This window comes from Salvia splendens, chromosome 7, assembly GCF_004379255.2.
Source record: "Salvia splendens isolate huo1 chromosome 7, SspV2, whole genome shotgun sequence".
Lineage (NCBI taxonomy): Eukaryota > Viridiplantae > Streptophyta > Magnoliopsida > Lamiales > Lamiaceae > Salvia > Salvia splendens.
Window position 1 is genome coordinate 4,920,250 of NC_056038.1, and position 104,912 is coordinate 5,025,161.

The 104,912-nt window shown below is 36.3% G+C and overlaps 10 protein-coding genes, 1 long non-coding RNA gene and 1 other non-coding gene across 15 annotated transcripts; 6 read left to right on the forward strand and 6 right to left on the reverse strand.

The window, feature by feature from the left end:
* The first annotated feature begins 6,979 nt into the window (after window positions 1–6,979).
* On the forward strand, window positions 6,980–7,081 carry LOC121742784. Its single transcript, XR_006038122.1, has one exon. It is a non-coding gene; the product is annotated as a U6 spliceosomal RNA (small nuclear RNA).
* An 872-nt stretch (window positions 7,082–7,953) lies between these two features.
* On the reverse strand, window positions 7,954–11,372 carry LOC121742591 (MLO-like protein 3). 2 transcript variants are annotated; one of them, XM_042135782.1, is made up of 15 exons: window positions 11,200–11,372; window positions 11,043–11,100; window positions 10,739–10,977; window positions 10,546–10,662; window positions 10,400–10,460; window positions 10,225–10,313; window positions 10,057–10,131; window positions 9,696–9,784; window positions 9,466–9,515; window positions 9,277–9,317; window positions 9,003–9,176; window positions 8,857–8,892; window positions 8,703–8,770; window positions 8,493–8,553; window positions 7,954–8,388 (listed from the first exon to the last, which is right to left on the reverse strand). In XM_042135782.1, exons 1-15 carry the CDS (start codon window positions 11,332–11,334, stop codon window positions 8,104–8,106), a joined length of 1,578 nt encoding a protein of 525 aa, XP_041991716.1. In that variant the 5' UTR covers window positions 11,335–11,372; the 3' UTR covers window positions 7,954–8,103. The 2 variants fall into 2 exon arrangements, with proteins under 2 accessions (XP_041991716.1, XP_041991715.1); XM_042135781.1 differs by having other exon boundaries at window positions 8,703–8,788.
* An 18,264-nt stretch (window positions 11,373–29,636) lies between these two features.
* LOC121742418 (zinc finger protein BALDIBIS-like) lies at window positions 29,637–31,627 on the forward strand. Its single transcript, XM_042135553.1, has 3 exons — window positions 29,637–30,106; window positions 30,174–30,573; window positions 30,653–31,627. Exons 1-3 carry the CDS (start codon window positions 29,959–29,961, stop codon window positions 31,326–31,328), a joined length of 1,224 nt encoding a protein of 407 aa, XP_041991487.1. The 5' UTR covers window positions 29,637–29,958; the 3' UTR covers window positions 31,329–31,627.
* Window positions 31,628–32,298: 671 nt separating this feature from the next.
* On the reverse strand, window positions 32,299–32,875 carry LOC121741271. The gene is made up of 2 exons (XR_006037819.1): window positions 32,655–32,875; window positions 32,299–32,569 (listed from the first exon to the last, which is right to left on the reverse strand). It is a non-coding gene; the product is annotated as an uncharacterized LOC121741271 (long non-coding RNA).
* Window positions 32,876–34,986: 2,111 nt separating this feature from the next.
* Window positions 34,987–38,233, reverse strand: LOC121811028 (neurofilament medium polypeptide-like). The gene is made up of 4 exons (XM_042211781.1): window positions 37,599–38,233; window positions 36,022–36,106; window positions 35,386–35,427; window positions 34,987–35,288 (listed from the first exon to the last, which is right to left on the reverse strand). Exons 1-4 carry the CDS (start codon window positions 38,223–38,225, stop codon window positions 35,200–35,202), a joined length of 843 nt encoding a protein of 280 aa, XP_042067715.1. The 5' UTR covers window positions 38,226–38,233; the 3' UTR covers window positions 34,987–35,199.
* A 232-nt stretch (window positions 38,234–38,465) lies between these two features.
* Window positions 38,466–44,192, forward strand: LOC121741966 (serine/threonine-protein kinase GRIK2-like). 2 transcript variants are annotated; one of them, XM_042134958.1, is made up of 13 exons: window positions 38,466–38,771; window positions 38,932–39,126; window positions 39,305–39,707; window positions 40,288–40,362; window positions 40,431–40,475; window positions 40,637–40,711; window positions 41,303–41,390; window positions 41,472–41,596; window positions 42,246–42,341; window positions 43,028–43,094; window positions 43,178–43,293; window positions 43,392–43,470; window positions 43,558–44,192. In XM_042134958.1, the coding sequence occupies exons 3-13, from the start codon at window positions 39,375–39,377 to the stop codon at window positions 43,707–43,709; spliced, it is 1,251 nt and encodes a 416-aa protein (XP_041990892.1). In that variant the 5' UTR covers window positions 38,466–38,771; window positions 38,932–39,126; window positions 39,305–39,374; the 3' UTR covers window positions 43,710–44,192. The 2 variants fall into 2 exon arrangements, with proteins under 2 accessions (XP_041990892.1, XP_041990891.1); XM_042134957.1 differs by having other exon boundaries at window positions 39,313–39,707.
* Window positions 44,193–44,842: 650 nt separating this feature from the next.
* LOC121741733 lies at window positions 44,843–46,837 on the reverse strand. Its single transcript, XM_042134617.1, has 2 exons — window positions 46,533–46,837; window positions 44,843–46,464 (listed from the first exon to the last, which is right to left on the reverse strand). The coding sequence occupies exons 1-2, from the start codon at window positions 46,651–46,653 to the stop codon at window positions 45,035–45,037; spliced, it is 1,551 nt and encodes a 516-aa protein (XP_041990551.1). The 5' UTR covers window positions 46,654–46,837; the 3' UTR covers window positions 44,843–45,034.
* Window positions 46,838–60,238: 13,401 nt separating this feature from the next.
* LOC121741734 lies at window positions 60,239–60,643 on the forward strand. The gene has a single exon (XM_042134618.1). It carries the CDS (start codon window positions 60,239–60,241, stop codon window positions 60,641–60,643), a length of 405 nt encoding a protein of 134 aa, XP_041990552.1.
* A 5,150-nt stretch (window positions 60,644–65,793) lies between these two features.
* On the reverse strand, window positions 65,794–67,729 carry LOC121740951 (B3 domain-containing protein REM20-like). Its single transcript, XM_042133615.1, has 5 exons — window positions 67,524–67,729; window positions 67,355–67,436; window positions 66,508–66,967; window positions 66,311–66,435; window positions 65,794–66,227 (listed from the first exon to the last, which is right to left on the reverse strand). Exons 2-5 carry the CDS (start codon window positions 67,427–67,429, stop codon window positions 65,973–65,975), a joined length of 915 nt encoding a protein of 304 aa, XP_041989549.1. The 5' UTR covers window positions 67,430–67,436; window positions 67,524–67,729; the 3' UTR covers window positions 65,794–65,972.
* A 6,298-nt stretch (window positions 67,730–74,027) lies between these two features.
* LOC121741735 lies at window positions 74,028–74,516 on the forward strand. The gene has a single exon (XM_042134619.1). It carries the CDS (start codon window positions 74,028–74,030, stop codon window positions 74,514–74,516), a length of 489 nt encoding a protein of 162 aa, XP_041990553.1.
* Window positions 74,517–75,695: 1,179 nt separating this feature from the next.
* LOC121811437 (yrdC domain-containing protein, mitochondrial-like) lies at window positions 75,696–77,648 on the reverse strand. 2 transcript variants are annotated; one of them, XM_042212292.1, is made up of 5 exons: window positions 77,346–77,648; window positions 77,021–77,203; window positions 76,483–76,658; window positions 76,028–76,319; window positions 75,696–75,907 (listed from the first exon to the last, which is right to left on the reverse strand). In XM_042212292.1, the coding sequence occupies exons 1-5, from the start codon at window positions 77,480–77,482 to the stop codon at window positions 75,841–75,843; spliced, it is 855 nt and encodes a 284-aa protein (XP_042068226.1). In that variant the 5' UTR covers window positions 77,483–77,648; the 3' UTR covers window positions 75,696–75,840. The 2 variants fall into 2 exon arrangements, with proteins under 2 accessions (XP_042068226.1, XP_042068227.1); XM_042212293.1 differs by having other exon boundaries at window positions 77,021–77,225; window positions 77,346–77,637.
* Window positions 77,649–88,597: 10,949 nt separating this feature from the next.
* Window positions 88,598–89,402, forward strand: LOC121811149. Its single transcript, XM_042211950.1, has one exon. The coding sequence runs from the start codon at window positions 88,706–88,708 to the stop codon at window positions 89,183–89,185; it is 480 nt and encodes a 159-aa protein (XP_042067884.1). The 5' UTR covers window positions 88,598–88,705; the 3' UTR covers window positions 89,186–89,402.
* Window positions 89,403–104,912: the final 15,510 nt, after the last annotated feature.

Here is a 104,912-nt window from a genome sequence, read left to right on the forward strand (position 1 = left end):
AATTTTTAAAAAAACAGCAATTATGGAAGACTCAAATAGTGATCAAATTGTTTGCAATTCTCTAAACACTCTAAACAGAATACGTGAGTCTTATTTATTAAAAACAGGGAAAAAAAAGCGAAGAACAAACGCAGCTTTGTTATTTCATCTTTATTTTGTAGATAGACGCACGTACGTTTAAAGAATTAAAGTAGATTGTGAGTTCGAACTTCGGGGTTCATTGATACTCACCCCGTTCGCAAATAAGAGTCTCATTTCTTTTTGGCATGAGTTTTAAGAAATGTATTAAGAAAAGAGGTGGAAAAAAATTAATGGTATATGAGTCTCATTTGTATATATTAGTTTTAAATGAAATACGAGTTAAATGTGAGACCCTAATAGGCTAATACTCCATTTATAATGAACGGAGACTCCTATTTGTAAACGAATCAAATTGAAAAAATGGGACTCCTATTCGTGGACGGAGGGATAGAGTATCAACCAAACTACCCCAAGGCCCCAACCCCAGCTCAAAAAGGATAAAAATGTTTAAAAATTTTACTATATGAAAAATACAGCATGTGATTAGTTATTGAACAATTAGTGGGTATAGATGTATAGTATGAAGTGTATTTTCTAGTTACAACCGAACTTGATCAACCAATTGTGCCCAGTGATCTCAGACTAAAATATTGTATCTATATACATTTTTTTGAACTAGTATCTATAAACATCAAATTACAGAAAGATCCACGCGGAAGCACAATGACAAATCATAGAGTATTTTATTTTAGTTTTTGTTTAGTCGTTTTAATTTGTTGTGCTGTGTCATCTAATTATTCATTGTTGTTTCTTGTCTATGTTTTGTCTTAGAATGCATGTGAGTTTGTTTGAGACGCAATGTAATCGTGTACATCCTATCATGTATTTGAGATATAGGAGAAAATTCAAGAGGTATAAATTGTGGAATTGTCAATTTTTTGTCCCATGTAACTTTAAAATTAAGTTGAAAAAATATGAATTTGGAATTTTTTTTTCTCAATTACTGTGCCTCACAATGATAAAATTTGGTTGCCTAATTATAATATATTTTTCAATTAAACGTAGTTGTATTTTTACAAATAGACGATATCGTTTAACTCATCGATGATGACGTACATGCACGATTTCTCGGCTTCCATACTATAGTAATATGCAATAATATGATCATAGTAGGCACCTTTGACACAATATTCCCATTAAATGAGAGAAGACTTGGAAGATGGTTGTAGTAGTAGTAGTATATAAGTACGTATGAGATGTCACACCCATTATTTTGTCTATCTCCATAATTACACAGCTGCACTTGCATTCACTTTATAAAAGTCGAGCGCAACGCAATTCAATCCCCACCCCCTTCTATACTTGTAATTGTAGAGGCAGTGGTTTTGAAAGGGAGAGATGAGAAAGAGAAAGAGAAAGAGAAAGAGAAAGAGAGAAGAGGAGAGTCATAGTATTACTCATACATCACTATTGTGTGAATGTGTGTGTGCAGTGAGTGGGTGAGTATGTGTTTTATCTGCTTTAATCGAACCATGTTTGTCAGGTGGGCCCCTACCCCCCGAGGCCGCCCGCGTTCATCGTACCCTATCTCTACGTGCATCACCTGTCCTTTTCTGTCTCCTCTTCTTTCACTATTACCGTGGTTACTTAGGCCATCCACAACGCTGTCTCTATACCGTCTCTTAAACCGTCTCTTAACTACTATTTGAGCACTATTTGAGGGCCCCACTGTCCTTTTTTCCTCCATCTCTTAACTAAGAGACGGAGGCTGCAACGCTCCGTCTCTTAACCGTCTCTATACCGTCTCTTAATTACTATTCATTCAATTTAATTTATAATTTTTTTTAAAACCCAATTCAATTTAAACAAACACACTTTATTAAAATTAAAACAAAATTAAAAAACACACAAAATAAAAAAACACACAAAATAAAAAAAACACACAAAATAAAAAAACACACAAAATAAAAAAACACACAAAATAAAAAAAAATTAATCGGAAGGGCTAATCATCCTCCGGAGGCGGTCGAGGTTGAGGGGGAGTCGGAAGGCCAAGTTGTGCTGCCATATGCACAATTCCGTTCCACCAGGCCGCGTATTGGGAGTGCGAGAAGCGGGAAGTGTCCGCCATTGTGGCGGTCATGTACGCCACCATAAGTGTGTCCGAGCCTCCTCGCGAGCCCGATCCTGAGGCCGGCTGGCTTGATTCGCCTCGGCCCTTCCTTGCTCTAGCCGCTTTCGCCGCCTTCGTCCCTTGCGGCCGACGGCGCGTACTCGCGGATCCTCCTGCATCGCCGACCGTACCCGCAAACTCCTGGGATTCAGCATCATGTTGGCTGATGCCTTCAGCAGTGTCACCACCAGACGCACCAGCACTAGACGAGTATTGGCCACTCGCCGTATGCTTCGTGCGCTTCGAGTTTGAGCCCGAGCTGGAGCGGAAACCGCCGGCCCATCGTTCCTCGTCCTTGACGGCGCGCCAAACATCAACAAATCTGAATTGATGTCCCTCGTCCTGGTAGTAGGCGCGCAAAGCGGACGTCAAAATGTCGGTGGCCGTGGCGCCGCTTTGGTAGCGCGCCTCTTCCGCCGAGTAGATGCCGCAGAATTTTTTGACCTGTCGGTCGACTCGGTCAAAGTGACAGCGGATCATTTTAACTGTGCGCTTGCGGGAGCGGTTCGGCTTTATTTGGTGGTAGACCTCGACAACCTTTTCCCAGAAACACTTCCGGGTTTGTTGATTCCCGACGATGGGATCGTACGAGACCGTGATCCAGGCGTTGTACACCGCCATCGTTTCGAGGTTGTTGTACGGATGTCGGCCAAGATCCTCTTCCTCTTCTTCCTCCTCGTCCTCGCCCGTCTGGGGTTGTACACTGCCTCGGCCACCTCCACCGCCTCGGCCTACTCCCGGCGTGGGATCAACTGGAAAATCCTCCCGGATCTGGGATAATCCCTGCGAAAACCGCGGGACGTTGGGACGAACATATGCATCAAGGTCAAAATTGGGTGGTTGGTACCCCCCCGGCGTCGCCGAACCCTGGGTCCCCGGCGTTGACGAACCTCCACCGCCCAATGTGTTGATCATGTTCTCCCAATCGCCGAATGAGTTGAGATCCCACCCGCCGGAGCCGGAGCCGCCATAGTTGCCCTCGCCGTCGCCGGACATCTTGAGTTGGGTTATGAAAATTTCAGCGAAAATTTGAGAGAAAATTTAGATGATATGAAGAATAGATGTGTAGTTGTGTGTAAATGAGGATGGGTTTAGGAGTATTTATAGAGTAAAAAATTTAATAAAAAACAAAAAAAATATAAAAAAAAAAACAAAAAAACGGTAATAATACCGTTACAAAAATTTTTTTTTTATTTAAATTCGATTTTTTTTTAAAAAAAAATATTTATTGCGTCAGCACGTGACGACGCCCACTCGCGGGCCGGCGAGTGGGCGTCACGCACGACGCCGGGCTGCGCCACGTCGCCGAGGCGCGTGGCGAGCCAGCTCGTCTCCTGGCTCGGCGAGACGAGTCGCGCGACGAGACGCGCGACGAGACGGGACGAGATGGAGGCTGCAACGCGTCTCGCCGGGGTCTCGTCTCGCTGAGACGAGACGCGAGACGCCGGCGAGTCCCGTTGTGGATGGTCTTAGTCTTACCATATGTAATAATGGATTCTAATTACTCCTACTACTATATTTGGAATTTCAAAAATTACCTTCTTTATATAGTACTAGTACGTAGTATTAATTTATCTGTAATGTCAACCACTTTTCATATTTGTTTGATTGGATTTTGAGTTTTTTGCTTTTATGCCAAGTATATAGTAGTCGCTGGTTAAAAAAAACTAAGCTAAAAATTTAAAACGTTAATTTGTGTTTTTAAATATTTACTTATACTTCAAAAAATAGTGTCACAACTAATACTCCCTCCGACTATCAATAGATGTCTCATTTTTAACTGGTTCGGATTTTAAGAAATTATTTAACTTGTAAAATAAAGTGGTAGAAAAAAATAGTGAAAAATAGATCCTACTTTTTTATACTATTAATTTTATAATAAAATATGAGTTAGTGAAATGTGAAAATCACTTGCCAAAAATGATAAAAATGAAATGAAACACTTGCTAAAGAACAAACAAAAAAGGAAAAAATAATAAGACATTTAATGTCTAGGGAGTACTATAAAAGGCTGCAAATGGAAACATGTTTGAAAAACAAAAGATTAAAAGTACTAGTTGATAAATATGTCCTCAGTTGAAGGAGGCTTTTCTCTTAAATTTTAGTCATTTTTAAAAAATTTCCAATGAAATTGCATCTCGTCTAGGGAGTACTATAAAAGGCTGCAAATGGAAACATGTTTGAAAAACAAAAGATTAAAAGTACTACTTGATAAATATGTCCTCAGTTGAAGGAGGCTTTTCTCTTAAATTTTAGTCATTTTTAAAAAATTTCCAATGAAATTGCATCTCCAATTCTATTTTTTATAAGATGAATTTATTAAGGAGTTAACTCAACTAACAAGAAAATGAACTAAGAAACACAGTTATTGAAGTATCTCAATTTCGAATGGTTTGGTAAGTTGGAAGTAGTAGCTTCATTTGTCCTGTAATTATTGGCTTACACGAATTGAGGGTATAAAAAATGATTTGTATAATATGTAGGATTTACACTAAAGTTAACAAACTTTTTGTACATGAATCTATTTCATTTTTAATTAGAGACATCATAAAAAGATATAACACCACTTGTAGCGGTAGTAGATTATATCTTTATTAATTAGAGATCAATTTTTTAAAAAAATCATTTGAACGTGGGGGACAAATATAATGGGAAAATATAAATGTACTATATTGTGATGGTGTACCAATATCTTGAACCATCTAATCAAGTCAAAAGTGGTCTTACAACATCTATTTATTGGCTGTAATCTAAGCACAACAAATATTATTTATTCTCTTTTGAACAACTGTTTTACCCAAAAGAGAACATTTTGATACTTATATATATATGCCCAAAAGAGAACATTTTGATACTTATATATATATGCATATTGTTTGGGGTCAGAGCTTTAGTAGTTGTGTAACTCAATCAATAAAGCAGAAGTTATCATGTGTATTTAATTTGTTGAAATCCATGTAAAAACAAGATTAACTTTTTGCTAAATTTCTTAATTTTGTTTCCCACTTATTGGTTCCTCTCTTCAGACAAATTGATACCCAAATTATTACGTTACCAGCAAGTTGGTAAGTTTAGCTCTTCAATTTGAAATTCTCTATTTAAAACACAGTTTTGTTATAATTTTTTACACATTAGATCCATCTCTAACATAAGTCCTCAAAGAAATAAAAAAATAGAAGAATCATTTAAACTTTAAAATGTATTTTATCATGAGCTAGCATCGTGCTCAAAGTGATTTTAAGACACGAAAATATAAGTAGGACCCTTTATTACATTATTATTGCGACATTTATTATTACAGTTGATTATATTATGTTGTTTAATTATTTAACTAGTAGTACTTCATTTCTGGTCAATGTACACTTCAAAATACACAAAATCATTCAGAAAAGACATTCTGCAAATCTATATAATCCAAGACATGGTGGTTATAATTTCTTTCACATGAAATGCATATTATATATTCATATATTCTCTTCAGCATTTTATCATTTCCCAACATACCACAGGCATCGCAATATGGTAATGTCTATATCATTCAACTCTCAACTTTATTCTATTTGCAAGTAATTTATAATCAATTACTCTCTCCGTCCCCCATTAATGGTGAACGAACAAAAATAGCAAAAATGGACGATTAATAGGGGATGGAGGGAGTATTTCATAACAATATTTTATTATGAACACAATAATTTGTTTTAAGTTTAAGTTAAAGTAACACAATTTATATTCGGATTTACTAACAATTATAATAAAATACGAAAAATATTTGGAAACTAACAAAAATATCATGAATTATTGATAAGTACATCTTAAAACATGCAAAGAATTTTTGGTAGTTTTCATATGACGATGAGTCGCTGAGTCGTGTCATGTCATACCGAAATCGATTAATAAAATATTTTTTGGTAGTTTTCATATAACGATGCATCCTATTGTAAATATCAATACACTACAAAAAAAACTTATATTTTAAAGACACAAAAATTGAGACGCAATTAATAACGTCGATTTTTTTTTAAAAATAACTATAATTTAGGATGTGAACGAAAGCATCCCTGAGTTGGGGACAGATTATCTCAATCTATTACTTTTAGGACGCTTCTATTTGTGTTCTCTAATTTTAGTTGGGACACAACAATAAGGACACTATATGAAACATTGGTGATTTAGTTTGACACACAAATTAACGTCTTTAATAGCATAAAAAATGTGTCCTTAGCCTTTTTGTAGTGATAGTTTAAAGTGTTTTTGTTAAATAACGAATAGTTTGGGAATTTTCATTGTACTTTAATATTATGTCAACGTCTTAATAAATTATATATATAGACATTATAATAAAAAGAAGAAAAATATAATTTTGCATAGACATCGGGAGTTTGTGTTGTTTCAATCAAATAACAATCCAAAAAAATGAAAAGAAAAAAAAGACAGCGATGGTTGAAGAATTACTTTCAATTGGTCCATCTTATTTCCAACAATTTGTACGAATTGACAAAACTTCAAGCAATCTCGCTATCTGTCTTTGTTTTTTAAAATTAATTATTTCCATTTCTTTTTTAGATTTCCCTTCTACTAAAATTACCAAAAAAGACATCATATAAGAATAATAGACTAATTTACACAATATATGCATTTTTGCAGTATATAGAATCATACTATGCATAATAAATGAGTATATGAATTGAGGGTAGGACATAGTGAAAATAGAATAATAGTACACACATAAAATACACAGCATAACATTTCTTGATCTTATATAGTACTATATGAACGATAATAAGTGTCCCTTCGGGGACATCCGATAAAATTGGAACGATACAGAGAAGATTAGTATGACCCCTGCGCAAGGATGACACGCATATGAACGATAATAAGTGTAGTAAAAGATGACTAAAGTCCAAATGTTGAAAGGTGTATTAATAAGGATGACAGTGATATGTGGTTATGTACTAATGATAAAATAATGAAATACTATGTAAAATGGTAGTTGGCGTGGAGCTATTAATGGGCCGACAAGTGGTGTACAATGGCAATAAATTGGTGGGCCTTCCACTTGGAAATGTCTTGTTGTCAGCCTCTCATTTCATAATAGTTTCATTGGGCCTAACCTTTTGATTGTTTGTGGGCCTTATATTTTTAATGACAAATAGCTTACACCTCTCCTCTCATTGTCCCCATCTGTAGTCTTGGTCTCACCAATTCATGTTTCTTTGTCTCTATCAATCTCCTTCGCAATCCTACCGCATGCGATGTGTGTGTGTGTGTGAGAGAGAGAGAGATCAGTCTTTTCTCTTGATTTTGGTTGAATGGAGGCTTTTCCTCATATTTAGTGTTTAGATTTTAACAATAAAAATATAATTATAAATAAAATATAGTAATAAAATTGTTTGACTCCTCAACCTCATCGGAATTATGTTTTCTATTTCAATATCGTAATAGAAAAAGGGCCAAAAATTGCATTTCACCCAACTGAATTATACTATTGGGCCATAGATTGGACCTTAATTTTGGGCCTAGAATAACTACTTGTTATTAAACACTGCGATAGCTATAGATTGGGCCTCAATAGACACAAGGAAGACAATTATTATTATTATTATTATTATTATTATTATTATTATTATAAAAGTATTTAATTGGATTAACAAACAATTTTGAAAGCAAAATCAACAACTAGAAACAAAATTATTCCGTAAAACAAACAAAATTGTCCAGTTGATGGAAAAACAATCTAAAATTTTGATATGTACATACTGTGAAGAAATGGATTTATAAGCATTTCTATTATTGATCAACCATTACTCCTGATCATATGTATATATATGTAACTATTTATGATAAGTTAAAATTGAATCCATCATCCATGTATTGTTATCCTATTAACTACCAAAACTAAAAGTTTAATGTCAACCATTACTAGTGTTAGTTTTCTGCGTTTGGATTTCAACGATCTCATCATCTTCACCACTTGAAACAAACTCCGTAAAAGTAGGCGATGGTCGATGGGACGTCGAGGCATCCGTTGTTCCGCTATTGCTCCCATTTATCACCGTCGTGGATGCCGAGTCGTCAGGTGATGAGTGGTGTAGATGATCATTAATCTTTCTCTTGTGCTTCACATTTGCATGCCATTGTTTTAGTGCATAAATTGTATGCTCTTCAAGTATTGCACTCTTATATTTTGAACCCATCTGCAGATTAAAAACTTAATTAGATAAAAATTTGTACTATTAATTAAATACTTTTGTAGTAGTAGTAGTACAAGTTAAAAAAAAGAGGTGTTTGCAAACTTAACCTGAGTAACAAGGGCATAGAGAGGAAGAGTGATGTAGCTACAAAGAACTTGTACGGTCACCCTGCATTAAATCAATTTCAATGTCAACTTGAGTTATAAAATATTAACTCAAAAAAATGTTGAATCAACTAAAGCAAATTCATGTGTTAAAAAAGTTTTTGCAAATGTAGAAATTCTAATAAATATATAAAAAAATCCTTATATACTTACGCTAGTACAATTCTGATAACAAAGATCGCGACATGTTCGTGGTAGCAGGACTTGATCCCAAATTGCCACTGCAGAAATATGAAATACTATTATTTCATTTAAATAATTTCTCATGAGAAAAGACAAAAATAGTGAATTAGGATAAGAAACGTACTGTGACCCATATGAAAAAGGATAACTCAAATGCGTTCTGTAGTAAAACAAGAATCAAAGTTAATTATAGATTAGTAAATTTAATTTATAGTGATAATCAACCATAATTATCATTAATCACAAAACTTCAAAGCAAGTTTTCATTACCATAAAGAGGATGAAATGAAGAAGAGTCAAGACGAGTTGGGGGCGTTTGAACCAGAAGAGATTGCTGTCTGGTTGCACCAATGGAGTTCCCTTAATCACTGTGTTATTATTTGCTAATTGCATTGCCATTTTTGCCACTACTATTTCCAATTTTGTTCCCACAAACAGAACTATCTGCATTATTATACACATAATAGTAGTATGAGTATTTGTCATCATTTCTATTTCAAAAATAGAAATATGCTTTTTAGAAAATAAATAGTAGTATACTCACTAGTAGAGGTAGAAATGAGACCCACAAGTAGACGTTCCATCCTATAACAATTAATTGATTAATTAGTATATAGAACTATAGAAGTGATCAAGAGAAATAGATAAAATTAAATGGTATGATTACCATTTAAATCACTAAATTTAATCAAATTCAGGTCAGTCATATGGAATGTAATATTAATGCACTTACCATGTACATCAACCAACAAGAATATAACCACCACCATCCACATGATTGGGCTGTTCACAAATAAAAAAAATATATTTAGTGAAAAACTGGAAATCATGTCCATATTTTTCAGTAGTGATTAATTATGTTTTACTCGTTAGTTTACAAAACTGGTACAATATTATTTAATATTATGTTACAAGTCAAATCCAACATAAACTGGTAGATATGATCAAGGTATGAGTAGTTACTTTATGCCGACAACAGCTTTGAAATCATCTTCCAATGATCGTTGAATATACTTTCGAAAATTGAAAGAGTTATTTGTTGATAAATGAGCCTGCATTACCACAGTCAAATGTGTGTAAACCATATGCATTTATCACACAATCACGAAAAGAAACTCATATCTTTGGCATAATTAAAGTAAAGCATTTTCGGTAAATTTTGCATTTTTTTTTAAACAGACAGGATCTTAAGTAGTTAGAATGTATCACTCTAACCTATGTTCACACTAATTTTGTAGTCCACGCCCGTGTCTAATTGAACATCTTGGTATACAATTTCATTAGATACGAGTAAACAATAAAATAAAATAAAATAAAAACTAACCGAAATAAATCCATGGCGTAGAGTGAAGTAGTCGACTTTTGCCACAGACTTGAAGAATTGTCGGAAAAAACATTTCTGCCACAAACCAAAACTAAAATGTGATATTGAACATAGAAAATAGAATTAAATTTTAAAACTTAAAATGAAAAAAATATTGAACATACTTACAATCCAGAGGTGAGCAGAATTTGTAGCAAAACTAGTCATATGTCGACGCCCGAACGTCGTCTGCCTTGTATATCGAAATCTCTCTGGATCTATTTCGATACATAATACTATATAATTACTTAATTTACGCCCAAATTAAAATGACACAGAGTAATGTATATGAAATGAAGCCCACCGTTTGCTGTTATGTAGTCTATAGTTTGAGTCTCCTTTTCCCAACTTTTCCACCTCTTCATCTGTACATATTAGGCCAAAAATAAACAAATAAAAGTAATCACATTTATCAATGATTTAGTTGTGTTTAAGTAAGAAATTAATTACCTTAGCCCTTCCTAAGCCCATGGTAGCCAAACTATACACAATGTGCATAGCTGCTAGCACAAATATGAAGATATTGAGCTGATTCATACCCTCTACCGACATCAATGAAGTCTTCCCCTATTGTTCCAAACAAAATAAATTTTAGAAAAAATGAAAATTTAAAGATAACAATAATTTAAAGAGTTAATTAAACCTTAGATCCGCAATAATCAGATGAATTTGAAGGTGAATCTGCTAGCAATAATCTGTGGTGATGAGGTTGGAATTGTGGTTTATTTAAATTTGTGAATAATAGATGTTGTGTTGGGTTGGTCTGTGATTGGCTGCGGCATGGGAGCATATAATCTGCAGCTGAGTTTGGTATGCATATTTTGGAAATAGATCCTTTTGTCACTGTCAATATCAGTGACATGAACCCCAATTGCATCAACACTGCACCAAATTGCAACATTAGAGATAGAGAGAGAGAGAGGGAATTGAATTAGGACATTAATTACCTGACTTAAGCTTCTCTATAGCTTCATAAAGAGCAGCCTTCTTATGCTTCTTGAGCCACTAGAATTACAAAAGCAGAGTTTATGTATGTTAAAATTAAATCATCATAACTTTGATCAACAAATTATAAATTAGTACTATGAAATAGTAATTACTAACATGGCCGGCAAGATGTATAAGATGTTCGACAAATATGCCAAGGAAGATGAAGATGAAACAAACTGTTGCAAGAGCCCATATGGGGGTTTCTTGCAGAGATCGGTTCGCGCCACCTTCGCCTCCTCCTCCGGCCATTATTTGTGAGAAAACAGAGTGTGATGCTTCAAATGTTGAGAAAGACACAAGCACATATATTTCCACTAGCCGATCCCCGGCGCTAGCCGGTCCGCTCGCCGAACCATTGTAACCGGCTAGCCGAATTTCGGCGAAAAAATCGGCGAACGCACGCCGATTTCCGAGCACTAGCCGCCATTGCAGGCTCCGGATCAGCGAGCGATTTTTTTTATTTAATTTTTGAAACACTAACCCCTTCCGCATGCAGAGCAGTGGCCAAATCAGAGATGGGGTCTCCCAATTTTCGGGCTTGTACGCCAACGCCCTCCGCATGCAGAGCAGTGGCCAAACTAACGAGGACTGCAGGAGGATAGCGGAGAAAGCCTTCCCCGTGCCCGGGCTCTATAAGGAGTTCACCTACTGGAACTGCTATGAGGTGCTGACAGACTCCGAGAAGTTCCGGGCAGGTGTCGACGCTGGCTGGCTGAAGAAGCAGCGACTGAACTATACCGGTGATTACAGCGGCAGCAGCGGCGGTTCCCATGACCTCCCCGAGGGTGCTCAGGAGCTCCCGTCCCCTCCATCGTTCGCTCGCCGAACTTGCCCGGCTGGTCAAAGGCGGGCGAAACGGGAATCGAGGGGGGTCGCCGGGGGGTCCCAGGAGGTCCAGTCGGCATCCCCCTGTTGGCCAGTCTACAACCGATCTCGCCTTCTTCGCGCGTTAACAAACGCAGGCTCAGATGGCCAAGACCTTAGCCGATTGGAAGACGGCAACTGACCCCGAGGAGAAGAGTTTTCTTCACGCAATGCTCGTGAGCATGCAAGCCGATTTGAATGCCGCCGGGCCACGGTTGGGGGGCGACGGCGACGGAAGCGACGAGGAGTGAGACAGAGGCGGTTTTTTTAATTAATGTAATTTTTTAAAAATTAATGTACTTTTTTTTAATTAATGTACTTTTTTAATTTTAATAATATAATTGAATTTTCCCGTATCTGTGTCGTAAATTTAATTCCGTATTTTGCAGTGATTGTTAATTATTTGTTTTATATAATTTTGAGTGATGTGGCTGGCTATTGCTAGGCTATTGCTGAGCTACTTGTTTGTTTTGATGATGTGACATGAGAATTTTTAGTGCTGATGATGTGATAGGAAGAGTTTGTGGTTATAGCATGGCTGAACTATGACTGAGCTATTCTAACCGTGGATGCTCTTATAGTTTATGAGAAAAGAAGGTATAGTCAGACTACAAAGTCTCTAAAGTGGGCAAGTCTAGTCAAGGTCACACCTACATGTTACTTTTGACTTGGTAATAATTAATGTATCTTTTTCTTTTCACACAAATTTATTCAATTCTTTGATTGACGCTTAATTTACTTTTTAGTTAATGAAGGGCAAATTTAGGCCATAATTTTTATGCCACACCCACACTTCATTTAAAAAAAATGAATTAGATTGGGTTTGTTTATGTAGAAAAAATAGGCTAAAAACAAGGTAACAATCATATAAACGAGGTTAGAAGCTTTAAGTAAGGGTAAACTTTTGTTAGGTAAGTAGCCACTTCTTCTTAACAAAAATAGTAATGGTAAATCAAATTATCCGTAATCATGAATGATTGATGACCATATAATGTTTAATAATGGTTACCCGTTATTGAATGGATCATATACAATACATGGTCAATTTGCATTTAATGACATGTGACAGCTATTGATCAAGCTTGCAACTTATTTGAAATTTGGCCAAGAAAATGGTCGAATTTAATTACGTAAGAATGAAACATCCACGACTTTTGGAAAGAGTCATAAAAATGAAACTTTGCCCATGAATTTGTCTAGAACAATTGACTTCATAGTGGTCGGTTCGTCGTAAAATCTCTTTTCAATTTTAGTAATTAGTTACGTAGTAAACATAAAATATGATACTCCATCCGTCCCGGACTACTTGCACTTATTTCCTTTCTGGGCGTCCCAAGTTATTTGCACTCTTTCCATTTTTAGTAAAAATTATCACCTACAGCCGCAATTGTTGACTTTGCTATACACTCATTCCTTAATCTCTGTGCCGAAAAGGAAATGTGCTAATAGTCCGGGACGGAGGGAGTAGTAATTAGTGTTCACATTGTTAAAATACGAGAAAACATGTGGGCCCCATGACACATGGCCTTTTTTTAATTGTGTAAAGTACTTTTGTACTGGGTTGCTTTTTTGAATTGAGAGACTCATAATCATGTGAAAAAGTCATGCTATCTGCAAATAAAAAAGTCATGAGAAAGGGAAGAAAACAAACGACAAATATGCATCAAACAAAAGATGGACAATCAGTGTAGAGTTTCGGGGATGATCTAGTTGGAAAACAAAAAGGCATATTTAAACTAAAAAAAAAAAGATTTACAAATAATATTCCATGACAATAATTACAAAAAACTTAAGTACTATCTTTTTAAGGACATAAAAATTAAGACACTATTACTAGCGTTTGAATTTTTTTAAAAATAACCATAATTTAGGACGGAAAAGAAAACGTCCCTAAATTGACGTTGTTCATATAATTAGAGACACAAATTATCGTCCTTAATAGTTTCAAAAAACGTCCTTAGCCATTTTTTTATTGTAGTGAATTATCTTATCATAAACAAAAGATCTAATGTGGTATTGTTAAGAGATGATTTCTTTTAACAAGTTTCCGGCGTCGCAGAGGCGATCGGCGGAGGGATAAATGGTAGTCGCGGGAGCTTTGTCCGTCGATCAAACCAAGAACAATACAGAATTGATATAAAGCGTAAAAATAAAATAAGATAATTATATTTCTTCAATGATTCCTTCAAAAGATAGCAAAGACTCCTATTTATAATACTAATTCCCTAATACCCTAATTTAGTAATCAAGAAAATAATCATAATCATATATGGAAAGATATGGAAAATAATTGATAGATAAATTAATAGAGATATAGGCCATGTTTGGTTGCCAGGATTCTGTCTGAGAAAGTAATCCGATTTCTTAAATTATAAATTCTTGTGTTTGTTTCCGTTTTTAATCAAACTGGGAAAGTAATCAAAATCCTGACACAAGGAAAGTTAATACAACTTTCCAGGATTCTGAATCCTAACTTTTCTTAGGTATTCTTTTTCCCAGTTTTAGGATTCTTACTTATTTAATGCAATACAGTACAGTTTATTATTATTATTATTATTATTATTATTATTATTATTATTATTATTATTATTATTATTATTATTATTATTATTATTATTATTATTATTATTATTATTATTATTATTATTATTATTATTATTATTATTATTATTATTATTATTATTATTATTATTATTATCATCATCATCATCATCATCATCATCATCAGCAGCAGCAGCATTATCATTATTATTGTTATTATTTATTACAATGTTTTAAAAATAATTTAAAAGTATAAACCATACTTAATTTCAGGATAATAAATAACTATAATTCAAATTATCATAATTATAACTATATTATTAATATTTATTTTTATTTTTATTATCATAATAATAATAATTTATTAAATAATTAAATATAATTATAATTATATAATAATATAATAATTATTAATTTATAAATTAGTAATTAACAATAAAATTGTAGTGAAATTTTAAATTATAAAATTTATTCAATTAAAAATTAAGTAAATATAATGATAATAATAATAATAATAATCTTATTTATTATTATATTATTATATATTATGATGTATAATCCATATTTAAACTATCCATCGTAATAATAAATAAAATAATATAATTATTATCATTTGTAATTAATAATTTATTAAATAATATGTATTATTATTTTTTATAAATAAAAAATGATAAGTATATTTTTAGTTTAGTGTTTAAATCAAATATATACTTTCAAATCTTGATATTTTTCAAACACGGGAAAGTAAAGTTATTAGAAATCATATTCCCGGGATTCATTTTCCCAGGATTAATTTTCCTTGCCAACTTTACTTTCCCGCCAACCAAACATGGCCATAGAGATATCTTGTACCAAGTATTGTGAGGATTGATAAAGCTAAAATTGCCAAATGAGCTCTACGTTGATAAGAAGTATCTTATGTACATATTCCATGACCATGACAATTAACTTAGTATTGTTAATCTTGGATCGAATGATATGCAAATTAAACACTAATTAATAAATTAAACACTCTATAGGCTACATTTGAAGTTTATAAAAAAAAAGTGAGAAAGTTTTTGACTTTTTCGGCTATTGTCCCTTTTATAATTCGCTAACTTGGAAATGCTAGGGCCTAGGGAGTAGGGACCATGAGTCGTACAAATTGGTGAACATTTCAGCACAAAATTGAAGAAATGGATGTTTAATTTGTTAAGTAGATAGATAAAAGGCAAAAGAGAGAAAAAAATAGAGATAATAAAGTAAAAAGTGAATAAAGTTTGAGAAAATAAAGTACGAGAGAGTAAAGTAATAGTTAGAAAATGTGTTAATTATTACTACTATCTATATATAGAAAGAAATGACTCAACTATGAGAGATCGGATGAGTAATAATTAATTATGCATGTATTAATTAGTTGAGTTTAGAAAGAAAAGGTAAAAGAAAAAAAAATGAAAGTAGTAGTATGATTTTTCATTCATTGATAACGAAAAAATAATCAAAAAGTAAACTAAAAAGAGTAGAAAAAAGGAGAGGAAAATACAAAATGGGAGCAAATTTCATAAGAAAATAGTCCAAATTTCCACCTCATATTTTGTTTAGAGAATCAAAAAATTAAATGTCACACAATGCTGACTTATTTGACACTATTTGCCTATAATTTACTATTCTGGACTCTAGAGTTCTAATTTCCAAAAGTTATAATAAATCAAGGGTAGAAAAATTCCAAAATCAAGCGTTATACCAAGAAGTTAGGGCCCAGTTCTTGTTAACTTTAATTTTTTGGATAACGACTTTGAAAGGGTCCATTTCTTAACAGGAAATATTGAAAATTTTATTTGGACGAACTTACGTATATATTTAAGGCAAATATTGAACTTTTTTGTATAAAGTTTAATCAAATTCATATTCATGTACTATAATTTAAAATAACTGAAAAATTATGAAATATAGATTTCTTGGTAATATATTGACATACTTGGATTTTACATGATTTTAGAGGGTGGTTTTGTATGAATGTGATCATATTTCGTCTATTATTAGGCGTGTTTATATCTACTTCTCTATTATGTTGGTATGTTGACCTTTTTGTTAAGAATGTGTAGAAAAAGGTGTAAAATAGGTGAATATGCAGCAGCCTTGGTTTGAGACAATTCTTCTAGAGATTTTGAAGTCCAATCAACACCCACTGCATATCATTCTCTTCGTCTTCGAAAGAGCTTCGCGTGGGTATCTCAAACGCCCTAATCGGAGTTCGGATGAGAGAGATATGGCCGATCTACGAAAGCCGCGCACAGGTAACCCGGCCGGGTTAATTTACAGTGCAAAAATACAACCCGGCCGGGTTGAGCCAGAATCCAGCAACTGTCCTAAAATGGTGACCCGGCCGGGTTGAATTTCCAGTTCAAAAATACAACCCGGCCAGGTCGGATTGTCTGACGCGTCTGAAAGCTGAAAACGCGATTTTTGAAGGGAAATAAGAGGAGAAGAAGCCTAGGGTTCATTCTACATTCTACCTACCGCCTACCACACGCACTCACACCCTCAAGAACACCTTTGAGAGAAAGATTGGAAGATTGGAGACTCTATATCGGAAGATTGAAGCTTCATTCCATAGATTGATCTCACAGGAGTACTTAGTATCTATATTTCATGTATTTGTTGAATTTCTTTGTGTTGAATATGATTTTCTTCATAAACATGAGTAGCTAAACATCTCTTGTAGAATTCTTGGTGATGATGCACTAATTTCATAGTTTTTATCCGATTGATTTTGTTCTTACCTTGCTCTTGTAGTTATTTGATTATTCTTGGGTTTATTCCTTTCAATTGCTTGATCACCACTTGATTGTGTAAGATTAATTAGATTAATCGGGAGATGAAATAGTTAATCCGGAAAGAAGAATAATTCACACCTTAATACAATAGAACTCGGGAGAGTTGAGGTTTTGAGTGAGGTCATTAACCTAATCAAACTTTTGGGAGTTAGAGGTTTTAGGATTAGAAGGGGACTTCAATTCTAGCATCTAATCTACAGGTTTCTCACCTCGGGAGGGGGTTTAATCTATAATCGTGGTTGACTTAGTAACTCTAGAGACACCAAAAGGTAGGGCGAGTCAATTGGATAAGAGCTTGGAATTGTGCATCGGATCCTTGAGTTCTGCAATTTTCTCCATATTATCTTTTCTCACCGTGTCTCCGTGTTCTTAGTTATTATTTGCTTATTATATGCTTTTATTAGTTGTTAGAACAAACCAAACGCTTCTTGATTGTCTAGATAGTAGTTAATCTTTGTTCGTGGTAGTTAAGTTGATACGAAATTGTCTCTGTGGGATACGATACTCTTGCTTACTAATTGCTACACTAGCCCCGTACACTTGCGGGTATCACTTGTGTAAAAAATAAGTTGAACCATATATCATAATTCATAACAAGACAATAAGATCGTTTATTGATGTTTTTCAATCAAACGACGTCGCTTTCTTCATAAATAGATAACTTCGTTTAACTTATCGCCAATGTTGTTCACATTCATATCAGTACAATTTTATGAAACAGTTTTGACGTGGTAATTACAAACAAATCCAAATTAACATCATGATTATTTTCAACTTATATTTTAAAATTATGGGATAAACAAAAATTTGATAAAAAAATCATAATTTTTCTAGCGAATTGCGTATAATTTTATTATTTTGCTATGAACTTATGATTTTTTTTATAAAAAAAATCAATTCATCATTCATCGTTGTTTTTATTTAGATTTGGATACCTTATGGAGTAATTAAGCGACAACTCGTACAATATTACCAACTTATATAGCTTGATGGTAAGGTCATACAGGGTGTTTAATGTCTCTATCAAAAAATGAAAATAATACTACTACTTAGTATTCTTAGACTATCTCCCACCATTTACAATTTATATTAAACTTAAACTCATTTTTAAGTATGTGCCACCTTAAAAAGTAGTTTTACTCCAATCACTTACACCAAATTTAAAATTTACCTCATTTTTGAGTTTTTGTCTCACAAAATTTTTGAAGTAACACCATATAATTCGGTAATTCCTTAGACTATTAGCGGAGGTCAAGGAAATAAGACAAAAGAGAGAAATCTTAAAAATAAATGGAAATTTATTTTCCTAATATGACCCTCACTTGAGCTTAGTCGGTATAGAAAGATTTATTTTCTACTTTTCCTTTTCAATATTCATTTCGTTTGTTTTTTCTTTAGTTTTCTATCCTTTTTAAAAATCTTCTTTCTTTATTGATTTTCATTGTTCTTTTTTATTAATTTATGTATATATTTTATTTTCAATATTTTTGTTATTGTACTCTATTATTTTGTATACTTTTTATGATGTACTTCAATTATATGTAAACAGTAATGTCTACTAATTTTTAATTAATGTCTAATATAAAATAACTTACATAAAATATATACCCCTATAAATGTACTATATTTTTTAAGAATAGTACTTATAAAATAGTAATATATTGAATTAGAGTGTGTTGGAATTATTGATGAAAATAAAATTAAAGTGAGGATTATGTAATGTGAACAAGAGAGAAATATTAATAAGTTGATTAATGTTTAATTACCATTCACCCCTGTAGCCTAAATTTCTAATTGAGAGTAAGAAAAATCTCGCACAGTCGCCGCCGTCCAGCCGCGGCCGCCCGCCCGCCCGCCGCTACAAGAAGACAAGGTACCTGTGTTGTATTGGTTCTCTACCCAATTTAGTTTCGACAAATTGAACTAGTTAGAACTTCTTCATACGTGGTAGAAGACTCGGATTTCTTCTTTTTTGATGTTCTACTCAGGGACGAAGCCACATTGGGGCCTGGGAGGCCACTCAGCTTCTGTACCTATTACTAGGGGTGGGTCGGTATGGTATACCGTACCGACCGTGCCATACCGCATACCGTATCGGAAAGTACGGTATGACAAAATTCAATACCGATACCGTACCGAATTTTCGGTATACCGGAAATTCGGTATGATATTTTTTGATACCGTTACCATACCGTTATTACGGTATACCGAAACACGGTACGATACACCGTAATAACGGTATGGTAACGGTAACGGTATACCGAAAAAAAAACCTATTGTGTACAAAATATTTAAAATAACAATTCAAGTGTTCAACTATTTAAAAAAGCCCAAAATAATAAAACTTCATCACAATCAAATCTTGTTCATAGCATTCAAATTAATAAAACTTCAACATTCAAATCTAAAACAATTTATGAAGTCATGATCAACAACATTATCTTCATTTCTTGCAACCACGTTGTCTTCATTTCTCAAAATTCCACAAAAAATCGTTGAAGATGACCCTGCATTTGATAACCTTTATTAATAGTCGAGCATAATCACAATACACAAACAACCAAACCAAAAGAAATGTATGGAGTGTAACATCCATATATCAAAACATCTAATTATTGCAACGTAAACTTGCTCCTGCAGTTATAACTCAACGGTTAATTCATATTTTCACAGATTTAAAATGCTTTTTTATTTTAAGTCTGATATTTAAATGTCAAGACAATTTATTAAAATGTCAACACAAATATGTGTTGAAATTTTAATGTGATCGTATTGACATTTTTAAGAAAAGGTGGCATTTAAACGCACTCTTGTGGCTATGTGGGGTTAATGTGATTGAAAAAGTATAATCCAAAATAAGAGGATGTCGAATATTCTTTTGTTTATCATTTCACAACTTTTATTTCGCATAATGAAATAAATATGAAGAAATTAAAATGACTCGTGCATCACACGGGAGTGACACTAGTTAGTAATTTAAATTGGACATTTATTTCTCTTTAAGAATTAAGAATGACTGATCAGTATCCTATTTATTCATCCTTCAATTTAAGTAGTATATAAAATAAGATAGCATACAATGAATTAAACACTAATTAAACGATTTGATTCATTTTCAGCTGCACATATTTTTAATTGACATTTTATGAAGTGGGACGAAGAATAAAACAAAAATTTTAATTACTTTGTATATTTGGAATATGACATTACACAAAGAATCATATACTAAATGGTGTGAGTTAATACAAATCCTTTCAAATGTGCTCTGTTGAAACATATTCCCGATATCGTATTTCCAATTTTCTTTCGGTGTTATGTGCTATTGTGTTTATTATATTTAATAGGATGAGTTGATAAAAAAATAATTCAGGTTAATTTTGAATTTGTTTGAATAAATTATCATTTGAATGTTTAATTTTATTGTATTAATTGATGTATTAATTTTTTTAATATAATATATATAAATGTAATATATATATTACAACACATTTAATATTAATATATATATAATAATCTATCGGTATACCGGTATACCACGGTATACCGATATACCACGGTATACCAAATCTTCGGTATACCGCGGTATAGAAAAATTGATACCGTTACCGTACCGAAACACTGCGGTACGGTATCATACCGTACCGGAAACTGCGGTATACCGAAAAATCGGTATTTTGGTATTTTTTCGGTACGGTAAGTCCGGTATTACGGTATTTCGGTATAATTTCCCACCCCTACCTATTACTATATATATATATGCTGCATTTATTCTGTCAGTTGTGTCGCTTAGATGGTTGGAGCAGTTGTCTTCAATATAATAGACCCCAGGATTGATATCTGGCTCTCTCCATTTCATTTTGAAATGCAGTTCTTATTTAGTTGATTATCTTAGTCCAAAAACACATGCAATTTTTCACCATTTCATTTGTTTAGTGTAGTTCTTAATAATTATTTCAAAATTATTTCCTTAATAAAAAATGCTCTTACTTTAAAAATATGCCCTTGTTCTTTATCTGTTTTAATTGCTAATTGATTTCCTTCATTTCAATTTAATTTATGTAGTTAAGTTTAGTAGTACTTTTTAGTTATTTCATAAATGTTTCCTATTACAAATGATCTCACTCCAAAAAGTATGCGTTTAATCTTTTTATTAATTTTCTATGTCACTTTAATTTAGTTTTTTCACACGCTCACAAAAATCTATTCTATTATTATACAACATTACTAAATACTCCCTCCATCCCATACAAAATATCACCCTTCTTTTTTTACACTCGTTTTGAAAAATATATATAAATAGTTAACGTAAAGAGAGGGTAAAGTAAGAGAATAATGTAGAGAAACCTTTGTTACGTTATTCTCTTTCCATTTCCACTTTAACTATTTATTAAGTATCATTTTTTTTCAAAACGAGTGCATAAAAAAGTGTGACATCTTTTATGGGACAGATAGAGTATCTTATTGTGCAAGTTCATTTTACATTGATTCAATTTTTTGTCATATATGATCTATCAACGTCGACGTCTCTTTTAACGATAATCATTATGCACTGACAAGAAAATATCTCATATCTGTTAACGATGAATACCCTACAATTGTTAACGGTGATTTGGGCCCCCCACCATCGAAATCCTGGCTTCGTCACTGGTTCTACTACCATTATTACTTGTTTGAGAAAAGTTCACAGTAGTCAATTTGAAAAAAAAAAAAAACTAATTTTGGATAACTTTACCCTAATTTTTTAGAAAATTTCAAAAAGATTCCATCTTTGAAGATACACACACCTATACATACCATAGAATACTTTTGCAAGATTCGGTGATTCAATTTGTCGCACCCCAACCGTTCTGACATAACTACTTATAATAAATAAATTCAAAACAAATAAAGGACCTCACACATCAAGTAAATGAAACACACCTATTATATAAGTTCAAGAACCAACATTTATCAGGTACATATTTCAAAACATTCGGAATAGTAGTGGGATCCTCTCACCACTCTATATACTATACATTTATCTACATGCAAAATTGATGCGGATGAGAAGGTTGCCAAAACGCGTCAGTCGCAGAACCTGATAACACGTAGAGTTCCTATGACCCACGCTAACCAAAACGTTACTGATATCTTACTCCTGAAAATATTAGTGGTTTAAATGAGCTAGAACTCAGTCTATATAAACCATGCTTTTAATTTCACATCGCATATTCTTTAATCAATACATATCCCCAGAAACAATAAATATTATAAATAATTTCTTATTCATATGCATATGCCTCTCTGTTCCATTTATTATTCTGTGACAAATTAAGCCTGATATCTGTGATTCCTTTATGGCCCGAAGGTCCCTCTGTTTTGACCCGTATGTCCCTCTATGACCCGAAGGTCCCTCTGTAATTTGACCCGTAGGCCTCTCTGTAATTTCAGATCCAGGACAAGACCGTCATAGATTCTCTTTAATCATATGATCACGTGCTTTCAATATTCTAAGGAAAATAAATCTATTATACCAATCACATATTCATATATCTCATTCCACTATATAATTCCAATACAATATATAAATATATAACTTATATCAATCATAAATTTATATCATGTTCTACCATATAATCCAAATATTCACTCTAATTTACCTATAGCAATCAACCATATAGCACATGTAAAATTAAAATTATAATTATAATTTATCTACACTTAGTTATAGAAATATTCTAATCGAGCTTTCATTTCACCTCACACTATACGATCTTTTCTTTGCCAAACCAAATCGGACAATAGTTCCTTTCTCTTTTCTTCCTCTTCTGTTTTTTTCTCCTCCTCCAGTTTTAAAATACAAAAGCTATATAAACGATTTAGTGCCGATTATGCCACCGATTTCCTAATTTTCACATTATTTAATAACCTATATTGCTTTACGTGTCCAAATTGTAATAACACAAATTTCATATTATTACACGTAGCAAAACTATAAGCCACTACATCCTTAAAAGGATTTACAAAGAAAAGTGACGCTGAAACGTACAGGAATGACTGAATTGGTAATAAAGAACTCAACTAATTGAGAACTTAAGAGCTCAATGTAAAAATAATATTCAAAGTTATAATGCATAAATATATGAGAATGACTGAACTGGTAATAAAGAACTCAACTAATTGAGAAATTAAGAGTATAAAAACTCAATGTAAAAATAATATTCAAAGTCTCCTATAACTGCATCATACTCCTCTTCTTGAAAAAGACTCGTCCCCGAGTCCGTCCGTAAGTCTGTGTTATTGAAATAGCATTTTAACCCATTCAAAATCTCTCCAATAACATTTTTCAGCATTTCATAATTGTAAAACTTGATAGCACTCTCTGGTCCAACCTGTATGACATTCAGCCCATGACCTTGAAAAAAAAATCTAAAAGACCAATTGGAACATGTTTAGTCTGAACTTGAAAGATAACCTTTAGTAGATCAAAAAGTGCAGTGGCAGTTCTAGCAACTCCTCCCGCGATTAGAAATTTGGTTGCATTAGCATGTGTACTTATACCTTCAAGAATCATAGCATGTTCACCAATATCTGCAAGATACACTCTTTCCCAGTAGTGATGGATGTTCTCAATTGTGGCCTCATGTGGGCAAAGCAACAGAAAATCCGTCCACTCTTTAAAAGTAATAACTCCATTGTTGTCTTCATCTACATGCTCCACAAAACTTGCAAGCTCTTTTGCATCAAGTTCTCCCAACTTTAACAAGCGCGTCCCACAATTCCTCCGTCACAATGCAGCCGTTGTGCTCGACGTCGATGGCCTGAAAAATGGCATAGAGCTCAAGCTCCTTATCATCTGAAGGGATAGCAGCAAAAAGCAGAAATACATCTACATATAATAACTACAAGTGGAAAAACTGCCTCATAAACATGGGAGAGTGCAGCATTGCATCAAGAACATGGGAGAGTGCTCTTATCCGATTGCTCTCTTCCTTTCAACAAAATATCTTTCCAACTTGGTCTGCTAACGTGGCAAGGATCCTCTTGAGCTGATGTAAAGGTCTTATCCAAAATACTCTCAACATGAACATTACCATTCTCTGTATTGTCAATGATTCGACATAGGTTAACACCCCCCTCAATTCGAGGGAGGCAAGCGAACAAACACCAAGTTTATTCCGCAGCCTCGAGAAGAATTGATTGCTTAGTGGCTTAGTAAGAATATCCGCAACCTGATCCAAGGTGGGTACATGCTGTAGATCAATGAGGTTGGAAGCGACCTTGTCATGAACAAAGTGAAGATCCAATTCAATGTGCTTAGTCCGTGAGTGAAGAACAGGATTGGAAGCTAAAGCGATCGTACTGAGATTGTTCACCCAAATAACAGGAGGAACTGTTGAAGCCCCGCCAAGTTCAGCAAGGAGAGATTGGAGCCAAGTGACTTCAGAAACCAAAAGAGCTAGACTACAATAATCATCTTCTTTGCTAGACCGCGAAACAACCTTTTGCTTCTTGGCACACCAAGAAATAAGATTATCTCCAAAATAGACGCAATAACCAGAGGTAGATCGTCGATCATCAATGTCGGAAGCCCAGTCTGAGTATGAGAAACCTTGAGAGCAAATTGGTTGTGAAGACCTTGACTGGTCTTGGTAACTTCAATGCCAAGAAATTGTGTAACATCACCAAGATCCTTGAGAGCAAATTGGTTGTGAAGCTGATCAATAACTCGACGAATACCAGAAGAAGAATTTCCAGTTATGAGCATGTCGTCGACATATAACAAGAGATAGATTGTTTCAGTCTTTGAGTTCAGATAGAAAAGAGAGGTATCAGCTTTCGATTGAGTGAAACCAAGCTTTAAAAGAGCAGCTTGAATGGTGATGAACCAGGCCCTTGATGCTTGTTTAAGGCCGTAAAGCGCCTTATTCAGCTTGCATACCATGCCCGGGGCACCTTGCTCAAAACCGGGAGGTTGGCGCATGTAAATCTCCTCTTCGAGATCACCATTAAGGAATGCATTATTGACATCCAAATGCTTGATCGACCAGTTAGATGACACTGCAATACTAAACAGAAAATGTCAACACAGTGTCAACGGTTGATGCTGTGTTGATATTGTGTTGACATTTTCTATTGCTACTATTTTGTCATCTGTTGAAATTTTTTTATGCTCCATATCATAGTTTTGAATTTGTAAAATATATGAGTTTGCATTTTATCACTATCACTACCCTATGTTTACTAGTATCTTAATAAATGTGACACTAACCTTTTTAATACAATTATATAAATGTCATTTTAAAATAATATTTGTTTTTTTTCTCTTTTCTCATTATAATATTTGTCATTCAAATTTTTTTTATCTTCAATAAGAAGAGACCAGTACTCAAATTTCTCCTCATACTCCATAAAAATTTTTATAATTAGTAAACGCATCTACAAACTCCATTCATTCTAGGCTCTTTTTCTTGGGCCTAGCCCAATCTGAACATCTCTACTTTAGTTGTTAAACTTCAGCATCAAAACCTTGAAGCCCATTACTGAATTTCTCCATAAAAGTTTGAAATTTTTATTTGAATACGTAGTATTTTTCAAGCCAGACTTCGGCCCGCTATAGCGTAATATAGGCTGGAAATGTTAAGCCCAATTATGTCACATATAAATTGTGTTTAAAAAATCAATCCTAATTATAGTGGGATATGAATCATACGATGACATATATGACTGCACTTCTCTGAATGAATCATAAGGACAAAGAAAGTAAACAAATAGCGTGGATTGGGTAGAATGGTTAATGTCCGAGGCCAAATATCTCGTGTTTGGTTTATTTATGCATAACAAAGAGAAAGTACACAAATGGATTTAAAAGAAATAAGATTATAACATTTTCAATGCAAAATAGAGATAGAAAAAGAAAGCATTTATTCTTATAGTTTTGAACTGAATAGTACCGTAATTGGAAGTGTTAACAACACCATTGACACCAAAATATACCAACCATGCATATATAGACAAACATGCATTCCGAATTTAATCACTACTATAAGACAAGAAAAAGGGAAAAAACTCTCTCACACACACCCACACGAAAAATGGTCCTCAAAAGTAAAAACAATCATGGCGTAATCATTTTCACTTTCCCCCCGTAACTTTTCATAACATTTTTGTTGAATCCCCCAAATTCCCAAATCTCTCAAATAATATATAAGTCTCCATTCTCTCAAATCAAATTATCACTACTCGTTTTCAAATTTCAAGCAATAATATTCAACTATTAGCTCAGACTATAGAAATTGTTGCAGCAGTTTCAATTTTTTTAACTCACACTTTTCTAGAGAACTAGTATTAACACCCGCGTATAACACGGGACATAAAAGTTTCAAATTATAAATATAAAATAAATGAATATATAAAACCATAAACCATGTATGACTATATCTTTCACCCAACTATTACATTAGTACGCAAAAAAATATGGTCATTTTCATTTATGGAAAGTTATCCCAATTTATTACCCATTTACACCAAGTTATTTATAACTTATACCACCATTAAAACATTACTTCAACTACTCTTCCCCCCTCTCATACTTTACAAATTTTATCTTAATTTCCATAGCATATTATATGCCTATATTTTTATTGAACGAAGAGAGTAATGTACACAAATATAATATTTTAAGAAGCATAAAAGAGAAATAGGAATCAAAGTTATAAAGAACAAAATCTTATCTCATAAAAGAAATCAAAATCAAATAAATTGTACCTTTTCATACTACCTTTAGTGTCCACAATCTTATCTCATGACGCAAATTATTTTGTCACAATCTCATCCGATGAATATCATCACCCAAACACTATCATGTTACTTAATTAATATTTTAACATTTCTTGAATATATGTACTATGCAAGTTTAGAGAATTTGTTTTTCTTTCATCCAAAATAAAATTATAATAAAATTTTATATAGTTATACTATCTTAATAATAACTTATAAAAAAACTAAATGTCTCAATAAAAAATACTTAAATCGCAACAAATATTATAATAGTAAGTACCAAATGGATCTTTAACACTATAGGTTTTAATGACTTAGCATAACTTATGATGTATGGCCAAATACTAAATACATAGTAATTATTTATAATAGATAAAATAAAATCAACTCAATTAGAATTATGTATACTAAATTTAACTGTAGAATTAACTGTAGAATTATGTATACTAAATTTTGTATTATCCGATAATCAGATTTTAGTTGACTATTTATTTCTTCCGTTTAATTTCAGACTGTAGCATAACTTGATATATATGGCCAAAGACTAAATGAGTTGTTAATATTGGAAAGAATAAATTTCTTACTTCCCACCACATACACGTATAAAAAGTAAATTGCCGCTTAAAATAACGATAATATTTTATGCATCTTATTTGTTTTGAATAATATGAAATTTACACTACTCTTATATTTAGAAGTTATACAAACTTTATAAGTTAGATTTAATTTTACATATATGAGTTGCCTTAATTTTACACTACTCTTAATACTACTCTTTATTAGTAGTATTATTTAATTAATTAGAGACTAATTAAAATATATGAACTGAAAAATTTAATTGAGTAATTATAGGATGAAAATTGTAAACATTACATATTTGTGTTGTCGTTTATCTTGTGAATTAATTCAGAAAAAATTACAATAAAGGATTAAATTTCAATTTTAACCTAAATACATGGAAGGCAAACTAAACTCTATAGCACAATTCCAATTTTAATCCAAATATAAGGCTAATTAACATATACTACTACTTTTATAACTAAATTGTAAAAAAAAATGAAAAATATATATGAAGTATATACTAAATCCAATAAATTAATAGTCCAAATTAAATCTATTTTTTAAGACACAATAATACCTAATTTAGGACTATATTCAATTAAAAAGAAAATCAATCAATGGAGTATAAAATTTTCCAAAAATCCAACTCAATAAAAACCTAAATAAACCCTACCAACCCTACGATAAAGGTTGTGCCTCCCTATTCTCCATCTCTCTCCCAATTACGCCTCTCTCTTCCTCCCCTACGCCTCTACACTCTCTCTCAATCGGCCTCGCCACCTCCCTCTCGTTGCCTTGCCTCGCCACCTCCCTCTCTCTGCCAATCGACGCCGCCACGCCCACCGTCGTGCTCGCCGGGTTTCCTTTCATCCTGCTTAACTGTCTGTTTGGTCGGCCATGGTGTCGCCGGATGGCTCTTGCAGAGTTGCAATGCCTGCACCGCCGCCGCTGCCTCCGTCTCTTCCGCCGGATGGTTCTCTTCCAGCCGCCGCTGCTACCTACATCCCTTCCGCCGTCGCCGCTGCCTCCGTCCCTTCTGCCACCGCTGCCTTTACTTTCCGGCCATGCATCTCCGGCGCTGGCCTCATCCCCGATGAAGTATCTTTTTCATGTTTCAGAATATAGAATTTAAAACCAATATTAAGTTATTCAAAGTTTCAGAAATGTATAAATTGAAAGATTCTACATAGATTTTTGCCAATTTGATATGTTTGTTCCTTTGCCAAAGCCATTGCCGGAGTTCTCCGGAGCCATCACCGGATTCCAAGCAGAACCACCTCTATTTTGCAATCAGAAAATTAGAAAATTAGTCCATGATACATCAATGTAGATTCAAATAATGGCAGACTCTATTTAAAAGTGTTTCAAAACTTTCTCAAGAAGCTAGAATTTTATTAAACAATACTCAAAATAAAATAAAGAAATAAAAGCCACTGCATCTCTCCATTTTCCCTCCAAAAAGGGTATTATTGTCTTTTCACCAAATTGACACTTTAGATTATGATAGATTTCCCACTTTATTGGGGTTCAACTCTGAGATTGGTTAAGTTACCTTCACCTAATCCTCTACCTTATAGTAATGCTATATTTAATTTCACACATACATATATTATCATCAGTATAAATTATAGTATTTACAAAAAATCAAATATACTAGCTATACTTGAAAAAGTTTCAAATACACACATATAAGAAAAAATAAACTAACTAATTGGTGTAATTATCTGAGCAAATTTGACCCGATTTTGACCACCGTCTGCTATTCATAGTACCATTTGATTTAACACGAATTTTAAAAAATATTTGACTTTCTAAAAAAATTGTAAATGGAACTTTAAATTTAAATTGAGGAGACCACAAAATAAAATGTGAGTAAAATTACACGAATAGATGCATACAATAAATACTAATCATTGTTAGTAAAATTCAATTTTCCTGGTAATCAGTGCCCCTTCAAATATATACATACATAGATAGAGATATATACATAAAGAGAGAGGGGGGTGGGGTGGGGTGGGGTGGGTGTGGTCCAAGGAGAGTCCATCCTGACCGACTATTAGCAGCAGAAGCAGCCATATACGATAAGGAGAGAGAAACATACACCAAAAATATTCTTTCCTCGATCTCCTCAGCTCAGCTAGGTTTTCATGGCAAATTGCTTTCCTTCGTCTTATTTTGAGCAAAATATGCAAGAATAAGTAAAAACGTTTGCCTCCACTTTGCCCTGAGCCAAAAAACTACACTCAAATAGTAGTGTTTTTATCCATTTCCACCCAAATTCTTGCTTCCTCACACACACACGCACATAACAAAACTAGAAATTTGAAAGAGAATGATGTCAATTAACGACGAACTATCTTCGGTGAATCTCCCTCCCCTGAGAGGGCTCATTCAAGAGCAATTCACCATCAACCCTACCAATCCAAACCCTAGCAATATCAATCCGTCGAAACGGAAGCGAAACCTCCCCGGAACACCAGGCAAGAGCAAACACATCTATTTATATTTATGTTTATTGATGACTTTGATGATGATGGTGATATGCAGATCCGGATGCGGAAGTGATAGCCATGTCGCCCAAGTCTCTGATGGCAACGAACAGATTCGTGTGTGAGATCTGCAACAAGGGTTTCCAGAGGGACCAGAACCTGCAGCTGCACCGGCGAGGGCACAACCTGCCGTGGAAGCTGAAGCAGCGGAACAAGGAGGAGGTGGTGAGGAAGAAGGTGTATATCTGTCCCGAGAAGACATGCGCGCACCACCACCCGTCCAGGGCTCTCGGAGATCTCACCGGGATCAAGAAGCACTACAGCAGGAAGCACGGCGAGAAGAAGTGGAAGTGCGACAAATGCTCCAAGAAATACGCAGTCATGTCTGATTGGAAAGCTCACAACAAGATTTGTGGCACCAGAGAATACAAGTGTGATTGCGGAACCCTCTTTTCTAGGTCTACTATTAACACTTCCTCTTCTTCTTCATCATCATCATCTTCGTTTTCTGAGACTAACGCTAACCAAAAAACGCAGAAAAGATAGCTTCATCACGCACAGAGCCTTCTGCGACGCGCTGGTGGAAGAGAGCGCGAGGTTCAGCAACAGGAACGGGCTAGTGATGGATGCTTTCCAGAACAATAGTAACAATAATGTGGATTTTTCTGGGGTTTTCGAATCGGGGAGCCAGATTAACCGGTTCCCCTTGTGGCTGGAGTCTGCAAATTATCCGAATTCGTCTAACGAAAACACTTTCTTGAATACTAATGCGAGCAGATTGCAAGAGGAAATCATCCACCAACAGCTGGATTCGCAGAGCCAGTGGCTGAGCCGGGGGCAGGAGGAGGAATCTTTCCTCGGAGGAGTGCTCAAAGAGGAAGACAACAAATCAAGTTTGTCCCAAACTCCCTCATCACTTTATTACACTCACCAAACAGCAGCAGCTCCCATGTCCGCAACTGCATTGCTGCACAAGGCGGCTCAGATGGGCTCCACTAGGAGCGTGGCAGGGTTCGGTCTCATGAGCCCTTCCTCCTTCTCGAGCTCGGCCCGTGGGAAAGATGATCAGGGAAGCAAGAATCAGAGGGTGATTGAAGGGGAGAGCAGCCTCACTCGGGATTTTCTCGGGGTCGGAGGGAAGGAGTTGAAGTCCAATTTCTTTGCCTCCATGAGTTCTACGATGGAGATGGGAAATTATAACAGAAATCACTGAGGTGAAAAAAGAATGGTGGATTCGATTTTGAGGTGAAAAGTGAGTAGACAAAAAGCTTCCAAACAAGACATGCAAAACAGAATAGATCGATCTTGTGAACTGTCAGAAGAGAGGAGGGTCCTCTTCTTATTTCAAATTTGTGTTGCATTTGTAGAAAGGTTATTTGCTTCATTTTTTTTGTTTTGTTTTTATTTCTGTTTTTATATTTTAGTGGAATTTTAGGGTTTCATTTCTTGGACCACGGATGTTTGTAACGTTCTGTTAAAGGGATTATTCCATGTGCCTTCAAATTTAACAAATTTTCTGTCGTTGGTAATTTTAATTGACTGTATGTGATTGCTGGCGTGACATCTTATCAGTGTGTGTGTGTGTGTGTTTTCTTTGTGAAGTAATAGTGAAATTATGCGACTTGTGCTTTATTTGAATAGTGATGTAATTGGAAGCGTCATGTGCATTGTTTTTTTTTTATTGTGTACTAGTAGTTATATTTTTTGAATAGTGATGATATTATTATGGCTTGATTTTCCTATGTGCTTTTATTGTATTGTCTTTGTCCTTTTCCTTGTGGATTGTTAGAATGGTGTTGCATCTTATGCTTTATCTTGTGGACTATGTGCAACAATAAAATAAAGTTGGAATAAACTAAGAAAACGTAACCACCCTTCTGAAAATTTGATACTATATGTCAATCTTCCTTAGTTTTTGTTTATATGGGGAATTTATAGTCTTTAAATATCAAGATGAAGTTTGGTTGGCAAAACGTTTCTCTTCATCCATTAGTATAGGGGTTATATGGAAATCTATTAATGATCACATTTTAAGGAAGAAGGAAAAAAACTTTGGACCGAGTGGTGGGTGATAGTTTTCCATTTCATAATTATGAGTATTGAGATCAGATTCGTCAAGATTCACTTCAAATGAGACATCTTTGATCAATCTCACGATCAACAGGTCAGTTACACCTTACAAAAACACAAACTAATATCAAATATTCCGAAAGAAAAATATTAAAACCTCAGATCTATACAAGATAAGACTAGATCTAAATTATTACAAAACCAAAAATGTAAAGAAGTACTACTACCTAAAAGTGTACAGATTTCATAACGAAGGCTTAGACACAACACAACCACAGATCTACAAAAGACTGTTATCCTTTACCGAGCAATTGCAAGTGAGAAAGAAGAAGACACAAACCATCTTCACAAACCACCACAAACCCTAACCTAGCCATCGAACACCTACACACATATACATATCTCAACATTTAGTTATTCGAATCCTCAATAACATATATAACCATAGTTCAAGTCTAGGTTTACATACGATTTCAATAACCAGAAGGTCATCACCGTAAGAACTTAGCATGCCACACACATGATTGAAGTGATGAAGGAGGAGAAGAAAGACAAAGAACTATCACAGAGAGAGTGAAGACAGAGGAGAGAAGATTCTAGTGAGAAATGATAATAATGAATAACTCGAATGAGTTCTCACCCGAATAAGGTCGGGATACAAGCTCCTCGATTACCATGTGATAGAAACGAAGCAGCGTGGGTCAAGTCAGGGTGGGTTTCCGGCACCCGATTGAACATCAAGAGTTTGGGTTTGGGTCATGGGCTTATCAAGGACTTGGGCCACCGTAGTATTGGACCAACAATGATCACATTCCCTATCTTGTACCAAGTAAAAAAAGTGTAGAGTGAATATACAACAAAATCATTTTGAAAACTAAATTTTTAGATTCTTTGACAACTTTAATAATCATAGTAGACAGAATGCTTAAGATACTTAAGTAGCCACCGGGGTGTATGATGAAGAAAAAACACGAGGGTACTGGCACTGATCTGAGGGGAATCGGGCGATGAACAAGTTCGGTAGAACTAAGGTTCTTACGAGATCAAAGAGAGAATGAGATATTAGGTGTGGATAATCAACGTGTAGGGAAAGGAATTTAGTTTGATTTTCTTCTTAGTTTAATGTTAAATGAGTCATTACTAATTCTTAACTATATATAAAATCTCTTACTTTTTATTTTAAAAACTGTTTAATTTTAAATGGGATGTCCCAAAAAGAAAATCATAGATCAAGGCATCAAGCTGATCGGAACCTAACTAATATCGTAGGCATTTTTACATTTCAAATTAGAAAAAGAGTAAAGGCCAAAATTGGTCCTAAAACATATAGTCATTTTATGTTTTTGGTCATAAACATTATCTTTTGGATTTTTTGGTCCTGCACATATGGAAATTTGATCATTTTGGTCATCCGTCAACATTTCCGTTAAAAACTAACGGTCAACGGCCGATTTTGACCAAATTAAACTTTTAATTCTGATTTTTACTCCCTAATTATTTTTACACTTCAATTTCATCTTCTTCCTTCCTCTCATCTTTCATCTTCTTCCTTCCTCTTCCCCTCAAACCCTAGTTATATGAATTCCGTCAATTTCGTGAACCGCCATTCTAGATCCGACGAAGAGATCGGGGTGGACGACCCGGACACCGTCGACGAAGAGATCGGGATCGAGGTTTGTGGTTGTTGGAAGGTTGAAGAACTGCCAAATTCCTCATTTAATTCCAGTCCAAACGTGATAATCCTTTCATCAATTCATATCTCAATTTCATACTACTTGTCGAAATCAAACAACAACAATTTCTTTTGACAGAAATCACCATAGCTGTTCCCCCAAATTCTAGTACCATCAGTTCAATTCACGGAGGTATAATGCCTTCCAATTTCGAACTTTACACACAGCAATGCACGCATACATTTTAGCATCCAACTCATGCTTTCAAACTGCCATCTTGGACTCCCACATGGAGCGAGCTGATTGAGACAACAGGGGAGGGCGACTTCGATTTCGTCGGCGAGACGGCGGCGATGCTGGTCTGAAACCGGGACGGCGCTTGAGGAAGCGCGGTGGTCGCAGAAATCACAGTGGTGGCGGCGGCTGTCAACGGCGACGACGACGAACTCCTAAGGGCTAGAGTAGTGTTGAAATCGAGAGAGAGGAGAGGCGGCGGCCGGTGTGCCTGTGAGTAGGGAGTGTAGTCGGCGATGGAGAGTAACCGACGATGGAGTGTAGTAGGGAGTGTAGTCGGCGATGATGATAAGTGGAAGGAAAGAAGGTGAAATTGAAATGTAAAAATAATTAGGGAATTAATTAGGGAGTAAAAAATCTGAATTAAAAGTTTAATTTGGTCAAAATCGTGATTAACTCCGTTGACCGTTAGTTTTTAACGGAAATATTGACAGAGGACCAAAATGATCAAATTTCCATATGTGCAGGACCAAAAAATCCAAAAGATAATATTTAGGACCAAAAACGTAAAATGACTATATGTTCAAGACCAATTTTGGCCTTTACTCTTAGAAAAACTACTCCCTCCCCCACAAATTTTAATTTTATCACTCTTTGACCAAGTACTAATTTTATGAAATGTAATGGAAAGTGAGTTAAAAAAATTAATTAGATGCAGATCTTACTTTTATATATTAGTTTTATAATAAAATGTGAGTGAGAATGAATTAGTGGAATATAAGGTCCACAATAAAAAATGGTAAAAAGTGAAATGTGACAAATTTTATGGGACGAACGGAAATGAAAAAATGTGGCAAACTTTCGGAGGGAGTAGAATGGAAAACACTACCCAGATTTATGATTTCTACCTGGAGGAAGCTTGCATTTTTTCAATAAAGTTAACAATAATATAGCCGTAAGCTCATATAGGTTAGAAAAAGAAAAAATGAATTTCTCAAAACAAAAAAAAATAGAAGCTTATCTTCTACAAATTCTTCAATAGAATTTGCCACTTAGAAAATGTAGGCAAGGAAGAGACTGGTGAAAGATTTGTACACTCAATCCAGATTATTTCTCCTTAGCCTTAGCCTTCGCCATCTCAGCCTCTTCCCCTAGTGCTAAAGCATCCTTCGCCTTCGTCTTCTCAGGAACAAAATCTAAGAGCACAAACAATGGCAATGCGAGTGAACTCTTAAGAAAGAATTAGACAAACACCAAAACACGAGATCAGTGTACTGAAAGGAAGAAAAGTACCGGAGATAAACTGAAATCGCTTCCGTTTGGAAACTACTGAAGCTGTACACAGGATTAAAAGCAAGTCAGGTATATATTTAGTTAAATACAAATATATATCCATTGTAATGCACTATTTCATCTCAAACAAATACTATTAACTTCAATAATATTTGTACCAAACTATGTACAACGAACTCATCTTCAGTTAACACTAACAAATTACTTATTCCTTTGCACTGGTTCATCCGCTGTCATCCTGTGAAGATCTCTTCTCAGTCACCGTACCAATAATAGCCTCACACAATTTGCTAGTGAAATAGCAAAATGAATGAAGAGTTCCAATGGTGGATTATAATTTATGTGAGATGCCATTTTACAATCATTTAAATTACAATCTTGAGGTGGTAGAGCAACCTAAAGATTGTGATATAAATAATTTTAAAACGGTAGCAACCTCAGTTGTTACAACTATAAATGGATTTTCAAAGTGATGTGTTGTGCACTTTGAACCCAAAAAAAGGAATAACAGACAGCAACTCCATGTTTATTCTTAGCATTTCAAATGCATATGAAGGCATAGTAACATGTATCATGGATGAATGATGCTTCACTTAAGAATTAAAGGAGCAAAGTAATAGAGAGAGGAAGCATTACACAAATGATTGTAAGCAATCTGTTTTTTCTTTTCAAGAAATGCGCAAGCATATGCCTCCTTGCAGAAAACTTGAAGAAACTTCTCCTGCAACCACAAGGCCAGTAACACATGAAAAATTAAGCCCAGGCAGCTCAGTTTCAATACCTTAGTAAATTTCAGATATTTAAAGGTCAGTGACACTTTATCCAATAATTGAACAGTTCCTCAATTAATACGAAACTCTTGTCATATTAGAGAAATTTAAATTCCTTCTCAAAACACCATTCATGTATGATGAGACCTGATGTTATATACAATGAAATATTTCTATCCTTTTGCCCATATTGGGATTTGGGAAGGGGATATTCAGTAATGTTGATCTTATATTTCTATCGATTCCATCAAACTGGACTACTGGAGCTGTTGGATCATAGTATATAACTCATCCATACAAACTCGATGCAAAAATAACTTCAGTGAGAAGACAAATCAGGTATAAATTTAGTTAAATACATTGTGGCAGAAGCACAATAATTGTTCAGAGAAAAACAAAACAATTCCTTATGTCTCATATTAATTGGTGTGTAGTATAGGCTTTTTACCTAAACGTGAAACTGATCGGAAGGGAGCAGAAGTACACATATGCTCACATAAACAGATTACAGAGGTCAAATGGCTTCACTCTTTTGTCTTTCTATTTTCCCCGGATATAGAGTTAGAGATTTGGGCATTAGTTATACAACGCACAACTTAATTTACATAATTTTTGTAATATCGAATAAAAATGACCTCAAAACCAAATAAATGCAGAAAAAAAAAATCAAATAATGCATTCAAGTTAGCATGTATAAAAGCTTCATCTCTACTAAAACTTAATTGTCTAGGTTCTCCACGTGCATCATGAATGTGTCGTCTTGATTAAATGTATTCACTAACGGTTAAGAGTCTATGCCGAATTAGACAACACGTGTCAAGAACTCAGATGACCTGTAGCAAATTTAACTTAATCTTTCTCAAAATGAGATCTGTAGCAATTAATGACAATAAAACAACACTAGAAACAGCAATAACACGAGCATTTTGTTCCTTCACTAAAGTTCTAACTATAATGCTCATATACACTGCCCCAATCACAAAAAGACAAACCACATCAAAGACATAACGGAGCAATATCTGCATCTTTATCCACATTTCATATTCGGGGATGCCAACCTCATGGTATTCATTCATCGTCTTTCACGATAAGCAGCATTCATGTATTTTCCCCCTCGTATCCCCAGACTATAGATTGGTTTAAAATAACACATACTCTCACCTTGCCATACCTCACTAGAGACTATCAAATTCAGCAAAGAGAGATACATAGATCTTCGGCTCATGGAACAAAATTCTACCCTAATTTAATCTAATACTCCATATACAATCTAAATTCATGAGTTATGATAAGCAGTTCGAATTGCTCAGCCTCAAATCTTCTAAAAATGTCAATTAAGTAGCACAACACGTATTTGAATCAAAGCTACATTTTTTGCAAGCAAACCCTAACTCCTCGAAATCAGAATTCAATCAAAAAATAGAATTCAATAAAAATCCATACCGAAGCTTTATTGATGACGAATACCGCCTCCTGGAAAAACTTACGATCAGGATTCTCGACCTTAGCAATCCGATTGATCCGCTTCATCGGAAACACATACTGCGCGTTCTCGCCCTTCTCCTCCGCCTCCGATTCGTCTTCCTCCTTTCTACTTCTCTTTTTCCCCTTACTCTTCGCATTGTCCCTTTTGCCTTTCCTATTAACGCTATTTGGCTTCTTTTCTTCATCTTCATCCTCCTCTTCCTCTCCCTCTTCCTCTTCCACTTCTTCTACCTCTACCTCTTCCCCTTCCCCTTCCCCTTCCCCTTCTTCTTCTTCCTCTTCTACCTCCTCTTCCTCTTCTTCGTTGCTCGAGCTCCTCTGTTCTACTCCGTCGTCCTCCGCCTCACTGGAATCCGTGGCGTCATCGTTTTCCGATTCCACACTCGAGGACGGAACAACGGATACTTCCGTATCTTCGCTGGAAGCATCGCCATTGGCGGCCTCCGTGATTCTGTTTCGGCTTCCGTTGCTGCTCTTCGCGATGGTTTTAGGAGAATTATTTGTTTTGGCTTTGGTTGTGGCGGGGCTGGTGGAATTGTTGTTGGGGTTTCTGTTCCTCCCCGAAGGCAATTGCTTTCTCGCCATTGTTGAAGATTGTGTTTGGATTTGGAGTCGGAAATATATTAATGTTCGGAATTAAAGAATTACGTTCACTGACGCATGCCTGCGGCCCCACTAAATATGGGCCGGATTTGACTAATTTGGGCTTAATTTGAATGACCTTTGGGCTTTATTTGAATAACCGTAATTAACAAGTTTCTAATTGTGAAGACATGTAATAATTGAATATTGTTGGATCATAGTGATGATAATATTATCTTGGAAATTTGGCAAGTTATATTTCCGGTTTTGCCCCGACGATCTCTCCACTACAAATTCCCGCCGTCGCTTCCGGCCTTCACCCCAAATCCTCCCATCTTTCCGTTAATTCGGACAAAACCAAAACGCACCCATCTCAATCATCGGATCCCGCCGTCAAATTTCCACAAAGTTGCAGAGAAACTCTAATAATTCGAAATTATAAATATGCCCCCTCTGAGTGTTGAATTGAGTCAATGAGAATCAGCTCGCTGTTCGCTCTGTTAGCTAGGGCTAATAGCAGCCGTTGTTGACACTATCTCCACTACGCCGGTAAGAGACGCTACTTTTTTTTTTCTTTTGACCTTTTAAGTCTATTGATTTCACTGTCAACTGTTGAATTTGAGTTTTGGTTGATGTCGAATTACCAATATTCTGGGTGCAAAGCCTTTTGTTTTCTCCCTTTTATTCTGAAATTAACTTCATTTTTAAGGGATCGGCGTCCATTGCGTTTTGTCTCTTTTGTAAATTGGAGCACTAATTGAAGTGAAGTTTAAGCGATGTCGGCCTTGAATCGTATATGGATCAATTTTTTCAATTCCTTATTTCATTTTGCTGAATGGTATCCTTTGGAATAACATTGCTGACTGGGCGACTGAAGCCCACTTGGCCAATTTCTCTAGACAAGGTGAGAACTTTATTTGCTATATTTGAATTTACTTCAATTAGAACAACAAATTGGAGTCCTTGAATATGAAAAAGTTATAGTATTTCCTATTCCATGGTCATCATTATTCAAAGATTTTTCCACGTGCCTTTTAGCTGCTTGCTAGGAGAGCATATTGTCTTAACGTTTTGATGTCTAGTTTTTCAGGTTTTGCAGTTGAGTATTATCTTAGAGTGTGTAAATTCCTGGGCCAGAGTTTTGGTACTGGGATGTTCACTAAGAGGAATTCGATTGAGAAAGTGACAGAAATGGGCTGCTGTGGGTGTTTTGGTTTCTCATTTCTGAAAAGTCCCAAGAAGGTGACAAAACCCACTAAGGCAACTAGCAAGAATATAAGTGAGGAGTTATTGTTGCATGATGATCCCAAAGATGAGCAGGGTAGTAGTTTCCAGGATGATACGGATGGGTCTGGGAATGCAGATGACCTTGACTTTCAAAGCCCAGCAAAACGATCACTCGAGATTCTCACGAACTTGATTCAACACGAGTTGATATGTAGGGAGTTCCCTGTTAAGGAAACCCACAGTGTCGTTCGTTCGGAGGTAAGTTGCAGAGCAAGTATTGATTTGTGCCTTTTTCTCAAGCATATATGGATCTTGTGTTGCTATAACATCTCTGGATGTGAGGATTTGAACTGAATCATCAACATGATACAATTTTAACTAGCTAGACTGTTCCAATACTTTGAAGCTTTTATATGAAGTATGGGGAAAATATGCAGGGTTTTTTGGCCTTTAAACCCAAATTAAGTTACTTAGAATAAGTAGAAGAAGAAAAAGACGAAAGTGTGAAGCTTTCCCATTGAGTGTAAGTAAGCAATCACTGGAATGTTTGGTTATCGACTTAACATGATGGCCTTATGCTTCGTGCTGAGAGAATTTTACCCGATATTGCAAAGATTACTAAAGTAAATCAGAGAAGCCTAAATGTAAGCAAATTTTCTGCGGAAACATTCCCAACATGCGGGGCAGTAAAACTTCTGGCATATATTTATTTTGGTAGAGTGGTTGGCCATGTGATTTTGTTCTGATGTCATTCAAGGAGATCTCCTTTATTAATGCAGTGTTTTAGCCTGCATTATCATCATTGATGCAAAGCTCATATTAACTGGTTTGCGTCCAGGATGAAAATGGAAACAAGACCATTAATGAATATGTCCGAGTGCGGAAGATTGGCGCTGGTAGCTATGGGAAAGTGGTGAGCATATAGTTAGGAGATTATAGGTTCTAGATATGAAGTTCTGAATTAAACATGTTATTGTGCAGGTTCTCTACCAAAGCCGTTTACATGGAACATATTACGCAATAAAGGTGGTGTCTTCTCTCATGTTTGCTCAAGTATTTTGCACTATTTTTTCTGCAATTAAATGTGTTGTTTTATGAATGCATTTTCCTTGTTTTCTAGGTGTTTATGAATGATAATAAAAACCTCTAATACAAATAACCATCTATTCTCTATTTTTGGGTACCAGATCTTTCACAAGTCTCATTTATCAAAGCTGAGAGTTTCACCCTCAGAAACTGCATTGAGTGATGTTCGTCGTGAGGTATTGATGATTTATTACTATGCGTTCTGAAATAGTAATTTCAGGGTCAAAAGCAGGTTGAGTGTACACTTCTTAAGCTATGTGTCGGTGAAATGGAAATCTAATCTAGAAACTTTAGCTAATAGAGATCAGTATCAATTGAATATTAGTTTGGTCCGCGTTGAAGCAACTCAATTTCCATTGAAGCTATCATGAATGTGTTTTTAGTAGAACTCTGCAATGTGAATATAATAAATAACATTTCGTTTGCCCCTACTCTTGTACCGAATTAATTGACCACATCATCTTAAAGCTTAAGTAGTATAGTGTGTGGGCCCGGCTCAGTTTCTTAGTTATCAATCTTGATAATGATTCACTAGCTATTACTATTGTTAAAAACAAGGTAATACTTATTTTCACGTTCTTCATTATTGTTAATTTGTCCTTTAGCAGGTAGATTGCTGACCCTCTTAAATATTTGTTCTTGATGATTAGCTCTCAGTTTGCAGAAACTACTCCGGTCTTACTTTTGTAACCTTCTTTTGGTAATTCTGTTTATAATATTATCTAATTCTCTCTGTTCTACATGATAACGAGTTTTTATGTTATTAGGTTTTAATCATGAAAGTGCTGAGTCATCCCAATATAGTCAATCTTGTTGAGGTTATCGATGACCCAACGGACGATAACTTGTATATGGGTATCATATGCTTTTCCTAGTTATGCCCTCTCCCTAAGTCAAAATTTGTTGTTGTTCAACCATTTTCCTACTTTTGTGCAGTTCTTGAATATGTGGAGGGCAAGTGGGTCTTTGATGGCACTGGTCCACCTAGTTGTCTTGGAGAAGAAACTGCACTGAAATACATACGTGATATAGTTTCTGGTTTGATTTACCTCCATGCTCATGTACGAACCTACCTTCCCTATTAAGTATAATTCTTGAAATCGTATATCAGTGAAAATCTCAGTCAATTGTGCTTGGTGTATAGTATGCATGCCATTTATCTTCCACTTCACTATATGCTAATATGCAACCATGAAATAAAGTTCCTAGGTTATTGTATAAATTACAGACCGATGTTAACTTGTGTGAGGAATTAGCAAAATCTCGCTTATAATAGATTTTCTCGTTTATAATTTACAGACCTCTCCAAGGTCTTCTAATCAGTTTAGCTAATTCTTAATTTCTTCAATTAGGATACTTCACTACAATATGCTTTAGTTGTTATCACAGTTTCTTAAAAAATTGATATTTTTCTGTTGATGATTCGATGTATAGTTCTTTTGCTTGGTAAGATGATTATGTTGTTTGTACTTGCTGCTTACAACTTTTTTCGTTTCAGTGTTTTAGTTAAGAATCTTAAGATGGACTGGATATTATATAAGCTGATGCTCTGTTATTGCCAGAGTTGTGCTAATTTATGTTTGATAAGTTTAACCTAGTGTACAATGGTTACTTTTTTGCAATTATAGTTTTCTGTTTAGCTTTTTGCTGCTCACCTCAAATTCTCAAGCGCTTTCACATTGTGTATGATTTATTTCCTGCAATCAACAGAATATAGTGCATGGAGATATCAAACCTGATAACTTACTAGTCACAAGTTCTGGCACAGTCAAGATAGGTGATTTTGGCGTCAGCCAGGTTTTTGAGGTAAATGATTTTTCCTTGTATATATTTCTTTGTTTTCAGCATTGTGTTCATATGTTTGCTGGGGAACCTGGAGAGCCTCGGTAGAGATTTTGTTTCTCCTGAACCTCTGTCCCCCCTGGACAACTAATGGGGGGCACAACATGATAGTTTATGTCTTGAGCTGTTATTCGGCCATCTATGGATTTTTTCAGTGAAAATTTTGAAGTTGTGAGGCTTAAATTAATGTTAATACTTCTATAGAAGTCTAGCACCTTGGGCAAAAATTTAGAGCTTTTGATTTCTCCTGCTCAAGGACATGGACCTTGTCCCCTTCCTATTTGATTACTTAATAATGCTATGCTCGAAATATTAGTAGATCTCTTATGAAGAATCTCTGTCAAACAAAACCGTGCTCAGGTGTAGTAGTAATGGTGCTTTGTCATCTATCTGGAATTGAATTTCAACCTCATGAAAAGGTTAAACATCGCATATAACTGAAGCAAGCGAACTGTGGGGCTTCAGTCTGAACTATGCCCATCCTGTGGCTGCATGCTTGATTAATAGGCAAATCATTTACCATCATGCTGCGAGTGTTCTTGTTGCTTTTTAAACTTTCTGTGACTGCTATTATTACTCTCTTTGCTAAAAGCATTGCCCTGTTGGCATCAGCTACTGTTCTTCTATCACATGCTCCCTTTTATATATAGGAAGATAATGACGATCTTCGACGCTCTCCAGGAACTCCTGTGTTCACTGCCCCTGAGTGCTGTTTAGGTTTGTGCTCTCTCTGTCAGTGATGGGTCTAGTATGAACTACGTATTCTAATTGTCTTATCATCCAACCCATGCCATATGTAGGCCTAACCTATCATGGAAAAGCTGCTGACACCTGGGCGGTTGGCATTACTTTGTACTGTATGGTTCTGGGGAAATATCCATTTCTAGGGGAGACGCTTCAGGACACTTATGATAAGGTATGGTTTGTGATGCACATATCTTTTGAATGCCATTTATGTTGGCATGCCTTTTTTTATGTTGGCATGTTATGTGATTACAAATTATGCACCCTCAGATTGTAAATAGCCCGCTGTTGCTCCCTGACGAGATGAATCCTCTCTTAAAGAACCTAATTGAGGGCCTTCTCTGCAAAGGTCTGTCTCTGATTGTAACCATGTTACTGTTTTCGAGGACAGTTCAACCTTGTTATTCCCTGGTTCACCTATGATCTTATTATGCAGATCCAGAAAAAAGAATGACGCTAGAGAATGTCTCACAGCATGCTTGGGTCATGGGAGAATACGGACCCATCCCTCAGTTCTTGTGCTGGTGCAAGCGCAAGAGACTGCAGAGAAACACATCTGATGGAAATGGAACAGAAACTCTCAGTTAACGACACTAACGTTAACTGAGAGTATCGTGATGCTGCCATTTTTCTTGTGGCTTTTCTGCTCATAACAGTTACTCAGTTGGGTAATGATCTCCAGTTACGTATGTGGTTTACAAAACACGAAGATATAAGTAATGGGCCTGTTAAGAGACTTGGTGTGTAGGTTGCCTTGCCAAGAACTAAGTCCTACATCTGAGGCTTCTTTGTTAACACTTTTCTGATTTCTCGCTGCACGGGGAATTTTCCCTATAATGTTAAGAGGGTATTTATCTTCTCCGTTTAGCTGGTTTTCCTGATCTATATAGACATGTACATATATTTCGGAAAAATACTAGACTGCACTACTGAATTTTACCTTTGTATTTAAGTAGTTTTTGTGCATTCTATACTTCATAGTATTTCTGAACATTCGTTTTGGTTGATTATGCCCTATTTTTTAAGGGAACTTTGTTATGTATTTGATTTTGAGGTTTCTTGTTGCTAGCACACGACTTTCACTTAATTTATATTCTCTTTGTCCCAAGAAAGTTGAGTTATATTTCCATTTGCGTTGACCCAAGATAGTCATTTCTTTTTTTAACAAAACTTTTACTTTCTATTTACGTTGACTCAAGATAGTAATTTCTTTTTTTAGCAAAACTTTTATGAAAAGTTGACTCAAGATAGTAATTTCTTTTTTTAGCAAAACTTTTACCCTCTTTTCATATCTTGCTTACTTTTACTTTATTCTTTTTGCACTTTTAACTTTATCACATCCATTTTTAATTAATGTATCCAAAAGATATGCCGCATGAGAAGGGGAAGAGTATGATTGTTTAGTACCCCACTTTTGAATCACGTGAAATTCAAGACTGACTAAGATGGTACTACTGGTATTAATAAATTTAATGAAATATCTTATAGATATTGTATTAATATTTGAGAACCAATCAAACTGTGCCACTTAGCACTAGGTCTAGGCAATATGTTTGTGCTTCTTTGCTGTGGTTTCCGAATCTTTAGTTTCATCATAACCACCAAAAATCATAACATAAAGTTTGTATATAATGTTTACTACTTATTTGTATCGGATAAAACTATGATAAAATGGTTGATCATAAGAAAATCATTAACTTTAAACTAGGGAGAGGCATAAATCACAAAGCAAACAAAGCAACACATAACATATATTTTTCCTCCAGCAACGGCAACGACAATGACAAGAGGGAACTACACATTCAACACATTACATCATCTGTGAGGAAATAGATAGGTGGATTTCTACTCAATCCGCCATCTCTCCACACTTTATTCAACAAGAACACAAACACGACACAAACACGAACCAGTCACTCTCCGAACCACTGATGGGCATAGACACCGCTCTTCCTCAGACTTGCAAAAAGGGTGGTGCAGTTTCCCATCATCATCGTCTTAGACTCTGCACTGTCTTCGCAGCGCAGGAAGACTTCATCAACGCGGCATATTGCTCCACTCTTAAACATGTCGGCGAGGATGTTGAGCTCCACATACTTGGCATTCATCATGAGGACTACAAAGTCTCCAGCGCCTACTGTTCCATTGAACCAGCTAATGAAGTCGAAGGCTTCATCGTGCAAGGGTGCAACCAGATGCTCGTCCGAGCTCAACTCTGTGACAGTAGCAGCAGCATCTCCACCAAGAGCAGGATAGTACACGAAGTTGGTACCCGGGTCCGTTACGTAAGATGATAGGACCGAGGTTTTATGATCGACAACGAACTTCTGCAGAGGTGCGAGGTGGTTGGAGTTCGACTTGTAGTTTTTAGATATTTTTGCAATGCTCTTCTTCGCAAACTCCCCCGCCCCAATGTTGATGAAGACCAATTTGCTCCTCGAGGAAATGTTCATCAAGTCTGGTAGGTACGAAAGCTCTGGTTTGACTAGCCCGGATCTAAGGGGCTCGATGTACTTCATGAAGGGCTTGTTCGTTGCAACCGACGGACAATCAGCAGGGAGACGAAACTCCTCAAAAGAAGCAGAATTTCCAAGCCTCTTCTTGAACACCACCAGAGAGAAAGAACCAAAACCACATAACTTGACCACATCGGAGCTCTTCAAGAACGATGCAACAGTAGCAGCAGACCTAACCAGGCCGCCTGAGTAAATCCTCCGGCCTCCCACGAGCATAGCACCGGTCCCACCCGGACGCAGCACACGCTCGATCTCCAGCACTAGGAGAGCCGGGACCGAGACCCTATCAAGATCTCTCGAGAATGCAAAGTCGAAACTGCCATCCTCAAAGCCGAGCTCATACACGAATCTCCTCTTGAAAAGGGAGAAAAAGGGGTGCTTGTCAACACCGAAGGCGCCGGTCAATCCCAGACCACGCAACGCCAAGACAGCCGAGGAAGATCCCTCCCCCACACACAATGCTCTTGCACTCGACTGCAAGAGCTTCTTCCCCATCAACTCCTCAAACACAGCTCTAACCATATTCTCACTTTCTACGCAAGCTGCTGCGGCAGGAGCCACGAACACAGGTAATGCGAAACCCGACGACATATTAGTTCGATTGAGATTGGGGTTCGGGCCCACATTCAAAGGGCATTCGTCTATGTTCGACAAATTCGGCTCGATTAATCGAACCTCACGGGCCATTTGCATCATAGAGATAACAATCAGTGCTAAAACAAGCATAAAGGCCCTCAACAACACACGCCTCACAATCGGGCCACGGAGCAGTTGCCATTTCAAGAGATTCAGGTCCATTTCCTCAGATTCAGATTCAATTTCCCAAATATTTCAAAGATGCAGATCAATTACGGTAAATTTGAAGAAAATGGGCAGGAAAAACACGAACTTTAGCGAGTGCAAAACCTGGAGGAGGTGTGATTTCCACCCACCAGTAATACGATTGACATTTGGAACCCTAACCAGACCCTTCTCGGAACCCTTTTCGCCGCGGGGAGAAACCGATTCGGACCCATGGTGGAGTAAATTTGCGGCTCAATTCATGGTTGAGGTGGAATTTACATAGTTAGAGATGGTGGGAGTAAAATTCCTGTAGATTTGGATCTGGAAAAGGGGAGAGAAATGGAGTGGAGAAGAGAATAGGAGAGGTGGAGCCGCCGATTGCTGCCAATAAATGTGATAATGTGAGTGTGTTGGGTTTTGGACCTTATTGTTATTCATATGATTACAATTGATGAGTATCAAAGCAGTGTTTGATTAGGCCACCCACAACCCCTCACGACGGGACGAGACGGCGGCGAGACGCGTTGTAGCGTCCCGTCTCGTCCCCAGCCCGCCGAGCGTCCCGTCCTACCGAGACAGATGGCGAGCCGTTTCGACAAGCGCTAACGCGACGTGGCGCGCTCCGGCGCCATGGGTGATGCTCACTCGTCGGCCCGCAAGTGGGCATCGTCACACTGATGCAATAAATCATTTTTTTAATTCGAATTGATAAAAAAAAATAAAAAATAAAAAAACGGTAATATTACAGTTTTTTCGACCGCTTCTTTCTTTTTATTTTTATTTTTTTACTCTATAAATACTCCTAATTCATCCTCATTTCACACACAAATACACATCTATTCTTCCCAAATCATCTTCATTTCCTCTCCAATTTTCATCTAACCTCTCATCACAAAATGGCCGGCGACGGAAACTCTGGTGGTGCCGGCTCCGGCGGGTTTGACATCAACGCGTTCGGCGACTAAGGGGCATGTACAATGTCCTGGGTGGTGGTTCCGGTTCGTCGACGCCGGGGGTACCAACCACCCCATTTTGATGTGGATGCATACGCCCGTCCCTCAGCCCCGAGGTATTCGCAGGGATTATCCCAGATTCTGGAGGATTATTCGGTTGAACCCACTCCGGAATGAGGCCGAGGCGGTGGAGGAGGCCGAAGCGGTGGAAGCTCCAGGGCGGAGGCGGACGAGGAGGAGGAGGATGATCTAGTTCGGCATCCGTACAGCCCCAAGGAAACGCTGGTTGTGTATAACGCCTGGATCAGCGTCTCGTACGATCCCATCGTCGGGAATCAACAATCCCGAAAGTGCTTCTGGGAAAAGGTCACCGAGACTGTAACACCCCGAAAAAAAAGATAAGTGAGAGAAAAAAAAAATTAATTAATCTAATTAAATATTTTCCTAGTTGACTTGGTCACCAAGATCTGCCTTAATCCAAATTTTAAATAAAGATACTGTAGAGATTTTCCTCCTCCGTGATCTAGAAAATAATTAAATTAATGAATATCACGTAAAAAAAAGGGAAAATAAATATTTCCACTCCTTCCTCACGTTAGAAACCGCCCCCACTCCATGAATCTCTCCCAAATCTAAAGTACCCATCAGCCACCTCCTCTCTATAATATTCCTTTCACAAATCAGTTTTCTCGTATTACGTTGCTCCGCAACAAGAACTCAAGACTTATTCTTCTCAACTTCTACTCAAGAAACCGAGAACCAAACTCGAAAGAGGGAGCTATCGGTTGTCCTCTCAAAATCTGTTTAAGGTATACTTCTTCCCAATTCCAATTCCTATTGTGTACTTCATATTGGAGCATACCATACATTTAGAACTCAAATATCTGCTAGAACACATCAATTAGGAATCGAAACAAATTGAAAGGAACCAACACTGAAATCCACATCAATCGAGCACCACAATTGAACCTCCCGCTGTGACTAATCGGAAAAAAAAAATACGAAAGAAACGAAGGAGGGAGAGAGATAGAGAGTGAATGGGTTTTAAACATGCTTCTGGAATAGGAGTACTCAATTCCCTTTATTAAACTGAGTTTGTTTTTTTAGTGGAATGGCTGTGTACGTGTAGGAAGGGTATGGAATGGGGGTAAGAGTTTATTTTGTTTATTTCTTAAATTTTTTAATGTTTGACTAAAAGTAGAAGGGGTGTACATGTTTTAAAATAGGAGTATACGTACATGTTTTAAAATAGGAGTATACGTACCTGTTTTTTTTTTGTTTTCAGTTGGGCCAACTCTTTAATTGTTGTGGGTCTTTAGTTAAGTGAATGTGCGTTGGGTGTAGATGTTGGGCTGACCAATTGTTTTGGGTTACAGTAAATAATTTTCGGACTGAACAGTTTAAGGATTTATGTTTTCTCTACGAAGAAACGAATGATAATTTGAGCACACACGTAGGATGCATGCATCATTTTTTTTAAATTAAATTACTTCGCAAAGTCTAATTTTTGCATATTATCATATTTCGAAAATGGTGAACTTGTGCACGTTATTGCGGTTAGAACAAAAAAAGTGTTTGAGGAGTTAAGCGTTTGAGGTGGGCTTTCTTTTTAAATAAGGGCAAAGCCCTAAGTATATTTTTATGTGAAAATGATATGAATATTTGTCATGCCGTGTTTTGTTTTATTCTATGGAACCTATCTGATGTGGCTTTTGCCATCAATGGATAATCGAATTCGGGTCTGTCTAGGGAGTGAGTCCCTATTCAGGCTAGTGTACACCTATGGAGATCGTGAGCCGTCTTTTGGGTCGGCCGGTCTAGTGACTTGGAATGTGGCCACATTCCATGTCATCAATGGATCAGATATGGTAGACATCTATGGGAAAATGGTTGATCAACCGAATTTTACAATGGAAATGATTTTAGTGTCTTGGGCGATTTCTTAAGTTAAAACCCCAAGGTCACTCAATGGTGGCATGATAAATACTTTTTATAAAATATTTTCGGCATGAGTCCACTGAGTGCATCAAGTACTCAGCCCTGCATTTCTTTTTAAAAAAATGTGCAGGTTGAGCAGTGACGAGCGCGGTGGGTGTTGAGCATAAAAGTGAAGAATGTCTATCAAATGTCTAGAATATGTTGTGTCTTCATACATAGCATTATTCTACTCTCGAAATGCTTCCGCTAAATATTGTTTCTTTTGAGTTGTTGATTGTTGAGATACTATGATTTTATTCGAGCTATTCCCATTTGTTTCGAGCTTTGGTCGAGTTGTGTTGTTTCCCCCTTTCTTCCCCGCTTCTTTAACCCTCCCCTAGTCGCGATCAACCGTGTTTTCTATCCTTAGAAAATGCGGGCGTGACAGAGGCCTACCACGAGATTAAGCCGAAGGGGTCCCGCCGCCGCACATTTAAGATGCTCTGCGCTCACTTTGACCGAGTCGACAGAGATGTCAAAAATTTTTGCGCCATCTACAAGAGTGAAGCGACTCATTACCAAAGCGGAGCCACGGGAGCCGACATTCTGAGGTCAGCTTTGCGAGTCTACTTCGACGACACCGCCAAACAATTCAAACATGTCGATGTTTGGGAGGTCGTCAAAGACGAGGAAAGGTGGGCCGGCGGTGTCCGGTCCAGCTCTACCTCGAAACGCACGAAGCACACGGCGGGTGGCCAATACACGTCTAGTGAGGGCGGTTCGGGCAGCGCCGCACAAGAGTTTACCTCGCAGGAAGTTGAGGGCACGACAGACGATGCCGGGGGGTCCTCCCGTGGGCGCCGTCGGCCGCAAGGGAGAAATGCGGCGAAAGCGGCTAGAGGGAGGAGGGGCCGAGCCGAAGCAAGCCAGACGGGCTCGGGCTCGGGGGCACCCTCGAACTCCCTAATGTCCATGTACATGACCGCCACAAAGACGGATACTTCCCGCATGACGCCTCCCCAATACCAAGCCTATCTTGCCGGAATTGAGTTTATGGCAAGACAACTTGGTATTCCGCCTCCATGTGGCTTCAGTGCACCTCCACCGCCTTCGGGGGGATGATTCGCCGACATAGTAGTTTTTTTTATTTTCTATAAAATTGTATTTTAAATTATGTAATTTTTATTTTTTAGGATTTTAATAATGTGTTTTTTTATTTTTTGAATTTTAAGTTGTATTTTTATTTTATGTTGTAATTTTATTTTATTTAATGAAGTGTGTTTTTTATTAATTGAATTTGTTGGAAATAAAAATAAAAAATGAAAATGAATGAATAGTAAGAGATGGTTAAGAGACGGATAAGAGATGGATGGTTGCAGGTTATGTCCCTTAATTAAGATATTGAGTAAAAAGTACAGTGGGGCCCAAGAATAATAATTTAAAAGACGGTTAAGGGACGGATAAGAGCTAGTGTTGCAGATGGCCTTAGGAACCTTCTTTGATCTTCGATGGTTGTCGGTGTGATCTTACTAATTTAATCGAGTTTAAGGCCATCCAAAACGCTGTCGCTAAATCGTCCCTTAACCGTCCCTTAAATTACTATTCGCGGGACTGTACTTTTTACTTCATCCCTTAACTAAGGGACTAAACCTGCAACCATCCGTCTCATAACTGTCCCTTAAATTACTATTCATTTAATTTCATTTTTTATTTTTATTTCCAACCAAATTCAATTAAAAAAACACATTTCATTAAAAATAAAATAAAATTATAACATAAAATAAAAATACAACTTAAAATTCAAAAAAATAAAAAAGGCATAATTAAAATCCTAAAAAAATGACATAATTTAAAATACAGTTTTATAGAAAATAAAAAAACTACTCCGCTGGCGAATCATCCCCCGAAGGCGGTGGAGGTGTACTGAAGCCGTGAGGAGGCGGAATGCCAAGTTGTGCTGCCATAAATGTAATTCCGTTAAGCGAGGCTTGGTATTGAGCGGGCGTCATGCGGGAAGTGTCTGCCATTGTGGCGGTCATGTACATGGCCATAAGGGAGTTGGGGGGGTCCCCCCGAGCCCGAGCTCTCAACCTCCTGCGAGGCAAACTCTTGTGGCCCGCTGCCCGAACCGCCCTCACCAGACGAGTATTGGCCACTCGTGTTGTGCTTCGTGCGCTTCGAGGTCGAGCCCGTGCTGGACCGCACACTGCCGACCCACCTTTCCTCGTCCTTGACGACCTCCCAAACATCGACATATTTGAATTGTTTGCCGGTGTCGTCGAAGTAGACCCGCAAAGCCGATCTCTGAATGTCGGCTCCCGTGGCTCCTCTTTGGTAATGAGCCGCTTCATTCTTGTGGATGGCGCAGAATCGTTTGACCTCTCTGTCGACTCGGTCAAAGTGAGCGCGGAGCATCTTATATGTGCCGCGGCGGGACCCCTTCGGCTTAATCTGGTGGTATGCCTCGGTGACCTTTTCTCAGAAGCACTTCCGGGGTTGTTGATTCCCATCGATGGGATCGTACGAGACATTGATCCAGGTGTTGTACACCGCCAGTGTTTCTTTGGGGTCGTACGGATGCCGACCTAGATCCTCCTCCGCCTCCTCCCTGGAGCTTCCACCGCCTCGGCCTCCTCCCCCGCCTCGGCCATCTTCCGGAGTGGGTTCAACGGAATAATCCTCTCGAATCTGGGATAATCCCTGCGAATACCGCGGGGCGGAGGGACGGGCGTATGCATCCACGTCAAAATTGGGTGGTTGGTACCCCACGGCGTCGACGAACCCTGGGTGCCAGGCATCGACGAACCGGAACCACCCATTGTGGTGTACATGCTCCCCCAGTCGCCGAACGCGTTGAGATCCCACCCATCGGAGCCGCCACCGCCGGAGTTTTCGTCGCCGGACATTTTGTGATGAGATGTTAGATGAAAATTGGAGAGGAAATGGAGATGATTTGGGAAGAATAGATGTGTAGTTGTGTGTGAAATGATGATGAATTATGAGTATTTATAGAGTAAAAAAAATGGAAAAGGCTATAAACGGTAATATTACCATTTTTAATTTTTTTTATTATTATTTATTTAATTCGAATTTTTTTAAAAAAATGAATTATTGCGTCAGCGTGACGATGCCCACTCGTGGGCCGGGGAGTGGGCTTCAGGCATGGCGCTGGGGCGCGCCACGTCGCCTCGGCGCGTGGCGAGACGTCTCACCATTCGTCACTCCGCGACGGAACACGGAACGGGCTGAGGACGGGCTGGGGACGAGACAGGGCGTCGCAACGCGTCACGCCGCCGTCTCGTTCCTTCGTGACGGAATACGGGCCACCCGCGTGACGCGTTGCGGGTGGCCTAAGGCTGAGTTGATCATAATTAATTACTAGTATAATAATGTATGCCATGCCTTGATATCTTTGTCACTCCTTTTTTTAGAGAAGTCATAGCTGATAAAGTGATGATAATGATATGCTATTTATTGCAAGTAAAATTATAAATGTGGAGTTAGTGAATTTGAAAGAATTTGCATATTTGTGACTTATTGAGCTAGCATGTGTGTTTTTAAGATGGAAAAATATATTACTAGCATATAAAAAATTGACTTAAATATTGGTAACAAATACTATTCGATACCGATCAGAAATTTACGTACCTACCCGCCACCTAACTAGTTAATTAATAATTAATTAATTATAGTGTAATGTAAAAAACTTTATAATTTTGATTTATAGTAGTAGTATTATTCACATTATGAATTTAAAATGCATTTTACGATAGTGTCGAATGCGATTGACAATCCTGTTTAAAAAAAAAGCAAAAGTGAAAATCATGTGACTCCATTGGGCTGATTTGCGAGTTTTTTATTTGGGCCTTTTAAGTGGTCCAAAAATGATTATGTGACTTTTAGCATAATTAATTCCAGTCAATTGGTGGACTATTTATTGCATTCACACCAATGACTATAAAATAGAGAACAAGAAATGCTGAGATTGGGATTTGGGAGCAATCAACATAATCAGATCTCAAATTAATTCAAGTCAGGATTTCTTAATTTTAATCGTGAAAAATTACTGTACAGGGAATTATTGCGGGAGTCAATTTTGTTTCGAGCACTTGTATGATTATCGACGAAACTTATACTTCATTCCTGCTTTATTAAATATCTTATTTTAATTAAATACAAATTTTAAAATTTTTAAAAAGATAAGTGAAATAGAAAAATTAGCAGTAACATATGAACTGAGATACTACGTTGGTTTCACGAAATAATGAACAAATTTACTAGTACTTTATTTTTTTAATGACCACAATTTAAAATTCCATCTACTCTTTTTTTTATTAGTGAACCTCACATCCCGTTTAAATCATTATACTCACCTTCCATTATAAAACTAATACAACAGTATATAAAATTGAGAACTACCATGCTAATTTTTCAACCATTTTCCTTAGTAAAATATTTTGTATGATTTATGTTAAGTTAAAACATTTTGTACTAAATTGAAATATTGGTGAAACATTTTGGATGTGTTGTGTAATTTCCCCACTAAGCTACCCAACCTGTTTATTAATATAAACAGATGACGAACGCAAAGATTTTACTAACACATTTTGTTCAGTCTACTGCCAACCAAATAGGAAATGCTATAATTCAGGTACCATCAAGTATGAGGTAAATATATCATACATACAAAATGTTTTATCAATATTTTAAATTAGTACAAAAAAGTTTTAAGTTTATATATATCATACAAAACATTTCATAAGTGTTTCAAATAAGTACATTCCATCTAATTAACTTTAACAAGTTAGTTTTAAACTATTCCATCATCCAATATATTAGTAGAGTACCAAAAGAAATAGAGTTTCACTCTTAGAAGTGAACTGACGGGCTGCCCAGCAATTGATCATTCCAAAAGGTAAACTTACTTTGATTCTTGTCTAAGTGGGCTTTGAAATATTACTATTACGTATCATAACAAAATTTAAGAGGAATTTCAATTCGTAGTTTTGATTTGAGAGTATTTCAAATCAAATTTTGGATTTATTGTTTTGATTTGAGAGTGTATTCCAACTCAAAATTTTGATTCGTAGTTTTGGTAAACTTTTTTAAATGTATTCCAACACAATATGTACCATGGGGAGAATAGAGAGTAGAAGTCGACGGAACATCTTCAACCGTTGCTTAAAATTGAAACAAATGATTTGTTTTTTACACAGTTTACCTTCTTCCTCTTCACAGTGATAAATTGCAGTAGAACCCAATTTTTTTTCTTTATCTACATAAGAATAAGATGAAACATATTTTAAAAACTAACGGTGTTAAAGTTATCTAGAGAGAATGTATTAATTTGAAACACTAATGAAACTTTTTGTACGATATTAGTGAATATAAAATTTTTTGTACTTATTTGAAACCCAATTAAACATTTTGCAAGTAGGTGGATTAATAAATGGAATTTTGTTAATTTATTTCTCTTACCTCATTTTACATGTGCAAAGACAGCACAGAACTATATTGATGTGAGTAAGATTTATTTTGACAATTCAAAATCAGAGATAGCCTAGCTACTAGCTAGGGAGAAGTTATGAAGTTAGGAATTTTGGACGAGAATTAATAAAACGTTAGATGATAAAAAATTACTAGTTTATAATATTAGATCTTAAGCACATTCAAACACTCATATCATTTAATCAAACACTAAGAGTATCCACAATGAGGCGCCATATACCCGCCCTATAGGGTGCCCTATCCTCCGCCACATCAGCATTTTATCCTCCTACCCTTCTCCCTGTAGTGGGATGCCCTATAGCATTTTATTTATTTGAATAAATAAACACTACAAAATTTGAACAAAAAACTTCATTTCATTGAAAGTTCAAAGAGTACAGTACGAAATAAAAAAACTACAAATTCAACGGCGCCATGGCGGTTCCAAATTTCTTCAACCATGTCGGACATAAGCCGAGCATGGTCTTGTTGGTTGCGCATTGAGGCCTGTCTAGCTAGAACCTCATTGTAGCCCACCGGTAATCCTCGAACGTGGGGCAGGGTTGCCCTGCTGGAGCTAGATCCAGCTTCATCATCGCCCCAATCGGTGACTCTTCCACCCTCGTATTCGACTATCATGTTATGCAAGATGATGCACGCATACATGACATCGGCGATGACGTCCTTGTACCAGAACCGCACCGGACCCTTCACTATAGCCCACTGCGCTTGGAGCACACCAAATACCCACTCCACATCCTTCCGCGCAACCTCCTGCTTTTGCGCGAATAAAACTCTCATCCCACCAATTAGGCATGTGATCGTCTTCAAAAAACAGGCCACCTCGGGTATATGCCATCGGCTAAGTAGTACCTCATATGATGTTGTCGTCCGTTTGCAGTGAACTCGATGGTCGGGCCGTTGCCATTGCATTGCTCGGTGAAGAGATATGAGGAGTTCAGGACGTTGATGTCGTTGTTCGACCCCGCCACATCGAAGTAAGCATGCCAGATCCAGAGTCGATGGTCAGCGATGACTTCGAGGATCATCGTCGGGTGGTTGCCCTTGTATTCACTAGTAAATTGGTCTCTCCATTAAAATAGTTTATGATATTATATCTTAAGCATATTAAAAAATTTCTTTGACCTATAACTAATTATGTATATTTAAAATTACTTTTTCAAATAAAATTGTTGGATAAAGATAATTCACTAATTGATCTATATATTTTTATGATATTAGACTTAAGATAATAAAAATTTATTTAAACAAACACTAATGTCGTTAAGATTTTTTATTAGGAACAAACCCCTCTTTACTTGCCACTAATAGTTTAAGACATTGTTTAATCAATTATCTCTAATTATAGTTTTAACTTTGATTCAGATAAATTGATAGTATAAAATAAAATTAGTAGTAACATTTTATTTCATGGTTTGAGGGGACTAGAAATAATTATGGGTTATTGGCTTATTGTCATCCCTGGTTTGGGGGAGAAGGTACTAAGAAAGAGGGAAAAACTGAAAATCAAAAAAATGGGAGAGAGAGAATACATATGGGTAATTGTAGACGTCACCACGGTTCGGGAACCGGCGGTTCACGGTTCAAGATTTTCTTGAACCTGAACCGGCCCGTCCTAGCTTGGAAGGTTCAGGTTCCTGAACCGTGAACCGGTGGTTCACGTCAAGGTCCGGAATCGCCGGTTCTGGGCCGGTTCGGTGGTTCTTGTTTATTTATTTATTTTTGTTAAAATTGTAATTCAAGTAAAAAATGTAAATATACTTGCATAAATAAAATTAGAATAATGCGATGTACAAATGCAATTTTATTGATACAAATTTCAACTATATTACAAATTACAACTTTAAAATTACAAATTACAACTTAAAATTTACAAATTACGACTTAAAAATTATAAATTACAAAAGACTTAAAGTCTTGATTACAATTTACAAATAAAGGGAAAGGACTTGAGCTCAACTTAAATTTAAAATTTAAATAGAGATGTCTACGTATCCTCAATGCTCAATTGCATTTTGGAATCAAAGTTCACGTAGTTCTCTTACCTTGCTTACCTATTTGGCTTGATCGGAGGAATTGACCTACTCTTCGTCGGGGAAGTAGTCTTGGTCGGGTTGTACTACTTGATTATCTCAATCCGGTTCTTGGTCTCTAATTTCGGTGGAGCACCAATCATCAAGTAACATGGTGGCTTTCATGTTTTTCTCGGTGAGTCTACTTCTTCTGTCGTCCAAGACGTTGCCTCCAACACTAAAGGCGGACTCGACGGCGACAGTGGAAGCCGGAACCAAAAATATCTCCTTGGCCATTGATGCAAGGATGGCAAAATCTTTCTCGTGTGATCCCCACCAATATAGGACGTCGATTTGTTGGGGAACGAGACCTCCTTCTTCATCATTGAAAGAAAAGTGTGAGTCAAAATATAAATCTAACTCACTTGCCGAATTTACCGTCCTTCATCCGTTGTTGTAGCCGTATAGGCCCGCCAATTGGGATTGGGCGTCGGGGTCATCAACTTGGAAGAAGCCAAAGTTATGTGTTTGACGGGGGGGGGGGGCTAGGTCTCACTTGGTGGGTACTGTTGTACTTGGCTTCGTAATCGTGAAAGAGAGGCCGCAAGTCAAACTCAAAACTTCTTTGCAGGGTTGAGAGGTGAGGGAGGTTTATTTGGAATGTTTGGGCTAGGTTTATGTTGTTGTCGTCGTCCTCGTCATTCGATTGCAAAGCTCGGAGTGGTTCAAGATCAATAGAAGCCAAATTGTTGTAATAAAATTCTAAAATTTTTAAAGTACCAACTAGTCTCCATTTTGGATCCAAAACTTTTGCAAGCAAAAAAACCGTTGAGATCTCATTGAAATACTTAAGTCATTTTTCAATCATATAATATAAAACACACATTAATTCAGGATTATTTATGGAATTTTTCATTGCAGTTTTAAAACCAAGTGATATATATGTGCAATGTTCTAAAACACGAACGGATGTGCAATAATACACACCCGATGTGATTAAATTAAATAAAAAAATTCAAAAATTCAAATTTTCAAAAAACCGGCGGAACGGTGGTTTTTTGGACGGAACCGCCGGTTTCGTCAACGGTTTCTGACGAAAACCGGCGGTTCCGCTGTCGGTTTCTGAAAAGCCTAGTGTGTAGGTCGGAAATAGGTCTGAAAAGCTGCCGGAACAGCCGAACCGCTGTTCGGAACCGGCAGTTCCGACGAAACCGCCGGTTACGGTTTGCGCACAATTGGAACCTGAACCGGCCCGGGGGAACCGGCAGTTCCGGGCACGGTTCCGGTTCCGGTGACGGTTCCGGGCCGGTTCGGACGGTTCGGTTCGATTTGGGGACGTCTAGGTAATTGTATTGACATTACTTAATGATACCGGTAGTCAAAAGAGGATGGGGGAGAGTGGAAAAATCAGGTGCCACTTTTTGGAGAGGAGAGAAGAGGAGATAAAGGATAGAAAAGTAAATTTAATTGCTATTGAACCATAAATAATAAATGAATTGGTTTTTTTCTTTTATTAAACCAGTTTATGGTTGTCCATAATGTGGTCACATAACATTTCCTTTTTTATATAGCAACAATTGATCGGTATTTTCTTGAATAATATTATATAATGTTAATCACATTTAACTCGATGCGGATTTTAAGAAATGTAAAAAAAGTGAATAGAAAAAGTTAGTGGAACGTGAGTCTTATATTAATATATTAATTTTATAATAGAATGTGAGTAGAATGTGTTAGTGGAAAGTAAAGTACATTTACCAAAAAAGAAAAAAAAAAGAAAAAAAAGAGCAAACTGAACGACATTTCGCAGATGGACCGAAATGACAAAAGTGGACAATATTTCATGGACGGAAGGAGTATAATATTTGAGCAAACCCAACCTATTTTATAATTGAATTAATACATGCTCAAGAATCTTGTGACCATTGCCTATAACTTGTGAAACTTACCTACCAATTACCTTCGCTATCCGAGATTAATTTTTAGGTGACTCTCTCTCTCTCACACACACAAACACAAAACAGACATATGTTGGCTTGGGCGTGGAAGAGGAGGCATTGATTTGTGGCATAGCATGCGTTAGCAACTTTTGCATAAATAAAATGTAGTACTAATAATTGTGAGAATACACTTTGCTTTGAAAATGGTGCAGCAGTCACCTCTTATAATTGCACTCAATACTACATCCATTCTGCAAACCTTTGCTCATCCTTTAAGCTACGATAACAACTAAGTTATTGTAATGTTTATATTTTTATTTTATTTTAAAAAATTAAGAATCTTAATGACACTCAACATTAACAAATTGCTTTCCTAGCAAGTTATTGATCGAGGCCAACATCATCAATTAATCGAATATCATTATGGAGACGAGAAAAATAAGAATTACTATTGCATCCCTGAATTATCTTAGTACAATTATATTGTGTGTAAGTAGTAAGTACTACTCCCTCCGTTCCACAGTAATAGTAGCATTTTATTTTGCGCACTCATTTTGAAAAAATAATTAGAAATAGTTAAAGTGGAGAAAAAGTAAAGTAAGAGAGAGAATATTATAGATAAGATTCTTCTCTACATTATTCTCTATTACTTTACTCTCCCCACTTTAACTAGTATTTAATATTATTTTTTCAAAATGAGTGTAGAAAATGAAATGCCTTTATTACTGTAGAACGGAGGGAGTACTAAACATTTTCACGAGTGGGTTAGAGAAAAATCATTTGTTTCATCTCTTATTTTACTTTTATAAGTAAATGTATTGTATATGTGATGCATTCGTGTAAAGAAGAAACAGAATATAAAATGTCATTCTATGATTGATAATCCCTTTTCTTGACTATTAGTAAACAGATTACAAATTTGGGGACAATGATTTTCAAGACTCTTCAGGCGGAAGATAGATTAATGATAAATAATGATATGGGTTTTCAACTTTACATCTACTATTTATTCATATGGAAACAATAGGCTCTGATTAACCTACTTAAGTAGCATTTTAATTGGCATTGTGAGTTGTTGAACCAAATATAATGTCAATGATTTACCTACTTGAGTAGCACATTTATACTAATACCTTAAAAATAATCGTGAGTTGCTGCACCAAATATAAATCCCCCCTCTACATTCTTTAAGGATTTTTTTATTTTCAAAAATACCTAAGACCAGTCCATAAATTTGTATGCATAAAATATTCTATAAGGTCAAAACAACATGTACATGGTATCTTCTCTTTCAAGATAAGATTAAGTAGAAGCACACTAAAAAAGTGGACCATGTCACAAGAAGTGTGACAACATATTTACTTCAATTCCCAATTTTCAAATAAAGCCAACTCCTCCCTCAAATTCATTTACAACCTATATATAACACCACAACTCCACATCAACAAACACCTTAGTCATAACCAAAACTAGCCTTAAAAACACCCAATGGCTCCATTGTTGGCATTAGCGCTCATTTTATTCCTATCTCTTTCCACAAACGCCGAAGATCGGGCTCACGGCCTAAGTAGTGAGCCCCCGGTTGCAATCTCTCCTGAGGCATTCGCATTTTTCCACCCGGATGCTAAGCAGCATCCGAGTGGAACTAACACGTGTGACTCGTCACACTGTACCAAACTACCTCTAGCAGCCACCGTGAAGTCGGCCCCAGCCCACGAGAGCCAGAGCCAGAGCCCGACCAGCGGGGAGCACGGGCTGGGAGCTGGTGGCATTGCCGGAATTTCCCTAAGTTTCCTGTTTGTGGCCCTAGTCGGAATGGGAGTTTACCACGTGATGAACAAGCGGAAAGCTAACATTGACAGAGCCAAACCAGAGCAACTAGGAGAAGTTTGACACAATATGCCTTGGGATTCTATCATAATCATAATCATATATATGTAGTTTGTGTATTTGATCTCTTTATAATTTAGTTTGTCAGTGTTGACTGGTGGATTTCTAAGTAACATGCTCTTCTAATATTTTCTCACATATATATATATATATATGTGGAATGTTTGAAAACCACCACATTCTACTTCTTTCCACGTACATTAGTTAGGAATTGCATCTGATTAAAACTTGTAAATTATTTTATAACAATCAGTTAATTTATCAATTATTTCATAATCACGATAAAGCATTCACGAGTAAGATGGGCATAACTAGAAAATTAAGTCGAGAAAATAAAGCATTGCATGTTGAAGTTGTAGATAGGAAAACACAAAATAGAGAGCAGTAATGATTTAGTGACTAAAAAGGGAACTAACTGACATTACATAGAACCCAGGCCAACTCAATAACTTACGACCACATCATATCATAGGGCCAAATGGGCAATAAAAAAGGAACAAACAAAATGAATTTTATACCTTTAGTCTCACTAGCATGTGAGACGATGGAGGTTGAAATGTCTGACAATGAGTACCGACAAATTCAACTAAATTCGAGCTATTGTACATCCCTCGACGAGTAATGCGACAAACCCAAATGCAACTCAATTCGAGCTCCTTCATTTTTTGTGTTGCATGTTAATAGTGATGGCCATACAGATTTCTTGCCTACATTGTTCCTCACTACTCTTTCAATAGTTTGTTTTGAAATGTAAATTTTAAAACCTCCAACCTTCAGTTTGAAAACTAAATTATACAACCAGAAAATATTGACAAAAATAAACTGTCAAATAGTTTGTTTATCGTTATGCAGGCTGCAAAAAATTAAGAACATGGACTGGGGAAAGACAATGGGGCCAATGACACTCGAACATTATAACAAACATGTACTCCTGTCTTTGGAAAAAATGTAGATATGTTAGACGATACATCCATACTCCTCATCCATGCAGTAAAGAAATTTCCAGGAAGATTCAGAAAGGAGAAACTCTAGCTATGGAAGTTTCTATCTTAAATAACCATCGAAGAAAGTTGCCTAGCAATAGCATGGGAGAATTCCTACCATCCACGTGAGCTTAGATACTCAATCATCGGTCCAAATGTGTTATCCACAGATTTATTCCACATGTGTGCAAACTCTTGCCGAGACTTCTGCCCAAAAATAGGCTCTGTTGGCTGAAATTCAGATGAAACACAAGTTAAAGTAACAAAGCGATAAAACCATTCTAACAACCACTGGATATCGAATAGCTATGTCTATGATTCCCAACTAGCACTTACCCGAGCCCATCGGAATCTTTACATATCTATGCACACATGCGCATAGAAAATTGCAATTCAGACAAGTCCAAAATCAAACAGCTTGGTGTACATAAACAAAAGGGTAACATGTCCAAAATCATAAAAGAAAATTACTAAAAAGAAAATAGGCAAATGTCAACATGTGTAAAATATCTACTTAACATTTCTGTTCACACTTTAGAAAGTTTATTAGAAAGTTTAACAAATTTAACTTCTAAATCACATAGTTAACTGATAGTTTAATAAATGTGTTATCAACCAATTGGGAACTTGTGCCCAAATTCTGTAATTAAAGATGAATTTTGCAGATATGAAAATGATTACCAACAATTTTGTGACAGTTCACACTAACCAAATAAAGTGGGAGGCAGAGATCGTGCCTTGCAAATATGATCAGTCATAGATTGCATCTTAAATGTCGAATCATTATATATGGAAAGAATCCGCAGCCAACAACCAACAAAAAGGTTCCTTAAGCCATTTCATATTTTAAAGTGACAAGTTAGAGATGAAGCCAAGGTTCAGAAGTAAAGTCATAAATTTAAGTGATTCTCCCAACTACAAACGAAAATTCAAGATCTACAGTTATCGCCAAGATAATCAAGGAAGTCAATTTTCAATCTGATATTAAAGTGCAAAGCCCCACAATCATTATTACAGAAGCCATGTGTGCAAGATAGATAACTGTCAGATCCATCTTAGAAGTTAGAAGCCAAAGTCATGCTCGGAAAATATTTAAATATCAAAGTAACAATTTCAGGAACATTCTCCACCAAAATCATCAAAAATATCATATAATGGAACAAGGGCTTTACGTCCACGGATGAAAGCCATCAAATTCAAGAATCAAGTTCACAAAAATGATCAGAATATCAATTCACCACTCAAATTCAAATAACATAAGAAAATTTTCTTGGAGAGAAGAGCAGGAGAAAAATAGAAGTGAAACCAATAAATATCTTGGCAAGAAGAACAAGAGAAAAATAGAAGTGAAACCAATAAATTGCAATGGTACTTGCATTTTAACAAGAAGTTTTGTGCACATGTTGTACTGTCAACTTATTATAGTTCCTTTTCCTGCACTCTTAAAGGGTAGTTTCAGTAGCAAATACTCACCTTCAGGAGCAACCATTGGTTTCCCTCAAAAAGAATGGAATAACCATCAGTTTGTTTTTCAAAGATGTTCCACTAGAATGCCATATTTCCTAATCATAACTAAAGTCTCGCTGATTGAGAACTTAGGGACCTAGTTTTACATGCAACAAACCTGTTAATGAATAAAATAAATATTGCATAGGATACATCAACAACTTATCTAGTATGGAACCTCTCTTTCTAAATCCATCTATATTCCTTTCTCCAAAATTGGTAAGCCTGTGTGAAATTTCTTTTGTGTAATACTCTCCCCTTCTCTTCCCCTTTCTTATTTGAAGTGATGCAAGAGGATGTCACATGCAGTCAGCCTTGTCTATATAAACCTATGGACCTCCTTTTAACATCATATCAACTTTAACCACCCACACAATATGCATATAAATGCCATAAAACAGTTAAAACCCCTGCACTGATCTAAGTCATACATAATCTTCAGTCAGATGGCCACTTGTATTGAGTATGATTTACTTGATACTTTATAACAAATCAAAATCTTGAATGCTGAATGTTACCAATCAAAGGCAAGCATATATGTTTGTAGAAAAGATTGATAGCAGTAGAAAAATGTAAAATTGATATCTTAAAAGAATATCTAAATTAAAAGGCTGTCTCCCGTGTGGATAACTATAGACCGTTATGCGTAATTTGTGTAGACTATTAACAAAATTCAATGCAGCATTGTGGAACTCATACAATTGTAAAACATTGGTAGTTCCAACCTCTTCATGGACCACTGGGCACTCAGGCAGTATTATAGGTTGATCACGTTAGAACTACTTCTTTCACGTAGCTGGAAGCAGACTTTGTTAGTCTTATTTTCTAGATGATGGAGTTTCTCACAACCTTGATATTCCATCTTTATTTTTTGAAGAAAAGATGTAGCCTGCTTTACAAGGACTGTGTGCATAATTACTGGAAGAACAATTTCTAGTACTAACAACACTACCACAAAACTCAGGTTTTCCTCCAATAGGTATGAACTACCTCTGATCTTGCTCTTGCTCTTGCTCTCCCCAGTACCCACTTCCTACATATGAGTGCGGGTACAACTTATAAGGCTAGGATTAGCGGAATTATGGTTGCATCTCCCATTTATAATTTTTTTAAAGAAGAGCTTGAAGAAAATTCAACAGTCATATGTAAGTTTGTAGCTTCAATTTAAGAAAGAAAGACAATTAGGGCACCGATCAAGCAATCAATGAATAAAGATACATTCCACTACCGAAATAATCTTACGCTCAATCGAAATTGGCACAATTTAACCAAATGTATAATTCCAGCAACTCATGGTTGAAACAAAACAAAGAAATGGAAATTCATTGCAGAAATCAAATTTACCTGAGGTTCATATTGATTAATGGATTTATAGATGCTTCTACGCTGCTGAAAAACCACGCTCCCGGTTAAGAGGCTCCCTAGCGCCGCGCCCAATAGACGCTCCTGCGCATATATACAAACACGAACAATCAAAATGCAGCAACGATACACAAAAATTGGCAATAGTGATGGGATAATTTTGATGAATATAAAAATAAAAGAAAAACCTGAGCTAGAACGCTGATCATCGTTCCTACAAATTGAGATGAAGAGAAAACTTGTTTTGGATTTTGATTAAGGAGAGGATGTTGACCTTATAATAGGCTTTGGGTCTAAACTGAATTGGCCCAACCTATTTTTTTGTTTTTTTTTTGCATCTCACCTTCTTTATCACTTATTATCAAGTTTGTTGTCAAGTTTAGTTTGGGATGGTTGTCTAATTAATTATGAAGAAAATGTAGTATAAATGTATAATGATTAAATTCGAGATAAAAAATTTTAGTTTTTGTTCTAGTGTAATAGAGTTGAAAAATGGAACAACTCAGAATCTTACTACACTAATTCCTCGCTTTTACTGAAAGAGAAAGATTGGCATGGTAGTAGCAAATCATTAGTATTAAGTTGGAGGCTTTTTTATTCTTGATTGCTAATTTAATAGTACTACAATTCTTATTAAGCGGTTCAAATTTCGAATTCATTGCTCCCTCCGTCTCAGAAAGATTGTCCTAGTTTATTTTTTTACTCATTTTGCCTCCTGCCTCTCCCTCCCCCGCGCCATCGCCCGCTCACTCCCTCTCCTCACCTCCCGTGCCGCCTCCGTCAGATCTCGACTCACCATCGCCTTCTCCCGCACCGATTGCAGACGACAGCTCTCCCGCGGCGGAAGCGGACGCCGGAGACATCAAGCGCGAGAGCACGCCCTATGCGGCTGATTTGGACAGCAAGGAAGACTCAACGGGCGGAATGAGCGGAGGACAGAAAGCCGGCGTGGCAGTCGGAGTGATCACCGGAGCTTTCGTAGTCGGCGCCGGAGTGGTGGTGTATAAGAAGAGGCAGCATAATAGCCAGCGGTCGCAGTTAATTCATTACTGCTTATTTACAAGGATTTATTTGTTGCTAAGTTTTTGTAGTAATGTGTTAATCTCATTAGTACAATTCTTGCAATTTGTTTCATTTATAGCCTTTGTTACCGTTTTTTGTTTACTTATTATAGCCAGGGGTAAAATTATCAAACAACGGTTTAAATTTATCCAAAAAATGATTGATAGTAATAATACATTCTTCCGTCTCCTACAATTAATTTCACTTATTTTCAAAATATAATTTTTACTACTAGTGACCTCTATTTAACTATATTTAGATCACAAAAGGTTGAAATTTGAAAATCATACTACAAGTAAATCATAATTCAAAGAAGTGGTCTCAACGTGGGGATTATAACATTTGATCAGGTTTACACGTCTGAGACAATAAATAACGAGTCCTAAAATTAGAGATAAGTAAGATGCGATGCGATGCGTCTACTTAGGAGCACCAACAGCATGGACGAGCATATACATGTCGTCGCTGCCTCGTTGCACGAACTCACAGATGCAGGTGTCGTGGGTGCTTATGTTGTTAGCTGCGCACATCCTTTTCCATCCACCGGTGCACCAGAGGCGCCCGTCGTTCCACTTCTTGATCTTGCTACCCCATTTCCTCCCACTCGCATCAACCACCAACATTTTCGACTCGAACTTAAGCTTCCACCTCTCTCTCACCTCGTTCGGGATGTGCTACAATACAACATCACCACTTAACAATCATATATCATAGTACCACATAGAGTTATGAAGATGGGGAAATAGTGTATATTTACCAGCACATTCCTACGCAGTTTCCTTGATGTCGACACAAAATAAGGATTTTGGGGTTGGACGGCCAGGCCTGATCTGAAGATGTAGCGCCCGTAGTAATCTTCTTTATCGTGTTTCTTCTGTCTCACTGCATAAACACACACTAAATAATGATCTATACACATAGAAATGTAGGAAATTTCGGAAAGAAAAGGCTCACAAGAAGATGAAGATGGTGACGATCTTGACTTTGATCCCTTCACCAGCACCTCAATTTCATCATCCTCGTCGCTCTCATCATCAATCTCTACTTCCTTCAACTTCTTCCACTGCTCTACCGCATAATCTTCATCATCATCATCATCATCATCAGTGAGCTCATACACCTCCTCTACCTCCACTTTCACACTACTTCTTGGACAGCCGACACCTTTCTTTACACATCCATCGCCTCCAAGCAATATGAAGTCGACCAAACCGTCGTGCTTGTAGTCAAATGACACATAATCCCCAGGCTCCAAATGATTTTCTTGATGAAATTGAGGCCACCCCTTGTCAAAATAGAAGTCATCCCCATCTCTTGCCACCTCTACTGTCCACAAATTTCTGTCGACGTCTCTGAGGGTAACTTTGCGACCTACAAGTCCTTGCACCCGTGGAGTATTCCCACGGGGAAATCTCTGCATCGAAACAAGGATCTTTGAACAAAACAGATACCAAATTATTTAACCAACTGTTTTGTCCATTCATAATAAGAGGGATCTTGTTGATTCAGGAAAAAATTCATATACTTTTTCCACTTAATTTTAGCACAAGAAATAAGCTCAATTAAGCAAGCAATTATACAAATTTTGGTGCAAATGCTAATTGATTAGGTATCAAAGACCAATACAAACAAGCCCATAGATAATCTAACATTTTTTAGTTGCAAAATTAAACATCGATCTAATACTAAAGAAAGTGAATTATATACATCAAACAAGAAGACAGTAATAATACTCAAGATAAGAAATAAAAAACCAAAAGGAAAGAAGAGAAGCATGTTGAGAAAAGAAGTGGACTTATACCATTCTCTTATCATCAGAAATGACCTTGAAGAAGCTCAATTCCTGTTTTCTTGCTACAGATTTGGCCCTCTTCATTTGAAAACTAGAAAAAAAAAACTAGATTTCAATAAATTGAATCCACAAGCAAAAAGAAAAGAGAAGAGAGCAAAGAAGGAAAAAGAACAAGTACCGCGGCTGGTAGGTGAGGAAAAGAAGAATCCCAGCTCAATTTGATCTGAAAATGCTCCGTGAACAAGAAAAATAAATAGGTAAAAGTAAAGTTTGATATTCATGAAGAATTAATAGAGTGAATACTTGTGTATGAAAATGGAAGGCAAGTGAGCAAAGCATAGAGAGAGAAATGCATGCAGAAAAAGGAAATATGAAAAATTAATTGAGTGAGTTGTGTATGAAAATGGAAGGCAAGTGAGTGAGAGAAATGCATGCAGAAAAAGGCAATATGAATTTATCTTTCTTTTCAATATTTGCAGACGCTAATTTTTTTACTCATTTTATTCTGTGTAAAATTAGTTAATACAGCCCTATACTGTTTCATTGTTTCACTTAGGGGTGTCGAAACAAGCATCCACCCCCGATTTCACGGGTACCAAAACCCGAAAAATGACAATTTATACTATCCGACACCCGACCCGCAATGCCTTGCAGGTATCCCGATACCCGCATCGGGTAACCCGCAGCCGCAATCACGGGTATCCGTACCCGCCGGCAAGCGAGAATGATACAGTGAATGCAAATTTGCCAATATTTATACCTTGATTAAGGACTCTTTTATCATGTATTCGGCGATGTGGGATGGTTTTTGTGATTAAGCATATGGCTAATTACTAATATTTTTAAACTTGTGAATAAGCTTATTACCTAATATTTTTACACTGCTTATGTATTTATTTATATATTTCTGAGATTGGTAGCATACACTCCTCATAAATTAAAGAATATTCAGTGTTGTCAAATATAATACTAATGATTAATATCTTAAACAAAGAAAAATAGAATTAAACACTAAATAAGACGGCAAACCTTCAAAGTTCAAACTATACCATTACATGTAGAATATTAATCATGTAAATTCTCAAAATTTACAATATTTAATAGTAAATTTTTTTGGAAATGTACTATCTTTGATTTTATTTACAATTCTAATGTAGAATTTATTTTACAGTTCTTTGGTGCCCCGAATCATTGGAGGGGATGCGCGCCGTCGGTTGATTTCATGTCTTTCTCCCCCAGACAGCGTGTTCTGCGGTCGGTCATGGTACTATGGCATCCCCTTATGCACCTTGGGTGAAGCTGAACACAGACGGTGCCTTCTCTACATCGACACTGGAGGCGGGTGTCACGCCCGCATTTTCTAAGGATAGAAAACACGGTTGATCGTGACTAGGGGAGGATTAAAGAAGCGGGGAAGAAAGGGGAAAACGACACAACTTGACCATAGCCTGAATACAAATGGGAATAGCTCGAATAAAATCAGAGTATCTCAACAATCAACAACTCAAAAGAAACAATATTTAGCGGAAGCATTTCGAGAGTAGAATAATGCTATGTATGAAGACACAACATATTCTTGACATTTGGTAGACATTCCTCACTTTTATGCTCAACAGCCACCGCGCTCGTCACCGCTCAATCTGCACATTAAGAAAAACAATATGCAGGGCTGAGTACTTATTGCACTCAGTGGACACACGCCAAAAACATAGTTTGTCATGCCATAACAGTGTAACATTGGGGTTTTGAGTGTAATGAAAATAGCCCAAGTACACAAAAATATATTTTATAAATTCGACTGCGCAGTCATTTTCAGATATTGCCACCCTTATCCCCACCATCATACACTATCTGATCCAACGGTGACAAGGGGCGTGGCCACACCCCAGGTCAACTAGACCGGCCAACTTGCTCTCAGATGGCTCCCGATCTCGTGTACACTAGCCTGAGGGTTCGCAGCCCAACAGACCCGAATTCGATTAAACATATGTGGTAAACCACTTCAGATAGGTTTCAAAACAAAACAGTTGGCAAGACAAACAGTTCATCTCCATAAACATTTCCGGAACAGCGTCCGTATTAAAGATAACCCACAAAATAGTAGGGTAGAAAAGCCCACAAAATACTTAGTTAGAAAGCCCACCTCGTTCGTTTAAAGCTTTAACTTGTGTTCCACTCCGTTCTCGGAAAGCGTGCGAAAGAATCTCTCCTTCAATCTTACTTGGAAAATTCTGAAATTCGCGTACTGTAACTCCTCTAAGCAGCCATTTCTTTCGTAACAAATTAATTCCTGAACCCAATCCTTGAAGCTCTTAAACGCTGGCCCAAGTTTACCACACTCACCTCCTTTTTTCCTTGGCCCAACTTTTTCCTCCAATTTTATTTAGAGCCCAAAACTAATTATAACACCCACCTTATATCTGCAAAACAAATGAAGGAGGCCCACTTTAAAACAAAACCCAATTACTCCCTTCCATCATCGGTCAAACTTCTTCTCCCTCATTTCATCTCCTTCACCAAATTCTCAAATTGAGAACAACCCCAACTTCTCGCCTCCTCCTCCCTCACGCCGGCGATCGCTACTCCCGTCACCTCGGCGATTCGACATCGGAGGGTACCGGATAGTTCTTCTCCCCCCTATTCGTGAAGAACCCAAATTTCTCCGTCGCTGCCTGTTCCACCCAGGACGCCACTGCAGCGAGCCGTTGGCTCCCCCGCCGCAATCAACACCTTCCCCCTCCGTTTAAAACTCTGAACATCGCCACCCGTCTTCTCCTTCTCGACGATTTGCTCCGCCTCCGTTCAGTCTGGTCTCTCCATCGCCGCTTCTCCAGCCGCGATAATCACCATGGTCCAGCGACGATGCCGTCGTGGCCAAGCTCCATCGCGCCTCTACCTGCTCGCGAAACTCCGCCAGCACCGCCGTTCTCCTTCTCTCCCGCACTACCGACGCGAGCTGTTGTCCGCCGCTGCACGGTGCTGTTCGCACCCAACGCCAGCACCGTTGCTGCTTTCCTCCCGCCGTGGCTGTGCGCGATCCAGCCCAGAGCCGAGGTCGCGTCGCCGCTGCTGCTCGGTCGTGATGCGAGACTCAAACCGCCGCTGTCGTCGCGGTCAGCGCTAGTTCCGATTCCCGAACATGCCGGGTTTGAAATTGAGATGGAACAGAGAATCCTACTTGCTGATTTTTTTACTCCAGCACTCTCTGCTTTCACTTGGGTGTTTTCTCTCAATTTATGAACTATGGAGAAGATTAAGGAGTATAGAATGGGATGTAAATCGGCAGTTTGCAATATGGTGTAATTTGGAATTTTGATCGTGCAGGAGATGGAGAGTAATGCTTGTAACCGCAGATCATGGGAGGAAGCAAGGGTAATTTTTTTCTCTGAAATTGAATGAATGTGGAAGGAATTGTGGGATTGAGGGAGAGTTACATGTATAGAAATCGTTAATCTCCAATTGGGCTTCAAAGTGTTGTTTCAAATAAAATAAACTGGGCTTGGAAAATTAAATAAATTGGGGTAGAAAAAGAATAACTGTTATAGGCCCAAAATGTTATATCCTTCGATCGAATCAAATGCAAAAAAATTTCGGGTGCGCAAACGATGCCAAAAAGAGAACAAATAAAAAAAAAAGATAGAAAAAGTCGGGGTGTTACAATCTACCCACCTTAACAAAAATTTCGTCCTGAAATTTGCTTACGTCCTTCGAATGGTTCGCACCTAGCTTGCTCCAAAGTTTCACGCAATTCCAAGAAAAAGTTTCATGGTCCACCGGCCTCCATTCGCACTCTCGATCTCCTTGTCTCGTCGTGCCTTGACAAATTAGGGGTTCACCCCAACTTTCAGATTCTCATTCGTATTCGTCACTCGGGAAAGTGATAGATTATCTCAACTTAAAACTAATGTTCGCGCGTATTCAATCTAGCCTACAACATAGGCACTCTATATTCGCAACATACTTCATCATCATTCATACTTAAAGATAACCAAGTATAACACACAACATTTAACATCCCAAAGTAAAACACTTTCATACTTTAAAACTCCATAATTCCTCTTCAAAACTTGCTCTTTTCTTAAACATCAGAAAATACTATTCTCAATTTGAAACCAATCCCTCACGGAAAGATTTCACTTCCTCGTTCTTATAAAAATTTTCTCCTCTTTCTTTCTCAAAAATTTTTTCGTCTTCCTTTCTCCAAAACTTTCTCATAAAAACTTTCACATAAAAAGATATTACCTCATTCTTGGTTGAGCGTGGCGAAGCGGGATGTTGAGCCTTCCAAATTTAACCTTCTTTAAGTCTAGCGAAACAAGTCTAGACTAAGACTGAAAAGACTCTCGGGTCCAGAGCGGAAAGAAAAATTGCTCTGATACCACTCTGTCACGCCCGCATTTTCTAAGGATAGAAAACACGGTTGATCGTGACTAGGGGAGGATTAAAGAAGCGGGGAAGAAAGGGGAAAACGACACAACTTGACCATAGCCTGAATACAAATGGGAATAGCTCGAATAAAATCAGAGTATCTCAACAATCAACAACTCAAAAGAAACAATATTTAGCGGAAGCATTTCGAGAGTAGAATAATGCTATGTATGAAGACACAACATATTCTTGACATTTGGTAGACATTCCTCACTTTTATGCTCAACAGCCACCGCGCTCGTCACCGCTCAATCTGCACATTAAGAAAAACAATATGCAGGGCTGAGTACTTATTGCACTCAGTGGACACACGCCAAAAACATAGTTTGTCATGCCATAACAGTGTAACATTGGGGTTTTGAGTGTAATGAAAATAACCCAAGTACACAAAAATATATTTTATAAATTCGACTGCGCAGTCATTTTCAGATATTGCCACCCTTATCCCCACCATCATACACTATCTGATCCAACGGTGACAAGGGGCGTGGCCACACCCCAGGTCAACTAGACCGGCCAACTTGCTCTCAGATGGCTCCCGATCTCGTGTAAACTAGCCTGAGGGTTCGCAGCCCAACAGACCCGAATTCGATTAAACATATGTGGTAAACCACTTCAGATAGGTTTCAAAACAAAACAGTTGGCAAGACAAACAGTTCATCTCCATAAACATTTCCGGAACAACGTCCGTATTAAAGATAACCCACAAAATAGTAGGGTAGAAAAGCCCACAAAATACTTAGTTAGAAAGCCCACCTCATTCGTTTAAAGCCTAACTTGTGTTCCACTCCGTTCTCGAAAAGCGTGCGAAAGAATCTCTCCTTCAATCTTACTTGGAAAATTCTGAAATTCACGTACTGTAACTCCTCTAAGCAGCCATTTCTTTCGTAACAAATTAATTCCTGAACCCAATCCTTCAAGCTCTTAAACGCTGGCCCAAGTTTAACACACTCATCTCCTTTATTTCCTTGGCCCAACTTTTCCCTTCAATTTTATTTAGGGCCCAAAACTAATTACAACACCCACCTTATATCTCCAAAACAAAAGAAGGAGGCCCACTTTAAAAACAAAACCCAATTACTCCCTTCCATCATCCGTCAAACTTCTTCTCCCTCAATTCATCTGCTTCACCAAATCCTCAAATTGAGAATAGCCCCAACTTCTCGCCTCCTCCTCCCTCACGCCGGCGATCGCTACTCTCGTCACCTCGGCGATTCGACATCGGAGGGTACCGGATAGTTCTTCTCCCCCAATTCGTGAAGAACCCAAATTTCTCCGTCGCTGCCTGTTCCACCCAGGACGCCACTGCAGCGAGCCATCGGCTCCTCCGCCGCAATCAACACCTTCCCCCTCCGTTTAAAACTCTGAACATCACCACCCGTCTTCTCCCTCTCGACGATTTGCTCCCCCTCCGTTCAGCCTGGTCTCTTCATCGCCGCTTCTCCAGCCGCGGTAATCGCCATGGTCCAGCGACGATGCCGTCGTGGCCAAGCACCATCGCGCCTCTACCTGCTCGTGAAACTCCGCCAGCACCGCCGTTCTCCTTCTCCTCCGCACTGCAGCGCCGCCACTGTTCTTCGCTGATTTGCCGACGCGAGCTGTTGTCCGCCGCTGCACGTTGTTGTTCGCACCCCACGCCAGCACCGTTGCTGCTTTCCTTCCATCGTGGCTGTGCGCGATCCAGCCCAGAGCCGAGGTCGTGTCGCCGCTGCTGCTCGGTCGTGATGCAAGACTCAAACCGCCGCTGTCGTCGCGGTCAGCGCCAGTTCCGATTCCCGAACATGCCGGGTTTGAAAATGAGGTGGAACTGAGAATCCTACTTGCTTCTTTTTTTTTTTTTTACTCCAGCACTCTCTGCTTTCACTTGGGTGTTTTCTCTCAATTTATGAACTATGGAGAAGATTAAGGAGTATAGAATGGGATGTAAATCGGCAGTTTGCAACGTGGTGTAATTTGGAATTTTGATCGTGCAGGAGATGGAGAGTAATGCTTGTAACCGCAGATCATGGGAGGAAGCAAGGGTAATTTTTTTCTCTGAAATTGAATGAATGTGGAAGGAATTGTGGGATTGAGGGAGAGTTACATGTATAGAAATCGTTAATCTCCAATTGGGCTTCAAAGTGTTGTTTCAAATAAAATAAACTGGGCTTGGAAAATTAAATAAATTGGGGTAGAAAAAGAATAACTGTTATAGGCCCAAAATGTTATATCCTTCGATCGAATCAAATGCAAAAAAATTTCGGGTGCGCAAACGATGCCAAAAAGAGAACAAATAAAAAAAAAAGATAGAAAAAGTCGGGGTGTTACAGCGGGGGAGGGAGGATTGGTTCGTGGCTCTGATGGAGGCCTTTTGCGGGCCTTCTGTGCTCCGGTTGCTGCATCATCGAGCTTTGAGGCGGAGCTTTTGGCTCTGATTCAGGGTTTGGCGATGACTATGGAGCTTTCTACTCACATTTGGATAGAGCTAAACTCAGCGGCTCTGGTTAGCTTGTTGTCATCTGGACATCTTGGCGCCGCAGATTTTAGACATCATATGGCTTTGATCCGGAGCATGACATCTCAGCGGCACGTTCGCTTCTCACACATCTACAGAGAAAGGAACCGGGCTGGCAGGTATGGGGTCCAGACCCCTGCCTTTACATACTTTGATCCAATCTCTGCGCCTCAGTATCTGAAGGTGCTCGTTAGGATGGACCAGTTGGGATATCCTAACTTCCGCTACCGACATAGAGATGTGGATTGAGCGTGAGCTCATGACGGTTTTATTTAGCATTTCTTGTCGTCTTGATAGCATGGAGGATCCCGGCTTGTGGGACCTCTGGTTTACATTTTCATATTCTCAATTTCGATCTTAGTCACTTTTGGGCTAAGATCATGTTGTTGGAACATTATATTTTGATCTTATTTACGGGTTGGGGGTCTGCCTTACCCCCGCCCACAAAGGGCGATTTTTGATTAAAAAAAAAAGTCCAACTATTTTTGTAAACTCTTTTGTTGATAGTTGTTTGATTTCAATCAATATTCAAAATTAACAATAAAAGTTTTACGTTCGATAGAACAAGTTGTCCCAAATTATTTCATTTCATCTTGATTCATATTGATATGTTATTTGAATAAAATCTGAAATAATAGTGGTGGTGGCTGACTAAGTTGTCCCACATTAAAAATGAGGTAAATGATAGTAGATGATATGTGTTGTATAAATATGGGAATAATCATTCTCTCCATAAATTTGAGTCGGGTATTGGGTATTGGGTATCCCGGTTTATCTACTAGCGAAACTAGGGGTGTCGAAAGTTGTCCCACATTAAAAATGAGGTAAATGATAGTAGATGATATGTGTTGTATAAATATGGGAATAATCATTCTCTCCCTAAATTTGAGTCGGGTATTTATTCGGGCATTCGGGTATACCCAATTGGGTATTGGGTATCACGATACCTGACATTTTAAAAATTTTGCTAACAGATCCCGTATTTTGCGGGTAACGGGTATCCGATACCAGGCGGATATCAGGTCGGGTAGGGAAATACCCGATACCTGCTACCCTTTTCGACACCCCTAGTTTCGCTAGTAGATAAATTTCCATAATTCGTATTCCATGTGTCTAAGATGGGTGGACTAGTGAATATGTGTACAAAATCCATAAGTTTAATTTTATTTTCAAGTAAAAGATGAATTTTTGTTCTTTTCAATTAAAAAATTTATCAAATTTGCGAAATAATTAAGTAGTCAATTACAGTGTCATTTCTTTACTTATTTGCTTAAAATTCTTTATGCCCCTAAAAGAAAAAGAAAAAGAAAAATAAAAATAAATCAACTCTCCATACGTTCAGGTTCAGCGTTCACTGCCGTGTTTCAAATTTCGCTATTAATTATTTTGAACTTTCTTTTACTTTTGAAGATATTTAACATAGGCAGCTAAATGTAAGATAATATCAGATTGAAATTCAACAACAATCCGAATTGCAATCGAATTGATTCCGTATAAAATTTTACATGAAGAGAAGAGTAATACAAGTATAATCAAAGCGAGAAACATTCAAATGTGGAAATTGTGAATGCGGTCATGAGACACTATTTTCTTCTACTAGAGCATATCTCTCTAGGATTGCACTTGTCTCCTCCTTCGCACTGCCAACATTAAATTTTTTTGTCGATCATTAAAAATGTTTACCTATCAAATGTTAGGATCCAAACCAATATCCAATTTGTAATCCAAAAAGATGCATACTATAATATTAGGATGCTTACCTTCCCGGTCTCAGAATCTTGAATTCCCCTGGCCTAGTAAGATCGACCACTGTTGATCCTGCACGTCCCGAAGGAAGCAGCCCGCCGTTGTAAATGCATGCACAATGCCGCCAAAGGTTCTCAAAATCTTTCACATCTACGCTACTAGGCTGCCCACTAAGGTTAGCACTAGTGAGGGCCAGGGCGCTCTGTGAACCACGAGCAATGAGCCGAATGAAATCACAGTCGGGCACTCTCACACCTATGCTGTCCAGCCCAGGGTTTAAAGACTTTTCAAGGATGCTTGAATCCCCTAACACATATATATTAGCAAAGAAACAGAAATGAATTAACTGCAAGTAATAAGGTGGAAAAGTAGCACGAAATTCAAAAGTTGAGATGAGAATTCAAACATTAAGAAGAACCAAGACTGTTCAACAAACTAATAATTAACGGAAACTTTTTCTCTCAACTACCTCGTCTTAATACCAGTGTTACAGGTCCAGGAAGCAGTGAATCAAGCAACCCGAGAGGCAAATGGTGAGTAGTGGCGTAACGTTGTATATCTTGAACATCCCCAACACAGATAGCTAGGGGACTAGTATGCTTTCGGCCTTTGATCTCATATGTCCGGTGCACAGCTTCCATTGAGCTGCAGCATCCAGAAATCAAAGATAAACATCAAGCCACCAATCTAAGATAAAACTTATGCAAACAGTCACAAAGTACAAACACATCAATCTCCTAACCCTTTTTTTATCACATTTCAGACCAGAAATTCTCATCATTCTTAAGCCTAAAATTACATAAACAAATAAATCAAGTATACTTTTACACAAAAACAACAATAACTGAATAAAGATTAAAACTTGAAAACAACCTGAAAGCTTAGAAATTCAAGAAGCAGTGTTAACACCACAAAGACATCAAAGAGAGCACAATAGAGAAATTAATGGCTGAAAAGGAATTTAAAGGTGGGGATAAATGAAAAGAATATGATAATAGGGATAATACCAAGCATCACAAGCAAAGCCATAGAGGGTGTCAGTTGGCACAGCGATTACTTTTCCGGCTTTGACCGCTTGAATCGCCTCTCCTGCATAATCTGCAGTTGCCGGCCGCACTAATCCCGTTGTCGAATGCTCCACAGTCTTCTCCGAACCCCAAGCCATCCTAATCGCAGTCACGATAGGCCTCCTACTTAGCCAATTAGGCACCCCTTTTACCAAAACAAATTAATACTAGGCATTTAATCAAACATGTGCAAGGCAAATTTAAACATAACTGAGGTTTGGTAGATATAGTCGTTTAAAATGAAGTGGAGAGAGAGAGAGATTACGTGTGGAGCGTTGAAAGAGAGAGGCGAAGAGAAGGGGCGGAGATTGAGGCTGAGCAAATTTGGTCGGAACAGTTAATCTCATCAGATTGCCGGCTTGTGGCTGCTTGACTGAGTCGCAGAACCCCAAATTCGAACATAGATGAGATGGATAACTAACAACAAATCGAAAATTAGGTCATTGAATTTTGCATTTTGGTCCTTTAAAATTTAAAAACATTGATCGAATGGTTCGTAAGATTTATAAATTTGTGAAAACCGTCCTCTTTTATGATCTGATCATTCTCTCTGTCCATGAACAGAAATGGCTTTGCCGTAATAGGTAATGAAATTATGAGATAATATCATTTTACAGTTTTCCTTACTAAGTTTTCTTATTCAACCATTATCATCCGTTCCGTTCCATGTTAACTGAGTCATTTTTTTTTTTTACAAAAGGTAATACTACTCTTTTACTTTATTCACTGTCCACTTAACACACTGTCTTTGCCACAAGTGACACTCGCATATAAAGTGACATATTGATGAAATGAAACATATGATTTAGCACAAAAATCCAATGAATAAGGTACTATTCCGACAAATAATCAAACCCATCAATTGTGCAAAACACCTATCTGTAGAAAATAATTAAGACTGTTGCAACAGCAAGAAACAGCCATGATCAAACTCTCTATCTACACTACTCATACAAAAGTCTTCATTTCCACATGCTTCAAACACATACTAATATATAAAAAATCCTCTCTAACTTGAACCAAAACCTCATATCCTACTAAATGTTTCTGGATTCTCGGCCTCGCCTCCATGCTGGCGAGGGCGCTGACTTGGATGCATCATCGTCTCATCACCTACATTACTCGGATGTCTAGCAACGTCTCGTCTCCTTTTCCATCTCATCACCTCAACGATGATCGAACTGCCACTCATCGCCACACCAAATCCAGCAAACGTGGACAGTAGAATTGCCATAACTGCTTGCACATGAACCTGCAAACCATTGGACTAATCAAACTTGTATTCTTCAACTAAAATTTGTGTTTATGAAGGTTAAAAAACAAAGTTTCTTAATACAAACAAATATTTTTATCAAGTTGTAGAAAACATGAGCGAAGAGAACCACAAGGGAGAACTGCATCGATGCATATACCCAAACGAATCTCCTCTTCACTGGAAGAAGCATATCGCGTTAGCCTTCTTTGAAGTGGAAGTTCTATAAAATGTTGCAGCCTAGTATTTCTAAGATCAATACAATAAGTTTGATGCATAAGGCATTAGGCCAGCATATATATGTAATATGGTTTGTTCACGAACCCATAGTTGAAGACGTCATGGATGCAAGGAGGCCGCGCGAGTACACACGAGATTCACAGGAGTATTTGCTTCTTCTCTCTTCCTATATAGATGTCACTTCTTCTTGTATGAGAGACGCCCTCTGCAACCAATTTTAGTTTCATTCTTCTCTTGCAATCTCTGTAGAAATGGTAGATTCTATATAGCCACACCAATTTCTACATTACTTTTACGCATTATTTCATCTCTAGCAATTTTAAAATTTGGAGATTCACGAGCGCATTGATCCTACTTTGGTGGTTTTCGATGGTGACCACGACTACTCAAGTCCCCAACGACTACTACACTCGGCTTGAGTCCGCCGTTGCAGGTTAAATTTTATTTTATTTTATTTTATCGTAGTCGCAGAAATACTAGTGTATAAACTTACTTAGCTCATTACTATTTGTGTATTGTAGTTTGCTTGGAGAAGCCCACCAGCATATGCTTAAGTTGAGGGCTACGGCACTGGATCTTCAAGCTGGTCTGGATGGTCTACATGGAGGTAGGTACGTAGTATTTAAATCATTAATTAATTAGTTTTAAATATATTTATATTTATATCTAGTTTACTCATGTTACCTCCATCAGCCTTGCCCCCTTCGTCACCCATCGTCATAGCTGTCGCCGGATTCCAAGATTCCTGCTATGCTGCAATCAAAAATAAAATTATCAGTAAATCAATCAATAAAAATGCAGATTCAATTCAATGTGTGTGTATGTATAGGTGTTTTATCTTGTTTGAGAAGCCAACCAATTTTTTGTCCAATAATATCTGCATCTTTTCTGTTCAATGGTTGCCATCTCTCAAAATGACCAAAAGGGTAAACAAAATAGTTTCACAGCTTCCCTCCAAAAAGGGCATTAAGGTCTTTTCAACCAACTGTCACTTTTAAGTAGTATAGATTACTACTATAACTGAAATTAATAAATTTAACTATAAAATGACTTTTTGAATTTAACAAATATTTTGTAAAATTACATTATAACTAGAATGATAACATCCAATTGCAATCGATAAGATATAACAATAATGTTAAATAATAATTCATTAATCATTAATTTATCATAATATTATAGGTAAATACGTATATTTTGATTTCATAAACGGTGATTTAGACGGTAGAGCGGTATATTATATACTTAAATCATTGATCAAATAAATTATAGATATTGGATACTACCACCGCTCTACCAATCTATCATTGCAAATTTAAGCTTAATCGATAAAACAAAAAGTAAGTGAATCATCCATAGCAGGGGATTCACTCCCTTTGCAAATCACACGCTTTAATAATACTATTAAAATAAAGTATTTATAACTTATCTTTCATATAGTTAAAACTCAAATCATAAATACAGATTAATCAAAGTAATTCCGGGAAGATGTTTCATTGTGTCAGCCAACATGTTACAATTCAGGGGGTTTATAAGGGTATCCACTATGGGGAGCCCACGGCTATAGCCGCAGGTTGGGGCGGAGGGCGGGCTGGCTATAGTGGAGAAGTTGTCCGCCAGCGGGGCGGACACCGAAATGGGGGCGGTAGGGGGTGGACGGGCTTCAGCCGACTCCGGGGCGAGGACGCGGCGAAATGGGGGCGGCGGCTAGGTGCGGCGCCTATAACGGCGGCACCGACCGCCGCGGCTATAGCCGATTTTAAATTTTTTTTTTTTTTACATTTCAATTCACCTATAAATACACCCCACTCCATTCATTATTTTCACACCATTCCAACTCTACATCTATAAAAATTTCTCTCACTACAATTTGGGGTCGGAATGAACAATTTGTGGAGCGACAGCTGGAATGCTCTGATTCAACAGGTGCAACACCAGGCCGCCCAGGAGGAAGCGGCCCGTTTGGCGGAGGAGGCGGAGAATGCGGAGGATGCGATCCCTCGTGCCATTACTCATCGGCGGACAATCCCACGAGACCACGTCGGTGCGCACCAGCGTCGTGTTCTTCTAATTACGTATAGCCCGATAAATTTGTTTATAATTACTTGAAACATTATAAAATGAAAGTTGATTATAAAATTTGGGGGTTATTGGAGGTGTCCGCCTTATAGTGGCGGACATAAAATTTTGGGGCTATGGACAATAAAACTGGGGCTATGGACAAAAACTGGGGTGGGGCTATTGGACGTGTCCGCCTTATAGTGGATACTCTAAGTGGTCTTAATTCTTTTCATCTATATACACTGAGTCAGCTTGATTTTTAGTTTCAAGATAAGAAAAGAAATGTCAATTCATATTTCATACACATCATATCATATCCAAAAAAAGTGGTGAACGTGATGAAGGAGAATGCTGAATGTGACATTTTATGGTCCCTAAATTCTAATTTTATTGCCCAATTTTATTTTGTTAAAACGAGGCCTATAGTACCCCACCCAATAAAGAAAAGCAAAATAAAATTAAAGTTAAAGAATAAAAATCTATAAGTCTTAATAGACAACATATGCTTTAGCATATTCCTAGTTTATGCAATACTATGATGGCATCTTTAGTTGAACAAGAAAGTAAAGAAAAATATGCAAAATATTACAGAAAAATAAGTTTTTACTCAAAGTTCAAAGAAATAATATCATCATGTAATAAAAAAAAAACTTGAATATTAACTGTGCATTATTACAATTGCCCAAAATGTAGGGGAATTTTGTAGAATTTTATTCAAATTTTATGATATTACTATTCATAAGCGTAACTCTAGCATGGTTCATGTTAATATTTATATTTTATTTAATTTAATATTAAAAAAATTACATTGATGTTATTAATGCTACAAATTGTATAAAACTCAACTTGATTTGTTTATTTTAGTTCTCTATAACTTCGAATTAATTAATTAACTAATTTGGTTTTGTTTTTTTAATAATTTTATAAATTAATAATATCAATAACAATATTTTAAATATTAGAATCAAAATAGTATATAAAAATATCGTTAAATATGGACAAAACGAGAATGTTGCTCACTATTATTGCTCATAATGTTAACTGGACAGCTCATCAGGTTCTGACTTAACTCTACACGGATTGCGGGTTGTGTTGACATTTTTTAAGATTAATAATTTACAAAACCAACTCTGAAAGTTCAAATTTCGGGCTAATTCCTCAGACTAAAAACTGTACTTATGAAAATTAGCCTTAAATATTACGCTATACAATCCAATGCCTAAAACAATCCAAAATAAATCCAATTATAGGAGATCGCCTATAATATTACACAATTTAAACATACAATAATTCGACTAATCTCATCATGAACGTCCAATTATTGTTTTTCCTTTAAAGTAACCGATCGTCATTGTAACGGGAAAATCGAATGCATCCAAAAACATCATACGTATTAAATAAATTTGACTTAGAAAAAACTATGAAAAATCGAATTCCAGACCACAACTTCTCAATCAGCATTAATTAACCATCAACCACTTAAATATTTTGTGACTTATGTGAATGAAGGACTATATACTTATTAGTGATTATACCTTGTTTTCACTCCGGCAAAAATCCTTGTTATACCAATATTATTTTCCTTTGTTGCCTGTACATACGTGTAACATTTATGATTAGAGGTGGGTCGGTACGATATATCGTACCAAGAACGTCATAACGCACATTGTACTGAAAATTGCGATATGTCAAAATAATATACCACCAAAAATTCGATATGGTTAACTTTTGATACTGTTATCCTACCATTATTGCGGTATACCGAAATATGATATGGTATACCATAATATCGTTAATACCAAAAAAACATATTTTATACCAAAAATATTTAAAAGTAGGGTTCTAGAGGATTTTTTCTTTTTAATTCTATTTTGTACTATATAAATATATTGTATAATATAAAATATACTAGTAGTATAATATTTCAATATATACTAGTTTCATTATATATCAAGGATTTGGTAAACCAGGATATACCGAATATACGGTATATACCTAAAATTCGGTTTGTCACGGTATATCTCGGTATAGGAAAATTGATAATGTTACCGTACCGAAAATTGCGGTACACCAAAAAACCGGTATTTTTAGTATTTTTTCGATAGTTTAAGTGTGTTATTTTGGTATTTCAGTATTTATTCCCACAGCTATTTATGCTTTGCAGAAAATGTTAAAACAATAATTTTGTATCTAACGCTGGTTACCACTAGATAGAAAAGATAATTTGAAGGTGGTCCAACTGAAAACAAAAGCAACTTCTTGTTAAAAATGTGTCCGAAACTAAGGAAAATGGTGGGCAAAAGACATGATATTCTAGAAAGGAATTTTGATAAATCATTTTGGTATCTTTCTGAAATATTTAAACAATGCGGTTATGTGTAACGCCCGCACAAGAAAAAAATTAAACTTACCAAGAAATTAATTTTTAATTAGATATTGTGTGTCAATTTCTAATTAAAAGTAAATACATTTTTGAATAAACGCTCTAAATGATGGTACAATATCAATTATTTACCCAAATTAAAGTGAAAAAACTTAAAGATGCGCATTACTACTTTTGTTAACCTGTCACGTTTCCATAGAAATCACAATATTTTTGGATCAAAACCTAAACTAACAAATAAACTAGTAAATATTTAGTGCGTCAAAATTAGTGCGCGTATAAAGTTGCTTTTTCGGTGCATTAACTTTAATCAATTGCAAAAACTTTGATTAACTAATTTAAATTCCATTCCCTACCTATCCAAAAAGGTACTACTACTATACCAACTAAATAATTAAGGCTGGGATTCAAGTGGTGGGCCCAAATAAATTTTAGCCAAGCTTTCAATTGTTTTCATTCAAAAGGGAAAGATTTTGAACATTATTTGGCTATGTACCTCTTGAAGCATTTGTAAGCGCCTAGAAATAATGTTAATCTCAAAGGGATCAAAATATAGTGGAATGGGTTAAATTTCAAGCAAGGGAGTGGATTCATTTTTTTTACTCTATGTCATGCATGTTTAATTTTGTACTCCATTGTCTTCACCCAATAGATAGTGATTTGTTTTCATCACGTGTTCAACTTTTGATCTCTCAGCTTATAATGAATCAAAATATAACACTCGAAATCGATCAGCTAGGCATAATTTTGAAATGAGACATGCTCTAGTATATTTAGATATACATATATTTATTATAATTAAAATTTAATCGTGATTATTGAGGATTCATTAAATTTTACTAGCAATTAATAAACTCTAATTCATTTAAAGCAATCCTTCCGTCTCAACTAAATTTAGTCATATTTCTTTATAGAATATTCCAATTAAATTAGGTCATTTATATTTTTGACAAAAAGCAAAGCATCAAATATTCTTACTTTATTTCATCATTTACTTTACTCTTTCTATATTTTTCTTATTTTATTTCCCTTTCTTATTTTTCAGCATAATTTTTTAATCTTCATACTTAAAAGTTTTAACTCAACTTAATAGCACCCGCAACGCTGTGCCGTTGCGGTGCCTATGCCGTTCCGGAGGAATGGTTCCGCGGCGGCACGCGTTGCAGCCGCCGTTTCGTCGCCATTCCGTGCCGATGCCGTTCTGGGTGTCGTTGCCGAGGCGACGTGGCAAGCTCTCATTCGACGCGTGACGCCCACTCGCTGCCCTGCGAGTGGGTTTCGCCACGGTGACGCAATAATTCATTTTTTAAAAAAAATCGAATTTAATAATAATAAAAATTTTGCAACGGTATTGTTACCGTTTTTTTGTATCCGTTTATTATTTATTTATTTTTAATTTATTTACTCTATAAATAATCCTATTTCATACTCATTTTACTCACAAACACACATCTATTCCTCTCAAATCCTCTCTATTTCCACCCCAATTTTCATCTCAAATCAACTCTGTTTTTCTTCTCTCAAATTTAATCAAACTAATGGATCCTTTTGAACAAATGCGTCAAATATTGTAACAATCACTTGAAGAAGATCAACGACGGGAGGCGGAAGAAGCCGCGCCGTCCCAACGACGCTCTCGTACGTAATCTTGCACAACATGATTGTCCAAGGCGAAGGACCCGAGGCGGGAAATTGGTTCGACCCTGAATCCCCAGGAAGCTCAACCGCAAGTAGTCCGCCTCGAAGTGGAGCGCATCCGTCTATACAAGAACGGTTATCTATTCGTGCAAGGACACGCGACTCTAGCGCCCACACCCAACTCCAACAGGATCTAATTGAGCACATTTGGGCAAACTTTGGCGGATGAAATTATTAAAATTGTGTACTTTTATTTTTTAGGAAATTATTAAATTATGTTTTTTTTTACGAATGTAAGTTTATTTTATTTAATAAAGTGTGTTTGTTTTAATTGAATTGAGTTGGAAATAAAAATAAGAAATGAAATTGAATGAATAATAATTTAAGGAACGGTTAAAGAACGGATAAGAAACGGAGGATTGCAGGTTCCGTTCCTTAGTTAAGGAATGAAGTAAAAAGTACATTGGGGCCCGCAAATAGTAGTTTAAGGAACGATTTAGGAACAGTATAGGAACAGCGTTGTGGATAGCCTAACTGGAACGGGGTAGGAGTACTACGTCGTCGTGCATGTTGCTTTTGCATAATATTTGGATTTTAATTCTCTATATTTATTTTTATAAACCGATAAGTGAGGGTATATATGCAAACCTGTGTTTTTGTCGTTTAACGAGAAGCTTCCACTATTTTCGCGAGTGTGCACCTGGTCCAGCTCCACATAAATATGCGACACGTGTGCAATCGTGGTAGTTGCCACGGCCCACGACTAATCAGCACCGTTGAAATAGCGCGTGATCGCACGTGTGTCAGTGCGTGGGCTATTATTCTATATGTAGCCAGCCAACCTCAATGGCGACAAACGGTGAGTACTCGCCGCATTCTATCATTACTCAATGAGATTATTTTTTTGGTTCGATAAAGAAGGAATTATATGTCGACATAATGTCGATCAAAAAGGCACGGTACTCATTCAACTCCATTTACTCTACATTCTAAAATTGCATCACATTACCTCTTTTACCATCAAAACATATTTATTTTTTTATTTAGAAAATGGATATAAATTTATTGTTTTTTATATAGCAATAGTACTTTTTTACATTTATGCAAAAAATTGATGAAAACTTGAGTCTAGAATTTGTACGGGAAAGTTAGAGTTTCTTCCAAGTGTCCATCTATGGAATTGACAACATCAAAAATACTTGCATTTGACAATATCATTAGTTATTTTCGGTACTTCATGCTCAGTATGAATTACTCTATTTGTCCCAAAAAAGTTGAGCCACTTCATTTTTTGCACTAATTTTAAAAAAATCGTAATAAATAGTTAGAATGGATAAATAGTAAAATAAAATTGAAAATTCCGAGATACTCTTATCTACGTTATTCTCGATTTTACTTTACTATTTATCCACTCTAATCATTATTACGATTTTTTCAAAACAAGTGAAAAAAATGAAATGACTCAACTTTCTTGGGATATAGGGAGTATGCAAAAACGACTATCATCACAAAAATATTTAAACTCGAAAACATATAATCATACTGAATTGCAAGTTTTAAAATTCATATAATGGTCCCTTTATCCCTCTTAAAAAGCTAATGGACTAATGGTCCTTTTATTTATGAACTGATAAATGACTTAAATGGGGGCTTTGATTGAACACCTACTTTATTAAGTTATTATTTACCTAAAAGGTATTATGCCCGCTAGGTGATAATTAGATTCAAGTTTTAGGCTATTTACATACCGAACTAAGTTGTTATTTGTGGGAAAATTTGTCATTAATTGTACGCATAACCTCTTGACTAAAAGAAAATGTTTTATTTGCTGAACGAGATATGAATAAGGATACGAATTGTTTTTATTTTATTTTATTTTTTATATTGAGTTGGAGAATGAAAGAGGATTGATATTTAATCTATGATCTCTTACTCTGACAGGGAAGAAAAAACTATGCTACAAAACTTTATTCGAATTGTCACATTTGAACGCCAAATATCGAGAATTCTTTGTTTTTGTTTGTCCTCGTAATTACAGATTTAATAATTATTTTGTTACACGTAGAGAATAGAAGATACTTGGTTCGAAGTACTAAGTTTTTACAAAGATCTCAATATTAGTTTGAAATGTGCCTAATAGTAGTTGATATGACGATCTATCAATATTAGTTTTATAGGTATCAAATACACTAATTAAATGGATAAAATTTGTACCCGATTTCACTAACCAGGTACACCTAATTTATCTAAATTGGTTCTATTTGTAATGTGCCACAAACCATCTAATAAAATCGGTGGGAAGGTGCAAAATTCTACTACCATTTGCCATGAGGGATACCTCTTAATTCAACTTTATATACTCATTTATAAAGAAGTCATAATCATCAATTTATTAATGTTTAAAAAGGTCTTATTTATCGAAGAGTTAAGATCACCAATTTGTCGATGTGTGACAAGAAGGGGTTTTCATACACTCCCGCAATGTGTGAGCCGAAGAAAAGATAATCGGATTTTACACATTCAACAAAAAAACATATTACCGACTTAGGTCCGCTCTGATTCTATATTAGAAACAGGCCACTCATCCCTTTAAAAGACCTTACAACTGGAAAAAGTTATCTACTCATTTGTAGAGGAGTTAAAATTATCAATTCGTCAACGTGAAAAAAGAAAGAAATTTAATACTATAAACTTCGTGATTATTTCAAAATCTAATTAATAATTTAGCTATATAAGTTATTGATTTTGTCAACGAACAAGTAATCCGCAATAATGTTTTTTTTATAGCAATTTTCATACTTTATTTCTTTGATTATGATTGGGATAATGATTGATGGATGAATGGGCCATTTTTTGAAGAATAAAGAGAGCCGTGAAGATGAAACCATTGATTTCATCCTTCATAGATAGAAGTCTTGTTCGGATGATACAGAATACAAAGAAATCATGTATACTATATTTTTTTTTCGAGAAATCATGTTAATTTTAAATAAGATTATAACCTCAAAAAATGTCAATGATAATTGCTAGATTAAATCAACGTAATTATTAGCACCATCTACACTTATTATGAGATAAATTAAACCAATCCCAATAGCTTTTAATTTTTTTTTCTTTGGACTAGAACTGTAGAAGCATCCAAACTAGGGCTGGCAAATCGTGCGAATTGGATCGTTATCAGGTCAACCTGATAATGACCCAACCCAATAAGGCCTAACCTGAACTCGACCTGTTAAGGAAACTGTAAATCCGAACACGGCCCGCACCCGACACGAACCCGTTATCGACACGATATAATATGGGTTGACACGACACGATAAAAACCCGAACCTGATATTACACGATTAAAACCTAATATTACACGATTAAACCTTAATTTTAACCTAATTTACACAATTAAAATTCGTTTTATACTCTTTAAACTTAATTTATAAGAAATTAAAAAAATTAAAGTAATATATATTTTTTTAAATAATAATAAAATTAATAATATTATCTCTTAATGGGTTACCCGCACCCGACCCGAACCGACCCGAAATTATCGGGTTCTTAATGGGTCAACCCGATAAGGACACGAATCCAATAAGACTTGACCCCAACCCAATAATTTCGTGCGGATTCGTGTCAGATTATCGTGTCGTGTCGAAAATTACTAGCCCTAATCCAAACTAAAATTTAATCACTAATGTAAGATTGAATACAATAAGTAAAATTAATTAATTGTATATTCTTGCCCTGATCTTAATTTAAGTGTAATTTCCGAGAATTTACAGTGGCAAACAGCAGCGTCAACAGAAGTGGATAAAAGTAAAAAATAACGTGGCATCATTTAGGAATTTTCAAAATATACTCGTTGCAAAAATACCAGCAAAGGGCAGTTTGAGGAGAGAGAAAGAGAGATCATTTTAAACCTTATCCATTTCGCCCTTTATAAAAGCATATCAAAACTTCAGTTTTCGTATCAAATTAACCTAACAAAATCCCCATTTTTCTCCACAAGGGAAGAGAGCGGAGGCAAAATTGCTCCAACTAAAAATCTCTGATCGATTCAATGGCTGCGCCGAAAAGCTACTTCCCCAGAGCAAACTACAGATTTCTCCCGACTGATCGGGAAACCACTAACAACTCGATGATCTTCGAGCTCGACGAATCGGAGGTCTGGAACTCCGACGGCCGCTCTCTGTCGCCGGATTGCCGCAAGCAGAGTTCCAGAATTTCCAGGAAGCCTACGACGGCGGCCGCGAGGGGATCGGCGACCGGACCTGCTTCCCTGCCGGTCAACATTCCTGACTGGTCGAAGATCCTGAAGGACGAGTACAGAGACAATCGCCGGAGAGACAGAGACGACGACGACTTCGACTTCGAAGAGGACGAGGCGGCGGAGAACGGCGGCCGTGTTCCGCCGCATGAGTTTCTGGCGAGGACTAGGATCGCCTCCTCGGTGCAGGAAGGGATCGGGAGGACGCTCAAGGGCAGGGATCTGAACAGGGTTAGAAACGCGATTTGGCTGAAAGTCGGGTTTCAGGATTGATCGATTCTACCTCAATTCTATTTTTGATTAATTAATAACTGCAATTTTTGGTTTCGGTTTTTGTTTTTTTTCCTTTTAAATTGAGGGAATACTTTTCTTATTATATGAAAAGCCCTATTTAACCATGAGCGATTGGTAATCAAAACTGTGTTTGATTTCCACTTTTCTGAGAGTATATGTATACATATCGGGTTTATCAAATTTTATTGTTACTTAATTTCTCTTTGCCATTATCATTCTTCATAGTCATACACTCTGTGTTCCACTGCAACTCTGCAACTGATTAATTTTAAAATGGAATTTTCATTTACGCCTGCATAAACAATATTGTTACGTCGAATAAAAATAAAGAATGTGTGATTTTATATTATAGTAAGACATTTGAAATTTGAAATCTTTGAAATTTGAAATCTTTGAAATTAATTGAAGAAGTGGAGAATTGGTATTGGTGATGGTGGTATTGATTGAATGAAGGCGAATAATAATGGAAATAGGTGAATGAATTAGGTGGCACGAAAAGAGAATAAGGCAATGTTTGGTTGATAATTGGTGGTGTTGGAGTTTCGGGTGGTGGGGTAGGTGAGAAAAGGCATCCCCCTATAAAATCTGCTATAGCCTTTGTCTTTATAATTTCTTGAAACTGATTTTGAATACAATTTGGCTAATAAAATTATTCTTAAATATGTGATTAATTAACATTAAGTTAATATAATCCAAAGAAAGGATTCTATCACATTATGATTCGATATGTGGATTTTTCCTTCTATATTTAACGAGAGATAAATGTAGAAAGAGAAAATAGTTGGAATGAAGTGCAGAATTCTTGAATTAGGAGGCATGGTGTTGAATGTGGCCTTAGTTACGGGTCAGGTTCATCCGACGCCGTTAAAACACGCATACGTGTAATACTATCGCGTATAATGATTCAATTTATGGTTTGAAAATAGGATTGGCATCGATTTGGAATAAAGCTATATTTGAGGGATAATTAATCCCAATGATAAAGTATTGAAAAAGTGGCCATTAAATATAGATAGGCAAGTTGTGTGTGTTTAGAGACGTTGCATTAAAATGAAAGCAATTTGTAACAAATAGGCAACGTCGTTTTGAATGAATTGCCTGTCGTTTTTGCTAAGTACGCTATTATCTTTCCCGGAATTGCACACTTTATGTATTTATACTTACTTGTCAATTTATTTCGTCTTCATATATAAATTCATGTTTTATCAAGCATTTAGAAAAATCTTTCTTAATAGTTTATGTTCTAGAAAAAAAGAAAAATGTATGTCGATTAGGATTTAGGAGTAATTTTTGAATGGGAAACATTTCTTTTCGTACTTATATTATTAATCCTTGTATTTTTAGTAAATTAACTGCTATTCAACATAATTGACGTGTATTTTGTGGTTGAAAATCATGTTTAAGTATTTGTCATGTACACCTAATTATAAGCTAAATAACCATTCTCGATACCAAAGTGAAAAATAATTTATATAATATTTTAAATTACTTAATTTTGTGGAATCTAAGTTCATAATGTTAGTGTTGTTGATGAAGATAGAGCAATGTGTATTTATTGGCGTGACAAATGCGTAGTTGTGTATGGGGCTACATACATTGTCGCAATGCACCCACTTTAGCTGGAATTGAAAAGATTGGTCATGATATTTATTATTGTTTGGGATAAAATTGGGACTTTGATATTGAAATTGCATAGATTGTATGTATATGCACACACGACTACACATTTGTGATCCATAATTATTTGATAGTCATACTCGAAAAAGGAAAATGATGTAAACCTGTGTCTGTGTGTGTATATTCAACTGGTGATCAGTTGAGTTTATATATGAAAATATCATAATATGCTTATATTTAAAGAATAACTTTGGGACGTAACCTATTTTTTTGATAATTAATCAAGATAATCCCACTTATAGATGCCGACTGATGTAGTGGAGTAGTTTTTATTTATTTGTTTGTTTATTTTAACTATTAAGGTTTTTATTTTGATTTCTTTTAATAGTATAATTTACGAGTTTGGTCTCCCTAGTAAATTTAAGATGAGTGATGGTGTCTTCTCTCAATTGAGAGGCTCCATGATAGTGAATAGGCTCACCCATTATGAAATGATATTACAAAGGGTCATTAAACATCGATGATGCATTTTTTTTTCTTAAATAGCTTGTGATTTGGTCTCCATGTTTTCTTAAGATCGATGAGTGATTTCTTGTGAGTTGTTTGTGGGGATGTGGTTTGCTATTTCGTCCTATAATACTACTTCACTGAGGTTATGTGAACGAAAAATTAAAATGATAAATGATGAGAAAATAAAATACAAGAAATTAAAATAGTTATTTTCTATTAAAAGAGAGTATTAGTCATTTAGTTTGAGACGTTTTGAAAAAGAATATGAATCGATCAACTTGGGACATATGGTGTGTAAAGGAACAATATGTTTAATTAATTAACTGATAATACCTTATGAGTCTCGACTCTCGATTGTATTCTACATGAATCCTAAAAAATATAAAAATATAGGAGTATGTCTTAATTCATTTATTTTAGATAGATCCAAAAAAATAGGGAAATCATTAAATTATTCAAATCCCGAGCAAAAAGAAGGAATTGAGCAATGTCATTTTTTATCCATGGCGACATCTTTCTTTGATTTTGGTCTATCCATTTTGAATAATTTGTAGCTTGCGTGCATATGTATTTAATATATTGGACGAAATGGAGTGTAGTTATTGGGCATTAAAGAGTTACGTGTTGTTCACATATAATTAATGGAGTATTAGGTTTAAAATAAAGCCTCGTATTTATTTTTATTGTAAAACGGTGAATCTACCATAAAAATAATATTTCCTCTGTTCCACAAGAATATATACTTTTAATTGGACACAAATTTTAATGCATAATTAGTAAAGTAAGAGAAAATTAAAAAGAAAAAATAATTAAAATATTATTAGTGGAGAATGAGTTTAACTTCGTTAGAGAAAAAATAAGTTTGCAACATTAGAAAGTACATACTTTTGTGGAACAAACAAAAAAGAATAGAGTACATATTTTAATGGGAATGAGGGAGTAATGAATTTGATTATCTATAACTAATCGCTATTGATAATATTATTTATAAATGAAACTCATTATCTATTCATACTAATCCAATATTGTTTTATGAAAACACACGTTACATCATTTCAGTCTTTTTTCTATTGATGATTGGTGTATTATAATTCTTATAAATTTTGATATATTTAAAATTACATACTTGACAATTTTAATTTAGTTGTGATAGTTTTGTGATTTAAAGACAAAATTGTACAACTGATGTTGAAAGCTTGAAACCGATCAACCCAAACCAGAGTAGAACTTTGACAATTTTGGAATAATAGTATTCATTAAATTACATTTTCCATGTATGGGATAGTGATCAAATTTAGCCCAATATCATGCAATTTATAAAAAAAAATTATCAATATTGTTACTGAATTGTGTCATAATTGAGTTTATACTAGTACAAATTTATTGGACGATAAATTGATACAAATCACGAAGTTGAGATAAAATTAACAGATTAAAAAAATCTGAATACAATAAAATTGCTAATAAGTGTAAACTCGATATACTATTTTTTTGGAGGGGATTGAAACCCCGCGTATACTTTAAATGCTTATAAATTATAATGTCAAAATAAAACCGAAACATTTTAGTTATATATATCAATTTGTCCAATATCTTAATCAAAACAAGTTCCAAAGATGGTTTGGTCCATTCTTAGATACATTATTGGTTACTTAAATAATCAAATTTTTGGACAAGGTATATCCATTTTTACATAAAAGTTGGGAATTATCCAACTCTTGACCACTACCAAGGGTCATCTCACATAATTCCCTTGATTTATGTTATTTTTTAAAATATTTTACAAACAAATGAAAATACTATAATCTATTAGCGATATGTAACTAATACTGCTAATTTATATTTCTGACGTTAGGCTGGCGATCCAATCTTAGAAAGGATCAACACTAAATTAAGATCAAAGAAAGATGACGACAATTTTTTTTCATATTTGAGAATGATATGCTATGGTGACTGATGTCCTAATTTTGTGTCTTATCAAAGTCTGATTATGTGTTGTGAAAAAAATCTATGTGCATTATTATGGCTGAACTCTGAAGACAGTAATCTCAAATACATAGATAATAAAGATATTATTTGATGCCAATGATTTGCCTAACTAATCTTTACCTTGTCTTAATTCTTATATTGAAAATCAACAATTCAGATATAATTCTTTACCTTATCTTAATTCATATATTGAAAATCAACAATTATTTGATATGCGATAGCCTCAATTGTGAAGTTGAAGCACTTGTCACATTTTATATTTATCAATCTTCATTGGAATTTTTTAATTGGATTAATTTCCAAATATTTACCCGCCAAAGAATTTTGAAGCACACTAAAATCCAACTTTCTATGATCTCACTGGAGCTTGATTTCGGCTCAGGCCCATTAAATCAAACATAATGTGATTTTCCTTAGTTGTGGGCCTGATTTTTAAAGAAAATATGAATTTTATTTAAGTCTGCTCTCGTCCTATTATTACAAAATTTCTTCTATTTCAATTTCTTTTGTTTTAGGTTTCAATTTTCAATATATCTAGTCTGATTTATAGCTACTTTTGACAAAACTACGTGGTCTGTACAAATTTGGGCCCAGTATCAAGAAAATAGATATTCCATTTCTGTCTCAACTTCAGTTTCTTTTTTCTTGGTTTTTTTCATTCCACATTATCATAGTGGATACTTCGGTGTGGGGTGAAAATTGGGCACAATATGAAGAAATATAAAACATGTGAAATTACAATTCTTACAGTTATATACTTCAATGATTGAGGATAGAATTCTTGTTAATAGTATTATGTATTCTTCAAAATTCTTGTCTATAGTATTGAGACATGTGAACATAGTTTAGGCATGTTTTTGAGAGACGAATTGATGAAGAGAGACTAGAAATTGCTGGGCCATGAAGCAATAAATAAATTGTACATTTGTACTAGGCTAGGCCTGCCCAATATCCCATCCTTTATCCATATTTGAGTTCATACTTTATAGTCAAAAGAGTGAGAGCACAAAAAATAGGAAAACATGTGAATACACCACCATGTGAATAAAGACTTCAGACCCTCTCCCTCTCTCTACCTTTGCTTGTTTATCACACATGACTTATTTCTGTGAGAGAGAGAGAGAGAGAGAGAGAGAGGTTACTTACTTATTTTGTCTAAATGTGTGTTGAGAAAATGGTAGTATGAGGTGGTGGGCCAAATCTTCCACTTAAAAGACACCAAGCCATCAAAGCAAAATGTCCACCTCATCATCTCTTTGATTGAACCAGCCAAACAAATATTGGGTGGGCCCGGGCCCACTCCAGCCTGCACACATTCGGCCCACTTTGGATTATGAAAGCACAAAAGCATTGGCTCAAATAAAAGAACCCTACTACAACCACTAAAGGAGAGAGAGGGGGACAAAGTGAAGGAATGTTAATCCCATCAAACATAGATTTGGAAAATGAAATGAAAATATGGTAATGGGAAACATTTGACCTTTGTTTAATTCATCATGCACCTTTGATTGCACCTATGAACAAGGAACTTATGTTGTCTCTCTTATGCCTACTCAATCTTTGTTCTCTTCATTATATGCTTTACTTTCCTTCCCCTTTTCTTCTTTCTGCTACCAACCAATACTACTATATTGGAATACTGTATTTCATTTCATTTTTCCATAAACAATATACACATTTTTAACATAGACATGTCAAAATCTACTCACACTAAAACATATGCGCCTTCGTGCATAGGAGTTTTCGTCCTAATACAAGTATATTTTTTTTATCTCATCGGTTCGATTCATGTGAAAAATAGTGTTACACATATATTAAGTTATTTATTTATTATGGTGTTACCGAAATTTAAAAGTTAATTAGAATGATTTGTAATGTGTGCGTAATGAAAGTTGGTCAATTGAGATTATTGTGCATAATTTTTACTTATTGCCACTAATGCACTCACTATCTTTTTCTTGTCTGCATCAATTGCCTTTGAATTTTTTTTATATGTTTTGAAATCAATTATATACGTAGATGTTGCCACAATCACAAGCATGCATGTAAGGTAAACTTTGTGTCGACTATAATTCATACAAGATGTTAAATCCGACAACCTACCTTTGATGGAGCATGAAATTTTATAAGGCAAAAGAAAGTGTAAACTTTTTTTACTTTCACTATTGGAGACTTGAGTATAATTCCCCATTTCCACTTTAACCTATCTAATTGGATTGTTATCAATGGCGGTGGGGTTGAGTCATGAAGAAGCCCATAAATTTTTTTCACCGTTAATAATACTTTATTAACTAAATAGGAGTAGTAATTAAATACAATTAGCGTGTGAAATAAGGCGTGTTACGTATTAACCCAAAAGTTTAAAAATAAAAGAGAACTTAAACTTTAGATAATGATAAACTCTCTCTAACGAAAACTTAGGGATTAAAGTATTAAACACTAGAATGTAACAAATGCAAAAATTGGACATATTAATTGTTGCAAAAAAAATATTAATGGTTATCAATATACGAGATAACAAAAATCGTGAAAATCATGTGATTTCGTTGCAAAAAAGCCTCAAAATCGTGGGATTTCACAAGCTATATTTTTACTTTAACGGGTGATTTTTACTATCCAATTCGCTTTCTATTTTCCACATAAAATTTGTGCAGATGATATAAAACTCAAGAGATATAAAATTATTTGATATCACTTTATTTCCTGACCTAACCTAATCTCTGCTTTTACATAAGTGGTGTGATTGCGAGATTGGATGTAAAAATTAAACAAATCTCATATAGTCAATAAACTAAACAATTATTGCTCCTCAAAGGTGCATTTTAACTCGACGTTCTTGAAAGGCTTCTTTTTAGATTATTTTATCATTATTATTTCCTTCTGTTTTGGCTTTTCCTTTGTTGCATCCGACTCATATAACCTTATAGAAAGATAAATAACGTCGTTTTATATTAAACTATTCAAAAGCATAAAATTGCATTATGTTTTATTAGTTCTTGATTAATATTTTAATTATGTAGTTGGGACTTCTTTCGTGATAAGGTTTTACTTTATTGTTGAATTTGGGTGATCGCTTATCATCAAGTAATAATTTAGTGGTTTTACGAGATTCTATCCACTTTATTAAAGTATAGATATATAATTAAATATGTATGATTGATCCTAGATTTTTAAGCATTTCCAGCGTTTTCATTTTGCAAGAAGTTTTTTTGTTCAAGTAAGGATAAATAAAAATTGTTTATGGACTTGTACTGATTTTTATATAATCGCAAAAAATACCAAAAATCTCAAATTTATTCAATCCTTACGTTAGTATGAGTATCATATTTGTGAGTGTTGCAAAATCATCTTTGTAAAATTTGGTTAAATATTTTGTAAGCAAGTAATTTCAACCTTTTGTGGCTCTGAAAACATCCAAGCTGCGAAAATCTTATTTATAAATAAAGAGGTCATGAAATCCTACTATCCAAATAAAATAAATAAATAATTATATTATCTTACATAACCAATCTATGCAAACAAGATAGGAATATTATCATGAATAATGGAATGACTTATTACTATTAATATCACATAATTATAATATCCATTTTAAATTTAGAGTAAATATACATATCTCCAGCAATACATATCTCAAAAAATAAAAATATCTTGATCGTAAAAACTACAATAAACTTTGAGCGAATTCTTATTTTTCACAATTTGTAAGTCATTTTAAAAGTTATAAACTTTAAGATTGATGGCAATTTCTCACAATGGGTCATTCTTCAAACTGAAGGTCTACTAAATACTAGTAGTAGAATATTTTATCCTATTAGACTCATATTGTTCAACGTTGAAACGACATCGGTTAATGTATAATTCATACTACGCCACGCAAGTAGATCAAAATCTATAAAAAAAAATTATATTTAAGTCGGGTTGAGAAATGCACACCTGTAATAGTAACTTTTAAAACCAATTAGTATAATGTTTAAAAACGACTACCAATAATCCAATATTAACCCAAAGTTAATATCTTCAAAATGGAGTAAAATACTACATATATAGAGTACATATAGTTAGTGAGAGCACGTGATCTTTTCGCGCGTGCGAAAAGGCTATGGGGATGCAATACATCACATTCTTCTTTGACTACCCACCCGCTACTTTGCGCCGCTTTCTTTGCCTTGCTTGTCCACCACTAACATGCGCAGTTCCCACATTGCCACTGGACCCCACCCAATTTTTAGTACTCGTATATCATTTTCTTACAAATTTCAGAGCATGGACTTGGAGTATGTGTTTTATACTCCTATTACTCATTTTAATTTGTGAAGGAAATGGGGCAGATAGCCCAAGAATTTAAATTTGTTTAACGTCCAAAGGCAAGAGATCGATTTACTCAACATCACCCCTAAATTTTAAATAGTCAAATTTGTTAAGAATATGAATATATGACTATTCTCCAGCAACTAAGACCATCCACAACGGGTCTCGCCGGCGTCTCGCGTCTTGTCCCGGCGAGACGAGACCCCGGCGAGACGCGTTGCAGCCTCCGTCTCGTCCCGCGTCTCGTCCCGCGTCTCGTCTCGGCGAGCCACGAGACGAGCTGTCTCGCCACGCGCCTAGGCGACGTGGCGCAGCCCGGCGTCGTGCGTGACGCCCACTCGCCGGCCCGCGAGTGAGCGTCGTCACGTGCTGACGCAATAAATATTTTTTTAAAAAAAATTCGAATTTAAATTAAAAAAAAAATTGTAACGGTATTATTACCGTTTTTTTGTTTTTTTATAATTTTTTTGTTTTTTATTAAATTTTTTACTCTATAAATACTCCTAAACTCATCCTCATTTACACACAACTACACATCTATTCTTCCTATCATCTAAATTTTCTCTCAAATTTTCACTGAAATTTTCATAACCCAACTCAAGATGTCCGGCGACGGCGAGGGCAACTATGGCGGCTCCGGCTCCGGCGGGTGGGATCTCAACTCGTTCGGCGATTGGGAGAACATGATCAACACATTGGGCGGTGGAGGTTCGTCAACGCCGGGGACGCAGGGTTCGGCGACGCCGGGGGGTACCAACCACCCAATTTTGACCTTGATGCATATGTTCGTCCCAACGTCCCGCGGTTTTCGCAGGGATTATCCCAGATCCGGGAGGATTTTCCAGTTGATCCCACGCCGGGCATCGGCCGAGGCGGTGGAAGTGGGCGAGGCGGTGGAAGTGGGCGAGGCGGTGGAGGTGGCCGAGGCAGTGTACAACCCCAGACAGGCGAGGACGAGGAGGAAGAAGAGGAAGAGGATCTTGGCCGACATCCGTACAACAACCTCGAAACGATGGCGGTGTACAACGCCTGGATCACGGTCTCGTACGATCCCAGCGTCGGGAATCAACAAACCCGGAAGTGTTTCTGGGAAAAGGTTGTGAGGTCTACCACCAAATAAAGCCGAACCGCTCCCGCAAGCGCACACTTAAAATGATCCGCTGTCACTTTGACCGAGTCGACCGACAGGTCAAAAAATTCTGCGGCATCTACTCGACTGAAGAGGCGCGCTACCAAAGCGGCACCACGGCCACCGACATTTTGACGTCCGCTTTGCGCGCCTACTACCAGGACGAGGGACATCAATTCAGATTTGTTGATGTTTGGCAGGCCGTCAAGGACGAGGAACGATGGGCCGGCGGTTTCCGCTCCAGCTCGGGCTCAAACTCGAAGCGCACGAAGCATACGGCGAGTGGCCAATACTCGTCTAGTGCTGGTGCGTCTGGTGGTGACACTGCTGAAGGCATCAGCCAACATGATGCTGAATCCCAGGAGTTTGCGGGTACGGTCGGCGATGCAGGAGGATCCGCGAGTAGGCGCCGTCGGCCGCAAGGGACGAAGGCGGCGAAAGCGGCTAGAGCAAGGAAGGGCCGAGGCGAATCAAGCCATCCGGCCTCAGGATCGGGCTCGCGAGGAGGCTCGGACACACTTATGGTGGCGTACATGACCGCCACAATGGCGGACACTTCCCGCTTCTCGCACTCCCAATACGCGGCCTGGTGGAACGGAATTGTGCATATGGCAGCACAACTTGGCCTTCCGACTCCCCCTCAACCTCGACCGCCTCCGGAGGATGATTAGCCCTTCCGATTAGTTTTTTTTTTATTTTGTGTGTTTTTTTATTTTGTGTGTTTCACTCAACTTTATTTTACCCAATTAATACCCGCAAGTGTACGGGGTTATTGTAGCATTTAGCAAGCAAGAGTATATCGTATCCCACAGAGACAATTAAGTGTAAACCTAAGTACCACGAATAAATTTCAACTACTATCCAGACAATCAGGAAATTTGGTTTTGAAACTAACAACTACTAAAAGCATGTAAATTCAGAGAATAAAATAGAACAAATAAACAAGAGAGTGATAAAGCAAGTTGTGTAGATGATGGAGAAATATGCAGAATTCAAGGATCCGATGCACAACTCATAGCTTAACCCAATTAAAACCAATTTACCATTTAAAGTCTCTAGAATTGTTGAATCAATCACAATTGTAGATTAAACCCCCTCCCGAGGTGAGAAATCTGTAGATTAGGTGTAATAAGTGAAGTCCCCTTCTAAATCTTAGACCTAACTCCCAAAGGTTTGATTAGATTAAAGATCCCACTCATAATCTCAACTCTCCCGAGTTTTATTGAATTAAGGTGTGAATTATTGTTCTTTCAAGATTAAATATTTCATCCCCCGATTACTCTAAGAAATCCTAACACTCCCAATTGGTGATCAAGCAATTGATAGGAAAAAGCACAAGAATAATTCAAACAATTACAAGAGCAAGATAAAAACGAAATTAATTGGATTAAAACTATGAATCAATGCATCTTCACCAAGAATTCTACATAAAAGGTTTAGTTATTCATGTTCAAGGTAGATAACAAAAAGAAACTAAGAAAAACAAGGGAAACCATGATACGGATTACAATTGGCGGAGGAATTGAAGCTTGAATCTCCAATCTTCTTTCAAGAGTGCTTCCTAGAGAGAGAGTGTGTGTTTTTGCGGCTTGGAGAGAATGAATTTTCGTTGCCCTAGCCTTTCTCTTTTTATTTTCCTCAGAAAAATCGATTCTGGGCTAAAAATCGTCAGTCAGACGGACCCGGCCGGGTGGAATTATTGCACATAAAATCCACCCGGTCGGGTAGAAGTCTCTGGACTCTTTATGAACAAAATTGGCCACCCGGCCGGGTGGAATTATTGCACATAAAATCCACCCGGCCGGGTAGCTCCCGGCAGTCCGCGCGACTTTCGTAGATCGGTCATATCTCTCTCATCCGAACTCCGATTGGGGCTTGTGAGGTACCCACGCGAAGCTCTTTCGATGATGAAGACAATGGTACTCTCAAAATAGGATTTGGACCCTATATTGATAGGCAGATTAACGTTTGAAGCAGACCCCAGTCACGGCTTGGCTCATTTTGACTCCTTTTTACCTATTTTAACTTCAAACACTGGATAAACTCATCAAAGCACCTTTATAGTGAAATATGGACGTAAACTCAAGTAATATGCATTTAAAACCAATTATCATCACGTTTAATGCCCAATAAAACAGTTAAAATACGAGTTTATCAGTGTTTTTTTATTTTGTGTGTTTTTTTTTGTGTGTTTTTTTATTTTGTGTGTTTTTTTTGTTTTAATTTTAATAAAGTGTGTTTGTTTAAATTGAATTGGGTTTTAAAAAAAATTATAAATTAAATTGAATGAATTGTAATTAAGAGACGGTATAGAGACGGTTAAGAGACGGAGCGTTGCAGGTTCCGTCTCTTAGTTAAGAGATGGAGGAAAAAAGGACAGTGGGGCCCTCAAATAGTGCTCAAATAGTAGTTAAGAGACGGTTTAAGAGATAGAGACAACGTTGTGGATGACCTAAACATGAAAACTACTTGGATAACAAAACGTCAGGCTTCATTTAATTCCATTTCGACACACATCCATCATCACAATATCAAATTTCCTCTCATATTTCTTTGTCACCAATTTTCGCACGTATCCCTCATTTTTGCTTCATTAAATACATAGCGTAGAATGTTGCATAACTTTTCTTCTTTTTAAGTTTTAGATGCTATGTTTAATTGAATATTAAAATAATCATTGTATGTTACATGACATCAACGATTATAGTAGTAGTACTAGTACTAGGTACATTACGACGTCGTTTCGAACTAAATTTTACTGAGGTGGTGAAATTTATAGAAAGTCAAAATTTGTAGTTACATTGAAACGCTCAAAAGTGATGGATTTATCTCCCAATTAATAACCTATTCATAAACGACGATCCAAATAGAAATAAATCTAATTAGAAATCAAAAGTGCAAAAATAGGGTGTTGGTTTAGCATCTTTCATGATGAGGAGACAGGACAAGGGCATTAAATGACTTTACCATGAAAAGAAAATTACAAATTGAATTAGTTAACAACCAAACAAGTAGCGAAAATTAATAGACATTGGAATAACCAATCAAAAAAATCGTTATAATTGGTACAGCAAATGTCCTAATTATGATCCTTAACCTTTGAAAACTATCTTCAGACCATAAACTGTTCTCTCCTCTCCATCTTTAATGTGATTACGACTTCACATTGGTTTAACACTAAATTCAGGCGCCAAACAGATCCTTACTATTTTCTGCATCTGTTTTTTTACAAATATTGCAAAAATTTTAAGTGAAGTTAGTTTGATCAGTCTTGTCATGAAATGGGTAATTAATTATGGGATTAGGGCACCGGCACGTGATTTTAATTAAGAGATGAATATGAAATGTTGGCATTTAAGTGCAGTCCAAAAATATGTTGGTCGATTTTGGTTACATCTAATTTGTCGTGTTTATCTACTCAGTTCTATCAATTTGATGTAATTACGAATAATTCCATCAAATTTTATTTCTTCATCAATTCATGTTGATTTGCTATTAAACAAAAGGAGATCGCATCAGGGTTTAGTTTATGCTTAACAATCAAGTTTAATTAAAATTTTAGTATTACTCGTTAGTATATATGTGGAGTGTTTGGTTTGCAAGATTGTATCCCGGATTAAATTAGTAGTGAGTTTGGTTCATGAGATTTAGTCTCCCAACTCAATCCTAGATAGATAATCATGTGATAATTAGTCATAGCTAATCCCCTATGACTAAAATAATCTCACAACTCAATCTTAACTTATATCTTAATATTATTTTATCTAAAAAACCGAACACCACCATGGAGTATTAATTACTACTACGAACCAATTTCATTTAATTTAATATTTCGATCATGCGCAGATCGAGCTGGATGGTATGACTTTATGTATTTAAAATAAAAAACCCACTAATTTTAATGTAATAGTGACCTTATCAAAAGTTGTTAATATAATAAAAGATTTATAGCCTCAAAAAAAAACTAAAAGGATTAGAGATTCAATGAATTAGCTATAAGGAGGGACCGACTCTAGGTTTCAAAATTCGTAGTACTATATATTTCAGTAATGTAGATAATCAGTAGTAGTAGAATAGAATGTGTTTAGGTCTTGAAAGTAAAAAGTTACTCCTTTAGTTCCTTAAATCATCTTATTTTACTAATTTTATTCAGTTTTTTTAATTATCTCATTTAATTTTCATTATTTTAATAAATATACTTACATTCTTTTAAAATTTTCCTCTTAATTTTAAAAATAAATCAAACAACTTCTTAAAATCTACTATATCGTAGAATAAGGCCATCCACAATGGGGCGCCCTAAGGCGCCACGTCAGCATTTTATCCTCATGCCCTTCCACCTGCAGTGGAGAGCTTTAAGGGGCGCCATAAGCATTTTAGTGTTTTTTGTTATTTAATTTAAATGTTTTCAAATATATAAATGCAAACTTATTAAAAAACACAATGATTAACTAAAAGAACGGGAAAAAAATTCATTGATTTAAAAAAAGTTACACGAGTTAGAAATAAAAAAAAGTACAAATGAAAAGTGAAGATGAGGTATATATAACAAAATTTTTGAATTAAAAAAAAAACTAAAACGCGTTGCATCGTCAGCGCCATCATCCGCGTCGCCCACAGTGGGCGGGCGATGACGCGAACGATGCCCTATCGTCCGCGCTTCGTCCGCGGACTAAGCGTCGGGCGCGGATGACGCATCGTCCGTCGTCCGTAGTGCCACAGTGGCGGACGATAGCGCGCCCGATGCATCGGGTGCGCTATCGTCCGCCCGATGGCCTAATTAATAAGGAAAGAAGGAAATAATATACTCCGTATTTAAGAAAATGTGGTGGTGAACTCTTGGGGTTGTAACTACAGGCCTACAAGGTTATTCTGTTTATTACCGTGAGAATAATTGAGGGAGTAGTAATTTTTGATGATTTTGTTGGAGTATTTATAATGGGGAGTTGAGGTAAAAGAAGATCATGTAAAGATGGAGCAGGTGAAATCCCATCAGCAAGATACGATGCTACAGTCTACAGCTACCCTATTCTGTCTCACCATTTCCAACCCCTAAAACCTATGCTCCCTTTTACAGATATGGCAGTAGTTAATTTAACATGCAACAACAATCACAATCCCATCTTCTACTTGTACAATGCCTCATTTCATTTTTAAGAAACTGATATTTTACTGGAAAATTGAGAGCATTTGGATGCTCAATGGAATTACATACTGCTAGCAATTAAGATGCTTTATTGGAAAGACAATAAGAGAGATACAGTACTTCCTCCGTCCTCGAAGAGTATGAACTTTGAGTTCAGCATAGGTTTTAATGCAAATTGGTAAAGCAAGAGAGATAGATATATAAAGTTTTTTAAGTATTGTTAATGGAGAATGAGTCACACCTCATTAGAGAGAAGAGAGTTTCCAAAATTAAAAATTCATATTCTTTGGGGACGGACGAAAAGAAAATAATGCATACTCTTTAGGGACGGAGGGAATACTGCTTTACTAATTTTTTCATCTTTAAAAAGGGTTGAGTTTATTTGGATAAGTTAAAAAGAAAAATAGTGTATATGCATTGCTGACGTGGTAAAGTGGTTAATATTCTCACATCCGTCTCATAAAAGTATGTGCATTTGAAATGACACAAGAATTGATGCACAATTGGTAAAGTAAGAGAAAAAAAGAGAATGATAGTTAGAGTATCCTCATCCGTGCTCTTGCCAACGAGCACGGATGTGGGCACGGGCTTACTTTTACTCCATGCTCTTAGGCAAGAGCACAACACCCACATCCGCGCTCTTCCGCAAGGACAAGCTCAAGGGTCTCACCATTCTATTATTCAATTTAAATAAAAACATTTCAACAAAATTAAAATGCATTAAAAATATCCGGAATACTATTACAAATTACAAAAAATTAAAAATTACATAATTAAAATCATAAAAATTAAAAATTACATAATTAAAATCCTAAAAATTAAAAATTATATAATTAAAATCCTAAAAATTAAAAATTACATAATTAAATTAATAAAATTAAAAAAATCCACTACTCGTGGCCGAATTTTGCCCAAATGTGTTTGATTAGGTCTTCTTGTAGCTCAATGTGGGCTCAGGTATCGCGCATTGTGTTCCTTGTTTCGATCCTCTCGCCCATCGTCGT

Excerpts from the sequence above, each read along its gene's own strand:
- LOC121742591 (XM_042135781.1), bottom strand. The coding sequence starts at position 11,334 with ATGGCCGGAGGAGGAGGCGAAGGTGGCGCGAACCGATCTCTGCAAGAA. Across the intron at positions 10,314-10,399 it reads AGACTACATAACAGCAAACG|ATCCAGAGAGATTTCGATAT; the intron begins GTGGGCTTCATT and ends GTATCGAAATAG. Across the intron at positions 8,789-8,856 it reads CCTTTTTCATATGGGTCACA|TATTTCATATTTCTGCAGTG; the intron begins GTACGTTTCTTA and ends ATGAAATAATAG.
- LOC121742418 (XM_042135553.1), top strand. The coding sequence starts at position 29,959 with ATGATGTCAATTAACGACGAACTATCTTCGGTGAATCTCCCTCCCCTG. Across the intron at positions 30,107-30,173 it reads AAACCTCCCCGGAACACCAG|ATCCGGATGCGGAAGTGATA; the intron begins GCAAGAGCAAAC and ends GGTGATATGCAG. Across the intron at positions 30,574-30,652 it reads TGCGGAACCCTCTTTTCTAG|AAAAGATAGCTTCATCACGC; the intron begins GTCTACTATTAA and ends CAAAAAACGCAG.
- LOC121811028 (XM_042211781.1), bottom strand. The coding sequence starts at position 38,225 with ATGGCGAGAAAGCAATTGCCTTCGGGGAGGAACAGAAACCCCAACAAC. Across the intron at positions 36,107-37,598 it reads TCGTCATCAATAAAGCTTCG|GAGAAGTTTCTTCAAGTTTT; the intron begins GTATGGATTTTT and ends TTGTGGTTGCAG. Across the intron at positions 35,428-36,021 it reads GATTGCTTACAATCATTTGT|CTTCAGTAGTTTCCAAACGG; the intron begins GTAATGCTTCCT and ends TCCTGTGTACAG.
- LOC121741966 (XM_042134958.1), top strand. The coding sequence starts at position 39,375 with ATGTTCACTAAGAGGAATTCGATTGAGAAAGTGACAGAAATGGGCTGC. Across the intron at positions 40,363-40,430 it reads CTGGTAGCTATGGGAAAGTG|GTTCTCTACCAAAGCCGTTT; the intron begins GTGAGCATATAG and ends GTTATTGTGCAG. Across the intron at positions 42,342-43,027 it reads GCGTCAGCCAGGTTTTTGAG|GAAGATAATGACGATCTTCG; the intron begins GTAAATGATTTT and ends TTTTATATATAG.
- LOC121741733 (XM_042134617.1), bottom strand. The coding sequence starts at position 46,653 with ATGGGTCCGAATCGGTTTCTCCCCGCGGCGAAAAGGGTTCCGAGAAGG. Across the intron at positions 46,465-46,532 it reads CTCCTCCAGGTTTTGCACTC|TTTGGGAAATTGAATCTGAA; the intron begins GCTAAAGTTCGT and ends ATCTTTGAAATA.
- LOC121741734 (XM_042134618.1), top strand. The coding sequence starts at position 60,239 with ATGGCTCCATTGTTGGCATTAGCGCTCATTTTATTCCTATCTCTTTCC.
- LOC121740951 (XM_042133615.1), bottom strand. The coding sequence starts at position 67,429 with ATGAAGAGGGCCAAATCTGTAGCAAGAAAACAGGAATTGAGCTTCTTC. Across the intron at positions 66,968-67,354 it reads TTTCTGATGATAAGAGAATG|AGATTTCCCCGTGGGAATAC; the intron begins GTATAAGTCCAC and ends GTTTCGATGCAG. Across the intron at positions 66,228-66,310 it reads AACTGCGTAGGAATGTGCTG|CACATCCCGAACGAGGTGAG; the intron begins GTAAATATACAC and ends GTTGTATTGTAG.
- LOC121741735 (XM_042134619.1), top strand. The coding sequence starts at position 74,028 with ATGCCAAAAAGAGAACAAATAAAAAAAAAAGATAGAAAAAGTCGGGGT.
- LOC121811437 (XM_042212292.1), bottom strand. The coding sequence starts at position 77,482 with ATGTTCGAATTTGGGGTTCTGCGACTCAGTCAAGCAGCCACAAGCCGG. Across the intron at positions 77,204-77,345 it reads TCTCTTTCAACGCTCCACAC|GAGGCCTATCGTGACTGCGA; the intron begins GTAATCTCTCTC and ends TTGGCTAAGTAG. Across the intron at positions 76,320-76,482 it reads AACACTGGTATTAAGACGAG|GGGATTCAAGCATCCTTGAA; the intron begins GTAGTTGAGAGA and ends TATATGTGTTAG.
- LOC121811149 (XM_042211950.1), top strand. The coding sequence starts at position 88,706 with ATGGCTGCGCCGAAAAGCTACTTCCCCAGAGCAAACTACAGATTTCTC.